The sequence below is a fragment of the Malania oleifera genome, chromosome 2, assembly GCF_029873635.1.
Source record: "Malania oleifera isolate guangnan ecotype guangnan chromosome 2, ASM2987363v1, whole genome shotgun sequence".
Taxonomy (NCBI): domain Eukaryota; kingdom Viridiplantae; phylum Streptophyta; class Magnoliopsida; order Santalales; family Ximeniaceae; genus Malania; species Malania oleifera.
The window spans coordinates 112,208,036-112,352,214 of record NC_080418.1 but is presented as its reverse complement, the minus strand read 5'-3'; the positions used below and the strand labels follow the sequence as shown (position 1 = coordinate 112,352,214).

General features: G+C 36.9%; 2 protein-coding genes and 1 non-coding gene across 3 annotated transcripts; 1 reads left to right on the top strand and 2 right to left on the bottom strand.

The window, feature by feature from the left end:
* Positions 1-6,391: 6,391 nt before the first annotated feature.
* On the bottom strand, positions 6,392-6,497 carry LOC131149967 (small nucleolar RNA R71). Its single transcript, XR_009135355.1, has one exon. It is a non-coding gene; the product is annotated as a small nucleolar RNA R71 (small nucleolar RNA).
* Positions 6,498-34,006: 27,509 nt separating this feature from the next.
* On the bottom strand, positions 34,007-35,550 carry LOC131148312 (uncharacterized). Its single transcript, XM_058098027.1, has 4 exons — positions 35,212-35,550; positions 34,866-35,076; positions 34,661-34,822; positions 34,007-34,515 (listed from the first exon to the last, which is right to left on the bottom strand). Exons 1-4 carry the CDS (start codon positions 35,548-35,550, stop codon positions 34,007-34,009), a joined length of 1,221 nt encoding a protein of 406 aa, XP_057954010.1.
* Positions 35,551-94,234: 58,684 nt separating this feature from the next.
* Positions 94,235-141,609, top strand: LOC131147867 (cellulose synthase-like protein B4). Its single transcript, XM_058097494.1, has 9 exons — positions 94,235-94,613; positions 94,811-95,150; positions 95,335-95,460; positions 95,632-95,748; positions 103,987-104,199; positions 104,309-104,444; positions 104,592-104,794; positions 116,660-117,010; positions 140,856-141,609. Exons 1-9 carry the CDS (start codon positions 94,357-94,359, stop codon positions 141,429-141,431), a joined length of 2,319 nt encoding a protein of 772 aa, XP_057953477.1. The 5' UTR covers positions 94,235-94,356; the 3' UTR covers positions 141,432-141,609.
* The last annotated feature ends 2,570 nt before the right edge of the window (positions 141,610-144,179 follow it).

Here is a 144,179-nt window from a genome sequence, read left to right as displayed (position 1 = left end):
CCATTTGAAGAAATTATTCTTTTCTTCCTTCGAAAATGTGAAACACGCTGATGGCATGAGAATTTTGTCCCCACCATTAATTAGATGCAACTCAAGCCGTATTCCCATATCTTCCATATCCCAGCGAGTATTTGTGGTGTCATTTGTCTTCCCATTTATATCCAGCAATATACAAATGACATTCTCATAAATGTTCTTCTCGATGTGCATGATGTCTAGGTTGTGGCGTAGTGGACGATCTTTCTAGTATGGCAACTCGAATAAGATGCTTCTTTTTGTCCAATTCAACTCCCACTCAGCACGTTTCCTTTTTCTACTACTCGGTGGTTTCTCAAATTTCACATCTTCAATCAAAGTGAACTGGTTTAATATCTCTTCCCCACTTAGTCAGTTTGGCTACAACCTTCATTCAAGTTTTCCATTGAAGCTTCTAACACCATAATTCCTCTAGGGATGTTCGTGTCATAGAAAACAACGATGACACATAAAGCATAACTGGAATCCATGCTTCAAGGATAAGGACTCGGCATCCTTATTACACACTGGGCATGTTAAGTATCCTTTTTGCTCCAGCCCAAAAGGTTGCCATAAGCGGGGAAATCTTCAATTGTCCACAACAATACAACATGCATGGTAGGTTCACCATGGCTTGGGTCCTTAACTACTAGAAATAAAATTTATAAAACCTAACTATCCCAAGTTCAGTAGAAAGTGGGGAAGTCAAGTATCGATCAAGGAAGACTTAAAGCGCAGTTATCAAACCACTTCCAAATTAGTTTATTATAGCCTAGTCATTAAAAATAAGTAAAATGTGGTATTTTTCAATGGATGAATTTGAACCAACTATTGGAAAGCAATTAAATAAAAGCAAGTAAATCTATATTAACTCAACTCCTACAAAGCAGTGTTTAAACATGAGTATAGTTTAGGATGTTGTTCTGCTTACGACAAGTTCAGTGAGCTTACCGTACTAAACTAACTGAAACCCGGCTAAACAATCCAAGGAGCCATTCGAGGGCATAGAGTAGGAAGGGTACACCAGTCGTTCGGAGCACGGTAGGGAATCAAAGTATACTCTATCTCAATGATCACGAGAACCTCTATAGGATACTTTAGCCTAATACATGTACCTGACTGAAGCAATAGAGGTGCTAATCTTGTCACTAAACATCATCACCATCTAAACTATAAATGAAAGTAGTAAAGCAAAGTTGTAAATAAAAGCATGTAAAAAGATCATCCCTTTGCATTCATCACGTCTATCACTAACGCCAAGAAGTACAAAAGAAGACCAAGTAATATACAGTGGAAGACACACGAACACCGCCGGTTGTCACAGGTCATCGGACATTTCATGCACAGCACATAAATCTACACTACTCCAAATCTAACTTGGATCTCAGTGACGTCCTAGGTCTACCACTAACCTAAGAGAGGCCAAAGAGGAACCCATAGCTTGTGTTCATAGCAAATACTTATAGGTTCTAGGGTTTACAAGGTTTGTTTTACAAGTTAGGAAATTTTGCAGAAAATCTTGTGTAGAAGATCATCAATGTCAACCAAGTCGCCCCTTTGTCATTCTTGTGTGCACCTTAGTCGAGACTCGCGGGAAATCAGGGATTCAAATCTTCAATGTCTTCAACTTCGTCGTACCTTAAGGTCTTGCTAGTCGAGCTGATGGTTAAGACTTGCAGGATATCGATTTTTAGGAAATCTCAAGAATTCGACATGGTCCCCCCTTTAGGTATCTTGGTTGAACACTTTTTCGAGACTCTCAATTTTTTTGCTCTCAATTATGTCTCAGTATCTTGACACAGTCGCCCTAGAGAGCCACTTGGTTAAGGACTTGGTTGAACCTTACAACATCTTGATCTCAGTCTGCACCTTGGAACCTACGGTGGAAGACTAAGTCGCCCTTATATGTTGCTGGTCGCGCCAGATGATAGAGCATCATATCCTTGTCCATTGATGATCTAAAGCTTCAAGAGCTTGGCTAAACATCTGATTTGAGAATTAAGTCCTCTAAATTCTCCTTGACTTCGTGTAATGTCTAACTCCATGGTTTTAACCTGTTTTTCTGGAAAAGACAAACAAACCTTGCATAGCTCTGAACAATGATAACTCTGGGCAAATACATAATAAAATGAGGATAAACAAAGATAAATGATGGTCTAAAATCATGTATTTTAGGGACTCATCACAATCCCCAACTTACACCTTGCTAGTCCTCGAGCAAAGCAAAATCTAAGAAAACTACCAAATCCTACCTACATCCTCTTTTGCGGGAAACACGGTTGCATTTACCATATGCAATAAGGCTTTAAACCCCTAGGTTAATCCTAGTGGACAATTTCTAGTCTCATAAGGGTTTCCAAGATGATACCCACAAACACCAGTTCAGTAAATAAAAGATGGAAACACATTCAGCATAATCATACCGTTTTACATACAGAGATATAACCTTATTACATACAGATTCCTTCATATATGACTCCATTATACACACAATCCGCCACATTTCAATCATGCAAAGTTCAACACAACACATCCATCTCAAGACATGACTCTCTAAGAATCAACCCATGATTATAATTCAGAGTTAACATTTGCATGTAAATCCAAGTATGAATAGGTCACTTCACAAGGCATATGTAAGGTATATGATCTTTGTAACTCATAGTGCTCTGGGACACCTATAGAATGGTTGTCTTGACTCAGTCTTTCTAGTTTATTCTCTCAAAATTCACTCAAGAAAATGGTTTCACTCTCATATGTGAGGAAGAGGGTCATGATCAAGCGTCTCACATATTTGAAGAACTAACACTAGAAATGTGGAGTAAACTAGTCTTATAGGAAAGGAAATCAGCCCTTATTGAGGTGTCAGGTCCTTCACCCTAGCATCTTCCCACTTTCTCGCCATACTCAATCAAGACCACACTAGATGAACTTATTCCTAGACTAAGTGTGAATTCAACAAATGCATTGGCCAAAAGATCCTTCATACGTGTAGAATTGTAGTGTCGTGTCCTTAGCTTGACCTCTTTATCTTTGCTCAAAGCATGCGTATATTCTTATTTACATTTTTCTCTACTCAGGCTTTTCATCTTTTTTCATTTTCTTTCCTTGAATGGTTGGTTAAGACAATCATCACATTCTTATGTTGTCTTCATGTTTCCAATGGGAATGTAGCTCGAACAGGAGTCCATGGAAAAAATCGGTCTCTAAGGTTGGCTTAACCATTATGTTTTGAGTAAGCTACAAGGCCTAGATTTATATCTCCCCACTTGATGTCACCTCTAGGCTAGCAAATGCAAAGGCAAAGACTAGTTGACAAAGGTAATCTAGAAAAAGGAGGATGGTTGAATTATATAAACTCAGAGTTTGACGTCAAAAATTCGAGAAATGAACGAACAGGTCAACAATACCTCACAATGTGTCATAGTCACCACAGGTATTCTCTTAGTGCTCTCAAAGAACCCTAAGTGCTAAAAATCACATGTAAGTGTGGTTTTAGCGTCATGAAGCACCATGTAAATACAAGAGTTTACATCGCAGTATTAACCCAAACAAAGCACTAGTCAACTACCTAGAGTAGTATCAAGTAGTCAGCAATGTTTTTCGAATTTTACGCAACTAATTTACTACATTATTAGTGAGCATAATGAAATCATGTAGCTAAGAAGCTTATGCATGTCACTAGGTTATATAGGTGTATGTAGTGGTTGTAAAATATATGTTAGCATGGTTCACTGAAGATTCTCAAAAATTTTAAGCTGTGTCATTTTTATGTATGAAATGTGCCACGTAGTGTGCCACCCCCTACCCCCAACTTAGAACTTCAGTGTCCTCACAAAAGTGTAGGAAGAAAAATTGAACCCAAGCATGGGATAGGACAGTGCATGGTGCTAGTAATAACAAATAGTGTACCTGGAAAATAAAATATCCAGAAATAGCATGCATACAAAGATATGATGTAGCACAAAAGGCATGTAATTGTCAAAAGCACAATGTAGATTCATTTATAAGTGATGAATCCCTAAAATACATGATTTTAGACCCTCATTTATCTTTTTTTATCCTCATTTTATTATGTATTTACCTAGAGTTACCATTGTTTAGAGCTATGCAACGTTTGTTTGTCTTTTCAGGAAAAACAGGTTAAAACCATGGAGTTAGGCATTACGATAAGCTAAGGAGGACTTGGAGGATTCAAAACTCAATTCAAATGTTCAGCCAAGTTTTGAAAGCTTCAGATCATAAATGGACAAGAAGATGATGCTCGACCATGTGGTGCGACTAGCAACACATAAGGGTGACTTAGTCTTCCACAACAAACTCCAAGGTTCAGACTGAGATCAGAATGCTGCAAGGTTCAACCAAGTGCTCGACCAAGTGACTTCCTGAAGTGACCACGTCGATATACTAAGACATAACTGAGACTAGAAATACCGTGAGTCTCAACAAAGTGTTCGACCAAGAGACCTTCAGGGGTGACCATGACAAGTTCCTGAGATCTCCTGAAGATTGAGATAGTGAGAGTCTCGACCAACTCGACCAGCAAGACTCTAAGGCGCAACAAAGTTAAAGACATTAAAAATTCGAATCCCTGACTTCTCGCGAGTCTCGATTAGGGCACACACAAGAATGACAGAAGGGCAACTAGGTCGATAACGATGATCTGCTGCGCGAGATTTGCTACAAACTTTCCTAACTTGTAGAACAACCCTTGTAAACCCTAAAGCCTATAAGTATTCACTACGAACACAAGCTCTGGGTTCCTCTTTGGGCTCTCTTAGGTTAATGATAGACCTAGGAAGTCATCAAGAGCCAAATTTAGAGTAGAAGTAGAGTAGTTTAGGTTTGCGTAGGAGTAGAGTAGTTTAGGTTTGTGTATGGAGTGTCCGACAGTCGATGACAATCAGCGGCATTCATACAACAGCCGTGTATATTAGTTGATCTCCTCTTGTACTTCTGGTGTTAGTGACAAACGTTTTGAATTATAAAAGGATGATCTTTTTACTTATGCTTTCATTTACTACTTTCAATTTACTGCTTTCCATTTACTTGTTGTGTGTTTGATGAAAGATTGTAGATAAGGATAAGCACTGCTATGTATCATTTAGATGGAAATAGTCAACTACGAAACCGTGGAGGTGTTCATTCTCATTGATATAGGGTATACTCTGGTTCCCGACCATACTTCGGATGATTGGTGCACCCTTGCTACCCTGTGCCCTTGATCGCCTCTCTCCCGCTTTGGCTCGCTCGGGTTAGTACTTCTATGGAAGTCTGGATGAGCGTAGTTAGAAGCTTGGCACAATACGTCTGATTCGGACCACAGTATCGCTTTGTAGGAGTAGGATAACTTAAAAATTTACTTGCTTTTCAGTAGTATAGATTTACTTGCTTTCAGTTACATGCTTTCCAATAGTTGTTAGACAATCACCATTGCAAAATACCATCTTTCACTTCTTTTTCATAACAAGGCTTTAGTAAACTAAAATGGAAGTTGTTTAATAACTGCGCTTCAAGTCTCCATGGATCGATACCAAACTTACCCACTTTCTACTGAACTTGGGATAGTTAAGTTTTATAAATATTATTTTTTATAGTTAAGGACCCAACCCATGGCGAGCCTACCAAATTTTGGCGTCGTTGTTAGGGACTTGGCTACGGTTATAAGCCAACTTCTGCTTTAGAGTATTATTTCCTTGTTCTTTTGATTTGCTCTCCTTTTGTTTTCACTTTCTTTGTTAATTTCTATTTTCTTTATTTTTGTTTTATGTTTTTGAAGTCTGAATCTATGTGCTTACAAGTGTGTATGTTTGGTATGCATTCTTTGGAACCTAAGATACTTACCATAGATCTTGAGATTGAAAAATCTCGTAGGTCCCTTAGGAAACCTATCTCTAATCCAAATGAGGCTAAGTATCTGAACTAAAAGCCATGGCCAAAAATAACCCACTAGTTCCCACTGAACAAATCCCGGAACCCTATGCTCCCCACCTACCCATGGTAGGAGAGCAACATCTTCAGCCTCTTAGGGACTACTTTGTACCTAATGCATACACCACGCCATCCTGCATTAGGTTCCCAGATGTTTAGGTAGCACAATTTGAGATAAAGACTTCAATCATCTTGATGCTGCCCAACTTTCATGGGAACTCCACTGAAAATCCTTATTAGCATCTAGATGAGTTCTTGGAAATTTGTTCCACTATCCGCATACCTAATTTCAGTGATGATGATCTCTATCTTAGGCTTTTCCCATTCTCTCTTAAGGATAAAACCAAATATTGGCTGACGTCCTTAGAACCGAACTTGGTGGCCAACTAGGCCACCATGCAACATGAATTTCTTAAAAATTACTTCCCAATTGGGAAGACTAACCAGCTTAGGAGAGTCATCCCAAGTTTCTCACAGATGGATGGGGAACTCTTTGTCGAGACTTAGGAACATTTTAGGGACCTGCTCCGAAAATGCCCACATCACCAGGTCCCCAAATGGCAATTAGTGTAAACATTTTACGAAGGGTTAGATGAAAGAGATAGGTCTATGGTTGATGCATCATACAGAGGTACTTTCCTCACTAAGCACGAGAACGAGGCCTGAGGTTTTTTTGAAAATCTAGCTAAAAATTCTCAACAGCACATGGCTGCCACCCATAGACTACTAACTCCATCAAACTTTACACCAAAGGGAGTTTACGAATTGGCCACTAGCCAAGACCTAGCTCCTACCCTACATGTCATATCCAAAAAATTAGACCAGTGTTTGTCCTTAGGACTGCAAACAATGGCATATGCAGAGGTATGTGCAATCTGCTTTGATCCATCCCATACATATTACAATTTCCCTTACGCACATCCCCAGCCTAAGCTTGTGCACGAGGAAGTAAAGGTCACCCACAATCGGTACGATAAGCTAGCTAATGACCCTTACTTGAATACCTACAACCCTAGGTGGAAACAATATCCTATCTTCTCGTGGAGTCTGCAAGTTACGGGTTTTCAATCTCAAAAACCACCACAAGCTCCGAATGCCCCGCCTCCATGACCATATCAAAATTTACAGAGTCACCCTAACTCCACCCCTAAATCTTCAGTATTACAGCAGCAGCCTCCACCGCAACACAAATATGATTCATTTCAAGAGATGGTGCTGACAGCCCTTAAGCAAATCGAAGCTAACCATCAAGTGGATTGGCAACTCCTTCACTCACATTCCTAATCTATCGCAAAGCTAAAAGCCACCATGGGGCAACTAGCTGCTACCTTGAGTTATAGAGATGAAGGCAAGTTGCCAAGTCAGCCTATAGTAAATCCTTAGGGACAATATGGGGTAGAATGTGAACTGGGCGTTTGCTGCTCATCCAATTCTGAGCAGTCCCAGGTGATAACCACATTCCAAAATGGCAGGCTGATAGCTGGACAAGGCGAGGAGCAACTAAGCACGGGGGAGACCCAAGATGAAAAATGGGAAGCACCCAACGGGGACTCATGCACTCTCTCTTCCTCAAATCGGGTACACAGACCTTTGAGTCTCACACCCACCACTAGAACGACCACACCTCACTTTGCCCCCCATAGGGCTTTTCACGGCTCCTTAGTGACACATCCTGCAACTTCTCTTCCACCATTTATATTTAGGAAAAAGGCTTCCACTAAGTCCATCTGGGAAATATTTAATCAAGTTAGAATTGATAAGCCTCTCCTCGAGGACATCAAGCAATCACCCGCATTCACAAAATTCCTTAAGAACTTGTCAACGCCAAAGACAAGGTTAAGGGTGCACATGGATGGGTTGGTTAAGCATGCCAGCATATGAGCTCCATGATACTAAGGCACCTTGTTCCTAAACTAAAAGACCCCAGCTCACCCACTATTTTATGTGTAATTGGCGGTTACACCATTGATAGGACTCTTTTAGACTTAGGAGCAAGCATGAACATTCTTCCTTACTTGGTCTATCAGAAGCTTAACCTAGGAGAATTGAAGCCCACCTCGGTCATATTGTGTCTTGCTGATAGATCTCTTAAGCAACCTCAGGGTGTGGTAGAAGACGTGGTAGTCAAGGTGGGAGATTTCCATTACCCGGTTGAGTTTATCATTTTAGATATAGAAACTTCTGCAAATTTGATACCAGTCCTTTTGGAATGACCATTCCTAGCTATAGCCAATGCTTGCATTTAATGCAGAATGGGGATCATGGATATCTCAAAAGGCCATAAGCAATGAAGGCTAAACATATTTACTGCCTTCCACCATCCACTTAACGTCATCCAAGCTGTGGACGAAGACGTGATTGACAAAATTGTTAGGGAAGCAACTCCTTCAATGCTATGGAAACACCCTTGGGATAGTACACTTCAGCTTAATAGCCCTTCCGCTACTCAATTTGAGGACCCTTTTGAGCAATTTACAACAACACTTGATTGGGTCCCCAATTTTGAAAATAAGCTAGGGGTATGCAACTTTGGGTGTAAGGAAGAGAAGGGTGAAACCAATATTAACTAGGAACCAGGTTGAGTTCAAGTTGAGCTTCAAAGCATCTGGCTGAAGACGGTAAACTTAGCGCTTCCATGAGGCAACCCGATAGTTTTTCTTTTCTTTTTGAGTCCTTAGGGTAGTTAGAGTAGGCTATCTAGGGTTCAAAGTCTTTGGAGTAGGTTCTAGTATAAGTTGGGGATGCAACAAAGTAAGCGACCATCACGTGTGTGAGCGATTTAGTCTAGCCCCTACGCTGTTCTGAGATTGGAAACTACTAAGAGGGTTGACTAGACCCGCGACCAACATTGAGCTTGGTGCGCCCTGGTCGAGAAACAATGAGAAGTTGTTTAAAACCTGCTCGACTTCGACTCTTCATCTCCTACCTCCTCATTAAGCTTGGGCGAGCATAGTTGCCCTCTTCTCGCACTTGCTACCAGAGCGAGCTGTGGCCACATTGCACTCCCTTGAAATTTCTTATCCTCCTGAGTCATCTCCGGTATCCTCCCATGCATCACCTCAACCCGCTACCAAGAGGCAACGACTTCGAGCCTTGCCATGGCGGGGTTCTTTATCGAGGGGCCGACAGAGTTTAAAAACGCAGGAGGAGGTTGTGTATGTGGTACGGGCACCTCACAGACATCTATGGTAGATACCATGATGGGGTTTGGCCCTGCGACTATTGAAGCTCATTGTGCTTAGTAACACCATCAATTGTGGACTCGACCTCTATCAGTCTTCATGAGGTCTGGTTTCCTCACCCCCTATCATTCCAACAATTCCATCCTACCATGCCATATATTCCACCATTGGAGGTCTTCAATCCTCCCACAGCTCCTAGGCCTGACCCAAAACCATGACCATACCCCTTTTAATCATATCAATCCCTCCCGCCAAGTACCATGCCTGATAAGCCGAGGCCACTCTAGGCTGTACAGCCACGGTGGACTTGACCTCCACTCTCTCCCCCCGGCTTCAATACCTGTAGGAAATGGGTCCTACTCATGACGCGACATTAGCCAAGACATTGATGTTTTCATCTGATTCAGATTCTAACTCTGATTTTGTCTAAAATCAACATTGTTGTGTCATTTACTATTGGGTCTTGTATTGTGCCTCTACGACATAGGGTTGTTTTCTTTTTTTCTTTTTCTTTCTTGCTCTAGTTCACCATGTTTCTGTAGCTATTTCAATACTTTTAATATACCCTTCTAAATTGTATTGACTAGAATATCAATGAAAACTTTCATGGTACTTTTGACGAATATCTGTCTTTTGTGCTACAGTGTAGTTATGCATGCATGCTATTCTGGTCACTATACTTTACAGGTACACTATTAAGTTCTTACTGAATCCTTGCACTGTCCTATTCCATCCCTAGGGTTCTATTTTTCTTTCCATAATTTAGTGAGGACACTGAAGTTTTAAGTTGGTGGTAGGGGTGGCACACTGCATGGAACATTTTATGCACAAAAATGACACATTTTAAAATTTTTGAACACAACTTCCATTGAACCATGCTAACATATTTTATACCCTCTACTTACACCTATATAACCTAAGGTTACATGCATAAGCTTTGCAATTATATGATTTCATTATGCTTACCAACAATGTAGTGAATTAGTTGTGTAAAATTTGCATAATATGGCTGAAAACTTAATATTACTTTAGGTAGTTGACTAGTGGTTTGTTTGGGTTAATACTGCAATGTAAACTCTTGTTTTTACATGATACTTCATGGGGCTAAAAACACACTCACACATGATTTATAACACTTAGGGTTCTTTGAGAGCACTGAGAGAATAACTGTGACGACTATGACACCTTGTGAGGTACTGTTGAGCCATCCGTTCATTTCTCAAGTTTTTGACATCAAACTCTGAGTTTATAAAACTAACTATCCTTCTTTTATTGTATTTCCTTTGTCAACTAGTTTGTGCTCTTGTATTTGCTAGACTAGAGGTGACATCAAGTGGGGAGATATAAATCTAGGTCTTGTAGCTTACTCAAGATATGAAGATTAAGCCACCCCTAGAGATCAACTTTTTCCATGGACTCCTGTTCGAGCTACATTCCCATTGGAAACATGAAGACAAGATAAGAATGTGATGATTGTCTTAGTTGACCATGCAAAAAAAAGAAAATGAAAAAGAAAGAGAAACCTGATAAAAAATAGAAATAAAAAACAAAAACAAAAATATACACTTGCTTTGAGAAAAGATAAAAAGTTCAAGCTAAGGACACACACTACGAGTCTATACGTATGAAGGATCTTTGGACCAATGCATTTTCTGAATTCATGCAAGTCTGGGAATAAGTTCATCTAGTGTAGTCTTGATTAAATGTGGTTAGTAAGTGAGAAGATGCTAGAGTGAAGGACCCGACACCTCAGTAAGGGTTGGATTCCTTTCCTATAATACTAGTTCACTCCACACTTCTAACGTTAGTTCTTCAGATATGTGAGACGTTTGATCATGACACTCTTCCTCACATATGAGAGTGAACCCATTCTCTTGAGTGAATTTTGAGGTGATAAACTAGTGAGCCTGAGTCAAGACGACCATTCTGTAGGTGCTTCCGAGCATTCTGAGTGAGACAAATCATATAATTTACACATGCCCTATGAAGTGGCCTATTCATACTTGTATTTACATGCTAATATTAATCTTGAATTATAATCATGAGTTAATTCTATGTGACTAGTATCTTGAAATGGTTGTGTTGTGTTGAGCTTTGCATGATTAAAATGTTGCAGAGTGTGGGTATAATGGAATCGTGTATGAAGGAATATGTATGTAATAAGATTATATTTCTATATGTAAAATGGTATGATTGTGTTGCATGCGTTTCCATATTTTAAACTGGTGTTTATGGGTATCGCCCAGAAAACCCCCACGAGACTAAAACTCGTCCACTAGGATCAACCTAAGGGTTTAAAGTCTTGTTGCATATGATAAATGCAACTATGTTTCCCGCGAAAGAGGATGTAGGTAGGATTTTGTAGTTTTCTTAGATTTTGCTTTGCTCGAGTACTAGCAAAGTGTAAGTTAAGGTTGTGATAATTCTCTAAAATACATGATTTTAGATCCTTATTTATCTTTTTTTATTCTCATTTTATTATGTATTTACCTAGGGTTATCACTGTTCAGAGTTATGCAAGGTTTGTTTATCTTTTCAGGAAAAACATGTTAAAACCATGGAGTTAGCCATTACGAGAAGCTAAGGAGGAGTTGGAGGATTCAAAGCTCAATTCAGATCTTCAGCCAAGTTCCAAAAGCTTCATATCATCAATGGACAAGAAGATGATGCTCAACTATGTGGTGCGACTAGCAACACATAAGGACGGCTTAGCCTTCCACAAATAACTCCAAGGTTCAGACTGAGATCAAAATGCTGCAAGGTTTGACCAAGTGCTTGGCCAAGTGACTTGCTAGAGCGACCAGGTCAAGATACTGAGATAGAACCGAGAGCAAAAATACCAAGAGTCTCGACGAAGTGTTCAACCAAAAGACCTTCAAGGGCGACCATGTCGAGTTCCTGAGATTTCCTGAATATCAAGATACTGCAAGTCTCGACCATCACCTCAACCAGCAAGACCCTGAAGCACAATGAAGTAGAATACATTGAAGATTTGAATCCCAGACTTCTCACGAGTCTTAATCAGGGCACGTACAAGAATGGCAGAATGGCGACTTGGTCGTCAACGATGATCTGCTGCGCGAGATTTGTTGCAAACTTTCCCAACTTGTAAAACAACCCTTGTAAACCCTAGAATCTATAAGTATTCGTTATCATTGAGATAGGGTATACTCCAACTCTCGACCGTACTCTGTACGATTAGTGCACTCTAACTACCCTGTGCCCTCGATTGCCTGTTTCCCACTTTGGCCTGCTCGGGTTAGTACTTCTATGGAAGTCTGGATTAGTGTAGTTAGAAGCATGGCATCCAGCTTCTGATTCAGACCACAATATCGCTTTGTAGGAGTAGGGTAACTTAGAAATTTACTTGCTTTCCAGTATTATAGATTTACTTGCTTTCTGTTACATGCTTTCCAGTAGTTGTTGGACAATCACCATTGCAAAATAACATCTTCCACTTCTTGTTGATAACAATGCTTTAGTAAACTAAATTGGAATTGGTTTAATAACTGCACTTTAAGTCTCTGTGGATTGATATTCGACTTACCCACTTTCTATTGAACTTGGGAGAGTTAGGTTTTATAAATATTATTTTTGGTAGTTAAGGACCTAAGCCTTGGTGAGCCTACCAATATGCTAGGAAATAAAATGTAGAAAGGAACATTACAAGTTGTGAGAGTGCTACAAAAACATGGTGAACCAAGGCAAAAATATTAAAAAAAATAACGAAAATAAAAATATGTCGCAGAGGCACAAGATAAGACCCAATAGTGAATGACATAGCTATGTTGATATTAGACGAAATCAGATTCAGAATGAGAATCAGAATTTGAATCAGACGAAAACATGAGTGGTTTGGCTAATGTTGCATCACGAGTTGGTGTCATTTGCAATAGGTAATGAAGCCGATGGGGAGAAAGTGGAGGTCGAGTCTGTCATGGCTATAGAACTTGGAGTGGCCTCGGCTAATCAGGCATGGTACTTGGCAGGAGGGACTGATATGATGGGAAGGGATATGGCAATGGTTGTAGGTCAAGCTTGGGAGCCAGGAGCTCTGTGGTGGGATCATTGGTGACCTACAACAGTGTAATATATGGAATGGTAGGTTAGAATCATTGGAATGGCAGTGGGTGGGGAAACTGGACCTCATGAAGACCGGTGGAGGGCTAGTTCACGAATGATGGCGTTATAGATTGTGGTGCATGAATCTATAAGTCCTCATTAGGTGCCCATGGCATCCCCATGGTTTGTGTCGAGCCTCTTGGTCGTAGGGCTGAAACCCGCCGTGGTATCTATCGTAGATGTCTGTAAGGTGCTCATACCACGTACACAACCTCCCTATGTGCTCCTAAACTCTGTCGGCCCTCGATGAAGAACCTCGTCATGGCAAGGCTTGAAGCTATTGATGTTTGGCAGTGGGTTGAGATGATACGTTGTAGAATGCCGGAGATAAATTAGAAGGAGAAGACATTTCAAGGAAGTGCAATGTGGCCACGACTTGCTTTAGTGGCAAGGGCAAGAAGAGGGTGACTATGATCAACCAAGCTGTAATGAGAAGGCAGGAGATAAAGAATCGGGGTCAAGCAAGTTTTAAACAAATTCTCGGTATTTTTGACCAAGGTGCATCCAGCTTAGTGTGGGTCGTGGACATGGTCAACCCTCTCAGTATTTTCCAATCTCAAAACAGCACAAGGGCTAAACTAGTTCGCTCCTTCTAGTTGAACCCCCAACTTATCATGAGACCTACGCTAAACTCTAGTTAGTCTGTCCTAAATACCTTATGGACTCAAAAAGAAAAGAAAATCTATCGGGTTGCCTCCCGAAAGTGCTAAGTTTACCGTCTTCAGTCAGACACATTGAAGCTTAACCTGAACTCATCCTGGTTCCTGGTTAACAATGGTTTCCCCCTTCTCTTCCTCATACCCGAAGTTGCATACCCCTAACTTACTTTCAGAATTGGGGACCTAATCATGTTTTGTTGTAAATTGCTTAAAAGGGTCCTCTAATTCAGCATTAAGTGGATTTTTGAGCTGAAGTATGCTATCCAAAGGGTATTTGCATAGCATCAGAGGAGTTGCTTACCTAACAATTTTGTCAATCATGTCTTCATCCACAACTTGGATGGCGTTAAGTGGATTTTGAGAGGCATTAATATGTTCAGCCTACGTTGCTTATGGCCCCACAAGATGTCCATAAGTCCCGTCCTACATTGAATGCAAGCATTGGCTGTGGCTAGGAATGGTCGTCCTAGATGGACAAAGATTGGATTTGTGGAAGTATCCATATCTAAAATGATGAAATCAACAAGGTAATGGAAATTTTCCACCTTGACTACCACATCTTCTACCACACCCCTAGGTTGCTTAAGAGATTGATCAGCAAGGCTTATTATTATCGGGGTGGGCCTCAGCTTCCCAGGGTTAAGTTGTTAATAGATCGAGTATAGACGGATATTTACACTTGCTCCAAAATCTAGAAGAGCCCCATCAATGGAGTAATTGCCAATTACACACGAAATAGTGGGTGACCCAGGGTCTTTTAGTTTAGGAGCAAGGTGCTTCAAAATTATGGAACTCATGTGCTCGGCCTACTTAACCAAACCATCCATATGTACCCTTGGCTTTTGCTCCTGCGTTGATAAGTCCTTAAGGAACTCTGTGAATGCAGGTGATCGCTTAATGTCCTTTTAGAGAGGCTTGTTAATTTTTACATGTTTAAACGTGTCCCAAATGGACTCAGTTGAAGCCTATTTCCTAAATATCGAAGGTGCAAGAGGGGCCACAAGGTGTGCCACTAAGGAGCCATGAAAAGCCCTATGGGGGGCAAAGTAGGGGTTGGTCCTTCTAGTTATAGGTGTGGAACTCGAGGGTTTGTGTACCTAACTAGAGGAAGATAGGGTGCACGAATCAACATTGGGTACTACTCTCTTTTCATCCTCATTCTCTCCCTTACTCGGTTGCTCCTTACCTTGTTTTTCTATCATCCTGCTACCTTAGAAGGTGGTCACCACTTGGGCTTGCTCAGCATATGATGAAGAACCATCTTCTAGTTTACATTCCACCCCATATTGTCCTTTAGGATTCACTATAAGCTGACTTGCTAACTTGACCTCATCTCTTGACTCGAAGTAGCAATTAGTTTCCCTAAGGTGGCTTCTAGCTTCGCGATGGAGTGGGAGTGAGAATGAAGCAGTTGCAGATCAGCTTGACGATCAGCCTCAATGTTCTTGAGGGTTCTCAACACTGTCTCCTAAAATGTGTCATATTTAGGCAGATACGGAGACATCTACTACCTAGTTGCAAATCTAGGGGCTGAATCTAGATGATTTTGGAAATTTTGGTATAGGCATGGAGGCAAAGCATTAGCATTTTGCTAAGTTCTTTGGCTTTGAAAACCCGGAGCTTGTGGCCTCCACGAGAAGTTAGGATGTCACCCAGGGTTTTAGGTATTCGAATAAGAGTTGTTGGACGGCTTATCGTACTAATTCTAGGTGGCCTTTGCTTCCTCCTACATAAGCTCAGACTGGGAGTGCGCATGAGGGAAATTATAACATATATGGGAAAATCTTCAAGAACTCATCTAGATGCTGATAAGGATTTTTGGTTGAATTCCCATGAAAGATGGGCAGCATTGAGATGATTGAAGTCTTAATCTCAAATTGTGCCACCTAAACATCCAGGAACCGGATGCAGGATGACGATGTGTATGCATTAGGTACAAAGTAGTCCCCAAGAGGCCGAAGGGGTTACTTCCCTACCATAGGTAGGCAGGGAGCATGGGGATCCAAGATTTGTTCAATGAAAATCGATGGGTTATTTTTGGCCATGGCTTTTAGCTCTGACGACTCAACCTTATCTTGATTAGAGATAGGATTCCAAGGGTACCTATTAGATTTTTCAATCTCAGGATCTATGGGAAGTATTTCAGGTTTCAAAGAATGCATACCAAACATACACACTTGTAAGCAAAAAGATTCAGACATAAAAAATAGTAAACAAAAGTAAAGAAAATACAAATAACAAAGAAAGTGAAAATAAAAGGAGAGCAAGTTAAAAGAACAAAGCAACAATACTCTAAAGCGAAAGCTAGCTTATAACCATAGCCAAGTCCCCAAAAATGGTTCCAAAATTTGGTAGGCTCACCAAGGTTTGGGTCCTTAACTACCAAATATAATATTTATAAAACCTAACTATCCCAAGCTCAAAAGAAAGTGGAGAAGTCAGGTATCGATCCATGGAGACTTAAAGCGTAGTTATCCAACCACTTCCAAATTAGTTTATTATAGCATTGTTATGAAAAAGAAGTAAAATGAAGTATTTTTCAATGGGTGAATTCTAACGACTACTAGAAAGTAATTAAATAAAAGCAAGTAAATCTATATTAATTCAACTCACACAAATTAGTGTTTATACATGAGTATAGTTTAGGATGTTGTTCTACTTACACCAAGTTCAGTGAGTTTACCATACTAAACTGACCGAAACCTGGCTAAACAATCCAAGGAGTCGTTCAAGGGCATAGAGTAGCAAGGGTGCACCAACCGTCTGGAGCACATTCAAGAACCAGAGTATACTATCTCTCAACGATCACAAGAACCTCTATGGAAAATTATAGCCTAACACGTGTACCTAACTAAAGCAATAGAGGTGCCAATCTTGTCACCAAACATCATCACAATCTAAACCATAAATGAAAGCAATAAAGGAAAGTTGTAAATAAAAGCATATATAAAGATCATCCCATTGCATTCAGCACATCTGTCACTAATGCCAAGAAGTACAAAATAAGACCCAATAATATACACTGGAAGACACACGAACGCCGCTGGCTGTCACAAGTCAACGAACACTTAATGCACAGCCCAAAAATCTATGCTACTTCTAATATAACTTGGCTCTCAATGACATCCTAGGTCTGTCACTAACCTAAGAGAGGCCAAAGAGGAACCCAGAGCTTGTGTTCTTAAAGAAAACTTATAGGATCTAGGGTTTACAAGGCTTGTTTTACAAGTTAGAAAAGTTTGCAGCAAATCTCGTGTAGAAGATTGTCACTGTCAATCAAGTCGCCACTCTGTCATTCTTGTGTGCGCCTTAGTTGAGACTCGCGGGATGTTAGGGATTCAAATCTTCAATGTCTTCGACTTCGTTACGCCTCAAGGTCTTGCTAGTCGAGCTGATGGTCAAGACTTGTAGGATCTTGATCTTCAAGAAATCTCAAGAATTCAACACGGTCGCTGTAGAGACCACGAAAAATTATAACTATTAAAATAATTAGGAAAAGATAATAAATGGAATAGATAAATAAATGATAAGGAAAAAATGGAAGATTTAAAAGAAAAAGACAGCAGACCTCATCGACAAATCTTTTGTCTTCATCGACTAGTGTCCTTCTAGAGATTGTCAACGAAGTTCATTCCCACATCGATGAAGAGATCCCAAGTGAGTGAATTTCAAATTTTAGGTTTCATTGACGAATGCATCTTCTCATCAACGAATTCCCTACTGTGGTTCGTCGACGAACCCTATCTTCTCATCAACGAAGTCATGTGGCAACATCATGTATAAGAAGATCTCAGGTTGCTTCTCTACGAAGAAATTCATTTCCCTTCATTTTTCTCCCTCTAAAATGTCTCTCTCTGCCTTCTCTCTCAGATTTCGGCCAGGATTCAGCCTGAATCAACAAACGAAAACTACCATTGTGTTCTATAAGAGATTCTCTACACATTTAGCGGAGCATATTTCTAAACTAGGCTTTCCAGGCATCGCCCCAAAGTTGAGGTAAGGGTTAGGATTCGTAGTTTTGGGGTTCAAAACGTTTATTCAAGGTTTATGGGTTGAGAATATGTTGAAATAGTAGGTTATTTGGGGTTCATTTGATTAAACCAGGATTTTTTATTCAGGGTTCGGGTGAGTGCCGCAGGCATCATTTTAGGGGTCCCTGCTGTCGTAGTTCAGGAAACCAAAAAAGGGGAATATATTAAATTAGTATTTTTTTAGGAAATAACTGGTGAAAATGGAAATATTACGTATATATGTATATGATTTTCATGTGAGTTCTGAAAAGTCAACCGTTTGAATTGTAAATTTCTAAGCCTAAGGCTATGCTACTAAATATTATTTGTGAAAATGGAAAGTTAAAATGACATATTTTCTAGTTAATTGTGTAAGAAATTGATTACGCGCTAAAACTACATAATTAGGCATCTTAATTTAGCCATTAGGGCATATATTTTTAATTAAATGCCTAATTATGTCCAATATTTTATTAAAGTGTCTTACTTATAATTTATGAGTTTTATTGAACAATTTATGAATTTTTGGCAATTTTTTGTCGCAAAAAATTCCCGGGAGCCAAAAGCGGCACTAGTTCGTAATTCATGCATAACTTTCTCGTTCAAGTTTCGATCGAGACAATTAAAATTTCTAGAGAAAGAGAAGATAATTATCTACAACTTCCATGTTTTGAGTTTTGAGAGAAATGGGCTCCAAGAAGGTTGAACTTGGCCATAATTTTGAAAAAAAAAATGAAAAAAAAAATATATATATATATATATATATATTAGGATGATGTGACCCAGCCATTCCTTCCAAACGGGTCACGGGTCTCACCGAGTGTAGGGCAGCAATCCCCCTCCCATCCTTATTTATTCCCCTTTCTTTTCCCTTCTTTCTGGTGCCTCCACGCACCCTCTGCTCTCTCTCTCTCTCTCTCTCTCTCTCTCTCTCTCTCTCTCTCTCTCTCTCTCTTTTTCATTCTCTTTTTCTCCTTCCCAGCTCCCTCCCTTGCTCCCTTAGTTTCTCTCCCCTATCCCCTGTTCCTCTCTCTATGCCTCTGCAACTCCACACTCGATACCAAAAACTCCTCAAGCCAGCAGTCCCAACACCCGACCTCTGCAGCACCAGCTCTTCTCCAGCTCGTGCCAGTCCAAGCCTACACTACAGCAGCCACCTTGCTCTGCTACCAAGCCACTACCACAGCAGCTGCAGGCCACAACAACTTCCCTACTCAATTGCTTGTTGGTAGCTCCACTCAAGCCTCCACCTTTCCTGCAGACACGGCCATGGCAACAACCCCTGCAGAAGCTACCGGCCATCCTGCAGCAGCTTCTCATGCTCTCTCTCTCTCTCTCTCTCTCTCTCTCTCTCTCTCTCTCTCTCTCTCTCTCTCTCTCTCTCTCTCATTTCTTTTCCTTTTTTCTTTAGTTTTTTTTGTCATACCTTTAAAAGAGTTGCAAGTTTATTACTTTCTTTTGGTTGAAATATAGTTAAAGTTTTGATTTTTAATCTTGTTTGGATATTATAATTAAGGTATATTTATTATTTTTTTTCCTCTCTTTCTCTTCTTATTTGTTGTTAGTATTAGATTTAAGTTTTTTTGCTTCAGTAATTTTTATTTATTGATTAAAATCTGGTTTGGCTTCTTGAAGAAAAAAAAAAGAAAAAAAAAAGTTAATTTAATTTCTTATCTTTTAGTTGGTTATCTTAAATGCTTCAAGATTGAAATAATTAGTTGTTTTAATGTTATGTTTTTTGTTTTTACAATGAGCCACCATGGAATTAATTTGACTCGAAAATTGTGGATTGCAAGCATGAGTGGCTAAGTTCGGTAACTCGGGTTGTGGGTCAATGTCGTTTGCTTTCCATTGTTTGTTAGTTCTCCTATGATATTATTGATAAACTTTTATTTGGTTAAAACCAAAAATTGAAGGCTTCGTTGATAAATCGATGGCTCTTATTTCTTGTTTTGTTGTTGACGTTAGGCACATCAAAACCTTGATTTAATCTAGGATTTTCATCAACTAATTTTTACATGAAATTTGGTTAATGCTTAATAAGAGTTTTTATTTTCTTCCGTTTGGATGTGGCAAATTTACTCGAGCTTTAGTAATAAAATTTCATCTTATTAATGCCTTGATTGGATTAACAAGAAGAGGAGTAAGGCCTAGGGAATTAGTAAACGGTGGAAGTAAACAAACGTTGAATACGTAACCCGAGTGTTTGGTAAATTGTTTCAATTAATCATTTAGTTTGGTTGCGTTAGTAGGTTTATATTTTTGGAAATTCGATAAAAGTTCAGTCACATTTTAGCATTTTTCTCAAATACCTCCCATTTTGTTTATTGTTTTCAAAATCATAAAAGACCAAAAAAAATTTCAAACCACATTTTACAGCAATAGGATTTCACTAAACTTTCAAAAATACTTTGGCACTCAGTGGTCCCCGTGGAATACGATCCTGGACTCATCCTTGATAGAACTTAACACTTCTGCACTTGGAAGCACAACTCAAAAAGAGCCAAGTTTTTGCCGCCGTTGCTGGGGACCAATTGGTGTCATCAAAGTGTTTATCAGATTTTAGAGAGGGTGTTTATAAAGTAGTGAATGTCTTCACAGCCTGGGTGATATGTACTTCCTCTCCTTTAACCTATTTGCTTTTATTTTTGTTTTATTGCATTTATACTGAGTTTGTATGTCTAGTTGGGCTAAAGATAACACATTTATACTGGTTAGGACAAACTCATCCATCTCATCATCGAGTGAATCTGTTTCACTTGAATCACCATCTGACACGCATAGCATCATGGCTGAGAATGAACCTCATGATAGGGAGAACCCTAATAGGACACTCAAAGAATATTTGCAACCTGTTCGGACCAACAACCCATCCTGCATTTTTCTAGCTTTGAATACAAATGTTTTTAATTTTAAACCTGGGATGATTTCATTGTTACCTCATTTTCATGTCATTGAATCTGGAAACCATATTTGCATATCAAAGAGTTTGAAGAAGTGTGTTTCACATTCATGGATAGAACATGCACTGAAGAGGTAATAAGACTAAAACTGTTTCCATTTTATTTAAAAGACTAGGCAAAAACCTGGTTGAATTCCCTAAGACAAAATCCATTGGGACATGGCAAGAAATGCAAGCCGTCTTTTTAAAGAATTTTTTTCCTATGCAAAGAAATAATGCATTGAAAAGACAAATCATGAATTTTTGCCAAAAGGATGTGGAAACATTTTATTAGTGTTGGGAATGTTTCAAAGCCCTCTTAAATGCATCTCCTCACCATGGGTATGATAATTGGAGGGTCATCAGTTTTTTTTATGAGGGGTTGCAACCAAAGATGAGGCAATTTGAAGAAACAATATGCAATGGTAAGTTTTTCAATAAAGGGCCTGAAGAAGCGTTTGACTATTTTGATATTTGGCTAAAAACGCCCACTCTTGGGATGCCTCTCATATGTATGATAGATTTTAAAAGCAAAAATGCATTAGTGGGGGTGGTAAGTATCAATTGAAAGAAGTTGATGATTGGAATGTTAGGCTTGCATTGATGTCCAAAAGGTTAGATTCCATTGAGCTTGAGAAAGTAAATGAAATGCATTTTTACCATCATCTTCTGAAAAATGCAGCATATGTGAGGATCCAGGGCATGTGACTGATGCATGTCCAACTATTCCTACGTTTAAGAAAGTTTTTCTTGATCAATCTAACTCGATGTATATGGTTTCTGAGATTTCTTCTGAACCTTATTCTGGTACTTACAATGCAGGTTGGAGGAGTCATCCAAATTTCAGCTGGAAAAATGGCCAAGTGGGGCCATCTCCACAGGAACAAAGTCAATACATTCCTTATACAGCAACTAGCCAAGGCTCGGGACCCTCTTTGTAATGACCCGGCCCTTTATACGGACCCAAGTTGCCATCCAACATACATAATAACCTGTACCTGATCGACATACATGAACAACCTGCCCTAAACAGGGAAATATGGGTGTAAATCATACAAAATTGGGTTATAACTAGCGTGGAAAAACATAAATATCCATCGAGATTTATACTAGGTATATACCAAAGTCTACCAACTGTATTCTTAAATTCTCAAACATCCAACTTAATACATAAATCAGTGTTTACAACCTCAAAAAAGATGCTTCTAACTAAGTTTATTACATAACCAAATACACAACTAAACCAAAAACCACGCTCCCAGTCGCTTTAACTACTAGGACCGACGTCATGAAGGACCTGAAAATAGAGGTTGTTTAACGGGGTGAGACATTTCACAGTAAGGAAGAAAGTATTACAATCAGTTTGTGACCACATGTGAGTATTTCAATTTAAAACATATATCCATATATATAAAACAAAGGCTTTCAATATTGAAGCACAACACAAATATCAATATAAACAATATCGTTTTTCCATATCATCTTTTAAATCATGTATATGAATATAGAACAACCAACAACTTGGTATCACAAATAATGCCTATCTTACCTCGTGGCACGAGTTGTGCACTAATATCCCTAACAATGCCATGTTAGTGCAGGCACTATCATGTATCTCATATATAGTCTAACTACCTCCCCTGGTCCATTATTCACCAGTGATTACAAACTCCTGCAAACCGACCATCTTTGTATCCACAACGTTTAGCATGTGTGGTTGCACTGTACTCACTGGCAATGAAATCCGAGTCTTTTGGTATCGGGACTGTAAACCCCTTTACCCTAAAGTATTTCAACTCCAATTCGGTAGTGTCTTTTAACTCCTTAGTCGGTAGTATCTTTCAACCTCTTAGGTGGTAGTATCTTTCAACTCCAATAGTCGCAAGTTGTGGTTTCACTTATCATATATACAATTTATAACAAAGCATGATAACCTGTGCAAATCCAGTATTTTCACAAACTCATATATCCATATCTGGTATAAACCGGCACACACCTTCTTGGTTTACCCTTTTTGCATAATTAGCACGATATATAACCGGCACCTGTTTTTCAACATTTTCTAGTATAACAATTTAGAACTCCATTCCCATAATCCATATCAATCATATCAAATGGTCGCAAGTTCATTTTCATCCAAATGTCACACTAATTTAAACAAAAATCTGCTATATAGTATATAATACAATAAACACCATTTAAGTAAAAATAAGGGATTCAGGTATCTCCTTCATATACAAATAAAGAAGTTTTGAAACATTTGGAGATCATACACCAAAACCCGTATTTTTACCAAAATCGTAAAATCACGAAACCCGGCATTTCAACCCGGTGAAATTTAGTAAAATAGTAGTCAAATCAATCATATGAATGTAAACTATATTTTTAGTGGTTTAGTTTTACGAAATAACTGTTGTAATCAATTTCCCCTTACCTTAAACCTAAAATCGAAACACGAACGAACCAATCAAAAACAACGACTCGATGTCCCCAAAATCTAAAAATTAAAGAACAATACTTCAATATAATTTCCTATACTACGGATCTACCGACCCGAAACCGAATTCAGACCGTTACCTCGATTTTATGGAAAATCCCGAAATTCCATAAACGAAGATCTGTTCCACAATAAATGTAGAGATTCTCCTCCTGATCCACGTGGTAACGATGGATCATGGATTCCGGCATAAATGGCGCAAAATCCTAGAAAAAGAGAGAGAGAGAGAGAGAGAGAGAGAGAGAGAGAGAGGAGTGAGAGAGAGAGAGAGAGAGAGAGAGAGAATGAGAGAGTTTATAGAATAAAACCTAACTTAACCTTTAAGTAATCTAAATAAATATCTCCTCCAAGATATTTATATATAAATATCTCAAAATATCTCTTTTCAAAATATCTTCTCCAAAATATCTCCTCCAAAAAATCTCTTTATTTATTTATTTATTATTCATTATTTATTTATTTATTATTTGTTTTAATTTTTTATTTTTTTTATTTTTATTTTATTTTTGGGTCGAGTTACTACAATCTCCCCTCCTTATAAGAATTTCGTCCCCGAAATTCACCAACCGATACCAAGCATACTTTACCTTACGTCGGAGACCTACAAAAGAGTCGTTTGCCACCCACAAAGCAACTCCGGCCCAAATTTATTATCTACCCTCGCTTATGGCGGAGGAATACCGTGGTTACAATGCAATGCTTCGGAAGATTACATACACACACACACACTCAAAACTCTCCCGAAGACCATACAACCTATACTACAATACATAACTACGTACCATCAGAAAATAATTGTGGGTACTTTTGGCGTATCTCTGACTCTAACTCTTATGAAGCTTCTTCCACTGCATGGTTACGCCATAAAACATTCACTAGCGGTATTTACCTAGTTCATAACTGCTGAACTTTCCGCTCTAATATCAGTACTGGTACCTCCTTATATGATAAAGCATCACTAATCTCTAAAGGTTCATAACTCAGCACGTGCAAAGGATTCGAAACGTACTTCCTCAGCACCGAGATGTGAAACACGTTATGGACTCTAGATAGTGTTGGAGGCAAAGCCACTTGATAAGCAACTGAACCTATCCTTTCCAGGATTTCAAAAGACCCGATATATTGAGGACTTAACTTCCCCTTCTTTCCGAAACCTCATCACCCCTTTCATTGGAGCGATCCTTAGAAACACCATATCTCTTACCTTAAATTCCAGATCCTGTTGATGAGTATTATCATAACTCTTCTGCCGACTCTAAGCTGCCTTAATTCTCTCCCTGATCAACTCAACCTTTGCAGAAGCCTGCTGAGCCAGTTCCGGAACCAGTATCTGCCACTCACCAACTTGATCCCAAAATAACGGAGATCGACAATAGTGACCATACAATGCCTCATAAGGTGCCATCTCAATGCTAGCCTAGTAACTATTGTTATATGCAAACTCGACAAGCGGTAGATACTGTATCTAACTATCACCAAAGTCTAGTACACAAGCCCGCAACATATCCTCTAACGTCTGAATAGTCCTCTCAAACTGTCCATCCATCCGCGGGTGGAAAGACGTGCTGAACGTCAATTGTGATCCCAAGGCATCCTGTAGACTCTTCCAAAATCGAGACATAAACGTGGATCTCAATCCGAAACTATAGAAACAGGAACACCATGGAGTCGTACAATCTCCTACATGTATAACTCTGCCAGCGTATATAGAGAATGGCTGACTCTGATTGTAAGGAAATGTGCAGTTTTTGTTAGCCGATCTACCATAACCCATATAGCATTCTGCCCATGCACCGCCGCAAGCAATCCCGTTACAAAATCCATCAAAATGTGCTCCCACTTCCACTCGAGGATGGCAAGTGGCTAAAGTGGTCCTGCTGGCCTCTAGTGCTCTACTTTGACTCGCTGACAAGTCAGGCACTACTCTACAAAAAGGCGATCTCTTTTTTCATGTTGGACCACGAGAAGGACTCCCTTAAATTCTAGTACATCTTCATACTACCAAGATGTACGGTGTAGAGCGAACGGTGTGCCTCTTCCAGAATGACCCGTTTAATTACGGAATTATTCCGTACACAAACCCTATGGCAAAATCTCAATATCCCATCACCATAGATATTGAAATCCGACCTCAATTCACTCTGAACTCCTCCCATAAGCTCAACTAATTTCGGATCCTCCTTCTGCGCCGCACGGATCCTCTCCTGTAAGGTCGGCTGCACCACCAAGCTTGGAAGAACAACCTAATGATTCCCTTCCACTGCCTCCAAGCACAACCTTTCCAGGTTTATACAGATCTGATGTTAAACCCCCACTGCTGAGACCGACGCATCAACAGACTTCCGACTTAGAGCATCAGCTACCACATTAGCCTTTCTAAGGTGATAGCTAATAGTGCATTCATAGTCTTTTATCAACTCAAGCCATCTGCGTTGTCTCATGTTCATTTATTTTTGGGTGAAGAAGTACTTTTTACTTTTATGATCAGTAAAAATCCAGCACCTTTCACCATACAAGTAATGGCTCCAGATTTTTAATACAAACACCACCGCTACTAATTCCATATCATGTGTCGGGTAGTTCTTCTCGTACTCTTTAAGTTGATGAGAAGCGTAAACAATTACTCTGCCTTGCTACATTAGAACACAGCCAAGACCATTTTTAGAGACGTCACTATAGTTAACAAAACCTTCATCCCTAGATGGAATGGTCAGGACTAGAGCAGTAACCAGTCGTCGTTCCAGCTCCTGGAAACTCAGCTCGCCCTCGTCAATCCAATCGTACCTCACATTCTTCCTCTTGAGTCACATCAAAGGACCTACTAAATTGGAGACCCCTTCTACAAAACGTCGATAGTAACCTGCAAGACCAAAAAAACTTCTGACCTACTGAACATTCTTTGGTCTTGCCCAGTCCACTACAACCTCAATCTTACTTGGGTCCACTAATACACCTTCTTTGGACATGAGGTGCCCTAGAAATGTAATATGTTCTAACCAGAACTCGCACTTCTTTAGTTTAGCATACAACCTCTTATCCCTAAGCATTTGCAATACTAACCTCAAATGAACTTCATGCTCTATAGTGCTCCTAGAATACACTAGGATGTCATCAACAAATACCACGACGAACTGGTCTAAATATTTGTGAAAGACCCTGTTCATCAAATCCATAAATGCTGCAGGTGCATTAGTCAAACCAAAAGGCATAACCATAAATTCGAAATGGCCATACTGAATTCGAAATGCTGTCTTCGTAATGTCCTCCGCTTTCACCTTCAACTGGTGATACCTAGATCGTAGATCAATTTTAGAGAAGATCAACGTGCCCTGAAACTGATCAAATAGATCATCAATCCTGGGTTGTGGATATTTATTCTTTACCGTTACCTTGTTAAGTTCTTTGTAATCAATGCACATTCTCATCGACCCATCCTTCTTCTTCACAAATAACACCGGTGCTCCCCAGGGAGAAACACTAGGTCGAATGTACCCCTTGTCTAGTAGATCCTACAGTTGTTCTTTCAACTCTCTTAATTCATCTGGAGCCATACGATACGGAGCTTTCGAAATTGGCGTCGTATCTGTAGCTAATTCTATAGCGAATTCCACTTCACTATCCAGAGGTAATCCTAGCAAGTCCTCTGGAAACACATCAGGGAACTCGCGCACTACTGCAATCGCCTCCAGCTTACGTTCTTTAGTCGGCGTGCCTTTCACAAACGCCAGATACCCTTGGCGACCCTCCAAGAGTAACCTCCTAGCTTGCAAAGCTGAAAGAATCTGTGGTGCAGAACGCACACACGATCCTAGGAACTTAAATTCCCACTACCTTGGTGGTCTAAATATCACCTCCCTCCTACGGCAATCGATACTGGCATAACTGGCGGATGGCCAATCCATCCCTAGGATGATATCATAGCCATACATATAAAACGCCACAAGGTCAACTGGTAGTACCCTTCCCTGAATTTCAACCGAGAAGTCATAGAGTACTTTGCTACACCCGACTACTGATTCTAATGGCGTAGCCACAACCAGTTCATTATCTAACAATTGAACCTCCAATCCACACAATTTAAAAAATTCCCAGGATATAAAAGAATGTGTTGCCCTAGAATCAAATAATATGACAGCTTTATCAGAATACATCCAAATGATACATGTGACTACATCACCAGCATTCTCTACATCGCCAAGTGTCATAATACACCCTAACCTGAGTTATACCACCTTGCTAACCACCATGTTGTGCCTGAGTATTTCCTCTGTATGACTGTTGCAAGGTTCGACTATTTCTTTGCAAGTGACAATCTCTCACCTTATGTCCTTACCTACCACATCGCATACAAGCCCCCGTAGTCAGCCAACATTGACCAGTGTGCTTCTTACCACAAAGAGAGCAACCATGGGAAGCTGCGGTGTTCTAAAACGTACCACCACTATTCCTCTTCTAGTTACCCTGCCTCACCCTAGACAAAGAACTAGGAGGTGCTGGCCTCTTCTTAGGGACCTGAACCTCCACGTCCTCCAGCAGGCTCTCCTCTGCCACAGTGGCTTTGTCGACCACTGTAGCAAAGTCTTGTAACTATAAGATCACTGTCTATCCATGGATCTCCTTCCTTAGACCCCTCTGAAACTTCCAAGTCTTCCTCGCTTCATCCGGTATCATGAATGGAGCAAATCGGGATAGCTCCTAGAATTTGGCAGCATACTGGGGAACTGACAGTGACTCCTAAAATAGGTTCATAAATTCCTCCATCTTCGCATCTCTGACCGTGGTCGAAAAGTACCATTCAAAGAATATATCTCTAAAACGGGACCACATCTTCGCTATTGGTATCAATCGGTGTCCCTCCATCGTCTTAATCGATACCCACCATCTCTCTGCCTCCCCTGACAACTTGAATGTTGCAATTGTTACTTTTTGCTTCTCCGTCTAGTTCAAAACATCTAGGATTTTCTTGATCTCTTGGATCCAATTCTTAGCATGAACTGGATTTGCACTTCCTACGAACACTGAAGGCTTCAACCTGGTGAACTGATCAATGGAGCATCCCATCTCAGATGTGAGACGGTCCTGCCCCTTATTCGTTTGCACCACCTCAGCTATAAGTTACTGTGCGAAATCCCATAATAAGAACGTAGAGTCACTGCCAGCCTCTTGGCCAGCACCCTCACTACTACTGCCTCCTATGTTGGCAGTAATGTCCCTAGATTCCATCCTGAAAGGCAAAAATGAAAAACCATTAGAAGGGTAAATGCCTAAATATCAGCTAATACTATTTTACTATAGACTCAGTCCCCTAAAATCATATTTTCAATATTGACGTACTCCATTAATTTAACGTCATCATTCTAACTTAAATCCTGCCATTCTTCTTGGAAACAACACTATCAATAGACTGCCATGATTTTCTGAACCCTTCGAATGATCCAAAAAAACATAGAAGTCTGCCAAGGGAATTCCATCTTCAGGCGTACAAAACAAAACCCGAGGTCTTATCCATGTCCTATACTTTAGTATATTATAGACTACAGAACTAGAAAATTCTTAATTCTGAACATATCCCTAACCAGGCAGCATGATTTAAATCACACTTCCGACTGGTTAAGGGCTCTGATACCAACTGTAACGACCCGGCCCTTTAAATGGACCCAGGTTGCCAACCTACATAAATAATAACTTGTACCTGATAGAAATACATGAACAACCCGCCCTAAACAGGGACATACGGGTGTAAATCATACAAAACTGGGATATAAGTGTTGTGGAAAAACATAAATATCCATCAGGATTTATACTAGGAATATACTAGAGTCTACCAATTGAATTCTTAAATTCTCAAACATCCAACTTAATACATAAATTAGTGTTTACAAAATCCAAAATGATGCTTCTAACTAAGTTTATTACATAACCAAATACTTACACAACTAGACCAAAAACCACCCTCCCAGTCGCTCTAGCAACTTGGATCGACGTCTTAAAGGACCAAAAAATAGAGGTTGTATAACGGGGTGAGACACTTCTCAGTAAGTAAGAAAGTATTACAATCAATGTGTGACCACATGTGAGAATTTCAATTTAAAATATATTTCCATATATATAAAACAAAGGTTTTCAATACTGAAGCACAACACATATATCAATATAAACAATATCGTTTTTCCATATCATCTTTTAAATTATATATGTGAATATAGAATGACCAATAGCTTGGTATCACAAATAATGTCTATTTTACCCTGTGGCACGGGTTGTGCACTGTTATCTATAACAATGCCCTCTTAGTGCAGTACTGTCATGTATCTCATATATAGTCCGACTGGCTCCCCTGGTCCATTAATCACCAATGATTACAAACTCCTGCAAGCCAACCATCTCTGTACCCACACCGCTTAGCGTGTGTGGTTGCACTGTACTCACTGGCAACGGAATCCGAGCCTTTTGGTATGGGGACTATAAACCCATTTACCTTGAAGTATTTCAACTCCAGTTCGGTAGAATCTTTCAACTCGTTAGTCGGTTGTATCTTTCAACCCCTTAGGTGGTAGTATCTTTCAACTCCAATAGTCGCAAGGTGTGGTTCCACTTATCATATGTACAATTTATAACAAAACATGATAACATGTGCAATTTCAGTATTTTCACAAAATCATATATTCATATCTAGTATAAACCGGCACACACCCTCTCAATTTACCATTTTTTCATAATTAGCACAGTATATAACCGGTACCTATTTTTCAACATTTTCTAGTATAACAATTTGGAACTCCGTTCTCATAATCCATATCAGTCATATCAAATGTTCACAAGTTCATTTTCATCCACATGTCACACTAATTTAAACAAAAATCCACTATATAGTATATAATACAATAAACACCATTTAAATAAAAATAAGGGATTCAGGCATCTCCTACATACATAATAATACAAATAAAGAAGTTTTGAAACATTTGGAGACCATATGCCAAAACCTATTTTTTTTACCAAAATCGTAAAATCACGAAACCCGGTATGTCAACTCGGTGAAATTTAGTAAAATAGCAGTCAAATCAATCATATGAATGTAAACTATCTTTTTAGTGGTTTAGTTTTACGAAATAACTGTTGTAATCAATTTTCCCTTACCTTAAACCTAAAACCGAAACATGAATGAACCAATCGAAAACAAAGAATCGAGGTCCCCAAAACCTAAAAATCGAAGAACAATACTTCAATATAATTTCCTATACTATCGATCTACTGAACCGAAACCAAATTCAGACCCTTACCTCAATTTTAGGGAAAATCTCAAAATTCCACAAACAAAGATCTATTCCACAATAAATGTAGAGATTCTCCTCCTAACCGACGTGGTAACGACGGATCGTGGATTTCGGCAACAGATGGCGCGAAATCCTAGAGAGAGAGAGAGAGAGAGAGAGAATGAGAGAGTTTATAGAATAAAATCTAACTTAGCCTTTAAGTAATGTAAATATATATCTCCTCCAAGATATTTATATAAAAATATCTCAAAATATCTCCTTTCAAAACATCTTCTCCAAAATATCTCCTCCAAAATATCTTTTTATTTATTTATTTATTATTATTTATTTATTATTCATTATTTATTTATATTTTTATTATTTATTTATTTATTTATTTATTTGGGTGAGGTTACTACAATCTCCCCTCCTTATAAGAATTTCGTCCCCGAAATTCACCAACCGATACCAAGCATACTCTACCTTATGTCGGAGACCTACAGAAGAGTTGACAACAACCCACAAAGCAGATTCGGCCCGAATTTATTATCTACCCTCGCTTATGGTGGAGGAATACCGTGGTTACAATGCGATGCTTCAGAAGATTACACACACAAAAAACTCTTCCGAAGACCATACAACCTATACTACTATACATAACTATGAACCATCGGAAAATAACTGCGGGTACTTCTGGTGTATCTCTGACTCTAACTCCCATGAAGCTTCCTTCACTGCATGGTTACTCCAAAAAACATTCACTAGCGGTATTTCCCTAGTCCATAACTGCTAGACTTTCCGATCTAATATCAGTATTGGTACCACCCCATATGATAAAGCATCACTGATCTTTAGAGGTTCGTAACTCTGCACGTGCGAAGGATTCGACACGTACTTCCTCAGCACCGAGACGTGAAACACGTCATGAACTCTAGATAGTGTTGGAGGTAAAGCCACTCAATAAGCAACCAAACCTATCCTTTCTAGGATTTCAAAAGGCTCAATATATCGAGGACTTAGCTTCCCCTTCTTTCCAAAACTCATCACCCCTTTCATCGAAGTGATCCTTAGAAACGCCATATCTCCTACCTTAAATTCTAGATCCCGTCAACGAGTATCAACATAACATTTCTGCCGACTCTGAGCTGCCTTAATTCTCTCTCTGATCAACTCGACCTTTGTAGAGGCCTACTGAACCAGTTTCGGACCTAGTATCTGCAGCTCACCAACCTGATCCCAGAAAAACGGAGATCAACATCGGCGACCATACAATGCCTCATAAGGTACCATCTCAATGTTAGCCTGGTAACTGTATTTATATGCAAACTCGACAAATGGTAGATGTCGTGTCCAACTATCACCAAAGTCCAGTACATAAGACCGCAACATATCTTCTATCGTCTAAATAGTCCTCTCAGACTGTCCATCCTTCTGTGGGTGGAAAGATGTACTGAACGTTAGTTGTGATCCTAAGGCATCTTGTAGAATCTTCCAAAATCGAGACGTAAAATGCAGATCTCGATCTGAAACTATAGAAACAAGAACACCGTAAAGTCGTACAATCTCTTGCACGTATAACTCTGCCAGCCTATTCAGAGAATAGCTAACTCTGATTGGAATGAAATGTGCAATCTTCATCAGCCGATCTACCACAACCCATATAGCATTCTGCCCATGAGCTGCCGCAGGTAATCCCATCACAAAATCCATTGAAATGTGCTCCCACTTCTACTCAGGGATGGTAAGTGGTTGAAGTGGTCCTGCTGGCCTCTAGCGCTCTGCTTTGACCTGCTAACAAGTTAGGCACTGCTTTACAAAATGAGTGATCTCTCTTTTCATATTGGACCACTAGAAGGACTCCCTCAAATTCTAGTACTTCCTCGTACTACCAAGACGTACGATGTAGAGCAAACGGTGTGCCTCTTCCAGAATGACCCGTTTAATTACGAAATTATTCGATACACAAACCCTGTGGCAAAATCTCAATATCCCATCACAAGAGATACTGAAATCCGACTTCTACCCACTCTGAACTCCTCCCATAAGCTCAACTAATTCTGGAGCCTCCTTCTGCGCAGCACGAATCCTCTCTTGTAGGGTCGGCTGCCCCACCAAGTTGGCAAGAATAGCCTGATGATTCCCTTCCACCACCTCCAAGCACAACCTTTCCAGGTCCATATAGATCTAATGTTGAACCCCCACTGCTGACACTGACTCATCAACAGAATTCCGACTCAGAGCAACATCTACCATGTTAGCCTTTCCTGGGTGATAGCTAATAGTGCAGTCGTAGCCTTTTATCAACTCAACCCACCTGCATTGTCTCATGTTTGGTTTTTTTGGATGAAGAAGTACTTCAGAATTTTATGATCAATAAAAATCTCGCACCTTTCACCATACAAGTAATGCCTCCAGATTTTTAATGCAAACACCACCACTGCTAATTCCATATCATGTGTCAGGTAGTTCTTCTCATACTCTTTAAGTTGACGAGAAGCGTAAACAATTACTCTGCCCTGCTGCATTAGAACACAGCCAAGACCCTTTTTAGAGGCGTCATTGTAGATAACAAATCTGCCATCCCTAGATTGAATAGTCAGGATTGAAGCAGTAACTAGTCGCCGTTTCAGCTCCTGAAAACTCACCTCGCACTCGTCAATCCAATCGTACCTCAGGTTCTTCCTCGTGAGTCGCGTCAAAGGACCTGCTAAACTAGAGAACCCTTCTACAAAACGTCGGTAGTAACTTGCGAAACCCAGAAAACTTCTGACCTCCTGAACATTCTTCGATCTTGCCCAGTCCACTACAGCCTCAATCTTACTTGGGTCCACTTATACACCTCCTTTGGACATGACGTGCCCTAGAAATGCAATCTATTCCAGCCAGAACTTGCACTTCTTTAGTTTAGCATGCAACGTCTTATCGCTAAGCATTTGCAATACCAACCTCAAATGAACTTCATGCTTTGCAGCGCTCCTAGAATACACTAGGATGTCATCAATAAATACCATGACGAACTGGTCTAAATATTCATGAAAGACCCTGTTCATCATATCCATAAATGCTGCAGGTGCATTAGTCAAACCAAAAGGCAAAACCATAAATTCGTAATGGCCATATCGGGTTCGAAATGTTGTCTTCGTAATGTCCTCCGCTTTCACCTTCAGCTAGTGATACCTAGATCGTAGATCAATTTTAGAGAAGATCTGCGTGCCCTAAAGCTGATCAAATAGATCATCTATCCTGGGTAGTGGATATTTATTCTTTACCATTACCTTGTTAAGTTCTCTGTAATCGATGCACATTCTCATCAACCCTCCTTCTTCTTCACAAATAACACCGATGCTCCCCAAGAAGAAACACAGGTCGAATGTACCCCTTGTCTAGTAGCTCCTACAGTTGTTCTTTCAACTCTCTTAATTCATCTAGAGCCATGCGATATAGAGCTTTTGAAATTGGCGCCATATTTGTAGCTAATTCTATAGCGAATTCTACTTCACAATCCGGAGGTAATCCTGGCAAGTCCTCTGGAAACACGTTAGGGAACTCGCACACTACTGCAATCGCCTCCAGCTTACATTCTTTAGTCAGCGTGTCTTTCAAAAAGGTCAGATACCCTTGGCAACCCTCCCGGAGTAACCTTCTAGCATGCAAAGCTAAAACGATCTGTGGTGCAGAATGCACACACGATCCTAGGAACTTAAATTCATGCTGCCCTGGCAGTCTAAATATCACCTCCCTCTTGCGGCGATCGATACTGGCATAACTAGCGGATGACCAATCCATCCCTAGGATGATATCAAAGCCATACATATCAGATGGCCCAAGGTTAACTAGTAGTACCCTTCCAAGAATTTCAACCGAGAATTCACAGACTACCTTGCTACACCCGACCACTGATCCTGATGGAGAGAGCCACTACCAATTCATTATCTAATAATTGAACCTCCAATCCACAGATTTTAACAAATTCTCAGGAAATAAAAGAATGTGTTGCCCTAGAATCAAATAATATGATAGCTTTATCAGAATACATGTAAATGATACCTGTGACTACATCACCAGCATTCTCTGCGTCGCTAGGTGTCAAACAATACACCCTAGCCTGGGCTGTACCCCCTTGCTGACCGCCACGTTGCGCCTCTGTATGATTGTTGTGAGGTTCCACTGTTTCCTGGCAGGTGACAATCTCTCGCCTTATATCCCTACCTACCGCACCGCATACAAGCCCCTATAGTCAGCCAACACTAACCAGCGAGCTTCCTACCACAAAGAGAGCAAACTTGGGAAGTTGCGGTGTTCTGAAACGTACCACGACTATTCCTCTTCCAGTTACCCTGCCTCGCCCCAAAAGAACAACTAGGAGGTGTTGGCCTCTTCTTCAGGACCTGAACCTCCACGTCCTCAAGCAGACTCTCCTCTGCCACAGTGGCTTTATTGACCAGTGTAGCAAAGTCTTGCAACTACAAGATCGCTGTCCGTCTACAGATCTCCTTCCTCAAACCTTTATGAAACTTCCAGGCCTTCCTCGCTTCATCCGGTATCATGAATAGAGCAAATTGGGATAGCTCCTAGAATTTGGCAGCGTACTGCTACACCGACAGTGACTTCTGAGACAAGTTCCTAAATTCCTCCATCTTCGCGTTTCTGACCGTGGCCGAAAAGTACCGTTCAAAGAATAGCTCTCTGAAACGGGACCACGTCATCGCTACTAGTATAAGTCGGTGTTCCTCCATCTTCTCAACCGACACGCACCATCTCTCTACCTCCCTTGACAACTTGAACATTCCAAAGGTTACTTTTTGCTTCTTTGTGCATTTCAAAACATGTAGGATTTCCTCGATCTCCTGGATCCAATTCTCAGTATGAACTGGATTTGCACTTCCTACGAACACCGAAGGCTTCAACCTGGTGAACTGATCAATGAAGCAACCCATCTCAGATGTGAGACAGTCCTTCCCCTTATTCGCTCACACCACCTCAGCCATAAGTTACTGAGCAAAATCCCGTAATACACTCGTAGAGTCACTACCGGCCTCTTGGCTAGCACCCTCACTACTACTGCCACCTATGTTGGTAGTAATGTCCCTGGATTGCATCCTGAAAGGTAAAAAAGAAAAACCATTAGAAGGGTAAATGCCTAAATATCAGCTAATACTATTTTACTATAGACTCAGTCCCCTAAAATCATATTTTCAATATTAACGTACTCCATTAATTTAACATCATCATTCTAACTCAAATCCTGCCCTTCTACTTGGAAACAAAACTATCAATACACTGCCATGATTTTCTGAACCCTTCGAATGATCCAGAAAACATTGAAGTCTGCCAAAGGAATTCCGTCTCCAGGTGTACAAAAAAAAACCTGAGGTCTCATCCATGTCCTATACTTTAGTATATTCTATACTACAGAACTAGAAAGTTCTTAATTCTAAACATATCCCTAACCAGGCAGCATGATTTAAATCACACTTCCAACTAGTCAAGGGCTCTGATACCAACTGTAGCGACCCGGCCCTTTAAACGGACCCAGGTTGCCAACCTACATACATAATAACCTGTACCTGATAGACATACATGAACTACCCACCCTAAACAGGGACATACGGGTGTAAATCATAAAAAACTGGGATATAAATGTCCCCTGAAAAACATAAATATCCATCAGGATTTATACTAGGTATATACCAGAGTCTACCAACTGTATTATTAAATTCTCAAACATCCAACTTTATGCATAAATCAGTGTTTACAACCCCCAAAATGACGCTTCTAACTAAGTTTATTACATAACCGAATACTTACACAACTAAACTAAAAACCACCCTCCCAGTCACTCTATCAACTAGGACCGACGTCCTAAAGGACCTGAAAATAGAGGTTGTATAACGGGGTGAGACACTTCTCAGTAAGTAAGAAAGTATTATAATCAGTGTGTGACCACATGTGAGTATTTCAATTTAAAACATATATCCATATATATTAAACAAAGGTTTTCAATACTAAAGCACAACATAGATATCAATATAAACAATATCGTTTTTCCATATCAGCTTTTAAATCATGTATATGAATATAAAACGACCAACAGCTTGGTATCACAAATAATGTCTATTTTAACCCATGGCATGGTTTGTGCACTGGTATCTATAACAATGCCTTGTTAGTGCAAGCACTGTCATGTATCTCATATATAGTCCGACTGCCTCCCCTGGTCCATTATTCACCAATGATTACAAACTCCTGCAAGCCGACCCTCTCTGTACCCACACCGCTTAGCGTGTGTGGTTGCACTGTACTCACTAGCAACGGAATCCGAGCTTTTTGGTTTCGGGACTGTAAACCCTTGTACCCTGAAGTATTTCAACTCCAGTTCGGTAGTATCTATCAACCCCTTAGTCAGTAGTATCTTTCAACCCCTTAGGTGGTAGTATCTTTCAACTCCAACAGTCGCAAGTTGTGGATCCACTTATTATATATACAATTTACAACAAAACATGATAACCTGTGCATATCCAGTATTTTCACAAACTCATATATCTATATCTGGTATAAACTGGCACACACCCTCTCGGTTTACCCTTTTTGCATAATGAGCACGGTATATAACCGGCACCTGTTTTTCAATACTTTCCAGTATAACAATTTTGAACTCCATTCCCATAATCCATATCAAATGTTCACAAGTTCATTTTCATCCACATGTCACACTAATTTAAACAAAAATCCGCTATATAGTATATAATACAATAAACACCATTTAAATAAAAATAAGGGATTCAGGAATCTCCTACATACATAATAATACAAATAAAGAAGTTTTGAAACATTTGGAGACCATACGCCAAAACCCGTATTTTTAGCAAAATAGTAAAATCACGAAACCTGGCATTTCAACCCGGTGAAATTTAGTAAAATAGTAGTCAAATCAATCATATGAATGTAAACTATCTTTTTAGCGGTTTAGTTTTACGAAATAACTCTTGTAATCAATTTTCCCTTACATTAAACTTGAAATCGAAATAAGAATGAACCGATCGAAAACAACGACTCGGGGTCCCAAAAACTTAAAAACCAAAGAACAATACTTCAATATAATTTCCTATACTACTGATCTACCAAACTGAAATCGAATTTAGACCCTTACCTCGATTTTAAGGAAAATCTCGAAATTCCACAAACGAAGATCCGTTCCACAATAAACGAAGAGATTCTCCTCCAGACCCACATGGTAATGACGGATCGTGGATTCTGGCAACGAATGGCACGAAATTCTAGAAAGAGAGAGAGAATGAGAGAGTTTATAGAATAAAACCTAACTTAACCTTTAAGTAATCTAAATAAATATCTCCTCCAATATATTTATATATAAATATCTCAAAATATCTCCTTTCAAAATATCTTCTCCAAAATATCTCCTCCAAAATATCTCTTTATTTATTTATTTATCATTCATTATTTATTTATTTATTATTTATTATTTATTTATTTTTATTTTTTCTTGGTCGGGTTACTACACTCTTACTTTGCAATTTAGCCTCCTCCAATGCAGAGAAGGGAAATGGAAGATCTTATATAGCAACTAAGTGTTAGCTTGCAAGAGTTCATGGCAAGCCAAAATGTGATCAACTCTTAAACTTCTCAAGCCATCAACGAGACAAGCACTGATTTGATTAGGCTGAACACATTATTGAATGCTTTGGAAGTAGATGAATCCCAATTTCAAGCCTAGCCAGATACTCAAGTGCAGATTGCAATCATGGAACTATCATCTTCTATTGAAGCGAATGTCAATGATTGCAATGTCGAAGCAAATCTCAGCAATAGTAAGGTGACTGGTGCACCAGATGAAGAAGTTGAGTAGCATGGTGAGAGTTTAACCTTCAAGGAACCAGGTACAAACTTTAATGTTGATGCTTCTGAAGAACCAAAGGTAATTGTTCCAAAAACTTTTCCTCAAATACCGGTTTTTAAGGAAGTATATTTCCTGGAAACTATACTGGATAAGGATCATTTCTTGTTAAAACAAGAAAGACAATTTGAAAATGTGTTGTTTGATATTGTGGAGAGTATTGATTTATTTAGAGATCACTTCTGTGTAGATAACAAAACAAACTCATTGTGACGACTCAAATTTGGAGACCCACCAGTTCAATTTATAAATCTACACCCACCAGACAAAATTCCTCTCGAGCCTCCTTCAGACACACTATGACATTTTTTCTTTCCTTTGTTTTCATTTTTTTTCATTCTGTCTTATTTTTAGTTTATTGATAGGTACATTTCCCTTTAGTTCAGTTTTCCTTTTCCATTACTTCTCCACCCAGGTACACCCTACATTTCCCATGCATAGTTTTTCTATTTCCCCTATGCTTTCACATTGAGGACAATGTTCCATTTTAGTTAGGAGGGTGAGCATTTGCATGTGACACTGTGCACGTACACGTACTAGGTTTTATATTTAAAAAAAAAAAGCAAAAACAAAAACGAAACAAAACAAAACAAATTTCAAGAAAAAAAAAAAAGAAAAGAAAGGAAGAAAGAGTAGCAAGGAATTACACTGAAATATGTCATGCTTAACACTGACTTATACCCTTCACGTACTTGCATATAACCTAATAATAAGACACTTGAGTCATTTATGAATAGTTTCTCTTTATACGACTTTGTAACTCCATGAAGAATTGATTGGTGGTACAATCGTGTTAATCTGACTATATAATTTCTTGTATCTACCTGGTATCTCACGAGACTGAATAAACACATTCACATGATTCATTACACTTAGGGTTTCCTGTGAGCACTGAGAGAATACCCGTGGCGATTATGACACCTTGTGAGATATCCTTAAGCTATTTATCGTCCTTTTGAGTGTTAACATCAAATCAGAGTTCATGGAACTCAAATCTCTTTCCTTCTTGATGATTCCTTGTACACTAGCCTCTGTTTTTTATTTGCTAGCCTAGAGGTGATATATAGTGGGGAGATAGAAACCTAAGTCTTGTAGCCTACTCAAGATGTGAAGGCTGAGCCACCCCTAGAGATAGACTTAGTTCATGGACCAATATTCGAGCTTAATTCTCGTTAATGGTATGAAGATAACAAAAGAAGTGTAAAGATTGTCTTAATTGATCGAGAAAAGACAGAAAATGAAGAATGAGCAAAAGAAAAAATAATAAATAAAAATGCGCATGAAATGAAATGCTAATGCCTGCTCCACAAAAATACCACAACAAAAAAAGTCAAGGACACGACACATGTTCTCCACGTATAAAGATTCTTCAACCAGTTAATGCCTCAGATGTATTCACAACAAGTTTATGAATAAGTTGATCTAGGGTGGTCTCAGTTGGATAAGGTGAGTAGGTGAGAAGATGCTAGGGTGAAGGACCTGACACCTCATAGATAGGCTAGATCCTTCTCAGACTAGTCCACTCCATATACTTAGTGTTGTTCCTTTCAGTATGTGAGATGTTTGATCACAACACTCCTCCTCACATATGACGAGTGAACCCATTCCTTTTATGTGTTCTTGAGGGAATACCAATTAGGCCAATTCAAAGCGACTGTTCTATAGGTATGCATTGGTACTCTAGGTGTACTAAGTCAGAAACATCACACACACCTCGAGACTTTACCTGTTTACACTCGAACTTATATGACCGTATTAACTCTGAATTGTGCTGCTAATTAACTTCATGTGAGTATACTGTTCTTAAATGACATAAATGAAGAAACTTGCATGAGTGACGTGCTTCGAAGTTATGTGCATTGAATATGAATTAGTTAGTGTGAAATTCAGTTATATTCTTGTATGTGAAACGTTATGGTTGTGTCCCATGTGCATTAATTTCATATTCACTAGAGTTCATAGTTGTGGGCACTACCCTGAAATTCATTCATGTTATTTGCTAGAGACTAGCAAAACGTTAGTTGGGAGATGTGATTACGCGCTAAAACTGCGTAATTAGGCATCTTAATTCGGTCATTAGAGTTTATACTTTTAACTAAATTCATAATTACATCCAATATTTCAGTAAAGTGCTTTATTTATAATTTATGAGTTTTATTGAACAATTTATGAATTTTTGGCAATTTTTTGTCGCAGGAAAATTCCCGAGAGCCAAAATTGGCACTAGTTCGTAATTCATGCATAACTCTCCCATATGAGCTCCGATCGAGATGATTCAAATTTCTAAAGAAATAATATAGGATTATCTACAACTTCTATGTTTTGAGTTTTAAGAGAAACGGGCTCTAGTAAGGATGAAATTGGCCATAACTGCGTAAAGTAAAAAAAGAAAATATATATATATATATTAGGATGATGTGACCCGGCCATGCAGGCCGGGTCGGATCCTTCCAAACGGGTCGTGGGTCTCCCCAGGTCTAGAGCAGCAATCCCCCTCCCATCCTTATTTATTCCCCTTTCTTTTCCTTTCTTTCCTGCTCCTCCGCGCACCCTCTGCTCTTTCTCTCTCTTTCATTCTCTTTTTCTCCTTCCCAGCTCTCTCCCTTGCTCCCTTAGTTTCTCTCCCCTATCCCCTGTTCCTCTCTCTATGCCTTTGCAACTCCACACTCGATACTAGAAACTCCTCAGGCCAGCAGTCCCAACACCCAACCTCTACAACACCAGCTCTTCTCTAGCTCTTGCCAGTCCAAGCCTACACTACAGCAGCCATCGTGCTCTGCTGCCAAGCCACCACCACAGCAGCAGCTAGCCACAACAACTTCCCTGCTTAGCTACCTATTGGTAGCTCCACCCAAGCCTCCACCTTTCCTGTAGACATGGCCACGACTATAGCCCCTGCAGAAGCTGCCGGCCATCCTACAACAGCTTCTCATGCTCTCTCTCTCTCTCTCTCTCTCTCTCTCTCTCTCTCTCTCTCTCTCTCTCTCTCTCTCTCTCTCTCTCTCTCTCTCTCTCTTTTTTCTTTTCCTTTTTTCTTCAGTTGTTTTTGTCATACCTTTAAAAGAGTTGCAAGTTTATTACTTTCTTTTGGTTGAAATTTAATTAAAGTTTTGATTTTTAATCTTGTTTGGATATTATAATTAAGGTATATTTATTATTATTTTTTTCTCTCTTTCTCTTCTTATTCGTTGTTAGTATTAGATATAAGTTTTTTTCTTGAGTAATTTTTATTTTTTGATTAAAATCCGATTTGGCTTCTTGAAGAAAAATATAAGAAAAAAATTAATTTAATTTCTTATCTTTTAGTTGGTTATCTTAAATGTTTCAAGATTAAAATAATTAGTTGTTTTAATTTGTTGTTTTTCATTTTTGCAATGAGCCACCATGGAATTAATTTGACTCAAAAATTGTGGATTGCAAGCATGAGTGGTTAAGTTCAGTAACTCAGGATGTGGGTCAATGTCGTTTGCTTTCCATGGTTTGTTAGTTCTCCTATGATATTTTTGATAAACTTTTATTTAGTTAAAACCAAAAATTGAAGGCATCGTTGATAAATCGGTGGGTCTTATTTCTTATTTTGTTGTTGATGTTAGCCACATAAAAACCTTGATTTAATCTAAAATTTTCATCAACTAATTTTTACATGAAATTCGGTTGATGATTAATGAGAGTTTTTATTTTCTTCCGTTTGGATGTGGCAAATTCACTCGAGCTTTAGTAATAAAATTTCATCTTATTAATGTCTTGATTGGATTAACAAGAAAAGGAGTAAGAATTAGTAAATGGTGGAAGCAAACAAACATTGAACCCGTAACCCGTTGCCCGAGGGTTTGCTAAATTGTTTTAGTTAATCTATTTAGTTTGGTTGCATTAGTAGGTTTATATTTTTGGAAATTCGATAAAAGTTTAGCCACATTTTAGCATTTTTTCTCAAATACCTCCCATTTTGTTTACTGTTTTCAAAATCATAAAAGACCAAAAAGATTTTCAAACCACATTTTACAGCAATAGGATTTCACTAAACTTTCACAAATACTTTGGTACACAGTGGTCCCTATGGAATACGATCCTAGACTCATCCTTGATACAACTTGACACTTCTGCACTTGGAAGCACAACTCAGAACGAGTTAGAAATTAAATGTATATTTTTAGTATATGAACGATGATTATGGGTTGGCTTATTTTCGGTGAACATATGAATATATGTTGTTAAATTGTGTGGCTTAAGTAAAATGAAGTTTCTATGTTGAACTATGATATATGTATGAGATGCAAGAATTACTGGAAATGTATTGAGAATTAAAATGTGATATGATTTATTTTGCACGCGATTGGTAATGTTAGATTACGATGTATGGTTTGAGAACTTCGATGGACCAGAATTGGCACAATACTATTGCGAGTAATTATGGAAGCACTAGTGCACCCACACATATTAGATAGAGTGTGGAGATGGGATGCTCGATTGTGCTGGGAAGGGTAGTGTCCCCCTGGAGTCTAGACCAGTATGGGAATAGCGAATCCAACTTACAGACTTTAGAATGTGGTTGAACTCTAGAGGGCCGACCACGGTTAAATCCAGCCTTCAAGTCGCACAACCCGTCATGGGGCGGAAGCATGACTATGATTTTTCACCAGTATAGAGAGTTTTAAATGCATAATTATTAATTTAACCATTGATAATATGAGAACAGCAGATATGGGAATAGTATATATGAGAACAATGGATATAAGAACAGCATACGAGAATGATATGAAGACAGAATATGTAAAAGCAGACATGAATATACGAATGAGAAATGTAGAATATGAATGTGAATATAAAAAGTGAAATGTGAAGTGAATAATACAGAGACAATAGATACAATGTAAAGAAAGAAATGTATTTTATATTGCATTATAGTATGTATTTGAGGCAAAGTATACACTCCGCATGAGGGCTTGTTGAGAAAGACGCCCTAATAGGTATCAAATGTAGCTATATTAGGTTGCATAACGTATTAGGGCGGAGGGAAGCTACTTATATGGGTGGGTAATCTTCCCTAAACTCGAGAACATCTACTAGTAAATCTTTGCGTGAATGCATGAGTATGAGATAAACTAACCACTTGAGGGCTTACTAAGTAAGGTAAGTGCCCTAATATGCTTCAGTTGTGACCGTAGGTTGCTCAAGGTATCAGAGTAGAGGGGTGCTACTTGTGTGGGCGGGTAATCACCCCTATCCTTGGGAACTCTTATTGGTAAAATACCTTGCATGTGTTTGATTAGGAAGAGTGAATGATTTCTTAATTGTGGTTTCATTTGAAAATAATTAATATATATATATATATATATAGTACTTAAACCTCATGATTGTCACACACCGATTTAATGTATTCCATCCTTACTGAGATGTGTGTCACCTGATAGTTGAATTATATCTTTTTCAAGACCTTCGCGTTATCGAGCTTAGTGAGCTCAGGGCTGGTATAGAATTTTTGAAAGAAAGAGAGGGTATAAACTTTGATTATAATTTTTGGGGTTGTAATATATTTATTTTTTAAGAGTTGTGAATATTTGTGATACTGGATGTTGGTATATACTTTTGGGATTATATAGGTTGAAACTCTGGTATATTATGGAAGAATTGTTATTATTTCTGCAGCATAACTGATATAGAGCCAAGTTGAGGTAAATGGAACACGTGGCACCTAGGCCCCACTTGGCGGGTTCAAGGTGTCACAAGGTGGTATCAGAGATATAATTCAAATAACACTTTGGACCCTAGTTTCGGGTTCGGGGCATTACATTTTGGTATCAGAGCATTAGGTTTTGCGATTCTACAGACTTAAGGATGATTAATAACAGAGTATAGGAATAGGTGATAATGAGGATAGGAAATGGGTAGGTTAGGTGTTAAAAAGTATAGGATTTTTTCTTGTAGCCTGGAGGCAAAAATACGTCAACGATTTCCTATGATTTTTCTAAAGCAGTCGACGACCTTAGAAAAGCCATGGTAAACTTTGGATGATTTTGTTTCTGAGCTGTGAGACCGGTCCTAAATTGAAAATTTGGGAGTATATTGGATTTTAATTTAATGATAGTGTTGAGTAGGTTAAGATAATGGAATTCTTATCTCTTTTCTGTCCTATTTTCAAGATGGATCCTAGGGAAGAGGACGTAGAGGTTCAAGGAAGAGATGATTTGTAGACTTCCAGTGAAGAGGATATTGATACCTCCACGATGTTGCGAGGTATAGCCCGACAGGTTAGGGCAGAAATGAGGAAAGATCCTAGAGAGCAGAACTGCCCAATGGTAAATCAAGGTTGTAGCATCAAGGAGTTTATGAGGTTAAACCCTCCTACCTTTTAGGGAGGACCTAATCCAGTGACTACAGAAAAATGGGTTCAACAAATTGAGGAGATACTGGAAGTACTTGGCTACATGGATGAGTAGAAGGTCTGCTATGCCGCATTTAAGATGGCAGCAGATGCGAAACACTGGTGGCTTTCTGTGAACCTGTTAGAGGAACATATGATAGTAAAGATAACTCTGACGTGGGATTGATTCAAGGAGATATTCTTTGATAGGTATTTCCCCTTATCTATCAGAGAGGAAAGGATTGAAGAATTTACTAATCTGACACAGGGGAATATGACCGTGGGAAATATACGGTTAAGTTCATTGAACTATCACATTTTGCTCCGTTCCTGATCCTGAACGAGGCAAGGAAGAACAGAAAGTTTGAAAAAGGCCTGAGATGAAGGGTATATGAGCTTGTAGTAGGGTTCCAAGTCCAAAACTTTTTTGACTTTGTGGATAAGGCTTCGGTGCTGGAGAAGAGCATCAGGGCAGTACAGAGCCGACAAAACAAAGGAAGAGGCCTGCACCTTCCAGTTTTCAAGCTGAGGGTAGTCAAGGATCGTAGAAGAGAGAGAAAGATACTGTGGGCCCGAGGCAAGAGATGGGAGATTGGGGTTATTCTAGTTATAAGGATAATATGTCTTGCTCTTTATATCATAAATGTAATAAGAGGCATAGGGGTGAATGCCGGATCGGAACTCCTAACTGCTATAGGTGCGGTAAACTGAGGCACATTAGGAGGAACTGTCGTGAATTTATGCCTATTGCACCTGCACAAAACCATATCAGGGGAAATCAGCAAGTACCCCAAGGTGGAGGAGGTCCAGCATGTGTGTATATGATGACCCTGGACAAGGTAGATAAAGCCAAGGAGGCAGGCATGAGTTTATCTTTAAAATAAAGAAATTTTTATTTGATTATTGTTAATATAGAATTTCATATGATGGTATATATTGAACTGTATGAGATATAGTGAGTTAACAATTGTAAGAATGTGGAAAATGAATGATTAACAAAATTTCGAGGAAGAAATTTTCTGAAGGAGGGGAGAATGTAGAGACCCAGAAAATTATAACCATTAAAATAATTAGGAAAAGATAATAAACAAAATAAATAAATAAATAGTAAGGGGAAAAGGGAAGATTTAAAAGAAAAAGACAGCAGACCTCATCGACAAATCTTCTGTCTTCGTCAACATCGACGAGTGTCCTTCAAGAGATCATCGATGAAGTTCAGTCCCTCGTCGACGAAGAGATCCTGAGTGAGTGAATTTCATATTTTAGGTTTCGTCAACAAATTCCTTTATGTGGTTCGTCAATAAACCCTGTCCTTTCGTCGATGAAGCCACGTGGTAGCATCATGTATAAGAAGATCTAAGGTTGCTTCTCTAGAAAGAAATTCATTTCTCTTCATTTTTCTCTCTCTAAAATGTCTCTCTTTACGTTCTCTCTAAGATTCTGGCTCGGATTCAAACCCAATCAACAAATGGAAACTGCTACAATGTTCTAGGGGAGATTCTCTATCAATCTAGTGGAGCATATTTCTAAACTAGGCTTTCCAGGCATCACTCCAAAGTTGAGGTAAGGGTTAGAATTCCTAGTTTTGGGGTTTAAAATGTTTATTCAAGGTTTATACATTGAGAAAATATTGAAATAGTAGGTTATTTGGGGTTTATTTGATTAAACTAGGATTGTTTATTTAGGATTTGGGTGAGCGCCGCAGGCATCATTTTGGGGGTCCTTTGCTGACATAATTCAGGAAACCAGGTAAGGGGAATATATTAAATCAGGATTTTTTAGGAAATAACTAGTGAAAAATGGAAATATTATGTATATATGTATATGATTTTTGTGTGGGTTCTGAAAAGCCGACCGTTTGAATTGTAAATTTCTTAGCCTAGGGCTGTGCTACTAGATATTATTTATGAAAATGGAAAAGTTAAAATGGCATATTTTCTGGTTAATTGTGTAAGAAATTAAATGTATATTTTCAGTATATGAACGATGATTATGGGCTGGCTTCTTTTCAATATATGTTGTTAAATTGTGCGGCATGAGTAAAATGAAGTTTCTGTGTTGAACTATGATATATGTATGAGATGTAGGAAATAATGGAAATGTATTTTGAATTAAAATGTGATATGATTTATTTTTCATGTGTTTGGTAATGTTAGATTACAATGTATGGTTTGAGAACTCCGGTGGACTAGAATTGGCATAGTACTGTTGTGGGTAATTATGGAAGCGCTAGTGCACCCACACATCTTAGATAAAGTGTAGAGATGAGATGGTCAATTATGCTAGGAAGGGTAGTGTCCCCCTGGAGTCTAGACCAGTATGGGAATAGCCAATCAGACCTACAAACTATAGAATGTGGCTAATTTAACTCTGGAGGACTGACCAAGGTTAAGTCCAGCCTTCAGGCCGCACAACCTGTCATAGGGCGAAAGCATGACTATGATTTTTCACTGGTATAGAGAGTTCTAAATGCACAATTATTAATTTAACCATTGATAATATGAGAACAACAGATATGGGAAAAGCAGATATGAGAACAACGGATATAAGAACAGTAAACGAGAATGATATGAAAACAGAATATGTGAAAGCAGACATGATTATACGAATGAGAAATGTAGAATATGAATGTGAATGTGAAAAGTGAAATGTGAAGTGAATAATACAGAGATAACAAATACAGAGTAAAGAAAGAAATGTATTATATACTGTATTATAGTATGTATTTGAGGAGGAGTGTGAGGGCTTGCTGAGAAAGGCGAGTGCCTTGATTGGTATCAGATGTAGCTATATTAGACTGCATAACGTATTGGGGCTAAGGGAAGCTACTTGTATGGGCGGGTAATCTTCCCTATTCTCGTGAACTTCTGCTAGTAAATCTTTGTGTGAATGCTCGAGTACGAGATAAACTAATCACCTGAGGGCTTACTGAGTAAGGTAAGTGCCTTGATGTACTTCAGTTGTGACCGTAGGTTTCTTAAGGTATCAAAGCAGAGGGGTGCTACTTCTATAGGCAGGTAATCACCCATATCCGTGGGAACTCTCGTTGGTAAAATACGTTGATGGCCCTAGAAAAGCAACGGTAAACCTTAGATGCTTTTGTTTCTGAGCTATGAGACTGGTTCTAAATTGAAAATTTGGGTGCATATTGGATTTTAATTTTATGATAGTGTTGAGTATGTTAAGATAATGGAATTTATATCTCTTTTCTGTCCTATTTTCAGGATGGATCCTAGGGATGATGACGTAGAGGTTCAAGGAAGAGATGATTCGAAGACTTCCAGTGAAGAGGATATCGATACCTCCACGATGTTGCAAGGTATAGCCCGACAGGTTAGGGCAGAAATGACAAAAGATCCTAGAGAGCAGAACTATCCAGTGGTAGATCAGGGCTGTAGCATCAAGGAGTTTATAAGGTTGAACCCTCCTACTTTTAAGGGAGGACCTAATCCAGTGACTGTAGAAAACTGGGTTTAACAAATTGAGGAGATACTAGAAGTACTTGGCTACACGGACGAGCAAAAGGTCAGTTATTTTAATTATGGCACAGGATGCGAAATGCTAGTGGCTTTCTGTGAAGCTGTTAGAGGAACATAGGATAATAAAGATAGCTCTGACGTTGGATCGACTCAAGGAGTTATTCTTCAATAGGTATTTCCTCCTATCTATCAGAGAGGAAAATATTGAAGAATTTACTAATCTGACATAGGGGAATATGACTGTAGGGGAATATGCGGCTAAGTTTGTTGAACTGTCACATTTTGCTCCATTTATGATCTTGAACGAGGCGAGGAAGGCCAGAAAGTTTGAAAAAGGCTTAAGATGAAGGGTTTATAAGCTTGTAGTAGGGTTCCAGGTCCAGAACTTTTTTGACTTCGTTGATAAGGCTTCGGTGCTGGAGAAGAGCTTCAAGGCGGTACAGAGCCGACAGAATAAAGGAATAGGCCTGCACCTTCCAGTTTTCAAGATGAGGGTAGTCGGGGATCATGGAAGAGAGAGAAAGATACTGTGGGCCCGAGGGAAGAAATGGGAGATTGGGGTTATTCTAGTTATCAGGATAATCGATCTTACTCTTTATGTTAGAAATGTAATAAGAGGCATAGGGGTAAATACCGGATCAGGACACCTAACTACTATAGGTGTGGTAAATCAGGGCACGTTTGGAGGAACTATCACGAATTGCTTCCTATTGCACCTGCACCAAAACAAATTAGGGGAAATCAGCAAGTACCCCGAGGTGGAGGTGGTCCAGCACGTGTTTATACGATGACCCCGGACAAGGCAGATAAAGCCAAGGGGGTAGGTATGAGTTTATGTTTAAAATAATGAAGGTTTTGTTTGATTATTGTTAATATAGAATTTCATATGATGGTATATGTTGAAATGTATGAGATAGAGTGAGTTAACAATTGTAGGAATGTGGAAAATGAATGATTAGCAAAATTTCGAGTACAAAATTTTCTGAAGGAGGGGAGAATGTAGAGACCCGAAATATTATAATTGTTAAAATAATTAGGAAAAGACAATAAATAAAATAGATAAATAAATAATAAAGAGAAAAGGTAAGATTTAAAAGAAAAAGACAGTAGACCTCGTCAACGAATCTTCTATTTTCATCGATAAGTGTCCTTCAAGAGATCGTCGATGAAGTTCAGTCCCTCGTCGACGAAGAGATCCTAAGTGAGTGAATTTAAGATTTTAGGTTTTGTCAATGAATGCATATTCTCATCGACGAATTCCATTTTGTGCTTCGTCTACGAACCATGTCTTCTCGTCAACGAAGCCACGTGGCAACATTATGTATTAGAAGATTTGAGATTGCTTCTTTGCGAAGAAATTCATTTCTATTTGTTTTTCTCTCTCTAAAATGTCTCTCTCTACTTTCTCTCTAAGATTCCGGCCCAGATTCAGCCTGAATCAATAAACAAAAACCGCTACGATGTTATAGGGGAGATTCTTTACACATCTAGCGGAGCATATTTCTAAACTAGGCTTTCCAGGCATCGCACTAGAGTTGAGGTAAGGGTTAGGATTCCTAGTTTTGGGGTTTACAATGTTTATTCAAGGTTTATGGGTTGAGAAAATGTTGAAATAGTAGGTTATTTGGAGTTTATTTTATTAAACTAGGATTTTTTATTCAGGGTTCAGGTAAACGTTGCAGGCATCATTTTGGAGGTCCCTGCTGGTGTAGTTCAGAAAACCAGGCAAGGGGAATATATTAAATGAGGATTTTTTAGGAAATAACTGGTGAAAAACAGAAATATTATGCATATATGTATATGATTTTCATGTGGGTTCTGAAAAGCCGACCATTTGAATTGTAAATTTTTGAGCTTAGGGTTATGCTACTAGATATTATTTGCGAAAACGAAAAAGTTAAAATGGCAGATTTTCTAGTTTATTGTGTAAGAAATTAAATGTATATTTTTAGTATATGAATGATGATTATGGGTTAGCTTATTTTCAGTGAACTTAGTGTTGATTTAGGTGTAATCCCAAGAGGGGGGTGAATTGGGTATTTTAAAAAAATCATTGAAACTTATTTACCAATCAATCCCTATTTCTATGTTTAACTAATTAATGGCTAGAATTTGATGTTGATTTGAATTACTAAATCAGTGAACTCTTTTTTACCCAATTAAGTGCATGTAAAGTTATTCAACAAACACAACCAAGCTAGAAATTGAAATACGATGCGGAAAATAAAAACGATAAGGGAAGAGAGAATGCAACCACGATTGCACAAGGTTCAGCCAACCCGGCCTACGTCCTCGCCTTGAGCAACCCACTCAAGGATTCCACTATAATCCCTGCTCCTTAAATTGGGATGGAGCTTCCCATACAATCCGCTACTTACAAGAGGTACAACTCCCTCCTAATCCGCTGCTTACAAGAGGTACAGCTTCCTCCTCACACCCGATTCACAACTCAAACCGTGTTTACAATTTAGGCTCAATCTGCAAACGCTCAATATTGCTTCTAACAAAAGCTGGTGAGTACAATTCAAATTCCTAACACATTAACATATGATAAAACTTGAAGCTCATGAATGTATGAAAACGATACAATCGTTTTATGTATGATATGCTTCAACACACAAACCCTCTTTAACCAAAACTCCCACGTAATGATGTATTTAAAATGCTTTAGAGTATATTAGGGTTCTACTTCACTTTCTAAAGATGCACAATTATGTCTATTGTGAACTTGTTAAAAGTCTTATCTTGAATATTTTATCAATATATATCAAAAAGCTTTCTTTCAAAATATTTAATCACAACCCGATCTTTGTAATATGTAAATATATATATGATATGTAATTCAAAGATCAAATATAAGGTTTTCCAAACAAAGTATCCCTCAATAAGATAAATATTTATGAACACCAAGGATATATATATATATATATATATATATATATATATTCAAGTGTTTTAAAATATCTAAATAATGAATCCGTTAACGGAAAACACACTTGAATCAAACCTTTCAATCAATCACACAACCTTAATCAAGTAATGATCTTGTTTAAAATAACCCTTAATCAAGTAATGATCTTGTTTAAAATAACTATGTATATGTATAGGCACTTTCAAGATCAACCTTTTAATCAAAATAGATTTTTCAATAATAAGCTCTATGAACAATATATATGTATATTTATATACTCTTGAATCAAAAACCAATCAACCAAACTAAACAACTTTTTCAAGTAAGGATCTTTCAAAAAAAAATTCTTATATATATGTGCACACTCAAGATCAAACTTTTCTAATGATAATTAAGAAGATTAAAGTAGAATGAAGTGCAGGCAATTAGCTCAAGTTTCTCTATAGTCTTGCAATAAGGTGTATTCTTCTTTTGTTGTGTGTCTTAGCTTGGTTCTAAGGTTTAGATATCTAGTACTTATAGTCTTACCCTTAGGATTGATCTCAACCATTGGATCAAAGAAATAGCTCGCGAGTTCGTTTAATAAAAATCTGATTTTTAAACTTTCCCGCAACTTCAGGCTACTAATGCTGAAATTCAAGCTCCTAAAGTGACTTCAGGCGACTGAAGTTCTAGGGTCTGGAAACCGAAGTACCTCGACCTTCTTTCTGTGTTTTCCCGTTAATTCTTCAGGCTACCGAACTTAATCTTCACGCTCCTAAAGAAATTCTTCAGGCTACTGAAGTTCCCTTTTTCTCAATTTTCTCTTTTTTTAATATAAAAATCTATTTTACTTTCTTTCTTGGCTCTTTTATAAAGGTACTTTCCAAGGTTTTAAGAATATTTCTAAGTCCCTGAAAGTCCCCTAATGATATACATGAAATGCATGAATCCTAAAATCATTCTAAGTTATGTTGAGCCTCAAATTAAATCATACGAAAATGTAAATACATGAGGTCTAAGTACCCATTCCCAAGATGTTCTTGAACTTTGCCGCTTGCATCTTGATTCTCGTACTCTTTGAGTTCCATGGATCTTGCCAAGATATATATGCTTTACTTGATGGTTTTCATGACTCGTTATCTTTCCGCGCATGCTTAATATGGTTCATGTTCACAAACACAATGCACAGATCAAATACCAAGTGATTTGTCATTATCAAAATAGGATTGGACTCATAGAGTCAACACTTAGGAATATATGTTGTTAAATAGTGTGGCCTGAGTAAAATGAAGTTTTTGTGTTGAACTATGATATATGTATGAGATGCAGGAAATACTAGAAATGTATTGAGAATTAAAATGTGATATGAGTTATTTTGCACGCGTTTGATAATGTTAGATTACAATGTATGGTTTGAGAACTGTGGTGGACCAGAATTGGCACAATACTGTTGCGGGTAATTATGGAAGTGTTAGTGCACCCACACATCTTAAATAAAGTGTGGAAATGGGATGGTCGATTGTGCTTGGAAGGGCAGTGTTTCCCTGGAGTCTAGACCAGTATGGGAACAACCAATCGGACCTACAGACTATAGAATGTGGTTGATTTAACTATGGAGAACCAACCAAGGTTAAGTCCAAACTTCGGGCCGCATAACTTGTCATGGGGCGAAGACATGACTATGATTTTTCACCTGTATGGAGAGTTCTAAACGCATAATTATTAATTTAACCATTAATAATATGAGAACAGCAGATATGGGAATAGCAAATATGAGAACAACAGATATAAGAACAGCAGACGAGAATGATATGAAAATAGAATATATGAAAGCAGACATAAATATACGAATGAGAAATGTAGAATATGAATGTGAATATGAAAAGTGAAATGTGAAGTGAATAATATAGAGATAATAGATACAAAGTAGAGAAAGAAATGTATTATATGTTGTATTATAGTGTGTATTTGAGGCGAAGTATACACTCCGCCTGAGGGCTTGCTGAGAAAGGCGAGTGCCCTGATAGGTATCCGATGTAGCTATATTAGGTTGATAACATATTAGGACAAAGGGAAACTACTTATATGGGTGGGTAATCTTCCCTAAACTCGAGAACATCTGCTAGTAAATCTTTGTGTGAATGCGTAAGTACGAGATAAACTAACCACCTGAGGGCGTACTGAGTATGGTAAGTGCCCTGATATGCTTCAACCTTCAGTTGTGACCGTAGGTTGCTTAAGGTATCAGAGTAGAGGGGTGCTACTTGTATGGGCGGGTAATCACCCCTATCCTTGGGAACTCTCATTGGTAAAATACCTTACATGTGTTTGAGTAGGAACAGAGAATGATTTCTTAATTGTGGTTTCATTTGAATATAATGAATATATATATATATATATATATATATATATATATATATATTGTACTTAAACCTCATGATTGCCACACACTGATTTAATGTATTCCATCCTTACTAAGATGTGTCTCACCCTATAGTTGAATTATATCTTTTTCAAGACCTTCGCGTGATCGAGCTTAGTGAGCTCGAGGCTGGTATAGCATTTTTGAAAGAAAGAGAGGGTATAAAATTTGGTTATAATTTTTAGAGTTGTAATATATTTATGTTTTTAGAGTTGTGAATATTTGTGAATATTGGATGTTCGTATATACTTTTGGGATTATATAGAGGCAAGGAAGCTGAATTGGTGATTGAATTGTTGCACTTAATTTATGGTCGATGAGTCGAAAGCATTACTAAATATGTTTATTATTAGACCCTCGACTAAGAAGTTGTTTTCTCAGTTAAAAACTTCTATAAACACATGTGCCTCACCATCCATGGAGAGACTACCAGAGTTAGACTAAAGCTGCTTAAGAATGCTTTCACTCCCTCAAAAATCTCTTTTTTTTCTTTTCGTTTGCAGTAAGGAACAAAATTCTTGTTATGGATAATCTTCAGAAAAGAAGATAAAGCCTTGCTTCGTTCTATGTTTCTTGCAAGAGGAATGTCGAGTTTATGGATCACTTGTTCCTCCATTATGTTATCAATGGTGTTGTTTAGGGATCTCTATTTCAATTTATGAATCATTACTAGATCACAATGCTCTTTTAATGACTTCTGCTCTCCTAGAGTTTTTCAATAGGCAAAAGTAATTTTTGATCCTTAAGAAACTCCATCCCTGCTTCCTTAGTTTAGGAATTATGGAAGGAAAGGAACTGAAGAATCTTCCAAGACATTACAAAACCACAACGTTTGGTTTTCAAGAAAGCTCTCTCTAACCTTTCTTCTTGATTCACCTATCTCTCTCCCTCTCCTCTATTATGTAGGATGAATTCTTGTCTAGTTTCCCAACTCTTTGCATGTAAGGCTTTAAGCCATGTTTTTTCTTGTTTAATAATTTATGTTTAACCTCTTAAAAAAAAGGTAAACTTGCCATAAACATTTGAAAATTTTGGGTGATTTTATAAAGATTGGCTGACATATGTATAACCATTAATTGACAACTATCTGACATATGTATAACCATTAATTGACAACTATCTAAAATTGAATGATTTGATTGGGCATCTAAAATGCCATAACTTTATTCTTTTTTTTTTTAAGAGGTAAAAGGAGAAGATTCCATTGCAGGGGTAACAAGCAAGCAACTTGATAGCCAAAGATACAAAAATAAAGAGGTATGTGTATCAGTTTAAATTATAGATCCATAAAGGAAAACGATACCATCCCATCGTAGAAAAACCTGAACTAATTCTACTTCATTGGAAAAGATTACTTAGCACTTTCCAAACTATATCTTGAACTTGTAAGGCTTTCTCCTGAATAATTCTAGCATTTCTTTCTTATCAAACTTTCCGAGCAATTACTTGTGAGCAACTATGCCTCCATATATTTTATGTATATAGAGACATTAAAGATGGATAAATATAGTACTTCTAATCTGTAAATGAATTTTACTTTATAATTGCATCCAGTTGTGCAAATTTAGAATAAGGTGTGTTGTCTCATGTTTAATCATGAACTGTGGAGTATTTGCCACTATTCAAAAGGACCACGTCAAATTTGCAGGTTAAAGAGCCAACAAAATTTTGTTGGGAAAAAATTATATATGAATGATTCCCACAAGTAAATTAATGGTGTAATGAAAATAATAAATAAAAAATGAGACACAAGAAATTTAACGTGGTTCCCTCTAATATTGATGTACGTTCACAAGACACGACGGTCCAAATACACTATCACCAAATTAGTACAAAGTGGGCACAAAAGGACCGGCGATGTTGTTGCATGTAGACATAAAGAGTTGCAGGAAGAAACAGTGTGTGGGAAAAAAAAAAAAAATGGAAAGAGCCTATTGTGCTGCGCATAAAAAATCAGAGTGTGGAGATAAAAATTGGGGATGGCCACTTGTTGTTGTTTATGTACGCTCAATGCACAGTTGGAGAAGCTCAACGGATAGAGATTTGAGGTGGGAAACCAAGCATGCAAGACATGCTTCTTGAGAAGCCAAGCCCACCAATTAAAAAATTGATCCACATTTAATGCATGTCCCCCAGAAAAGGAGGGACACCCAACAAATCTCCCCCTCCTGACTTATGGAGACAACTCCACCAATCCGACCAAAATTCGACACTTCACATGCTTGTTTCTAGACAATGCTTTTGTCATCATGTTCGCACCATTATCATCAGTGTGATTTTTGTCAAGCTGCAACAATTTCTTATCCAACACATCCCGAATCCAATGATATTTGACATCAATATGTTTTGACTTTGAATTGAAGATAGAATTCTTACTCAAATGAATTGCACTTTGGCTATCACAATAAAGAACATACCTTTCTTGTTTTATGCCCAACTCTTTCAAGAATCTCTTCAACCAAAGCAATTCTTTGCAAGCTTTGGTAATGGCAATTAACTCGGCTTCTGTAGTAGATAGAGCAACACATTTCTGTAATTTTGATTGACATGCCATAACTCCCCCTGCAAAAGTCATTAAATAACTCGAAGTAGATTTTCTAGAATCAACATCACCGGCCATGTCAGCTTTCGTGAATCCATGGAGCATAGATTTACCATTTTCAAAGCACAAACACACCTTTGAAGTGCCTCTAAGGTGTTGAAGAATCCATTTTACAGCTAACCAATGCGCCTTTCCCGGATTAGAGAGAAACCGACTAACAACTCCAACAACATGAGCTAAATCTGATCTTGTGCAAACCATTGCATACATTAAAGAACTAACGGCCGAAGCTTAAAGAATTTTCTTTATCTCTTTTTTGTCTTTCTCACTTGTAGGACTTTGTTTTGTACTAAGCTTGAAGTGACAAGCAAGTGGGCAACCAACGGGTTTTGCTTTATCCATATTGAACCTATCAAGTACTTTTTCAATATACCTTTCTTAAGACAACCAAATTTGCCCATTTTCACGATCACGAACAATTCTTATGCTGAGAATTTGCTTTGCCAGTTCCAAGTCTTTCATAACAAAAGACTTGCTCAACTTCAACTTCAACTTGTCAATCTTGGAGAAGTCATGTCCTACAATAAGCATATCATCAACATAGAGTAAGAGAATAACATAAGTACCATCCGAAAAAATTTTTCACAAACACACAATCATCTGAAAAGGTTTTTGAGTAACCATAATCAATCATGAAAGAATCAAATTTCTTGTACCATCTTTGTGGTGCTTGCTTCAACCCATACAAACTTTTCTTTAATTTGCACACTAAATTCTCTTTCCCTTTTTGTTTGAAGTTTTCCGGTTGTTCTATGTAAATTTCCTTTTCCAAGTCACCATGTAGGAAAGCAGTTTTTACATCTAGTAGCTCAACTTCCAAATTCAAGTTTGTTGCCATGCCAAGAATGACCCAAATAAATGACACCTTCACAACCGATGAGAATATTTCATCAAAGTCAATTTCCTTTTTCTAACCAAATCCTTTTACTACAAAACTAGCCTTGTACGGAAGATTCTTTCCATCATTTTTCAACCTAAACCCCCTTCTGTTTTTTGAAGCTTTCTTTCCAAGATGAAGTTTAACCAGATCATAAGTATGATTGTCAACTATGGACTTCATTTCCTCTTGCATAACCTCCATCTATTCAACTTTATTTTCATATTTCATGGCTTCTTGATAGTTTTCGAGCTCCCCTTGATCTGTTAGAGTAACATAATCACTTGATGAATATTTTGTTGAAGGTCTTGGCTCTCTTGAAGACCTTCTCAATGGAGCTTGCTCTTGAACATGCTGCTCCCCCTCATTTTCATCTTCAACATCACTAGAAATTTCATTATTTCCAACATCTTCAAGAGGTGGGTGAACATCTTCTATATTTTCATCATGTGCCAAAGGTGGATAAGGTGACTCTAAGTCAACAAAATCATTCCCATTAGACTGTGGTAGCTCAACCGTGCCAAAATCTTCAATTGTTTCTATAGAGACCCGGGAAAAAGAAATAATAAAAATAATTGAAAAAAAATGGATTTTGGCTAGGAAAAGAGAAAACCGTCGATGGTTTTTTGGAAAGGAAGAAAATCGACGATGGTTTGGAATTACTGCGGGTCAATAACTGGGTAAACAGTAAGAACTGAGCCAGTTAAATAGAAAATCGGCGATGGTTTTCTGAGAGACCAAGAAAATCTACGACGATTTTTGTCAGCAGACCTAAAACTATAAACAACCGAGAGTCATTTGAAAAATAATAAAAAAAAAAATCTCTCTCCTCTCCCTCATGCAAGCCCACGACCCTCCAACCTTCCACCATCGATTCTGGCTCTATTAAGCTACATTTCAATGATCAAGAACCACCACGGGATTGTTAGGAAGATTCTCTACAACCTACGCGGAGTAGATTTTCGGTTTGAGGTTTCGAGGAATTATCCCAAAATTAGGATAAGTAAGGTATTTTTAAGTTTTATTCTTAATATGGAATATATATATATATATATATATATATAGGGCCTAGGGAATGATAAAATAGCATTTTATTCAAGTTTGGATTGATAAACTTGAGTTTCTGAATTAGGATTTGAGTGAGTGCCGCAAGCGACGTTTCAGGGTTTTTGCAGGCATAATTTAAAAAAATAGGTAAGGGGAATTAATTATAGTTAGTTTTTATTAAATTTTAAACCAGTTAATTTAGGTATACAAAATATATATGTTTAGGTATGATTTATTTGAATAGATAGGCATTTGGAAAATATTGACCTTTGATATTTTATATATATATATATATATATATATATATATATAAGTGGAAAAGAAATTGTGTGACAGGAATACAACTTTTACAATTTAACTGGGGGATGTGAGTACAGATTGATGAAATATGCTGTTGGTTTGTGAATATTGGATAGTTGCGAGTACAGTTTTTGGTAAATAATGATTGTTTGTGAATACTATTTCTTGAGATTGCTGCGTGACAAATAATGTGATGTGTGAATATGGGTCATTTTGTGTGGTTATTCGTGTGTATCACAATATCACGTTGGCAGGCTTGAGGAGTTCATTATATTGCCTAGATGTAATCGCGATATATGTTGGCAGGCCTAAGGAATTCATATATTGTCATTACATATTGGTGTAAAGCATTGGCAGGCCTGAGGAGGTTATTCTATCGATATATTACGGATAGGTCATGGGGATTGGTACTGGTGGTTAATGGTGCCTATGTGGACCACGACATGTATTCTGTGAAGATGTTAGTCTTGTGTGGACCATATACTCTGTGAAGATGTTAGTCATATGTTGACTAGTCGTATGTGGACCATGTTTCTTTGTGATGTTAGTCCTATGTGGACCATGTATTCCGTGATGATGTTAGTCCTTTGTGGAACAGTCCTTTGTGGACTGTGTATTTTGTATAAATGAGAGTCCTGTGTGGAATATTTATGTGGAATGTGAACTGATAAGATGAATGGTATATTAAATTAATAATATGTATATTGATGGCAAGGTAGAACCTTCTGCCAAAAGCTTGCTGAGAAAGGCGAGTGCCCTGGTATTTTCAGTTGGGTACTAGAGGAGAGGGAAGTTACTTATATCGGAGGGTAACCTTCCCTATTCTTGGAGACTTTGCTTCTATACATAGCCCAAGGGCTTACTAAGTAAGGTGAGTGCCCTGATATTAGTATTAGATCATAGGGAAGCTACTTGTATGGGCAGGTAATCTTCCCTATTCTCGGGTATTATTATTAAAAGATATTTATGAATGCAAGCATGATATCAGATGATGGTTTTGTTGTTAATGATGCATTTTCTCAGCTGCTATGGTTAGTGATATACAAATGAATATATATTCTGTAATATTTAAACTCTTTGCCACACATTGCTATGATTTGTTCTTCCTTACTGAGATGTGTCTCACCCTAGCGGATGATCATATTTTCAAGTCCATCAAGAGATCGAGCCTAGGACTCCGGTAGGGTAGTGTTTTGGTAATTTTGGGGAGTTTGTAAAAACAACTTATGTATAATTTATGTTTTGAAATACTAGTATATGATATAAACAAATGGTTGTAGTTGTTTATAGGATATATATATATATAGATAAATAGACTCTGGTATTTAATTAGAGGTTGTTTATCTTATTTCCGCTGCATGATTATGGTGTTTGGTATCATAAGCAGGTAATTGAAACACGTAACCTTCGGACCCCACTTGGTGGGTTCAGGGCATTATAGTTGGTATCAGAGCCTAACGATCTTGCAAACTTTAAGGATGATTAATACCAGAGCATAGGTTCAAGTTAGGATAAGGATAACAGTGGGTAGGTTATAAGGAATAGTGGTTTGGAAACTTGGAGGCTGTAATCCCTTGATGGTCTTCTGTATTTTTCTAGGGGTGATGATTTATGGAAATTTACGGTAAATCCATTAATGATTTCATTTCTGAGTTGAGAGACTGGAATTTGGGCATGTAAGTTGGAATGGTAGGTCAGTTGAGCACGTAGTAGTGTTGGTGTTATGATTCTATAGTAAGACGATATGAATAAATTTTGGATTAGAACTTATATGTTATAGTAAGTTTTCGTGTCAAACTTGTCATAGATATAATAAATGAGGGATTATAAGCTTATCTTTATTTTGTTTTCAGGATGGATCCTAAGGGGAAGGATGTTGATACTGGAGGAGATATACACGTGAATACCTCCAGTGACAATGACGTTGATGTTTCGGAGGTGCTGCGCAACATAACACATCATGCTAGGAAGGAAGCTCAAAGAGAGCAGGGTCAACCATTAGCAGTTGGGGGTTGCACATTTTAGTAGTTCACCCAAACAATTCTGCTGGCTTTGAAGGAGGGGCAAATCTGATCGTAGTTGAGGACTGGATTCAGGAGATGGAGGAACTTTTGACTGTTCTACACTGTACTAAGGAGCAGAAGGTACAATATGCAACCTTTAAACTGGTTAGGGAGGCCAAGAGGTGGTGGAGGTCAATGAAACTGGTGGAGGAGCAGCATCGAGGGTATACATTTATTACCTAGAGCTGTTTCAGAGAGGTCTTCTTCAGCAGATACTTCCCGATTGCCACTCGAGAGGCGAAAGAAGAGGAGTTTCTACATTTGACCTAGGGGTCCATGACAGTGCAACAATATGTGACCAAGTTTGTGGAGATATCACATTTCGCTCAACACATGGTACCAGACGAGCATCTAAAAACCTGGATGTTTGAGAAAGGATTGAAGTCAAGGATACGCACTTAGGTGGTGGCATTGATGACTCAGAGTTTCTCTAAGCTAGTGGACAGGACCATGGCAGTTGAGGTCAGTATATAGGAGTGTGAGGCAGAGGAGAAATAGAAGAAGAGATCCATATCTTTCACCTCACATATTGATGTCTGACATAATTCCTAGAGGGGAGATCGTGATACTAGGGGTCAGAAGTCGGATAGGGCTGATCGAGATTACCGGGAGAATGCATTCCGCCCCCTTTGTGCCAGATGTAATCGGAGCATTAGGGGGAATGTCGGGGTGGGAATACCATGTGTATTAGTTGTGGCAAACCTAGCCACATAGCTTGTGATTGTCGTGCTCCATGAGGCAATGCACCCGCTCCTAATCAGAATAGGAGGAACAACCCGGTGCCTCATGGCGGCGGTGGCTCGGCGCATGTTTGCATGTTTGGTACGACTGAGGGGGATAATGTTAAAGGCATAGGTAATATATATTTATGATTGTATAAATGATAGTCTTGATTGATTTTAAATAATTTGATGATTTATATGTTAGAATAGATTGAATTGTGTAAACATGGTTAATTAGCTTTCAAGATATGGAAAATGACAGATTAACAAAATTCTAGGACGAAATTTTATCAGAAATGGAGAATGTAGAGACCCGGGAAAATGAAATAATAAAAATAATTGGTAAAAAATGGATTTTTGGCTAGGGAAAGAGAAAACCGGTGACAGAAAATCGGCGACAATTTGGAATTGCTGCGAGTCAGTAACTGGGTAAATAGTAAGAACCAGGCCGGTTAAATAGAAAGCTAGCGATGGTTTTCTAAGAGACCAAGAAAATCGGTGACGGTTTTTGTATGCAAACCTGAAACAATAAACAATAGAGAGCCATTTGAAAAATCAAACAAAAATCTCTCTCCTCTCCCTCATGCAAGCCCACGACCCTCCAACCTTCCACTGTCAATTCCGGCTCTGTTAAGCTGCATTTCAACGATCAGGAAATCATGAGATTCTTGGGAAGATTCTATGCAACCTACGCGAAGCAAATTTTCAATTTAAGGTTCTAGACCACCATCCCAAAATCAGGGTACGTAGGCTATTTTTAAGTTTTATTCTTAATATGGAATATATATATATATATATATATATATATATATATATATATAGATATAGGGCCTAGGGAATGATAAAATAGCATTTTATTGAAGTTTAGATTGATAAACTCGGGTTTTTGAATTAGGATTCGGATGAGTGCCGCAGGCGATGTTTCGATGTTTTTGTGGGCGTAATTTAAGAAAAAAGGTAAGGGGAATTAATTATAGTAGGTTTTTATTAAATTTTAAACCGGTTATTTTGGGTATAAAAAATATATATGTTTAGGTATGATTTATTTAAAAAGATGGGCACTTGGAAAATATTGACCTTTGATATCATTTATATATATATATATATATATATATGTGTGTGTGTGTGTGCGTGTGTGTGTGTGGAAAAGAAATTGTGTGGCAGGAATACAACTTTTACAATTTAATTGGCGGATGTGAGTACAGATTGATGAAATATACTGTTGGTTTGTGAACATTGGATAGTTGCGAGTACAGTTATTGGTAAATAATGATTGTTTGTGAATACTGTTGTTTGAGATTGTTGCATGACAAATAATGTGATGTGTGAATATGGGTCATTTTGTGTGGTTATTTGTATGTATCACAATATAATATTGGCAGACCTGAGGAGTTCGTTATATTGCCTAAATGTAATCACGATATACGTTGGCAAGCTTGAGGAGTTCGTATATTGTCATTACATATTGGGGTAGAGCATTGGCAGGCCTGAGGAGGTTGTTCTACTGATATACTACGGGTAGGTCATGGGGATTGGTATTGGTTGTTAGTGGTGCCTGTGTGGGCCATGACATGTATTCTGTGAAGATATTAGTCTTGTGTGGACCAGTCATGTGTGGACCATTTATTTCTGTGAAGATGTTAGTCATGTGTGGACCATGTTTCTATGTGATGTTAGTCTTGTGTGGACCAATCCTGTGTGGACCATATATTATGTAAAGATGTTAGTTCTATGTGGACCAAGCATGTGTGGACCATGTTTTTGTGTGATGCTAGTCTTATGTGGACCAGTCCTATGTGGACCACATATTCCATGATGATGTTAGTCCTGTGCAGACCAGTCCTTTGTGGATTGTGTATTTTGTATAAATAAGAGTCCTGTGTGGAATATTAATGTGAAATGTGAACTAATAAGATGAATGACATATTAAATTAATAATATGTATATTAATGGCAAGGTAGAACCTTCTGCCAAGAGCTTGCTAGGAAAGGCGAGTGCCCTGGTATTTTCAGTTGGGTACCAGAGCAGAGAGAAGCTACTTGTATGGGCAGGTAATCTTCCCTATTCTTAAAGACTTTGCCTATATACATAGCTCAAGGGTTTACTGAGTAAGTTGAGTGCCCTGATATTAGTATTAGAGTAGAGGGGAGCTACTTGTATGCGCAAGTAATCTTCCCTATTCTCGGGTATTACTATTAAGAGATATTTATGAATGCAAGCATGATATCAGATGATGGTTTTGTTGTTAATGATGCATTTTCTCAGCTGCTATGGTTAGTGAAACACAAATGAATATATATTCTGTAATATTTAAACTCTTTGCCACACATTGCTATGATTTGTTCTTCCTTACTGAGATGTGTCTCACCCTAGCGGATGATCATATTATCAGGTCCATCAAGAGATCGAGCCTAGGACTCCGGCAGGGTAGGGTTTTGGTAATTTTGGGGAGTTTGTAAAAACAACTTATGTATAATTTATGTTTTGAAATACTAGTGTATGATATAAACAAATGGTTGTAGTTGTTTATAGGATATATATATATATATATATATATAGATAAATAGACTCTGGTATTTAATTATAGGTTGTTTATCTTATTTCCGCTGCATGATTATGGTGTTTGGTATCAGAAGCAGGCAATTGAAACGTGTAACCTTCGGCCCCCACTTGGTGGGTTCGGGGCGTTACAATTTCATCTTCAAAAAATACAACATCCCGACTTCTAACAACTTTTGTTGTCAACTTGATCCCATAATCTATATCCAAATTCATCATGCCCATAGCCAAGAAAAATACATTGCATTGTCTTGTCATCAAGTTTTGATTTTTCATCTTTCGTAATGTGAACAAATGCATGACAACCAAACACTTTCAAGTGAGCATAAGTGGCATCCTTACCTTTCCAAAATTTTTTGGGAACTTCACCAAGTACACGAGTTGAAGGAGACAAATTAATCAAGTCCACCCCTATTCTCATTGCTTCACTTGAAAAAGATTTTGGCAACATCGCATGAGAGAGCATACATCTCATTCTCTCATTCTCTCTAATATGGTGCGGTTCATCCTTTCAAAAATTCCATTTTGTTGAGGGGTTTTCTTGACGGTTTTGTTGGTTTTTTTAGTCCAATCTCTGTTTTGATGCTGAAAAACCACCAGCATCTTATGTGTGCGTTTAGTGTTTGAAAAGGTTGTCATTTCAGCACGAACATAAGATACTGAAAAATGGAAGCCAGTAGGGACATAAAGCTCACACACTCCTGGCGAATTCCACTGAAAATGAAGAGCAAGAGAAGAAGACATTTTGAGTTTAAATTTGTATTGCATTTAGCTTTTATATCTTTGGTCTGTAATAATGCATACATCTTGCATGACATGTTTTGAATGCTCAGATGACCGTAAAATGACCTTAGGGACCCTTCGGTCGACCGACGCCAACCTTTTGGCCTTAGATAGACCTTAGGTTCCCACACTTGAGTGCACAAAGTCCCCAACATCACTTTTCATAACAGGGGAATCAAATCAGGGCTAAATTGATCTTAATTGAAAATATTGAAAGGGTTCAGGCGACCAAACCCAGACCGTGTAAAACGGCTCAGGCGACCAAACTAGTCAATATGTTGACTTTGTGTTCAGGCACCCGAACTCGTTTTGAGCGTATCGTCCTCGAGCTCTCGAACCTATGTCAGGGCACTTTTCAACCACTCGAGCAACCGAACGACACGTTCAAATTGGGCTCGAACGGCCGAATTAGTCAGTTTGGTTAACCGAACTTAGCACTGGGCACCAAAACCTACGAATGAAAGTTTTTGGCTTTTGTTCAGGCTACCGAACCTGCACTCGGGCACCTGAACTTCAAAAAATGCCTTTTATCTTTGTGAGTGTTCGGGCGACCGAACCTATGGCTCGGGCGACCAAATCTCTCAGGTTGCAATTTTTTAACTGGGGTAATTAGGGTTGAAAATTAATTAAACTTTTCTAATAATACCCAGCATGTCCCCAATGGTCAAAAATTTCCCTGAGTCTATATATACCCCTTCATAAGCCAAGATTAGTAACTTTGATTAGCATTAAAATTCTTTCAAATTATTTTGTAATCAAAGTTCCCCCAAACAACCGTTTTATTGCAAAATCTTTTTGGGGTCAATCTTTGTTATACTTTCCAAACTCTCTTTTATTTTTCTTGAAAACCAATTTTACAAGACAGTATTTTATTTGGGCATTTACTTGCTTTGATTTGCACATAGATTTTCAAACGCATGTATTTTGTTTGTGTGCAAAATAATTTGAAACCAAAACCCTAGGTTCTCTAGTTTGTTCTTGAAAAATATTTTTGGAGAAAATTTCTTATTAGGGTTTGAATATATTTACACACCCTTACTTTACCGAGCATTATTGCATATCATATTAGAGTGCATTTATTTGAGCTTAAGCGTGTACATCTCTGCTTGTATTTAAGAACCATATTTTATGTATAAAATGGTTTTATTGTAACGGTTGGGTTCAGCCCTTTAATTGAATTGGCGAGTCTCAGCGCTGTAAATGAGACCGGTTTGGTTCAACTCGAATTAAACTGGGGAGTCTCGGCCTAGTTATTGAGCTGGGGTTTTCCTCGCCCCGTAAGGAGAGGATGTAAAAGGCTTCTGCTTCACTCAGCTAAGTGAGCAGGTTTAGTGGAATCCTTGGGGGTATGCCCAAGGTGGGGACGTAGGCAATATTGGCCGAACCTCATTAACAAATCTGTATGTCATTCTCTCTTTATCTTATTTAAATTCCTGCACTTAAATTTCAGCATGTGTATGTATGTTCATATTTTGTTATAACTATCTTGCATACACAAAGAACTGATTTAAATGAGATACGTAGTACACATGTATGTATGCACATACTGATCACTTAATCATTGTACGTACACATTTTTCAATATTGAATGGGATATGAACTATGGTGAATCGGCGTAATTGTTTAAATTAGTGAAAAAATGTTTTGAAACCCAATTCACCTCCCCCCCCCCTCTTGGGATCACACCAATTCCAATAGGTTTTTTGATGTCTAATGCCTTGGCTATAACAATATGCATCAAATAGGCCAAGGTACTCTCCACCATTATCTGAGCGCACACATTTCACCTTCTTTCTAGTCTCCCTTTCAACTTTGACCTGAAAATGCTTAAACACATCTAAAACTTGATTTTAGTTTTCAAAGTGTAAGCCCAAACTTTTATTGAGCAATCATCAATAAAAGTAACAAAATAAAGTGCATCACCATGAGACTTAACTTTCAAAGGACCACATACATCAGAACGTATCAAATCTAGAACATTAGATTTTTTAGTAACAAACTTTGTACGAAAAGGAGCTCTATTTTTCTTATCAGCCAAACAATGAACACAAGCTTAAAGAGGGGTACCTTTCATTCTGAGTAGAAGCTTCTTTTTGAACAAAATTTGCATTCCTTTTTCACTCATGTGCCTAAGCCGCTTATGCCACAAATCAGTGGAAGAGTGACTCTCAATTGTATTCAAAACATCATTACCAATTTTACCTTGCATCATGTAACGTGTACTAATCTTCTAGCCTTTAGCCACCACCAAATTACCTTTTGTGAGCTTCCATTTTCCATCACCAAAATGGTTGTCAAACCCTTTGTTATCAAGTTTTCTCATAGATATCAAATTTAGTCGAATTTAGGGTATATGTCTCACATCTTTGTGCACCAACTTGCATCCTAGATTTGTTTCCAAACAAACATTTCCATGCCAAAATTTTTTGACAAACCTTTATTTCTCATCCGAATAACTCCATAACTTCCTTTGGAATAGAAAGTGAAGAAATCTCCCTAAGAAGTGACATGGAATGACGCACCAGAATCTATAACCCAATTAGTCTCTTGACTTGTCAAATTAATACAACTTTCATCACAAACAACCATAAGATCACCATCAAATGTAACTAAAGTTGTGTCTTCATACTTTTTCTCAAAAATTTTCTCATTGTTTTGCCCTTTGAATTTCAATTTTTTACACTCCCACTTCATATGCCCTTTCTTATGACAATAGTGACTCAATATCCTTTTCTGAAATTGAGCTTGACCAACCTCTTGATTTATCATTATGGAGAGAAGATCTACTCTTGCTTTTGCCTCTCCCCCGGTTTTTTGTCACAAGTGCCTCTGAATGAGGAGAGCCAGCCGATTTTCTTCTAATTTCTTCATTCATCAAGTTACTAGTTACTTGGTTCATACTAACAATTTCATCAGGAGCCAAATTACTAACTGTCACAACGAAAGTCTCCTAACTTTCTGGCAAAGAGCTAGGAAGCATTAGGGTCTACAACTCATCATAAAAAACTATTTTCATAGTAGCAAGTTGATTGATAGTATTTTTCATCTCATTCAAATGCTCGGTAATAAGACCACCATCTTTATATTTCAAGTTCACCAATTTTCAAAAAAGAAAAGTTTTATTTGTAGCCGACTTTATATCATTAAGACCCTCCAATTTTCTTCACAATTCGTGTGCTGAAGTTTCAATTGAAACATGATGAAAAAAACTATCATCAATTCATTGCCGGATGACACCAACAATTTTTCTATTAAGCCTCTTCCACTCATCATTACTCTAGTCTTTAGGCTTTCTGCTATCACCCTCAATAGGTCCATCCAAATCTTTGCAAAATGAAAATCTTACATTTTTGTTTTTCAAATTACCCAATTGCTTCCATTGAAGTTAATCATACGACCAATATTACCATCCATGATTTACACAATTCTAATGAGTTCAAATAACACGACACCGATACCACTTGTTGGGAAAAAAATTATATATGAATGATTCTCACAAGTAAATCAATGGTGTAATTCAAATAATACATAAAAAAAATGAGACACAAGAAATTTAATGTGATTCCTTCTAATATTGAGGTACGACACGACGGTCTAAATCCACTCTCACCAAATTCGTACAAAGTGGGCAGAAAAGGTACAAGTCTTACAAATACACAAATGTGCATAACAAATGCAGTAAGATGAAAAGGCCTCAACAATGTTATGAATAAAGCTCCCAAAATAATAACCAATTAAAAGAGCACAACAAAAAAAATCCCAATATGCTGATAATAATACATAGTTGGAGTTATAGGAGAGAAAAGCAGCAGCGAAGAAGGTGATCGGCGCTGGTGCTGCCTGCAAGCGTGAGGAGCTACAAGTGGAAGCAGTGCTGTGCAGGAAAAAAAACCATAATGGAGAGAGTCCAATGTGCTAAAAAATTAGAGTGTGGAGATAAAAATCGGGGGCAGCCACTTGTTGTTGTTTTTGTGCGCTCAATGCACAGCTGGAGAAGCTCAATGGATGGAGATTTGAGGTGGGAGACCATGCAAGACAAAGCCAAACCCACCAATTAAAAAATTGACCCAAATTTAAAGAAAATCATATGGTAATTCAGGAATTAGGCCAAGAATTTGCTCCTCATATTCTTTGTCATTCATCCTTATCTTCATATTTTTGGCAATTTCTCCTACCTGGAGTATTGCACTATTACCAATTATAACTCGAAGATTTTCTAATCCCCAATTCACTTCTGGAAATCTAATTCGTGTGCAAGACCAAGTACATTCAGTATTGATAAGGGCTGTACATTCTACCTTACTAATAGAAATGTTTACAAGCGTTGCCCATTCTTCGACTTTGGCACTCAAAATGGATGTTCCCATGTATGTTACTTGAGATTGATCTTCTTCCTCATTTGCATAGATAGGGATTCTTATGGTTCTTTGACCAACTATCCTTCTACTTCTTGAAGATCTTAAGTCAGATGGTCCAGATTCTTTTGACCTGGCTTCTGAATTAACATCTTCCTCTCTAGATACACTCACTCTATTAGAAGTATAGTCACTTAGAGGTTCTATTATGATCAATCTGTTTGCCTATTGTCGTACTGACTCTGGCAATAGATTTTTCAATCTCTCTTCAATTCTTGGGGTTACCCAAATCTGCGGCCAACTTTGTGCTCTTGGATAAACAACTTCTGGTTGTAAACCTCTGACTGAGTCAGTTTGATTTGACTTGAAGAGTTGGGTAAATTTACTAACTCCCATTCTGAGAGCTGGTTTCCCTGAGTTATAGAACTTCAAATATAATCTAGCAATAAGTCTAATGCACCTCCTTTCTAGGCTACATTTTAACATATTCTGCCAATCCCTTGTGTTGACTCTAATATGCAGAGTATTCTCCACACTTTTATCTTGAAGATCAACATGTAAATCTGGGTTTACTTTTATCGAGGCTACTCCTGAATGCAAGTTAGCCCTTGCTCCTCCTAGTAAGGACCTACCAAAATTACCGATACTTCCATCTATAATTGCAACAAGGATAGGAAGATCTTGTCCCTTTCTTACTAATGGATCTATCCCAACCTAGATGATTCCATAATGGACATATCTTGCCTTTTTATCCATGGCTTTCTAAACTTCTTATGTGGTTAGTAATGGAACTATGAACGTTCCTGCATCTGTGTTGGATACTTCTACTGTTACTTCTTTCTCGATAATCTTTACAGTTTCTTTGTAAAGTATCCATGAGGTTTTGTATGCTTCATCCCAACTAGCTCGAGGCATCCTCCATTCCTGACAATCCCTACTTTCTAAAAGAATTCCAGTTTCTGCAGTCTACACTGGATCTTCTTCTTCTCCTGCTTGAGAAACTAATTCTGGTGCTTTATCTACTACTCTCATTATAGCTAGTCTTAACTAACTCAACTGGATATGATGAGGAGATTCTTCTTCTGAATCTTCTTCTTCTTCTAATTCAGAGTATTCTGAGAAAATAAAATATATGCTCTCATCATCTGAGTCTATTTCCTCTCCCCAAATTGGTTCATATAACAATTCTGAGGAATCTTCCATTAAAATCCTTTTAAGGCTACCTTTCCTCTTTTCCTCCTCTAGAAAATTATTAGCTTTATGACCCTTCTTGCCACAAAACCAACAATAATCACAACTTTCCAGTGATTTTCCTTACGGACACTTAGGATACCGTCCATACTTTTTCTTGAATGATTCCTTGACATCTTCCCTAACTCTACTGGGTCTAAGATATCTTTTTTCTAGATTTTTCTACCCTTTTCTAGAGATCTTCATTTTTCCAAATCTTTTCTAGGTTTTTTCTTTAACCTTGGAGGATCTAATATTTTTATGGCACATACCTCCTACACAACTAGTTCCTCCTCTTTCTAAGTACCTAATTGGCTTTTGGGTACAACCATATCTGCCTGCAACCCCACTTGTTTTAGTGCAGCATGCTGGATTCATGAATGGCATACTTCTGACGTCCTGCAAGACATGCCTCTACATACAGTAAAGCCTTATCATTTGCCTTACTGTTTCTGCTCGTACTCTTAAAGTATCTAATACTTCTGTGTCTCTCTCTATTCTTTGTTTTATGGCTTGAGCTACCAATCTTGGCCAACTTCCTAGAAGTTTCTGCACAAAAACCTTTTTGGCATAAGCTTGGTCCTGGGGGCCTAATTGATAATACCAATGTTGAAACTCACAAAGCTATTCTTCAAAATAACACATATCACATATATGAATTTTTGTGATTGCCATTCTGGCTTTCTCTTCTAATTCATCTCCCCCATCCACTAGCGAATATCCTACAAACTCCTATTTAAGAAAATATGTTATAATGGCGATTACTTCATCTTGGGTCTTAATAGTGTCTAGGATTATTGCACTTACATCTTAATTTCTCAGCAATATTTCCCAAAAATTTCCTACATTTCCCCTCAGGGTAGATATTGCAAACTTATAAGCTCGTTCTACGTTCCAAGTTTCAATGCCATGACTTGGGATATTGTATCTAATATCCATAGCCCAATCATCTATCATGACTACGAGATCCTTTTCACAGTCTATTATAAGTATTGTCCCATTTTGGGGTACTTCTTCTGAATACTCTTCTCAGGTCTAAATTCTTCTTGGATAATTCAAAACAGTCTTCTGCTGTTTTGCTATAGTCTGGAGCATTTCTTTGAAAGATAATTTCTTTCACTCCCACAGGCGAGGCTCCAATCTTAGGGTCTGCCATACTGGTTTGGCATCCCAAGATGAAACTTCTATAAAACTTACTATTTTTGAAAATCCTGATGGTCCTGCTTCTTCAATTCCACCTCCTATAGATCCCTTACTAGTCTTTGCAAGAATTTTTTCAGCACTGGCTAGTTTCTTAACCTTGAGGTCTTCTACCTCATTTAGCTTATTATTGATTCTTTTCTGAATCTCCGAGACTTCATTATCTGTCTATTTTTTCTCAATGTAGAAGCTTATCCAACTCATCCTGAGCTTTCTGGATATCTTATGTTATGTCTGATAGGACTTTAGTTTTGTTTATATCTCTTAGGGCACTTTGAACCTCCTGTTCCTATGCTTCCTCATAGTCTCTAAGCGTATATCTTTCTGATATACTGCTTCTATCTTCTTGAGTTTGCTCAAGATCTGCCATCCTATCTTCATAACTTTTCAATATTTCTCTAATTTTACTCGTAACAAACTTTTTATCAGTCATTTTTGAAGATTAATGAGATCTTGGTCATCTAATTCTGATCCTAAGGTTTTGTGGAGTTGCCCTAATTGCCACTCACACTGCCTAATTCTAGATTGATAGAGATGAATCTGCTCTTCAATCTTTGCTAGCTGTGATTCAAGACCTGACTTAACTCTTTTTAAATTAGGTACTATAGGATCTAATTCAAAATTGACTCTAGAAGAAGGTAGTCTAAAAAATTTTTCTCTCCACACTTCTTCAATTAAGTTCTCATAAAATCTTATATTAGACTTCATAGAAGCCTTTTGATAAAAAAGTGACCCTTTTTCTTTTTCTCTTTTACTGATCATAGAACCACAACCAGGTTCTGATACTAATTTCTCGCCAATCCTGCTTGCTAGACTCAAAAATTTAGGAAAAGAAAAGAGGGGGAAGAAGAATTAATTAATAAAAGTGTATTACCTATACTACCTATATCTTGGCAATCTCTCTTAAACCTGTACGAAGCTATATCAAGCAACCTCTTGATTCCACTATTATGCTTGGTGTCTAACCAAAACCTCTATGAACACCCTCCTCAATGAGATTCTTTGGGCTTCCTTAGAGCTTCAATTATCACACAATGATGTTTGAATAAAAAGAAAGATTTCGAGAGAGAACTTTTGGACTGAATAAACTTTTATTAATCTGTCTCAATTTTTCCTCCCCGAACAAAGGGTTAGAGATCCCTTTAAAAAGACTCCAAGGGATAAGCACAACTTGCTTTCTCCTTGATTGACAGACTTACTTTTAAAAAAGCAACTTGCAACTTTACTTTAATGAAGCAACTAACATCTTTACTTTAATAAAGCAACTGACATAAAAAAACACTACGTAGATATATAGCCTACCAACCTACTTTAATAGCCTACCAATATTGACCTTTTAATACATCAAGTACACATCATACTTTAATAAAGTTGCTGCAAAGATAAGTAATGTAACCCAATAATACAACAAACTATAATAAAGCTGCTTTAAAGATAACTTGATATGGCTTGTCGAATTGTCCATTCTGCAATGCCTGGGTATGACACGTGTCTGGACAAGTGTCTGATATGACCCTACTGACTATTCCAATCAGTTTGGCCTGGGATATGATGAAAACTGGACTATCATCTAAGTTGTACACTTATCAAGATCTCGTCCTGCTTCAGAGATCTTCCAAAGCTGCAATGATTTCTTCATCATGCTCTTTTCTTGCTAATTCTACTAGTACAATCTGAAGATCACTCTTCATAGCCTAAGTTGAAGGAAGATGACACTCCCAATTCTTAATTTGATTGATTGTTTTCTTTGCTTCAATTGCAAGTTCTGCTAAACTAGCTTCTTCAAATTGCTGGAGATACTTCCCCTCAATAGAAATTAAAGTTTCATGGTCTGCAAAGAAAATGCAATTTAATGCCATTCTTGCTTCAAGGAGATAAATTCCCCAAAGATTTTGAACCAATTCATAGAATTTCCTATGTCTCTAGAAATCCTCCCAGCCTGGTTTTTCTTCGTGGAAGTTTGATATGGGACCTTCTTTCAAGTCTTTTGGCAACAAATTCCTAAACAAAACCTTTCTCGTTTTTAATTCAATGGGTTCAATGTATCCAATCCACCATAATCGTCCTAGATTAGTGAAAGTAAGGTGTAGTCCCAAGAGGGGGGTGAATTGGATTTTAAAACTTTCTTTTATTTCCTATGAGAACTTCTTCTTGGTTAAATAATTTTAGACTTATTTGTTTAATTTACCAATCACATAAGAACTTAGTTTCTTTTGTACAATCAACAACACAACTATGTAAACATCCAATCAATTAAGCACAATATTCAAACCAAACAACCAATTAATTTCCCAAGTATAAGTTAACTGCAACACTATTAGATTAATGGAAGTATGCAAGATTCAACACTCTTTCGTATATAAACGCATTTAAATTAAAACCATTCAGCCACAATATATCAATATATTAAATTCAACTTTTAGCTTTTGTTGTTAGCCCTAGTTATAAATTTGAATTAAGCCCTGTAGTGAATGATAATTTGTGTTTGCTAATGTGAAGCCTTGTATTAATTGATTTGCTTAATATGATATATAATATAAAATCCAACACAATATTCACACTCTTCCCAATATTCAAAATTCAAATAAACTCTTAGTAAATTTATCTTTGGGATGTTTAACCAAGTAACGTACTCCCGTATGGTTTCCTAAAGATATGGTTTAACCAACGCAGTCCCTTTCGGTTTCCGCAACCCAAATCAAAATCAGACTTCAAGTTTACTTGATTTCCAAATATACGTAGTATATATATGATTTCTAATTTAAACCATCCAAGCAATTTAAATAAGTGCTGAAAAATAAAGAGTAAGGGAAGAAAGAGTGAGACCGGGATTTTTACGAGGTTCGGCTTATACCCAACCTACGTCCTTGCCTTTGGAAAACCACCAAAGGATTCACTAAACATGTTCCTTTGACGAGCGGAACAAACCTTTACAACATTCCTTGGGTAAGGTTAGAGCTCGCCTTCTTCAAACGATATCCCCTCGTCCGGTCACTCCTTAACTAGGCTAGAGCCCGCCTCTCTAAGCAATATCCCCATGCTTAGCCAAGAATCCAAACAATCCTTGGAATCGTCAGTCTACAAGAAATAAATCAAATAGATGAGTACAAATAATTTGCTCCTCAAATAGTTGATTAGTACAACAATTCAAAACTACATACTTCAAAGTAAATAACAATATGGAATTTTAACTTGAAGCTCAATGAAGTATATCACCTATTAATTCTTTCAATGATTGAAAGATTTAGAATTTGTAGCACAATTCTGGTGGAAGAAGATCAGCAAAAACTTAGTTGAATTTGTGCAAGTTGAGAGCAAGAGATAGCCTTGAGAATTTGAGAGCACTTGAGAGAGATTTTGAATTTTTGCTGAATTGAGTTCTTGGTTCATAGTTTCAATGATCTTTGCGGCTTATTTATAGACTTTAAAAAGTATGTCACTTGATCCCCAAGTGACTTGGAGTATTCCCCAAGTTTTTACAAATTTTGAGCCCTAAGCAACCTCATTTAAAAAATTTGACCATTATGAAAAAATTCAAAATAGTCGCGTGACAGATGACTGTCCATTTTTGGCAGTGGGTATATTCAGTTAAACCAAAGGGACAGTAAGGTGGTAGTCAGTTGTCCAAACACGAATAGGCAGCTCAAAGTGCACTGGCAGTCGATTGTCCAGTTCTTGACAATCGTCTGTCGGGCTGTCAACTTCAAGCACCTTTCAGTCCTTTCATCATAACATTTTCTATGTAACTCCAAATTTGATTTTATTCATGTCAAATGAAAGCTAAGAGAAAATCTTAAAACTTTCATGTTTAACACATTTTAAAATAAAGATTTTTTGATGGAGACAAATGTACATCAATGCAGATGTAGAAAAATTGACAGCATTTGAGAAATCCTCTTTTTGGTGCTTTTCATTGCAAAAATGATTCTAACCTTTTTGAAACAATTTTTGACCTTATAAAAATATTTTACAAGTATATCAAAAGGTAGCTAGGTCTAATAAATTAACCTAAGAGTTTCATGCATCCATATTGAAATTCTTTGAAGTACTTACATGACATTTCCTATAGACTCTTTCAAAATTTCAATTTTTGAATTCCTTGAGGTTTTTATACTTGCTTCATCTTTCTTGTTGATCACTTGGGCTTTCATTCTTGAAGCTTTTTATTTTATATAAATGCTCTCATGATCTTCAAGTTTTAATTCGTGCCTCAAGCTTGATATAATCATCCTTCTTTGAAGTACAAGCTTTCATGAATTCTTTAACCTTGCATTCATCATTGAGTCCTAAAAATACATAACTGAAACAAAGCATGTTAAGTTCTACTTATTTGTTAGCATCAAAATAAGATATTAAGCCTTGTAAGGCCAACAATCTCCCCATTTTTTATGATGACAAACAAGAAGCAAAAATTGGAGTGAGTCTTAAAAAGACTCCCCTTTCAATAAGCATCATCTTAACAATATTTGCAAGATCAATATCAATTTCAAAACCTCTTTTACAATCATGCTCATCACTATCAAATACTTCTCCTTTTGATATATATTATGTTCATGCTTAGTTTTTTGCAATTTGCAATACTATGCTTAATTTTTTCTTTAAAACTTCTCCCCTTTTTGACATCCATCAAAAAGGGAAAAAAAATTATTAAGTTCAAGTAAAATCACATGTTGAGCATATCATCAAACATGCATATCAACATATGTACACACTCAATTTATTATTTTTCAATATAGCATATGTAGTGTGTTTTAATAGTCATATCTTTACTAACAGCTTTTTCTTCCTTTGACATTATTCAAGATACCAATTGTTGATTTTATGATACCAATTTAACAAAATATGTGATACCAACTAAAAAATATGTGATACCAATTTAAAATTTAATTCATGATATCAATTGATTAATAGGAAAATGATCATAATATAAGCAATAAGTCATAACATTCCTCCTGAATTCAATACATTCAGTTTTGTTACCAATTATGCTTTTATCATCCCATGTTTCAAAACATTGATTCACATCATGTATCAAATATCAATATCATGCTAATATCATCAATGTCATACTATGCTTATAGATATAATCATACTTGTCATACTTAAAAGACAAATTGAACTTCTAGATTTTGATACCAAGTGAGCTTTTAAATTTTGATACCAAAAAAATTTTTAAAAATGTGATACCAAAAATACTTTATAGATACCAAAGCTACTATCACATCATAGATAGTTTATGGATATCAAAGTCATTATCACATTATGGATAGCTCATGGATATAAATATAATTTATTATATCTTTCATAACTCATAGATATAAAGAACAGCACAAGACAAATTTATCCACTTAATTCATTATTAGCATGCATGGTCAAGGATTAATTTCATGTCAAAATTCATGCTTTGCTCAATAATCTTATGCTCAAATAGTGACCCATAAATTATCAATATAAGTCAAGTCAAGTCAAGTCATACACATGTAGCATATAGCATATCATATAGGCATGTAAGCATGTAGCATATAGCATATCATATAGGCATGTAAGCATGTAGCATATAGCATTTCATTCTCAAATATCTTTTAAAAAATTTAGGTAGTCGCCTATCAACAGGGGGCAGTCGTCTGTCACTAAACAACCAGGTTTTTAAAAATGAATAGAAGGGTGATAGACGTCTGGCAAAACCTACACAGTCGTCTCAATTGTCACTGACAATCGTCTGTCAACAACTTGATAGTTGTCTGTCATGCTTCTGTCTACTTAATTAAGATCCTTTAATTTGTCAGTTGACTGTCCATGACAGGCAGTCGTCTGTCAACCAGTTGTTCCTCATTTCAAGACATTTTTTATTTCTCTCTTCTTTGTTTATTTAGACTTAAAATCTCAATTTGTTCTTCTTTGAAAAATAAGTTCCAAGACTTAAAACTAAGGTCTCTAAGTCTCTTTGCCTAGTGAGCTTCAAAATGAAAAATCATACTTGAATCAACTTGAAGTACTTATGTAATAAGTTCAATTTGATATTTTCTTAATATTTTATTAAGTTAAGCTTTGTAAAAAATCATCCTATGATTTTTCCAACAATGCCATTTTTGAATTTGTTATAATAAGCTCTTTAAACGTATTTGTTAATCATGAATTAAGTTACTTTCTCAATTTTTGATGGGGAATGACTTAATCCATGAACTTTTTCATTTATGAACTAGTCTTTCATCTTGGTACCCATACTTTCTTGGGTCCGATTGGTTTGATAAAGGATGTTTCTTTTACTTTCCATACTAGTTTAGTTTTTACATCCTTTCTCTTGAATGGACATTCAAACTTGATATGCCCCTTTTTCTTACATTGATAGCATATTGTATTAGTGTAGCCATTACTAGACATGGTAGCATAGTCTTTCATGCTTTTGAAAAATATCTCATGCAAAGATTCTGTTTCTTTGTATTTTCAATCTTGTTAAATCCAATGCCTTCTTTATTTAGAGTCATCCTTTGTGAGCCTATCATTTTGTCAAAGTTTGTTTTTCCTTTTGTAAAGTTATAAATGATATTTTCTTTATGTTAATCTGATTTTTGAGATCATTTAACTCTATCTCTTTCTTGTTATCAACCTTCTTTTGAGATTTCTCTAACTCTAGAGATAATTTTCTTATTTTATCCTCTAATTCAAAAATATATATATATATATATATATATATATATCTTTCTTATATTCTATAGAGGATTGGAATCGAAGGTCTTCTATCATCTTTTCATTCTTACTTTCTAATTCTTTAATTTTCAAGTCTTTTTCATTTTCAACAAGATTATTAGATTCTAGTTCCTTTGTCATAGCTTCATTGTTACTTTCTATTTTCTTGATTCTTGAATCCTTTTCCATTTCAGCAGTTTTAAGTGATTCTAACTCTTTCATCATTCCTTCATTCTTATTTTTCAATGAAGTATTTTGTTTAGTTACTTAATTAACATCTTATGCATCTTGAATAAGTCATTTTGAAGTTCTTCATAAGATGGCATGCTTTCATCATTGGATTCATCACTACAAGAATTATTTGAAGATTTAGATGAGGAGTTTTCCTCATCATACCAAGCCATAAAGCACGTATAAGCAACCTCTTGTTCACTTGATTCGATTTTAGAACTACTTGTACTCATCATGTCCCAAGTAGTAGCTTTCATAGCATTTTTCTTTTTCTTCTTAGGCTCTTTCTTAAGTAGTAGTGGACATTCTGGATTTATATGTCTAACTTTATTGCAATTGTAACACGTAGGAGTTTTATTCTTTGATTTCTTGGTGCCAATATCTTCTTCTTTTGATTCAGAGTTTTGATTTTTTCTCTTGAATTTGTTTCTCTTTCTTAGTATCCTTGCTAACTTTTTAGATATGAAGGCTACTTCATCTTCATCCATTTCACTACTTGAGTTTTCTTTTAAGGCTTTAAAGACTATTGATTCTTGGGCTTTGGTTTTTCCACTCTTTTCATTCATTGCCATTTCATATGTGAGTAAGGAACCTATAAGCTCATCTAAGGAAGTGGTTTTCAGATTTCTTCCTTCCGTTATAGCAGTGACTTTTGGTTCCCATTTAGGTGGTAGCCCTCTAAGAATTTTCTTTATCATCTCATAAGTAGTGTAGGTTTTTCCTAGTGCATTTAGGGAATTGATTATGTTAGTGAACCTAGTAAACATATTAGTTATGGATTCATCCGGGTTCATCCTAAAGGCTTCATATTCACTTGTAAGCATATCGATCATATTATCCCTAACATCTATAGTTCCTTCATATGTTACTTCTACTTTGTCCCATATCTCCTTAGCTGATTTGCAAGTCATTATTCTATTAAATTCATTGGCATCTAAAGCACAATATAGAGCATTCATGGCACTAGAATTTACTCACAGCATCTTACAGTCTAAGTCTGTCATATCAATTTTCTCCTTAGTAACTTGTTTTGCATCAACTAATTTAAGAGGAATTTGGTCACCTTCCATGACAACCTCCCAAACTTTCCAATTCATAGTTTGAAGATAGATTTGCATTCTCCTTTTCCAAGAGGTAATAGTTCAAACCACAAAAATGGGTGGTCGGGTTGAAGATTGTCCCTCTCCAAATGGAGCTACTGTAACAACCCGAAGAATAATGGTATTTAAATAATAAAGAGGGAGGAAAATGGAAACAGTATCAGAAGGAGGTAGCCAACTTCATCGACGAACACGACGTTGCACTTTGGATGTAATAATCCCAAGAAATTTTTCCAAGCCTCGTCGACGAACACAGGGGTTTCATCGACGAGGGTTCTACAAAATCTTGTTGACGAGGTCCCATATCATCGATGACAAGATACCGAGAGAGTATTTTTGGGAAGTCTGAAATTCGTCGACGAGGGTGCAGATTTGTCGACGAGCATTCTACAAGACTCATCAACGAGGTGGCGTGGCTCGTCGATGAATCCCACATTATAAATAGCCTAAATCTAGGTTAAATGCATAATTTTTCAATGAAATTCTCTCATTTTCTCTCTCCTACAGTTTCTCATCTCTCTCTCTCTCCCTCTTCGATTTCGGCTTCGTCAATCGTCGGATCAACGATTTGAGGCCACCACGACGCTCCTGCGGAAGTTCTCTTCAAGTCTACCGGAGCGGATCGTCGGTGTGACGAAATTGGATTTCATCCCAGATTCAGGGTAAAGTCTTTTTGTTTAAATTTGACTTTCCAACAGTTGTAGGAAATGTTGTAGACGTAGAAATAGTAATATTTTGTTCTGAGTATATGGTTTTCAGGGTGTTGAGTGGAGAATCCTGCCGGTGTAGGACCCATCATAGTAGAGGATTTTTAGCAGGAATCGGGTAAAGGAAATATGCTATGCTAGGTAGTTTTAGAATGATTTTCCGTGTGAAATGTATATTTTTACCAGATTATTATTCACAACACAACTTTATACAGTTTATCAATTATGTAAAATATGTTTTAAATTAATGTGTGGCTTGAGAATATAGATATAGTATAGAAACATGCTTTATAGTATTTTTTTAGAGTTATGTTTTACATAATATACAAATAGTGGGTATAATTTATACTAATTACAGAATACCATGATTATACAGTTTACAGTACCATAACATACAGTTTTACAGTTCATTTCAGAAATACGATTGATACAAATACAGTTTATCACAATGTCATGGTTAATATAGTTATTACAGAATCATGGTAAAACAGATAGTTGTATATAAAGATGTACTATATAGTATTAGACCCTGATGGACATTACAGATACAGTTTACAGAGCATGGTACCTTAGCTATATATAGTATAGAGTGCAACCACCTATTCAGATAATACGTGGTATGTAAGTCGATCGTATAGAGCCCACGTGTGGACAAACTCTCCATCAGATATGGGTTGAGGAGGGCTGATCAAACTGACGGAATATAGTGGTTTATCCTGGTCGGCCAACCAGGATAGATCTCGCCTACGGGCCGCACAACCCTGTTATGAAGGGTTAAATCATGACATACAGTTATCCATCCAAGGAAGTTTTCAACTATTATTATGTATGTACAGTTTCACAGAAACAGAGAATATTTGTATATCACTATTAAAAGTATTTTGTATAGAAACCTAAAATATAGATATGTTAAACAACATGGGTGATTACGCGCTTAAACTGTGTAATTAGGTGTTCTAATCCGAGCAATAGGGCTTATATTTTTAATTAAATGTCTAATTACATCCAATATTTTAACTAAGTGCCCTATTTATCATTTTTGAGTTTAATTGAAGAATTTATGAATTTTTGGTAATTTTTTATCGTAGGAAAATTCCCAGAAGCCAAAACCGGTACCAATTCGTAATTCATGCATAATCTTCACGTTTGAGCTCTGATAGAGACGATTCAAATTTTTAAAGAAAGACGAGAGGATTATCTACAACTTCCATGTTTTGAGTTTTGAGAGAAATGGGCTCCTAGAAGGTCAAAACAAACCGTGTTCACGGAAAAAAAAAACTGAAAATATATATATATATATATATATATATATTTGTTTTGATGTGACCCAGCCATGCATGGCCAGGTTAGGTTGGCTCGCTGGGTCTAAGGCAGTAGAACCCCCCCCCCCTCTTCTTTATTTAAAAGCCCTTCTTCTTCCCCTGTTTCTTGTGCCCCCGCGCACCAATCCTCTCCCACTTCTCTTCTCCTCCTTTCTCTTCTTTCTTTTCTTTTCTTTGTTCTCTCTTCTCTCTCCCTTTTCTCTTAGCTCTCTGATCCCTCTCTTACTCTCCCTCTTTGATCTCTCTCATTCTTTCCCTCTCCCTATTTCTTCCTTGCTGCACCAGCTCCGCAGACCACCCCAGTTCTCCCCTTAACTCTCATTTCTCAATCTCTCCCTCCTATTATTCCAGTCATTCCTCTACTCTCAGCCACAAGCCACCACACCACCAGGCCATCCTGCTACTGCAGCCGAGAGACCACACAGCAACAACCTGCTATTGCAGCAACTGCAGCAGTCCACAGCCCAGCCACCCGAGAGAAGCACAGCAGCAGCCTTTCTCCAGTTTCAGAGCACCTGAGGCTCTCTCCTCTACCAGCAGTAGTTCCCCTCAGCCAGCAACCACACGGCCTCCAGCGAGGCAGCCATCACAGAACAGCAGACTAGCAGTTGCTCCCCACAGCAACTCGAGGTTGCAGCACCAGCAACCACCTGCCATAGCTCTCTCTCTTTGCTTTTCTTTTCTTTCTTCTTTTGTTATTAAGTTAGTTATAGTTATTGCTTTTAATTATTGGAGTTAATTGAAAAAAATTGAATTTTGAATATTGTTTGAATTGTTTTAGTATCATTGCATTTTAATTATTTATTTGCTTTCTCAAGTAATTTTAGCGGTGAATTAATTTGCATTATTTAAATATTCTACTATGTCCGGTTTGGTTCTAAAATAAAAATTAAAAAAGAAAAAAAGAATAAACTACAAAAATAAAAAATAAAAAGGTGTTTTTATTTTTAAGAAGTTAGAATAGTTGTTCTTTTCAAAATTTAATTTTTTTTGTCGAAGCTCGGTTTAGTTAGGATAGGTTTGATTCAAGTTCGTATTTTTCTTGTATTTCGTTATTGTTCAAGTGTTAGGTTTGTTTTAATTTGTTGTCTTTCGTTTTATTGATGCATTGAGCTACCATGGAATTAATTTGACTCAAAAATTGTGGATTGCGAGCATGAGTGGCTAAGTCCGATAACTCGGGTTGTGGGTCGATGTCGTTTTTTTTCCATGGTTTATTAGTTCTCCTAAGAAATTATTGATAAACTTTTATTTGGTTGAAACAGAAAATTTAAGGCATCGTTGATAAATTGCTGACTCTTATTTCTTGTTTTTTTGTTGATGTTAGGCACATCAAAACCTTGATTTAATCTAAGATTTTCATCAACTAATTTACATGACATTCGGTTGATGCTTAATGAAAGTTTATATTTTCTTCCGTTTGGATGTGGCAAATTTACTCAAACTTTAGTAATAAAATTTTATCTTATTAATGCCTTGATTGGATTAACAAGAAGAGGAGTAAGGCCTAGGGAATTAGTAAACGTTGGAAGCAAATAGACATTGAACCCGTAACTCGAGTGTTTGGTAAAATTGTTTCAGTTGATCCATTTAGTTTTGGTCATGTTATTAGACTTACATTTTTGAAAAATTGATAAAATTTTAGTCTTATTTTGATAGTTTACTCAAGTTCCTCTCATTTTGTTTACTGTTTTCAAAAATCATAAAATATCAAAAAGACTTTCAAACCACATTTTACAACAACATGATTTCATTAACCTTTCATAAATATTTTGATACTCAGTGGTCCCTATGGAATACGATCCTTGACTCATCCTTGATGCAACTTGACATTTCTGCACTTGGAAGCACAACTCAGAACGAGTCAAGTTTTTGGCGCTGTTGCCGGGGACCAATTGGTGTCATCGAAGTGTTTCTTAGATTTCAGAGAGGGTGTTTATAAAGTTGTGAACATCTTCACAGCCTAGGTGATATCTACTTCCTCTCTTTTGACCTGTTTGTTTTTATTTTTATTTTATTGCATTTATACTGAGTTTGCATGTCTGGTTGAGCTAGAGATAACACATTTAGACTGGTTAGGACAAACTCATCCATCTCATCATCAAGTGCACCTGTTTCACTTGAATCATTTGAATCATCATCTAACACTCATAGCATCATGGCTGAGAATGAACATCATGATAGGGAGAACCCTAATAGGACCCTCAGAGAATATTTGTAACCTATTAGGACCAGCACCCCATCTTGCATTATTCTATCTTTGAATGCAAATGTTTTTAATTTTAAACCTGAGATGATTCCATTGTTACCTCATTTTCATGGCATTGAATCTAAAAACCTATATTTGCATATCAAAGAGTTTGAAGAATGTGTTCCACATTTATGGATAGAACATGCACGGAAGAGGTAATAAGACTGAAATTGTTTCCATTTTCTTTAAAAGACAAGGCAAAAACCTAGTTCAATTCCTTAAGACCAAAATCCATTAGGACTTGGCAAGAAATGCAAACTAAGTTTTTAAAGAAATTTTTTCCCATGCAAAGAACTAATGTTTTGAAAAGACAAATCATGAATTTTTTCCAGAAAGATGTGGAAACATTTTGTCAGTGTTGGAAATGTTTCAAAGACCTCTTAAATACATGTCCTCATCATGGGTATGAGAATTGGAGGGTCATCAGTTTTTTCTATGAGGGGTTGCAACATAAGATGAGGCAATTCGTAGAAACAATGTCCAATGGTGAGTTTTTCAATAAAGGGCCTGAAGAAGCTTTTTATTATTTTGATTATTTGGCTGAAAACGCCCAATCTTGGGATGTCTCTGATGTGTATGATAGATCTAAAAAGTAAAAATGCATTAGTGGGGGTGGTAAGTATCAATTGGAAGAAGTTAATGATTTGAATGCTTGACTTGCATTGATGTTCAAAAAGTTAGATTCCATTCAGCTCAAGAAGGTAAATGAAATGCATGTTTTACCATCATCTTCTGAAAAATGCAGCATGTGTAAGGATCTAGGGCATGTGACTGATGCATGTCCAACTATTCCTGCTTTTAAGGAAGTTTTGCTTGATCAATCTAACTCGGTGTATATGATTTCTAAGATTTCTTATGAACCTTATTATGATACTTACAATGCAGGTTGGATAAGTCATCCAAATTTCAGCTCGAAAAATGACCAAGTGGGGCCATCACCGCAGTGACAAAGTCAATACATTCCTTATGCAGCAGCTAGCCAATGCTCAGGACCCTCTTACGTTGCAAATCAACTACCTCCAATGCAAAGAAGGGAAATGGAAGATCCCATACAGCAGCTAACTATAAGCTTGCAACAGTTCATGGCAAGCCAAAATATGATAAACTCTCAAACTTCTCAAGCCATTAACGAGATAAACACCGATTTGACTAGGCTGAACACATTATTGAATGCTTTGGAGATAGATGAATCCCAATTTCAAGCCCAGCCAGATACTCAAGTGCAGATTGCAATCGTGGAACTGTCATCCTCTAATGAAGCAAATGTCAATGATTGCAATGTTGAAATAAATCTCAGCAGTAGTAAGGTGACTAGTGCACCAGATAAAGAAGTTGAGCAGAATGGTGAGAGTTTAACTTTTAAGGAACTAGGTACAAATTTTAATGTTGATACTTCTAAAGAACCAAAGGTAACTGTTTCGAAAACTTTTCCTCAAAGACCGATTCTTAAAGAAGTATATTTCCTAGAAACTATACTAGATAAGGATCCTTTCTTATTTAAACAAGAAAGACAATTTGAAAATGTGTTGTATAATATTGTGGAGAGCATTGATTTATTCAGAGATCATTTCTATGCAGATAACAAAAATGACCCATTGTGGCGACTCAAATTTGGAGACTCGCCAGTTTAATTTATAAATCTGCACCCACCTGACGAAATTCCTCCCAAGCCTCCTCCAAACACACTATGATGTTTTTCTTTCCTTTGTTTTCATTTTGTTTCATTCTGTCTTATTTTCAGTTTATTGATAGGTACATTTTCCTTTAGTTTAGTTTTCCTTTTCCATTATTTCTCCACCCAGGTACGCCCTACTTTTCTCGTGCACAGTTTTTCTATTTCCCCTATACTTTCACATTGAAGACAATGTTTCATTTTAGCTAGGGGAGTGAGCATTAGAATGTGACACTGTGCACGTATATGTATTGGGTTTTATATTAAAAAAAACACAAAAAAAAATCATCAAAAATCAAAAAGAAGGAAAGAAAGAAAGGAAGAGTAGTGAGGAATTACATTGAATTATGTCATGCTTAACATTGACTCGTACCCTTCATATACGTGCATATAACTTAAGAACTACACACTTGAATCATTTATGCGTAGTTTCTCTTTATATGACTTCATAACTCCATGAAGAATTGATTGGTAGTACACTCGTGTTAATTTGGCTATATAACTTCTTGTATTTACACAGTATCTCACGAGGCTGAACAAACACATTCACGTGATTCACTACACTTAGAGTTTCTTGTGAGCACTAAGAGAACACCCGTGGTGACTTTGACACCTTGTGAGATATCCTTGAGCTATTTATTGTCCTTCTGAGTGTTAACATCAAATCAGAGTTCATGGAACTCAATTCTTTTCTTTCTGGATGATTCTTTGTATACTAGTCTCTTGTTTTTTATTTACTAGCCTGAAGGTGACATCTAGTGGGGAGATAGAAACCTAGGTCTTGTAGCCTACTCAAGATGTGAAGGCTGAGCCACCCCTAGAGATAGACTTAGTTCATGGACCATTATTCGAACTCAATTCTCATTGATGGTAGATAACAAACAAAATGTAATGATTGTCTTAATTAATCAAGAAAAGACAGAAAATGAAGAATGAGCAAAAGAAAGAATAAGAAATAAAAATGCGTGTGAAATGAAATGCTAATGTCTACTCCACAGAAATATCACAAAAAGTCAAGGACACAACACATGTTCTCTATGTACGAAGATTCTTCAACCAGTTAATGCCTTAGATGTATTCACGACAAGCTTGTGAATAAGTTGATCTAGGGTGGTCTCAGTTGGATATGACGAGTAGGTGAGAAGATGCTAGGGTGAAGAAACGACACCTCATAGATAGGTTAGATCCTTCTCAGATTAGTCCACTCCATATACTTAGCGTTGTTCCTTTTAGTATGTGGGATGTTTGATCGCGACACTCCTCCTCACATATGACGAGTGAATCCATTCCTTTTGAGTTTTCTTGAGGGTATACCAGTTAGGCCGAGTCAAAGCAACCGTTTTGTAGGTGTCCACTGGTATCCTAGGTGTACCGAGTCACACACATCACACACACCTCAAGAGTTCACCTGTTTATACTCGAACTTATATGACCGTATTAATTCTGAATTGTATCGCTAGTTAACTTTAATGAGTATAGTGTTCTTAAATGACATATAAACGATGAAACTTGCATAAGTGACGTGCGTCGGAATTGTGTGTATTGAATATGAACGAGCTAGTGTGAAATTCAGTTATGTTCTTGTATGTGAAACGGTATGGTTGTGTTGCATGTGCATTAATTTCATGTTCACTGGAGTTCATAGTTGTGGGCACTACCTTGAAATTCATTCACGTTATTTGCTAGAGACTAACAAAACGTTAGTTGGGGGGTGTGACTACGCACTTAAACTGCATAATTAGGCGTTCTAATCTGAGAAATAGGGCTTATATTTTTAATTAAATGTCTAATTACGTCCAATATTTTAACAAAGTGCTCTATTTATCATTTTTGAGTTTTATTGAATAATTTATGAATTTTTGGTAATTTTTTATCACAGGAAAATTCCCGAAAGCCAAAACCATTACCAATTCGTAATTCATACATAACTTTCCCGTATGAGCTCTGATCTAAATGATTTAAATTTTTAAAGAAAGACGAGAGAATTATCTACAATTTCCGTGTTTTGAGTTTTGAGAGAAACAGGCTCCAAGAAGGTCAAAATAGACCGTGTTCGCGGAGAACAAAAACTGAATATATATATATTTGTTTTGATGTGACCTGGCCATGCATGGCAGGGTCGGGTTGGCTTGCCAGGTCTAGGGCAGCAGAACCCCTCCCCCCCTCTTCTTTATTTAAAAGCCCTTCTTCTTCCCCTATTTCTTGTGCCCCCGCGCACCAACCCTCTCCCACTTCTCTTTTCCTCCTTTCTCTTCTTTCTTTTCTTTTCTTTGTTCTCTCTTCTCTCTCCCTTTTCTCTTAGCTCTCTGATCCCTCTCTTACTCTCCCTCTCTAATCTCTCTCATTCTTCCCATCTCCCTGTTTCTTTCCTGCTGCACCAGCTCCACAGACCACCCCAGTTCTCCCATGAACTCCCATTTCTCAATGTCTCCCTCCTATTATTCCAGTCATTCCTCTACTCTTAGCCACAGGCCACCACACCACCAAGCCATCCTGCTACTGCAGCCGAGAGACCGCACAGCAACAACCTGCTGTTGCAGCCACTGCAACATTCCACAACCCAGCCACCCGAGAGAAGCACAACAGCAGCCTTTCTCCAGTTTCAGAGCACCTGAGGCTCTCTCCTTTACCAGCAGCAGTTCCCCTCAGCCAGCAACCACACAGCCTCCAGTGAGGCAGCCATCATAGAACAGCAGACCAGCAGCTGCTCCCCTCAGCAACCCGAGGCTGCAGCACCAGCAACCACCTGCCATGGCTCTCTCTCTCTCTCTCTCTCTCTCTCTCTCTCTCTGCTTTTCTTTTCTTTCTTCTTTTGTTATTAAGTTAGTTATAGTTATTGCTTTTAATTATTGGAGTTAATTGAAAAAAATTGAATTTTGAATATTGTTTGAATTGTTTTAGTATCATTGCATTTTAATTATTTATTTGCTTTCTCAAGTAATTTTAGTGGTGAATTAATTTGCATTATTTAAATATTCTAGTAAGTCTGGTTTGGTTCTAAAATAAAAATTAAAAAAGAAAAAAGGAATAAACTACAAAAAGAAAAAAAAGGTGCTTTTGTTTTTATGAAGTTAGAATAGTTGTTCTTTTCAAAATTTAATCTTTTTGTCGAAGCTCGGTTTAGTTAGGATCGATTTATTAAAGTTCATATTTTTCTTGTATTTCGTTATTGTTTAAGTGTTAGGTTTGTTTTAATTTGTTGTCTTTCGTTTTATTGATGCAATGAGCCACTGTGGAATTAATTTGACTCGAAAATTGTGGATTGCGAGCATGAGTGGCTAAGTCCGATAACTCGGGTTGTGGGTCGATGTTGTTTGCTTTCCATGATTTATTAGTTCTCCTAAGAAATTATTGATAAACTTTTATTTGGTTGAAATCGAAAATTTAAGGCATCGTTGATAAATCGCCGACTCTTATTTCTTGTTTTGTTGTGGACATTAGACACATCAAAACATTGATTTAATCTACGTTTTTCATCAACTAATTTACATGACATTCGGTTGATGCTTAATGAGAGTTTATATTTTCTTCCATTTGGATGTGGCAAATTTACTCGAGCTTTAGTAATAAAATTTCATCTTATTAATGCCTTGATTGGATTAACAAGAAGAGGAGTAAGGCCTAGGGAATTAGAAAACGGTGGAAGCAAAAAGTCATTGAACTCGTAACTCGAGTGTTTGGTAAAATTGTTTAAGTTAATCAGTTTAGTTTTGGTCACGTTATGAGATTTACATTTTTGAAAAATTGATAAAATTTTAGTCTTATTTTGATAGTTTACTCAAGTTCCTCTCATTTTGTTTACTGTTTTCAAAAATCATAAAAGATTAAAAAGACTTTCAAACTACATTTTACAGCAACATGATTTCATTAACCTTTCATAAATACTTTGATACTCAGTGGTCCCTATGGAATACGATCCAAGACTCATCCTTGATACAACTTGACACTTCTGCACTTGGAAGCACAACTCAGAACGAGTCAATGGGAAGGGTGGTGGTTATATTATTTGTACTATATTTACAAATTCAATTATGCATGATTATATAGAAACAGATCTTCATAGTATTGTAACTCATTTGCCACACACTAGCAATAGAATATTTCGTCTTACTGAGTGTTGGCTCATCCCATTACTTTAACATTTTTCAGGTTATCCAGGTAGGCGACCAGATCAGGCTCGCAGATAGATGTGCTTCAGTACTGCCCTGTCAGTAGAGTGAGTATTTTTTGGAGTCTTTATGTATAGCCCTAGCCCAATTGAGGGTATTTTGGAAAACAATCATCTATGTATATTTTGAGAAACATTTTAGCACTTTGGTATTGTATATTTTCTTGATTGTGTTTTTATGAATTCCGCTTCTTACTACTTAGGTTGATGATTTGATCTAGTAGGTATCAGAGCATTATAAATTTCATAGAATAAAAAATAATAATAATAATAAATCTCAATTAATTTAGTAGGATGTTACAGTTACGCCTAAGTTAGCCATTAAGATCTTTTTATAACTACTGATTAAGATTTGCTATAACCGCGTTGCTCTCATACCAATTGAAAAGTAAGGTGTAGTCCCAAGAGGGGGTGGATTGGATTTTAAAACTTTCTTTTAATTCTTAGGAGAACTTCTTCTTGGTTAATTAATTTTAGACATATTTGTTTAATTTACCAATCACACAAGAACTTAGTTTCTTTTATACAATCGACAACAAAATTATGTAAACATCCAATCAATTAAGCACAATATTCAAACCAAACAACCAATTAATTTCCCAAGTATGAGTTAATTGCAGCACTATTAGATTAATGGAAGTATGCAAGATTCAACACTCTTTGGAATATAAACACATTCAAACTTTAAACCATTCAGCCACAATATATCAATATATTAAATTCAACTTTCAACTTTTATTGTTAGCCCTGGTTATAAATTTGAATTAAGCCCTGTAGTGAATGATAATTTGTGTTTGCTGATATAAAGTCTTGTATTAATTGATTTGCTTAATATGATATGTAATATAAAATCCAACACAATATTCACACTCTTCCAAATATTCAAAAGTCAAATAAACTCTTAGTTAATTTATCTTTGGGATGTTTAACCAAGTAACGTACTCCCGTATGGTTTCCACAAGATATGGTTTAACCAACGTAGTCCCTTTCGGTTTCTGCAACCCAAATCAAAATCAGACTTCAAGTTTACTTGATTTCCAAATATACGTAGTATATATGATTTCTAATTTAAACTATCCACGCAATTTAAATATATACTGAAAATAAAGAGTAAGGGAAAGAAAGAGTGAGACCGGGATTTTTACGAGGTTCGACTTATACCCAGCTTACATCCTCGCTTTTGGCAAACCAAAAGGATTCACTAAACATGTTCCTTTAACGGGCGTAACAAACATTTACAACACTCCTTGGGTAAGGTTAGAGCTCGCCTTCTCCAAACGATATCCCCTCGTCCGGTCACTCCTTAACTAGGCTAGAGCCCGCCTCTCTAAGCAATATCCCCATGCTTAGCCAAGGATCCAAACAATCCTTGGAATCGCCAGTCTACAAAAAATAAATCAAATAGATGAGTACAAATAATTTGCTCCTCAAATAGCGGATTAGTACAACAATTCAAAACTACATACTTCAAAGTAAATAACAATATGAAATTTTAACTTGAAAGTCAATGAAGTATATAACCGATTAATTCTTTCAATGATTGAAAGATTTAGAATTTGTAGCACAATTCTGGTGGAAGAAGATCAGCAAAAACTTAGTTGAATTCGTGCAAGTTGAGAGCAAGAGATAGCCTTGAGAATTTGAGAGCACTTGAGAGAGATTTTGAATTTTTGCTGAATTGAATTCTTGGTTCATAGTTTCAATGATCTTTGCGGCTTATTTATAGACTTTAAAAAGTATGTGACTTGATCCCCAAGTGACTTGGAGTATTTCCCAAGTTTTTACAAATTTTGAGCCCTAAGCAACCTCATTTAAAAAATTTGACCGGTATGAAAAAATTCAAAATAGTCGCATGACAGATGACTGTTATGAAAAAATTGGAGAAATCCTCTTTTTGGTGCTTTTTATTCCAAAAATGATTCTAACTTGAAAAAAAATTTGACCTTATAAAAATATTTTCCAAGTATGTTAAAAGGTATCTAGGTCCAATAAATTAACCTAAGAGCTTTATGCATTCATATTGAAATTCTTTGAAGTACTTACATGACATTTCCTATAGACTCTTTCAAATTTTCAATTTTTGAATTCCTTGAGGTGTTTATGCTTGCTTCATCTTTCTTTGAGCTTTCCATGTTGATCACTTGAGCTTTCATTCTTGAAGTTTTTTCTTTTATATCAATGCTCTCATGATCTTCAAATTTTAATCCATGCCTCAAGCTTGATATAATCATCATTTTTTGAAGTACAAGCTTTCATGAATTCTTTAACCTTGCATTCATCATTGAGTCCTAAAAATACATCACTTAAACAAAGCACGTTAAGTTCTACTTGTTTGTTAGCATCAAAATAAGATGTTAAACATTGTAAGGCCAATAAATGTATTTGCTGGATTTGTTGGATTATTGACTATCACTTCTAGCAAATTTCTTTTTTCCTTGGAGATTTCTGGAGTCCTTCCTAGAAAATCTTCGATAACCAAATCAGCTTCGACTGTTTTAACTTCAACTGTTTTTCTATTTTTACTGGATTTTGAAACATTCTTGTTGATAGTTTCCTGGTCAATTCTCTACTTTTCCTTCATGCCTTCTCCTCTTACCTTTTTGGTTATGGGATTCTGAACACACTGAGTACTATAGTGTCCATATTGGCTGCAAACAAAGCATTGAATATGACTTTTATCAATGGGTTTTTCATCTTTTCTAGACGAACTCCCTTTCTTTACCTGGATCTGTTCCAAAGCTAGAAACGAACGTTCTCTTTTTTGAGAAACATTTCTTCCTATGCTACTCCCTTCTCCCTTTCTAGAGTTGGAAGATAACTATCTTTGTTTGTCAACAACTTTAGCAACTGGGCAATCTGCCACCTTATGTTTTTCCTGACAAATCGCACATTTCAAATGGCTACTACTGCTACTGCTACTGCTTGCCATTTGTTTTACAAGAATTTAAATATCTGGTTAGAGTATTAGCAATAATATTATCTCTACCTTTAATATGTTAATAAGAATTTAAATATTTGGTTAGAGTATTAGCAATAATATTATCTCTACCTTTAATATGTTATACATTAAAAGAGTAATATTGTAATTCATTCCTTCATCTATCCAACCTTACTTGAGTGCATTGTTTTAAATTAATTCCCATGAAATGCTTTACATAGGAACTATCTGTTCTAACGATGAAGGATTTACCCAAAAAAAGTTTATTAGTCATAATTCTTTTAAGGACTGCTAATAATTCCTTTTCATGAACTAGGTAATTTAATTCTGCTCCATTGAAACATCCACTCCAATATCTGCTAAGATATTCTGTTTTATTAATTTTTTTAATTTTTAAAACACATTCCTATGCTATATCTAAAGCATCAGTTTCTAAAATTATATCTAATTCTATACCGTCTGGATATTCTAATTTTGGCAAATTTTGAGTTTCTTTCTTTAAGACTTTTACTACTTTCAGTATCCTCTGAAATCTAATTCCAAGGATTCTTTATTGAAACCTTTTTCTAAATTGGTGCTGCATTTTCTGCCAATTTTGTAATAAATTTCCTAATATAATTCAATACTCTTAGAAAGCATTGACACTGCCTTCTATCTTCAAATTCATTAGGAAATTCACATAACCTTTCTGTTATATATGGCTGAAGTTCCTCTTCACTTTCCCAAAATTTTAATCCTAAAAATTCAATCTAAGGTTGCATCCAAATGGTTTTTCTTTCTGTAAGAATCATTCCTTCTTTTTCTGAACACTTGAGCCACCTGTGTCAAATGTTCTAAATGATCCTTAATATTTTTACTAAATACTAAGATATCGTCAATATAAACTGCAACAAATCTAGTCATTCTTTCAAAAACCCGATCCATCATTCTCTGGAAAATTCGTGGGACATTCTTTAATCTAAATAACATAACTAGCCATTCAAAAAGCCCGATTGGCGTCGTGAAGGCTATAAGAGTTACTGCTCTTTCTTTGATTTTTATCTGCCAATATCTTGATTTGAAATCGAATTTAGAATATGCTGAGGGTTTCTCCCTTCTTATTCTATTTCTAAGAGATTCCTGATTAGATAAATTATACCCATCATCTCTTGTTTTTCTATTCAAATCTCTATAATTAATAACCATCCTGACTTTATCACGTACTTGGTCGGTATGATTTGTTACCATGAATGCAGCACTCTTGTGCTCACTCTTACTGTACCTAATAAGACCCAAATTTAATAATTTGAGAATTTGTTTCTCAAATTCTTTTATCATTTCATTTGGATAACTAATTCCGTTACTTCTGATAATTGTATTAGGGTTTTTAAGTACAATATCCGCTTCTGGTATGACCTTCTGCTATAATGCCTGTAGATTTTTTAACCAATTATTTGAAAGCACCTTCTTGACTTCTTCAAGACTATTTTCTTCTTCTGATTAATTTATACTTCTTGATACCAATTCCTTCGGATTATGAAACTTCTTTTGATAATTAGATTTTTCTTGTTTTTCGGCTATTATATAATTATTTATAATAATAATTTTGAAATGAAATGATTATTTAACATTATTTCTTCTGAAAAGTTTATTTTAACTTACTTTCCAAAAGAAAATCACCCAGTAAATTTTTAATGCTTCATAATGACTAAAGGAATACCCAAACTGTAGGGACCATCGGATAGGATTCTCTGCCGCACATATAACGAGTGGCCTTGGATGCGCAGGTCCAACGCATTCCAATGTCATAGAGGAGCCTATATGCATCAAGACAGGCTAGATTGTCCCTCTGCAGTTTGATTTCTGTATTTATTTTTTCAATGCCCAACTCAACCTCTCTCCCTCTCCATGAAAGAATCACATGTAAAAACAACGCACAGAGAGCCCTGGATGTCACCATCCTGTTCCTCCTCCTTTCTCTCATTTCCTATCGTCTCCTCTCCATCAACCGCCACGGATTCGCTTGGCTCGTTGCCTTCCTCTGTGAGTCGTGGTTCACTTTCGTATGGGCTCTTGCAGTTAGCACTAAATGGAACATAGTGAAGAACGAAACGTATCCAGACCGCCTCTCCAAACAGTATGTACCAGATTAATTAATTAACCTTACATTTCTATGCTATCTAAGGTGTTGTTATTCATTTCAAGAACTTTTTTTTTTCTTTTTTTTCTTTTCAAACATCCCAAGATTGGATGAGTTTCCTTCGCACTTGAATCATTAATTTACAGTTTTTAAGGATAATATGTTGAAAATTATGTTTTTCTTTTCTCCCAAAGGGCGTCTGAGCTTCCAGCAGTGGACATTTTTGTAACAACAGCAGACCCTGTGTTGGAGCCGCCTATGCTGACAGTAGACACTGTACTGTCGTTGTTGGCAGTTGATTACCCAGCTCATAAGCTTGCTTGCTATGTGTCCGATGATGGCTGTTCGCCGCTTACCTTCTTCTCACTCGTCGAGGCGTCGAAGTTTGCAAGGCTCTGGGTTCCATTCTGTAAGATGTATGGAGTCCAAGATAGAGCACCCTTTATATATTTCTCTGATGATCATCCCATGTGTCCTAGTGGCGGCGGTGTTCATTCATCATTTGAGTTCCAACAAAATTGGAAAATGATGAAGGTGATTCATTAACTATATGAATAAGCCTTTCGCCCTTTATCCTCTATGATTGGCCCGAAATTAAAATTTTAATTCTTATAATAACACACACACACACACACACACACATATCTACGCATGTATGAATGTATATGTTAGTCTAATTCGTAATCTGGGTTTTTATATCTTTGAAATTTTTTTACAGGATGAGTACGAACAGCTCTGCCAGAAAGTAGAAGCAGCATCCCAAAAACCTACGCCATTTGATCTCACCGGCGAATTCGAGGTTTTCTCAAATATAGAACGCAAAAACCATCCTACCATAATAAAGGTAATTTGCTTTTATATATATATATATATATATATATATATATATATATATATATCATGACCAGGCTTGTTTTCAATTATATATATATATATATATATATATATATCATGACCAGGCTTGTTTTCAATTTTTGTGTGCGACTTAATTGGGCTACATGCCTTTTGTTTGTAGGTTATATGGGAAAATAAAGAAAATGTCCCTGATGGAGGGCCCCATCTCGTTTACATATCCCGAGAGAAGCGTCCAAAACATCAACATCACTACAAAGCAGGGGCCATGAATGTTCTGGTACGAAGCTTGTTCCTACCGATGCGCTTGTTTCACGGGTCTGAATACGTATGCTTGACGAATTAGCTCATTATAGTTCGTGTTTGGTGCAACCAAGATTAATGTCCTTAGATTAGTTTGATTAGCACAATGAAAAATAGGTTAATTTTAGTATATCAATTACCATTTGTTATAAATAAATTATACAATCACTATAAAGCAAATAACAATATGATACATTTTTTGAGTTTATAATAAGAAATAGATAAGGTTTGCTTATTCCCAAATTTGATGTCTATTCTTTTCTTATTAAATGTTAAATTAAATAATTAGAAATATATAAGGAATAATTATTCCCTTAATTCCTAAAATTTAAAGTATATTCCATATTATTTCAATGAATAGTTATTTTGTCAAACCAAATGAACTATTAGATTACGTCGATTCCTAAGAATAAATTAATTTTAGTATATTAACTACAATTCTTTATACAAAAAATTATGTTACTATAAAATAAATAATAATGTGAAACATTTTTTTAGTCCATAATAAGGAGTAAAATAGGGATAACTATTATAAATTTCATCATGGAGATGCATATTCCTTTCTTGTTACATTAAATGAAACAATTAGAAATATATAAGAAATAATTATTTTCTGAATTCTAAAAATTTAAGCCATTATAGTCTATGCCCATGGGCTAGAGCTAGACAATTTATCTCTCCTCGCGTCACCAATGGTTAAGGTATTTTGCTAGTGTAAAGACCAACAACAACAACAAAAAACACTTCACTCTCTCTTCATCTTAACTCTATTAGAGAGAAAATCAAATGATATGATATATCATACCAGTTCATTGCAATATTATTAGTCCTACCAAATCTTTACATCCTTTCTGTGTCATGTCTTGAATTTTTATAATTCAATATTAGATATATGTCATATCAAAATGTCCATTGATGTGCTTACATTCCAATACTATTTAAGGGATCGTTTGAAACTACTTATGTATAAGTATTTTTTTTTTTAAAGTGCTGAATTTAATAAGTGTTAAACTGAAAAAATGTTGAAAGTTATAAGTGTTGTGTTAACTTTGGTGCAATCCCAAGAGGGGGGGTAAATTGTCTTGTGCTGAGCACCCCACTTGTGTCAAACACCAATACTACAACTATTGTTATTAAATATATAAGAAACTAAAGTAATGCAGAATCTAATAATAAAATAGTAAAAATAACAAGACAAGAAATTAATGAGGTTCGGTATAAAATTACCTACGTTCTCGGGCGCCGACGATCAATCAACTACTTTTTGACAAAGTATAATTTTAAGGTGTGTTTTACAAATGAAGAGTTGAGCTTTTTATATGACTTCAACTTCAAGTCCTTAAAACACTTCTTTCCAATGTGGGACAAATAATACAAAAAATTCAAAACAATTTTTTATACTAATGTGGAATTATTCTACCAATGTGAGACAAAAAATAACAAATCTCCACCTTGACGATAAATTCAACAAATTTTTCAGTCACCAACATTTTCTGGAGTTCCACATCATCGGCGTCTTCAAAAAATATTCAGACTTGCAGGATATTGATCAAGTCCAAATAATGTTTGAACTTGATTGTTGTCACAATCTTGGTCAACATATCTGCGGGATTTTTAGTTGTAGCAATCTTCTGAAGAAGTATCTTGCCTTCATCAATAATATCCCGTATAAAATGAAACCGAACGTTGATGTGCTTCGTTCGTGCATGGTAGATTTGGTTCTTTTCCAAATGAATAGCACTCTAACTATCACAGAACACAACAATGTGCTTCTGGATAACTCCCAAATTTTCAAGTAAACTCTGCAACCAAATAGCTTCCTTAACAGCTTCTGACCCTGTCATGTACTCTGCTTCTGTTGTAGATAAGGCAATGGTAGACTGTAAGGTAGACCTCCAACTCACTGGACCATTAGGAAATGTAAAACCATATCCAGTAGTTGATCGATGTTTATCCAAATCACCTGCAAATTCAGAATCCACATATCTAACAACACGTTGATCAATAGTATTATTTTTCTCAAAATATTATATCAACATCAATCGTATTCATAATATATCTCAAAATCTATTTCATAGTTTGCAAATGTCCTTTACCCGGATCATACATATACTTGCTCACCACACTAACAACTTGTGAAATATCAGGTCTAGTACAAATCATTGCATACATTAGACTACCAACAACACTTGCATAAGAAACCTGTGACATATACTTATGTTTCTCATTTGATTTAGGAGATAAAACCGCACTAAGATTGAAATGAAGAGCAAGAGGAGTGCTTACTGGTTTTGACTGCTCAGACATGTCAAAACTCTATACTACCTTCTTCAAATACTGTTTCTGAGACCAACTAACTCTTCCTCTCATTCTGTCTTTGCAAATCTCCACACCAAGTATTTTCTTTGCTTCACCAAGATCTTTCATTTCAAACTCTTGATTTAACTGACTTTTCAACTTGTTGATTTCTTCCTTATTCTTTGAAGCTATCAATATATTATCAACATACAAGAGTAAATATATAAAAAATCCATTTTGTAGTCGGCGAAAATAAACACAATGATCATGTTTATTTCTGATGTACTTCTGACCTATCATAAACTGATGAAATTGTTTGTACCATTGTCTTGGAGATTGTTTTAAACCATACAATGATTTACTCAATTTTCTTTTCCAACAATCTGAAATCCATCTGGTTGAGTTATATAGATTTCCTCTTTCAAATCAACATGTAAAAATGTAGTTTTTACATCGAGCTGAACTAGTTCAAGATCAAATTGTGCTACCAAAGCCAATAAAATTCGAATGGAAGAATGTTTAACAACTGGAGAAAATACCTCATTATAATCAAATTCTTCCTTCTATACGTAGCCCTTAGCTACCAATTTAGTTTTGAAGCGAACATTATTTGCATTTGGAAATTTTTCTTTCTTTACATAAACCCATTTGCAACCAATTGCTTTCTTACCCTTGGGCAATTGGGCTAGCTCCCAAGTTTGATTTTGATGAAGAAACTGCATTTCTTCATCCATCGCTCTTTTCCACTTGTCTGATTTAGAGTTCCTCATTGCTTCTTTGAAAGTGTGAGGAACATTATCATCCACAACCACAACTAGAAGTGCATAAGCCACCATATCAGTATACCGAGCAGGTTTTCGAATTTATCGTCTTGGCCTCTGAGAAACAATTGATTCTTGTTGCTGTGAAGATTCTCGAATTGAAATATCATCTTCTTGCACACTATTCCCCACCGTAATGGGAGTGTTACCTTGTGTAGTCTCATTTCTCATTGGTTTCCCAAAATTGTCTCAACCTCCTCCTGTTGTTGAGTATTACTGGTCTTCTCTTCAACTCGTGACTCCTTGCATATTGTTTTCTTCATTGCTAGTTCATCAAAAGTCACATCCCTACTTAAAATCATTCTTTTCGTCTCTAGACACTAAAAATGGTATCCTTTGACTCTTGTACTTATCCCCAAGAATATTGCTTTCTTGGCTCTTGGATTCAACTTAGATTTTTTAACATGTTAATAAGTCATAGTACCAGATACATGTAAAGAATCATAATCACTAGCAGACTTTCCAGACTATACCTCATAGGGTGTTTTTCCCCTTATTACAGATGATGGTAGACGATTGATGAGATGACATGCATATCTAACAGCCTCAGCCCAAAACCTTTTGTCTAACCCAGCATTAGACAGCATACATCGAACTTTCTCCAGCAAAGTTCGATTCATGCACTCTACCACCCCATTCTGCTGTGGTGTAGCGAACTGTGAAGTGTCAAGCAATACCTTCATCCTGAGATATCTTCATAAATGGGTCACTTGTGTATTTACTACCATTATCTGATCTGAGCCATTTAATCTTTCTGCCAGTTTGAGTTTCAACTAATTTTTTCCACTTAAGGAAAATATCACACTTCATTTTTATGCTTCATAGAATACACCCAAACTCTTCTAAAAAAATCATCAACAAAAGTGATAAAATAATGCATACCACCCGACGAAGCCGTTTTTGTGGGCCCCCATACATCTGTATGGATGTACTATGTAGTCTAAAATACCTTCAGTCTGGTGGATTGCAGTGCCAAATTTCACTCTAGTCTATTTTCTCAGAATGCAATGCTCACAAAATTCAAGTTTGCACACCTTTGCACCCTTTAACGAACATCGCTTAACTAATTGTTGCAAAAATTTTTCTCCTACATGTGCTAATCGCATATGCCATAATCTGGTTGTATCTGAACCTGCATCTTTTTCAGAAACAACAGCTGCTGAGCCAATAACTATACTACCTTGTAAATAATACAAGTTATTTTTCCTTATTCTTTTCATCACCACCAGCGCACCTGATTTAATCTTTAAGGTTCCATCTTTCAAAGTGATAGTGAACCCTTTAGATTCTAAGGCATCCAATGAAATCAGATTTTTCTTTAGGCTTGGAACTTACCTAACATCAATCAAGGTCTTAATAGTTTCATATTGACATTTCAACTGTATTGATCCTATTCCAGTTATTTTACAAGTATTATCATTTCCCATAAAAACAACCTCACCATCTAATTCTTTAAAATTAAAAAACCATTTCCTATTGAGGCACATGTGATAGGAACAACTAGAATAAAAAATCCACTCACCAAAATAATGTGATGAAGATGTTCCAACAAGAGAAAAATCTGACTCACTTCCATCATCATTGGCTATATTGGCATTAGAATGTGCTTTGCCCTTATTCTTCTGCTGTAATTTAGGGTAATCTTTCTTCCAATGCTCTCTCATACGACAAAAGGCTCATTCATTTTTAGTAGGTCTCCCACGAGATTTACTCCTCCCATGAGATTTACTCTTCTTTCTAGGCATACGACTCTGAGAACGTTCCCTTTATTGTTAGTGCTTCTGTTGTTTCCTTATGGACCCTCTGATCCTTTTTTCTGCATTCAGTACTAATCAATGCAGTACAAACAGTATCATAAGTAACTTTATCTTTCCCATATAATAAAGTGGTGGTCAAATATTCATACTCATCAGGGAGAGAATTCAGTAACAATATGACTTTATCCTCATCTTTCACCTTTTCATCCAAATTTAGCAAATCAGCAAAATTTTATTGAAAGCATTTATGTGGCCATTAATCGAAATACCTGGTTGATACTGGAAGCGAAACAATTTCTTTTTCAAATAGAGTCGATTTTCCAGACTCTTGGTCATAAATGTATGTTTCAATGTCTTCCACAATTTCTTTGCAAATGTCTCCCTCATAATACAATATTTATGATTTGTAGCGAGACACATGCTTGACGATTGATCTTTTTCCAATCTCTATCACCCATATCTACTGGTTTATCATCCAAAGCAATATCTAGTTCTTGCTGATACAAGATGCCCATTACCTCACTTTGCCACATACCAAAATTATTGGTACCATCAAATTTCTTCATCTCAAACCGAGCATTAGCTATCGTTTTCGATGATGATGTCGAAGCCGAAAGGGTTGGAGTTCTTGTGGACAGAGTTTTTTCTACTACTGCACTAGTTTCTGCCATGTTCTATATATTCAATAGCAACCAACAAAGTAAAAGGCCTAGGATGAATAGTATGTACTAACTGTGTTTACTCTGTTTTATCCTATGAAATTCCACTTTGACCAGACCGACCTCTAGGGAGCGACTGAATCTCAATGGTCTTTGAGCACTCGTTTAGACAAGGTCTTTCTTAGGCATCAAACGTGGAATCAAGGATCCTAACAGATGAACACCTCCGTATCAACACTATTCAACCTAGTTCTGATACCAATTGTAGTGCCGGGCACCCCACTTGTGCCAAACATCAATACTACAACTATTGCTATTGAATATATAAGAAATTAAAGCAATGCAGAAACTAATAATAAAACAGTAAAAAGAACAAGATAAAAAATTAATGAGGTTCAGTATAGAATTACCTATGTCCTCAGGCGCCGACGATCAATCCACTACTTCTTGACAAAGGACAACTTTGAGGTGTGTTTTACAAATAAAGAGTTGAACTCTTTATATAGCTTCAACCTCAAGTCCAAAAAACACTTCTCTCCAATATGGGACAAATAATACAAAAAATTCAAAACAACTTTTTATACTAATGTGGAACTATTCTACCAATGTGGGACAAAAAATAACAAATTGTATATTTAAAAATTCTGTCCTAGATCAACCAGTCTAACAATAGTAGTACGCAAACTATGGTCTTTTTTTGTAATTGCGAAGCCAACTAGATATTCAACCAATAAACATAAAACATACAAGTGTAGAAAATAAATTGTGGAAGTAAAACTAACACCAGATATGTTATTGAGGTTTAGCCAATCATGCCTACGTCCCCGCCTTGGCTCACCAGTACAAGGATTATACTAAAGGCTCACTTAACGGGTGAAGCGGCACCTAAATACAATTAGGTCAATTAACACAGGACTGGCCTCAACCTTTACAATCAATCCTTCCGGACTAAATTACCGCCCCCTCAGGCCATGCTTGGAATACAACAATATTTCAATACAAATCAGGTACAGTGATTGTGCTTCTTAATCAAGTAGATATGTACCAATAACAATCAATCAAACTCACATCAACAACATAGGAATTGTAAGCTCGGTGATGTGATTATGTGCAAACAACACTCAGTAATATATAATCTCAAATATGCACAATAGTGTTCAAACAAGCTATTCTTTAAAACAAGATATAATAAATCTCAATATTAGATTAGGGTTTCAAAGATGCTGGTAAGAATATTCAAACAAACTCAAAAATATTTTCCTTAATCTAATAAGCACAAGAGTTGTTTGAAATTGAGCTTGTAAAATGTTTTGCACACAAAAACTATTGCTTAAGAGATCTTGCAATAACAATGTAAAGACCCTTAAGCTAATGAGTTTTCCCCACACAAGATTTATCTAGTTAAATCCGTGGGAAAACTCTTGCTTAACTCTCAAAATCAAATACAATCAACAACAACACAAATGAGAGTTTTAAGCAATCTAAAGTGGAGCACTAGCACATTAGGAACTCTCGCAATACTTGGATGATCAAAGAAATGAGTGTATGAGAGTATTTGGAAGTAGTATATGAAAAATAGGCTTTGTAAATTTGAGAGAGTTTTTTGCTAATGATCTAGCTAATCAACCTCTAATCAAGACAAATGAATGAGTATATATAGACAAGAAGGGAAAATTAGCTGTTGGGGACACGCTGGTAATTTTTAAAATTGTTTTAATTATGTTTAAAACATTAACCCTTCATTTAACCCGCGGTAAAATTAAGCCAACCCGAGACTCTCGGTCGATCGAGCCCAAGGTTCGGTCGCTCGAATAGACACAATGGAAAAAACGAGTTTTCCATGTTCGGGTGCCCGAATTTATATTCGGGAGGCTGAACCAGGCGATTTTCCAACCATTTAAGGTTCAGTCGCCTGTTCCTGAGTTCGGTAGTCTGAACTGTTGGGAAAAGTTTGAATAGGATTTCGGTCGACTGAGGAAGATGTGTTCTTTTTAGTTCGGTCGCCCGAAGGTCAAGTCAACGTGCTGACTACGGTTCGGTCTACTGAGGCAAATATACTTGCCAAGTTCGGTCGCCCGAACCCTCATGGATTTTGGGTTAAAGCCCTATATTCATGTGCATTCAAGTGTGAGGACCTAAGGTCCATTCTAGGGTCATTTGAGCTTACAATTACCTATATGCATGACATGCAAAGATTATTACAGACCCATTTGAAATTAAATTAATACAAACCCAATATTATTACGACAAATGATATATATATACCGGGTCTTCATAATTCTTCAAATTGCTGCATGCTATCAATGTGATCCAATTAGTATGATCCGGCACACAAACTTGAAAGTCATCAAATACAAAGAGTAGTTGTCATTATCAAAATCGAAAATGACCTATAAGGTCAATATGTTGTTTGGGTGTTATTAAAACAAAGTGGTATTTGAATACTTATTTTTGTTATACGATATTATAAAATTTGGGTGGAATTAGACAAATTTGAATACAATTTTATTTTACCTCTTATTCAAATTCAATATAAATCCAAATCCAATATCTCTCTAAACATAGTATTAGTGATTTTTTCTAATTTTGAATATGGTAACAATTATTACACTATTAATTCCCAAATCAAAATATGAATTGGAGGCTTCTTCTTATTCTCACATGGTGTATGATAAAACAGACCAGAGTGTCTGGGGTGATGACAAATGCTCCATTCATTCTGAACGTGGACTGTGATATGTATGCCAACGATCCCCAGATTGTTCTTCATGCCATGTGTTTGTTGCTTGGTTTCGACAACATAAGGTATTCCGGATTTGTCCAGTTTCCACAAGAATTCAGCGGCGGATCAAAGGTTCAACCATTTGGAGACATATTTGTGGTTATGCAGCAAGTATGTAGATTCATGAATATGTAATTTTTGCAATTAACACAGAACAAATGATCGTTCCATTTTTACTTAACTACTTTTATGCTTTCGCGTAATGTGTTAATATTGTCAGTACCTATTAAGAGGGTTTGCGGGAATTCAAGGAGCTCCCTATTCAGGAACTGGATGCTTCCATAGAAGAAAAATAATTTATGGTTTACTGCCCGATGACACCAAACTTGGAGGGCCAAATTTTACCTCAGCAGACGGTACATCCATGCATCAACTTTGGTTTTGTTAATTAATTTACTCAAGCTGCTGTATTTCTTATTGTGCTTTTGTCAATTAATACATTTATGCTGTAGATCCAAATTATATTTTCACTTTTTTTTTTCCTGGTGGGGGTGGGGTGGTAGTGAGGTTATCATCAGGAAAATTGGCTGATCTGAGCCTCCAGAAAATATTTGGACAGTCGAGTAAACTCTGCAAATCAGCATCTTACACTTTGTCAGAGATGGGCACGAGGACAGAGTGTGTCCAGAGTCTTTCGGCTTCTGTGAAGGCAGCTTACCAAGTTGCAGGTTGCGACTACGACTATGGTACAAGTTGGGGTACAAAGGTGTGGCTTACGTTTTCCTTCCCTGCTCTAACTCAGTTACCATGGCCCACATTTCACTAATAACATTGGCATTGTGCCCTAAAAATCTTTTTTTTAAAGGATAAATATTTTATTAGAAAAATGGGGAGGACTCGAGCAAAAGGCTTGAGCCCCTTTCAGTACAAACAGCAACCAGGTAGAGACTTGGCAATGAAAACAGTATATAAAGTCAAGATCATAAATCAAAACTTCGAAAGAAGACTTATCTCTCGTCTAGTTAATGGAGGGAGAGGATTTTGTGAAGATCCGCCCATTGCATGGTTTGGAAGGGAGTGAGGGTTTTGCTCCAATGAAACATGTTACGCTGGATTTTCTTCTTGAATTGACTACGCTTTATCCATGCAGATTCTGGAGTTCCTTTCCTTCCATATTTTTCATGCACATGCACATGCCACTGGAATAGTGTGTCCTAGACATAAGTTCAGGTGGTAAGAAGATTCCCTAAAAGGTTGCTTACAATGGTAGATTTGGGGTTCAAAACGTGATGCTTGCGACGCACATATGGATTTATCTCCCAATATTATAAAAAAAAAATGCCATTGGAATAGTGTCTCTAAGTTTGCTTGAAGGGCATTTTGATCATGGGAAGTTCCAAGACTCCATCTGGCCTTCAAGGGTTTTGGCGTGAGGTGGGGGGGGGGTGAATTGGAGATTTAAAAAATCTAGGTCTAATATTTTGCAATCAGTATATCACAACCTAGGGTCTATCTAAAATTCGTATTTAAAAGATCCGATAAATAAATCAGTAATTAATGTGCGCAAATGTTTACTTCAGGTATTTTCAATCAATCACAAATATGTATTCAAAGATAAATTCAGCAGATATATATCAACAAATAAATACTAGAAAATAAAGCAAGCAAAATACGAGATGACACCAGATATGTTATCGGTGTTCGACAACAGTGCTTACGTTCTTGCCTCGAGCCAACAAGTAGGAAGATTTCCACTAAACCTTTGCTCACTTGCAGATGGAGCATCACCAATTACAAAGTCTATCCTTACTGGGTGAGGATTGTCCCAGGTCAAATTTGCAAGCCTGACCCCAACCTTTACAACCTCTCTTTAAAGGGGCGGAGAATACCCACCTCAGGCCACACCTGAATTACAACAGATAATCAAATAATGTATTCAATATTAATATTTCTTCAATAAGCAAATATGTACCAATACAATTAATGCACTCACAGATAATAGAGATTAATGCTCAAGTGAGATTAGGTTAAGCTATATGTCAACTCTCAACCAATGTGTACTTATATATATATATATATTTGTATATATGTGAGAGTGATAACTTTGATTCAAAATAATATATTCAACAAATGAATAATCAAAGGACTTTGAACTTTTAAGTAAATATCTCGACAAATATTTTTCAAATATTAAGCACAATCGAGATTGGGTTTAAGCTTGTAAAAACGTATTTTATCAAATAGCACAAGCAAGCTTTCGAGTCTGGCAATAAGAATGCCAAGACTCAAAAACAAATAAGAATTATTCCCACATGATATTTATCAATAAAATATAATGGGAGTAACTTTAACTTACTCTCAAAAAATCAATTTCAGATAATGTAAGATGAGAAAGTAGTAAGCTTCAAGAATGATGTATGAAAGTATGCACCACAATAAGAAATCAAACTCCCTTTTAAGTTGCAATTAGTTTGCAAGTAAGGAGTTATAAACAGTGATTCTCCTCAAAGATGATTTTTCAAATAAGAGTGTAAGGAGAATGAGTGATTTGCTTGAAAGATTTGAAAGAATATAAGCAATAGGAGCACGAATAATTTCAGAGAGTATTTGCTAATTATTTTGTTAATCAAAGTTGCTAATTAGGAAAAATGAATGAGTATATATAGATATCCTAAAAAATATTACCGTTGGGGGTATGGTGGTCATTTTGAAAAAAAGATTAATAAAAATTAACCCTTGATTAGTGCGGTAAAAAATAGCAAACCCGAGAGGTCCGGTCGACCTAAGCTCGGGTTGGTCGACCGAGGGGAACCGGCAGTCGACTGAGCTCTCATAGCCAATTTGAATTTTAAATTGGTTCGGTTGATCGAGGACAGGCCAGTCGACCTAAAGACTAGAAAATTGAAACCCTTCGTGGGTTTGGTCGACCGTGATAAGGGGACGGTTTGCCATCAACTAGGTTCGGTTGACTGTGGTGGTTTTGAACTATATGTTCGGTCAACTGAGGAAGGTAGCACAAGGTTCGGTCGACCGTGTGAGCTCAGTTCAACACTGAGTCGGTTGATTGAGTCGTGGCCAACAAGTTGACCCAGGCAAATAGTAGTTCGGTCGATCGTTTGATTATAATACATGGGTGGTCGGTCGATCGAGGACATTTGGATTTGTAATTTTGCCCTCAAATTGACCCTAAATAAATATCATTTAAACTTAGGGTAATTTTCATGAAGTAACAAGGGATTTAAAGTCAATCTATGACCTTTTGAGCATAAATACCTATCATGCATAAGATGTGATTATTACATACCATAATTATTACAGACCCAAGAATTTGAATTATGATTACAATAAAGAAAAATGGTCTTCATTCCCTTTTGTTCTTCAATTGCCATCTTGTGATGTGAGCATTTGGTTCCTTATGACAACACTTGTATCTTTACTAGCCATTATGTGCTAAGGTTAATCTTGTACAAAAGCTCAAGGCACATATAAGATACTGAGAGATTTGTCATTATCAAAACGAGATCTGACTCATAGAGTTAACAGAGTTTCAAAAGCAACAAAGCAATTTTAATTATTAAGGTTAACTTAGTTCTGCATGTCTAATTTTAAACTAGAGAGAAGCTTTTGGGTACTGTTAGCTCGGATATGTCCACTTTAATGTCACAAACATGTTGGAACTCACCCTACTCAATTTTGACCTCGTATGCCTGATTTAGACACTTTAGTTCCAAAATGAACTAAATACCTAAATTATGAAAGTCATTTTACTTCTAAGTGTCTAATTTTTAATTGGAGATGAGATTTCATGTAATGTGAGCTCCGACATGTCCACTTCTATGTCATGGATGTGTTGGAACTGATCCGACTCAATTTGGACCTCGTATGCCCGATTTGGACACTTGAGTTCTGAAATCAACTAAGCAATTTTTAACTATTAAGGTTAACTTAGTTCTATGTGCATAATTTTCAAATCGGAAGGAATTTTTGGGAACTGTGAGCTCCGGTATGTCTACTCCAACATCACAGACCAATTGAAATAACCTCACTACTCAGTTTTAACCTTGTATGCCTAATTTGGATACTTGAGTTCCGAAATGAACTAAGTGCCTAAACTATGAAAATCATTTTGTTTTTGTGCGTCTCATTTTCAACTGGAGAGAAGTTTTTGGGTACTATCAGCTCTGGCATGTCCACTTCAATGTCACATACGTGTAAAAACTAACCCATTAAATTTGGGCCTTGTATGCCCAATTTGGACACTTGAGTTTCGAAATCAACCAAACAATGTTAACTATTAAGGTTAACTTAGTTCTACGTGTCCAATTTTCAACTGGGGAGAAGCTTTCGGGACTATAAGCTCCGACACGTCCACTTCAATGTCATGGACGTGTTGAAACTAACCCTATGAAATTTGTACCTCATTTGCTTGATTTGGACACATAAGTTTCAAAATGAGCTAAGTACCTAAACTTTTGTAACTCATTTTCTTTCTAAGTGTCTAATTTTCAATTGAAGAGGAGTTTTTGGGTATTGTGAGTTATGACATGTCCACTTCAATGTTACAAACACATTGAAATTGATTCCACTCAATTTGCACCTCATATGCCTGGTTTGGACACTTGAATTTCGAAATCAACCAAGCAATTTTAACTATTAAGGTTAACTTAATTCTACGTGTCTAATTTTCAACTAGAGAGGAGTTTTTGGGTACCGTCAGCTCAAAAAATATTCACTTCAATGTCATGAATGTGTTGGAATTGACCCCATTCAATTTCGACCTCGTATGTTCGATTTGGACACTTGAGTTCCGAAATGAACTAAGTACCTAAACTTTCGTAACTCATTTTGCTTCTAAGTGTTTAATTTTTAACTAGAGAGGAATTTTTGGGTACCATGAACTCCAGCACATCCACTTCAATGTCACAGACATGTTGGAACTGATCCCACTCAATTTGAACCTTGTATGACTAAGCAATTCTAACTATTAAGGTTAATTTTTTTCTATGTGTTTAATTTTCAAACCAGGAGGAATTTTTGGAGATTGTGAGCTCCAGCATGTCTACTCCAACGTTATAGACATGTTGAAATTGTCCTCACTCAATTTGTACCTCGTGTGCCTGATTTGGACACTTGAGTTCCGAAATGAACTAAGAACCTAAACTATGAAACTTATTTTGCTTCTAATTTTCTAATTTTTAACTGGGGAGGAGTTTCTGGGTATTGTCATCTCTAGCACGTCCACGTCATTGTTATAGACGTGCTTAACTAAGTCCACTCAGTTTGGACCTCGTATGCCCAATTTTGAAACTTGAGTTTCGAAATCAGCTTAGCAATTTTAACTTTTTGGGTAAACTTAGTTCAGGTGTCTAATTTTCAACTGTAGAGGAGTTTTTAAATATCGTAAGCTCCAACACGTCTACTTCAATGTCACAGACATGTTGGAATTGACCCCACTAATTTTGGACATTGTATGCCCAATTTGGACACTTGAGTTCCGAAATGAACAAAAAGCCTAAAAATGCAACAAATACACTCAAAATTTGGCATCGACCACTTGTAGAGGGCCAGTCAATCGCCTTGTAACTAGCGGTTGAATTTTCAAAAACAAGAGGGTTGGTTGACTGTTTGCAATGCAAAAAATCCAATACATGCAGTTTTTTGATACTTAGGCATGCTTTTAATTAGGAAATTGTAAGCAAGACGTCCTAACATCACTAACATGTCATAAACAACATAAAATGGCATAAAAAATTTGACAAATCTAACCATTAGCACGAAATAACCTAAATGCATTATGCATTTAAAATATTAAAGGAAATGAACACAAATTGAAGAGGAAAAGGGTTAGGCATTGATCTTTTTTTTTTTTTTTTTTAATTTAAAAAAAACGCAAACTTTATTGGTATGCCCTCACTTTTGGCGGAAGAATACCGTGGTTATAAGACAAGTATTGAGAGATTACAGATATAGAAATTAAAGCCCTTCCAAAAACAATACCAGCAGCTAATCAAAACAGGACTACAAATCCAAAAAAAGCTAAATAAGAAACAAATCTAAACAGGCCTATCAAAAACAAAAATAAAAAAAATAAAATAAAATCAAAAAATAAAAAAATCTAAACCTACCAAACAAAAATCGAGAGGTTGAACTAATGACAAAAGGAAGTGAGACCCAACCTATCCATCCGAAGGATACCTTTGAGAGAACGTGGTAAAAGATGTTGTTCTTCGTAGATGACATTGTTTCCCATTTCTCCTTCTGTACCGAGAAAATCAGCTGCACTATTGCCTTCCCTATATTGATGGATCACCATGAAGTTCACTCCTTCTAACTCTGCCACGAGATCCTCCCAAAAATCCCAAAGATACCACAAGGTACATCTATTTTTCCGAAACCAATCAACGACAATTCGCGAGTCACTTTCAATAATCACATTAAAATAATGAAGTCGTTTGCATAAACGAATTTCTTCCAGAATTGCTTTCAATTCTGCACTATTGTTTGTACCATTGCCAAAATAGCTTGAAAAAACTGCTTTCACCATGCCATGGCAGTCCCGAATAATTCCTCCGTCTCCTGAAGTACTCGGATTGCCCCCACAGCTCCTATCACAATTAAGTTTTATCCACCCTGCTAGGGGTTTAACTCACGAAATAATTTTTCCATGCCTGACGCAAACTCCCTGCTGCTGAATTTGAAACTCTTTCAAAATCGTAATGTCTGATATCTTCAATTCTCGAAAAGAATTAGAGCTCTCAGCTAAAGAACTAACCCAGTATTGAACACTTCTTCACGTTTGATCTGCACTTTGATAAATTCCTTCCATTCTTGTTTTGCATCTTCGATTCCAGAGGCACCACGTAATCAAACACAGATGGAAGGAAAATGGATAATCACACTATAAATTAAATGAGGATTCCTCTCTCTCTAATCACACCCCAAATACTTCCAACAAGGATGGAAGGAAAAATGGATTTTTTTCCTTTTTTTCGAATGTAACCACCAATAACTACCAACTATCGATTGCTAATGTCAAAACTTGACATGTGGCATCAAAGGGACACATGACATGCCTAAAATCGCCAACCAATCATGTGCAAAGAACTCAAATTTTTGAACTCCAGCAGGGATGGTCGACTACTTGAAGTAGCTAGTCGATTGCCCGTTAGGGCGCCAAGCTAATTTGGTGGGGAAAGTGGTCAATTGACTGCCAAGGTGGCTGGTCAACTGCTTTAGCTAATTTTTTGCTTTTGCATTCTTTACCTTAATTTTTTTATACATTCAAATTGACATTTGTTTTGTAGGATATAAAAAGTGATGGAGGAATTGAAGCAGCAAAAAAATAAATAAATAAATAAAAGAGGATTCTAATTGTAAGATATCTAGTATTACATAATATTTAAATAAGATTTTGGATCAGCTAGTATTGATTGATTTCCTTAATTATGTTGTTGCTAGCGGATGCAATTTTTTAGTTTTTATATTTGGAATCTTCCAAACCTTTGTTGTAGGAAAAGTAATTTAAACTAAAAGATCAAATCTATAGAATTGAGATAAATAAGTTTACTTATCTACTACCAAATTATATTTTCTTGGGATTATGGATTCCTTGTCCCTAAAATAGGGAACTCATGCCTTATTTTGCATGTTATCTTATTTTAAAATTGAGGAATTGCAAATTCTAGTTACAATATGTGTTGTGCTGGAGCCAAGAGACGCTGAGCTGGAGACATGCGTGAGGAGATAAATGACGTGTTGCAAGCTGGAGCCATTTATCCACCATTTATTCACCATTTAATTTAAATGGATGAAACCTCCCATTTGTAATTTATTGTATTAAATTGTAATTGATTCCAGAGCCCTATAAATAGAGAGTTGTGGAGGGTTGTAAGATGTACAAGATAGGCACAAAGAGCAGAGAGAAGAAAGAGAGGAGGAAGAGAGTGAGAGGAGGAAGAGAGTTGTATTTTTCCTGCGAATAGTGAATTTGTGGTGTGCTCCGTGGACGTAGGTCGATCTTGACCAAACCACGTTAAATTTCTGATGTTCATATTTTCCTGGTTGCTCACAGGATCCTAACAATATGCATGCTAGATGTTCTATCCAAGCTATTATACAAATTGTTGCATCTACAATTAGTTATTAATTTTTTAAGGATGTTGCGAAGACCATGTAAGGATATCAAGGGTTGATGATGTAATGCTCTATTAGTTTGATGTTGTTATTAGCTCTGGTAAACACTATTCGTTCACACATTTATTATTTCAAATATAAATATATATATGATAACCTGGGGGGTGAAAGTTGTCTACCCATTGACGCATCCCTAATAATTCATCGTTGTAATGCCTTAAGGGGAAATCCAATCAGTGACCATGGGATCACAAGTCGCCCTTACCACTTGAGCTGACCCGGCTGGGCCCCACACACACACACACACACACACACACACACACACTGTTAGAGCTGGAGCCAGAAGACAACTAGGAGCTGGAGCTGAGTTGGAGACGCGATCCATTCATGGAGCTGAGTTGGAAAACGCGTTGCAATTAATCTCACGCAGTGAAATTAATCTCTCCATTGTAACTTTCCATTTATGTTTATTTGTGATTTAATTGTGATTAAATAGTGAGCTCTATAAATAGAGGGCTGAGAATACAAGAAATGTACAGGAGGGTGAGAAGCTCAGAGAGAGCAGAGAGGAAGAAGGGAGGAAGAGAGAGAGAGAGAGAGAGAGAGAGAGAGAGAGAGAGAGGAGAGAGAGAGAGAGAAAGAATTGTAATTTTTTCAACGAGATAATGAATATTTGGTGTGTGCTCTATGGATGTAGGTCGTTATTGACCGAACCACATTAAATCTTTGGTGTCACTTTCATCTGGATGCTCACAGGTTCCTAACAAGTGGTATCAGAGCCGATGGTTCATAACTCTGGGTGAGCGACATCGTAAAAAAAAGTCGAGACAGGAAGCTAATTCTCCTGACGTGCTAACAGTTGGAGGACCAAGTGTGTGACTGAGGCCAATAAGGATCATCTAGGCATGGATCCGAATAGGGTTAAGACGTGGGAGGTAGGATTGGTTTGGAGGCACGTGGAATGCAATCCGAGGCTTGTAAGACGCCAATGGTAAGGCTTACTTGAGCAGCTGCTGGAGAATTTTCCCAGAAGGGAGACAGTTTTCATTCAAGGGGGAGCAGGAACTCACAAGTGAGGGGGAGATTGTTGAGAATTCCACTTGTGAGCTTGTCCCACATTGGAAAATTAAAGTGAATGATGGGTGCTTATATACATGGATGGACCCAAGACCCAATTAGCTTGAGCTTTTGGGTCAAATTGGTGTTCATCCATGTGTATCAAGCCCACCCATGGGCTCCTCCGGTCCTTACAAGTGGTATCAGAGTCTGGTTGGAGCAGGAAAGCCGGATCGGAAGTGATCTCGAAATTAGAGCTCTGTTCAGTAGATAAAAACTGTGTTTTGAGGTTACCATCACATTTAGTTCGCCTAGACGAAGAGAACCGTGCAAGCCAGAGCTCGAACGGAGTTCAAACAAAGGCTCACGCGCCCTCACGCGCCTTGCCAGAGCAAGACCCCTCTCCACACACCGGTAACCAGCTCCCTCACATGCCGCACGCTTTGCAAGTGTCGTCCTCGCCCGGTCAGCCTCGACCCGACGCGGAAGGAACCCAACCCGACTCGACCCAGACGCTGACTCAGACCGGATCAACCCAAGATCTGGTTCCCGACCCGTAGTCTCAGAACTGGCCACGTCAGCTCCGCTGAGTCAGCTGCCATGCCAGCCGGGCCACGTTAGTTGTGGATGCCACGTCAGCAAGTGGACCCCATTGCCATGTCATCAGTGGGCCCCACATCGCCACGCCAGCAGGTGGTCCCCACTGCCATGGCAGTAGGTGCCACGCCAGCACGTCACGTCAGCAAGTTTGACTAAGTTTGACCAGGTTTGACCAAACTTTGACTGAGCTTTTCGGAGTCGTTTTGGATCCGTTTTTCGAGCGACTTGAACCATTTTTAGGGTTTTCGATTGTTCCGGATCCAATTGCGCTATCCATTTGAGCTAATTTCATTTCTAGATTCGCGAATCGAGATGTCAAATGAAAAGAGCTCAAAAATCGAAATGTTCAATGGGAACAATTTCGGTTTCTGAAAGATGCAAATAGAAGATTATTTGTTTGGGAAGGAATCGCACTTACCGTTGAAGGGTAAGTCAGCATCCATGAATGAGGACGAGTGGGAGTTTCTTGATCGAAAAGCCCTCGGAGCCATCAGAATGATGTTGTCGAAATCTGTGGCGTTCAATATCAAGCATATAACATCCACCAAGTCTCTGATGGATGCGTTCTCTAATATGTACGGCCTTCAACCGCAAACAAGGTACATCTCATGAAAAGACTATTTACGATGAAAATGTCTGTAGGTGAAAGTTTCAGCAAACATTTGAATAACTTCAACGAGTTGTTTGATCAACTCGCCTCAGTCGGGATAATGTTTGATAATGAGATTCGGGCCCTACTGATTTTCAGTCAGCTGCTTGAAAGTTGGAATGGTGCCGTTACTGCCATCAGTAGCTCCGTAGGAAAATCGAAGCTTGTATACGATGAAGTCGTTAGCATGATTTTGACGGAGGAAATAAGAATGCAGTTGAACCATGGCTCCACTTCGAGTTCAGCCTTGAACATGGAGAGTCGAGGCAGAGGAAACAGGCATGGATGATCAAACAACCGTGGCAGATCTAGGCCCAGACAGTCTAAATTCGGAAATCTTAAAGGTACTCAGGACACAGATTCCTAGAGCACAAAAGTTATTGAGTGCTGGAACTGTGGAAAGACTGGTCATTACAAGAACCAGTGCAGGAGTCATAAGAAAGAATTCGAGACGAGGGTAAAAACAGAAGCAAATATTGCTTGTGAGAATGATGAGATGTTGATCTGCTCTTTGGAAAGCAAGCAGGAGTCTTGGGTCTTAGACTCCGGAGCCTCATTTCATGCCACATGCTGCAGAGATTGCCTAGAGGAGTACACACCAGGTAATTTTGGTAAGGTGTATCTTGACAACGATCAACCTTGCGACGTAACCGGCAAGGGAGTTGTGAAGATCAATATAAATGGGTTAGTATGGAAGTTGAAGGATGTCAGGTATATTCCAGACCTGAGAAAGAATTTGATCTCAGTTGGTCAGCTGGAAAATGAGGGATACACGACGAAATTCATTGGCAAGGAATGGAAAGTTTCAAAGGGTGTACTAACGATTGCGCGAGGTAAGAAAAATAGAACACTTTTTCTAGCCTCCAATGCCTCCATATCTATTTTAGTTGCTGCAAGAAATGACGACAGCAACATCTGGCACCAACGGCTTGGTTACATGAGCGAGAAGAGACTCAGGGTGATGCACTCAAAGGAAAAATTGAGTGGTCTACAGTCAGTGCAGATTGACATGTGTGAGGATTGTATAGTTAGGAAACAGAAGAGGGTTAGTTTTTAGATAAACACCCATGCCCCAAAGAAGAAGGGATTAGAATTGGTCCACTCAGAATGTGTTGGGACACATCAGCAGAATGCCGAAAATCCTCAGGTTGAGGAACCAGTGGAGCAGATCGTCGCACCACCGTCTCCTACTCTAGCTCTGGAGTTTAGGAGATCTACTCGGTCTCATATACCAAATAGAAGGTATATTGATTACTTACTTCCTACAAATGGAGGAGAGTCCGAATGCTATGATGAAACATGTCAGGTGGCAGATACGAGCAAGTAGGAGCTTGCGATGAAGGATGAGATGAAATCCCTCACCTCCAACAGAATGTGGAAGTTGTCCAAAGGTCTTCACAACAAGTGGGTGTACAGAATCGAAGAGGAGCATGACGGCTCCAGAAGGTATAAGCCTTGGTTGAACAGAAGGAAGGGATTGACTACATCTGCATCTTTACACTAGTTGTGAAACTGACAGCCATCAGATTAGTCCGCAGGAATCAAGTAGATAGGAAGATGGTGACTACAGAGAAGCTGAAGTTGTGTTCAACTTCAGTTGGTCTTCATGCCTGAAGACATATTATGAGCACATAATTTATTCATGATACTCTGGTTGAGGAGGCGTCTTTGTCTCCAAGTGGGAGATTGTTAGAGCTGGAGTCAGAAGATAACCAGGAGCTGGAGCTGAGTTGGAAAACTGAAGCTGAGTTGGAAAACGCGTTGCAATTAATCTCACGCGGTGAAATTAATCTCTCCATTGTAACTTCCCATTTATGTTTATATGTGATTTAATTGTGATTAAATAGTGAGCCCTATAAATAGCGGGTTGAGAATACAAGAAATGTATAGGAGGGTGAGAAGCTCAGAGAGAGCAAAGAGGAAGAAGGGAGGAAGAGAGAGAGAGAGAGAGAGAATTGTAATTTTTTCGGCGAGATAGTGAATATTTGGTATGTGCTCCGTGGATGTAGGTCGTTATTGACCGAACCACGTTAAATCTTTGATGTCACTTTCATTTGGATGCTCACAGGTTCCTAACACACACACATACACACACACGCACACATAAATATATATATTAAGCTTATAAATTTAACTATGTTGCAGAATCAATGATGTTTAGTAAATTGCATGTTTTGGTTATTTGGTTTTCAGGTTGGATGGGTGTATGGATCACTAGCTGAAGATAACCTCTTTGGAATTACAATCCATTCAAGAGGCTGGGGCTCTGTCTACTGCACACCGAACCGGCCTGCATTCCTTGGGTTTGCACCGCCAGGCGGGCCTTCGGCAATGGCGCAGCAAAAGCGATGGGTCACGGGCTTTTTTGAAATCCTTGCTAGCAGAAGCAGTCCATTTGTTGCCATCTTCGCCACAAAGCTTCAATTTAGGCAAGGCTTGGCCTACATTTGGTTTTATACCTGGGGCTTGCGTTCTGTTCCTGAGCTATGCTATGCTGCTCTTCCAGCATGTTGCATTATCTCAAACTCTTATTTCGTGCCCAAGGTGAGTTGTTTTTTGTTTTTTTTAATTACTTTAATTAAGTTATATATGCTTGTATAGGAAGTTACTTTCTCTTGTGCAAGCTAATACTCTCCTGCATGCCATATAGTTAAAAGTTAATAAAAGTAACTTCTATTCATGAAAAGCAACTTGTGAGTAAAAGTGGGGGTGTATGAACAATGTCATATACTACTTAAATGAACTAATTTTTAATCAATTAATCTTGTAATATATTAATCTTGTTGTGTTTAGAAGTATGAATTTTGAACCTTATATTATATTTTATCCAAATCCGATACAAATCCAAATTTAAAAGCTATCCAAACATAAGATAATATTTTTTTGTTCTAATGGTTAGGCATCACACACATTGAATTTATAAATTCAATCCATTTTACCCTTACCCGCCCTACCTTATTTTGCACCCTATAAATTATATTCTTTGTGGAAAATATTCTTTGCGGCAAATATTCTTTGATCTAATGTTTTTTTAAATAACACTTAAACTAATCCAAAATTCTTTTATAGTTATAAAATATATCATTTGTTAGAAGATATCAATTTTAAGCTTAGTAGTCTATTGTCATATGCATGGTGCCCTACTGATTAGTGACTTAAAAAAATAATAAACTGACTTTGCTAACGCAACAAATTAGATGATGACATTGGTGAGCCTCCTTTCCTTGCTTATTAATCATGAAAATATATTCTAAAAATAAAATTTTTATATCCTAAAACAATCCGTGAAGTAATAACATAAATTCGACATTCAATGCATGGTCAAGATAAGCAATGCATGATTTGGTAATTAAACAAGTAACATTTGTTAGGATTGGAGGAGCCCATGGATGGGCTTAATACACAAGGGTGAACACCAACTTGACCCAAAAGCTTAAGATTATTGGGTCTTGTGCCCAACCATGTATATAAACACCCATCATTCACTCAAATTTTCCAATGTGACAAACTTACAAATGAAATTCTCAACAACTTTCTCCTTACCAATATTTAAGGTCAATTAATTTAAATAATTACCAGATCTTGTAAGGGAACATTTGAATGTAATCAATCTAATTCAAAAGATTTAAATATTCAATCTCGGTGTGTGTAACAACAAATAAGAAACAATTCAAAAATCTCCCATTCTGGAAACAGAGAATACAAATAAAATCTTTCAATGAAAGCAAGCATAATTTAATAAATTGATTTTAAAAATTCAAATATTCAGTTTGATAAACAAAATCAGTTTATTTAATAAAGTATATCACATAGCTAATTGAATTACATCGTCAAAGATATCATACACAGATACACTGCATTAGCAGTTATTAGACACGTCATTAGATGTTCAAGCAAAGTTTAACAGAAAATCCATGGACCAAATATAGAGTCAGATCCTCTTATTACAGTCTAATAAAATATTCATGCACCAGATTTAGAGTCATGTCGTTTCATGCAAAGTGTAATACAGTAAACTAAACATACAAACTCAAATCACATTTGAGCAACACATTCACTAATCAAAGTGACATAAAAGAGTTTGGAGATCATCGAAGAAACTTAGTTGAAACAATCACAAACAACACTAGTTATTCCAACTTTCTTCAAGGTAAAGAGAAGGGTTAACTGTATAGCAGTATAGGTGATGCTGGGTTTTGTTGGGGGTTTAAAAGCTCTCCTTCTAGTCCTATATAAATGCTACTTCAGCCACTCATTAATGCGTGTAATTGTGCCCAAAGTCATTGCATTGGAACATCATAATATGCATATGGTTCCCCAGTATACTCAATTTCAACAATGGTATTCCCGTTTAATACAGAACATCTCCATTTTACATCAATTTTTGCACACATACAGAAAAATAATAGGTTCTTCATTTGCTTTTTTGTAAAGGATTCAAGCTGTGGTGGGGTTTCTAGTTGGAATTTTGTAAAAGTGGTATTTCATAAATCTTTATTACTACTCTCCACGGTCATTTTTAAAATTTATTTAGTTTTAAAATAATTATAAAAACAGTTATGACCTTTTATGTGATCATTGTTATTTAATGTTTTGTAACCGTTATTGATCTTTTACGGCCGTTTTATGATTATATATATATATATATATGTATGTAATTATATCTATGTACTACACATATCTCGAAGTTAGAGATTGATAAGGATGTAACTAGTAGGGCTTTCTTCTTTCTCACAAAATTATTTGCTTTGAAAAACCCTTTGTTAATGGTCAAATGGTGATTCCTTTCTTGTGGTTAATTATAGTTGAAATATATTTTCCGGGTTAAGCAAATTGTGCTGCTTTTGTCCCCCAATTGGTGTGTTGTGTGTTTTTTTTTTTTTTTGTGGCTCATATACTTGATAGATTGCATAAACAAGGAAGAAGACATAGTGAAAAATCACATGTGTTGAGTAGTAAGGAAATAGTCACAGTTTGGCTCTAGAATTCAGACAATTTACATTCTGTCTGAATCAGTTGACCGTGTGGCCCAATCAGTAGATGGTTTGGCTCAAGAACCCATTGTAGATTTTCAAATTTGAATGTGAATGTTAAGTTGGTTGGGTTTTTGGAGGGAACCTCCAAAGTGTTTATAAATATACCATTATGGGTATATTCAGAGTGAAGAAGATCATTGTAAGAGTGATTCTGTTGTATGTTCTTTGACACTTAAATAATGAAACTTTGCCGATTGCTTCCGTAGATGTAGGCATTACCAAACCACGTAAATCTTTGCGTTGTTCTTGCTTTCAGATATACTGCGTGTGTGTGTTCCATATTTGTTCTTCATTAGTTGTTGCGTTTAATTTTCGCTGTGCATTTTCAAGTTTATTCGCAACAATTGGTATTAGAGCGTTGTTGTTGTGGCATCGGGCACTTCATCTGCGAAATTTGATGTTGTCAAATTTGATGGAAAACGAAACTTCGGTTTGTGGTAGAGGAGAGTGAAAACTTTTCTTGTGCAGTAAGGGATGGTGAATACCTTGTATGGTGTTCAACCAGAAGATATGGATGAGGCTAGTTAGAAAGAGTTAAGAGGCAAATGCTGTTGCTACAATACGATTGTATTTCGCCGACGAAGTGCTCTATCATGTCATGGAGGAAGATTCTCCTGTGGCTGTTTGGCAAAAGCTTGAAAGCCGGTGCATGTCCAAATCCTTTACTAACAAGCTATTTCTTAAGTAGTGTCTTTATTGACTTAAGATGGTGGATGGTTCAAACTTGAACCCACACATCAACGCATTTAATCAAATCATAATTGATTTAATGCTGGTTGAAGTGAAATTTGAAGAGGATAATAAGACGTTAATGCTACTGAATTCCTTGTCAACGACTCACACATATGAGAACCTGGTTACCACTCTTAGATGGGGGAAATAGACCCTAAAGTTGGAAGAGGTGACAAGTGCGTTGTTGGGGTTTCATTAAAGGATGAAAGTCTGCGATGAAAATTTACTTGGAGAAGGACTTTTGGTGAAAGGTAACCTTGATCGTGGTAGAGGAAAATTCAGAAATGGATCTAGTCAAAAATCCAGAACTCAATCTAAGAAGAAAAAGAATATCTGGTGTTATAAGTGCGGTAGAAAAGGACAAATTAAACTGGAGTGTCCGGATTGGAAGAAAGGAAATGCTGAAAAGCATGAAAGAACTTCAAAATCAATAAATGTAGTTCAAGAAGAAAAGTCAGTTTGCAGTGATAGTGATGTACTTTCAATTTCGACGGGGTTGGATCGCCTCATGGACTCATGGATCCTAGACTCTTCATGTTCTTACCATATGACTCCAAATAAGTGGTTCAATACTTATATGTTAGTAAATTTAGGTTCAGTTCTTACGGGCAATGATGTCGCTTGTAAAATCATTGGTATTGGAAGTGTTAGAATAAAAATGTTTGATGGTGCTGTAAGAACCTTGAGCAATGTAAGAAACATACCGGACCTACGAAAGAGTCTCATTTCACTTGGCACTTTGAATTGTAATGGATTCAATTATAAGTCCAAAAGTGGGATTATGAAGGTGTGTAAAGGTAATTTGACAGTGATATAGGAAATATTTATACACTACGGGGAACTATTGTTGTCAGTGGAGCTATAGCCGTAGATTCTGAATTTGATGAAACTGTTTTGTGGCATATGCGGCTTGGGCATATTGGTGAACATGGTATAAAAGAACTTCACAACAGGAAATTTTTGAAAGGTATGAAAACATGTAAGATAAATTTTTGCAAGTTGTGTGTTCTTGGGAAACAAAATAGGGCACAATTCAAATAAACTGTTCACAAGATAGAATGTATTCTTGATTATATACATTCTGATGTTTAGGGTCCTGTTAGAGTAGCATCACAAGGAGGACATGTTTATTTTGTGAGTTTTGTTGACGACTACTCATGGCACAAGTTTGATACGTTTACTAGGTTTAAGTTGTGGAAAATTGAAGTGGAAAACCATACTGGGAGGAGAATCAAATGCCTCAAGTCAGACAATGGGACCGAGTATGCTAATTCTAGATTCATGGAGTTTTGTGAACAACAGGGCATTAAGAGACATTTCACTGTTCGCCGGACACCTCAGCAAAATAGTGTGGCCGAAAGGATGAACCGAACTCTAGCTGAAAAGCTCAGTGTCTCAGGCTTAATGCAGGGCTACCAAATAACTTATGGACAGAGGCAGTTAATATGACTTGTTTCTTAGTAAATCGATCGCCAAGGGCATTACTAGAAAGGAAAGTGGTAGAAGTGGTATAGACGGGAAATGCAGTAGACTATTTCGAATTGAACGTATTCGGTTGTCTAGCCAATATTCATGTGTCTAGTAAGGATAGATCGAAGCTTGACGCAAAGTCTAGATGCTGCATGTTATTGGAATATCAAAAGGGTGTAAATGGGTTCAAGCTGTGGGATCCAATGACAAACAATGTGGTGATCAGTAGGGATGTAGTTTTCGATGAGAAAGCTATGGTGAAGTGTACTCAAGAATTTAATTAAGAGAAACAGAGCCAGGAAACTGGAGCAGAGATGAACATATTGTGCTGGTGAAGTTAGAAACTCAGGCCAATGATAATGATCTTGGTCCTCCAGTTGTAGAGAGGTCTAGCTCGGGAAACTAGCAAGTTGATAATATTCCTATATGGAGATCCAGGCGCATTATTAGACCTCCGCCAAGGTATGAATTTGAAGAGTTAGTATCTTATGCTTTCATTATCAGTTGTAATGATCCAACTACTTTTCAAGATGCAGTGCACCGCTAGGAGAAAAGTATGGATGGGTGTTATGATTGAGGAAATGGAATCGCTACATAAGAATAAAACTTGGGAGTTGGTGGAGCTTTCAAATGGGAAGAGGGCAATAGGTTGCAAATGAGTATATAGAAAAAAGGAAGCAATTTTAGAAAATGAATGAGAGAAATTCAAGGCACGATTAGTGGTAAAGGGGTACTCACAGAAAAAGTGAATAGATTATGATGAAATCTTTTCACTCATGGTCCGACACACTTCCATTAGGGTTGTGTTGGGATTAGTAGCACATTATGATATGTATTTGGAATGAATGGATGTGAAGACATTTTTCATTGGTGACTTGGAAGAACAAATTTATATGGTACAACTGGAGTGATTCAGTGAACCAAGGGAAGAGCACTTAGTTTGCAAGTTGGAGAAGTCTCTTTACGAGCTGAAACAGTCTCGAAAGCAATGGTACAAAAGATTTGATTCTTATATAATCAGGGTAGGCTGCAAAAGATGTGAGTATGACTGCTGCGTCTATGTGAAGAAGCTTGATGATGGTTCTCTTATTTTCTTATTGTTGTATGTCGATGACATGTTAATAGCTGCGAGTGATTTAACTGAGGTAAATCAGTTAAAGGATCTGTTGCATAAAGAGTTTGACATGAAGGATCTTGGTCCAGCCAAGAAGATACTTGGGCTGAAGATTTTGCGGAGACAGAACTGTAGGGAGGTTGTGGTTATCTTGGGATGGTTATATGGAGAAGGTGTTGGAAAGGTTTAGCATGACTAATGCTAAATTGGTATGTACACCTCTAGCAAGTCACTTTAAATTTTCTAGTGCTGAATGCCCAAGTACAAATGATGATATTAGGGACATGTCAAAGGTCTCCTATGCTAGCGTCGTGGAGAGTTTAATGTATGTCATGGTGTGTACAGGACCAGAATTGGCAGATGTAGTGAGTAGTAAGTTTCTCTCTAATTCTAGTAGATAGCACTGGGAAGCCGTCAAATGGATTTTCAGATACTTACAGGGTACTTCTAGTTTTGACATCATGTTCGGCAAGCAACATGATAGTCCATCAGTTGTGGTGTTTGTTGATGCTGATTGTGTAGGAGATATGGATGACAGAAGGTCTACAACGGGTTATGTCTCTACCCTTGTGGGAGGACCTATATGTTGGAGGTCCATGGTACAATCCTTGGTGACATTGTTTACAACTGAAATCTGAATACATGACAATGACCGAAGCTGCAAAGGAAGCCTTATAGCTTACCGGTTTGGTCAAAGAGCTGGGTATATAACAAAGTGGGATTCTATTACGTTGTGATAGTCAAAGCGCTATATACTTGGCGAAAAATCAAGTGTACCATGCCAGAACCAAACATATTGATCTAAGGTTCCACAAGGTCCGGGAATTGATTACTTCAAGTGATCTTGTACTAGATAAGGTTCACATATCTGAAAAAGCTGCAGACATTTTGACAAAATCAGTTACTACTGAAAAGTTCAAGCATTGCTTGGACTTACTTCATGTCTCCAAGTGTTAGAAAGGAGACGGACCCAACCTAATGTTCCAAGGTCAAAGTGGAGCAACGAGCTTTGTTTTCATGTTCTCCTAAGGGGTGTATACTCGCCAAGGTAGAGATTGTTATGTGTTTTGTGACTCATATATTTGATGGATTGCATAAATAAGGAAGAAGACAGTGGAAAATCACATGTGCTGAGGAGTAGCAAGGAAACAATCGATGGTTTGACTCTAGAATTCTGACAATTTACATTCTATCTGAAACAGTCAATGGTTTGGCCTAATCAGTCGATGGTTTGGCTCGGGAACCCAGCGCAGATTTTCGAAATTTGAATGTGAACGTTAAGTTGGTTGGGTTTTTAGAGGGAAGCTTCCGAAGTGTTTATAAATATACCATTCTGGGTATATTTAGACTGAAGAAGATTATTGTAAGAGTGATTGTATTGTTTGTTCTTTGACACTTACATAGTTAAACTTTGGTGATTGCTCCCGTAGATGTAGGCATTTCCAAACCACGTAAATGTTTTGGTTGTTGTTCTTGCTTTCAAACATACTGCGCGCGCGCGTTCTATATTTGTTCTTCATTGGTTTCTGTGTTTAATTTTCGCTATGCATTTTTGAGTTCATTCACAACAATTGTTATCAGAGTGTTGTTATTATGGCATCAGACACTTCATCTATAAAATTTGATGTTGTCAAATTTATTGGAACATGAAATTTCGGTTTGTGGTAGAGGAGAGTGAAAGATTTTCTTGTGTAGCAATGGATAGCGAAGCCTTGTATAGTATTCAACCCGAAGGTAAAAGAACCAGAGGCAAAGGTTGTTGCTACAATACGATTGTGTTTGGATGACGAAGTGATTTATCATGTAATGGAAGAAGATTCTCCTGCGGTTGTATGGAAAAATCTTGAAAGCCGGTACATGTCCAAATCCCTTACTAATGAACTATTTTTTAAACGTCTTTATTGGCTTAAGATTGTGGATGGTTCAAACTTAAACTAACATATCAACGCATTTAATCAAATCATAAGTGATTTAATGCAGGTTGATGTGAAATTTGAAGAGGATGATAAGGCATTGATGCTACTGAACTCCTTGCCAGCGACTCACACATATGAGAACTTGGTTACCACTCTTACATGGGGGGAAAGAGACTCTAAAGTTGGAAGAGGTGACAAGTGCTTTGTTGGGGTTTCATAGAAGGATGAAAGTCTTCGATGAAAATTCACACAGAGAAGGACTTGTGGTGAAAGGTAACCATGACCGTGGGAGAGGAAAATTCAGAAATGAATCGAGTAAAAAATCCCAAATGCAATCCAAGAAGAAAAAGGATATCCGATGTCATAAGTGCGGTAAAAAGGGGCACATTAAATCGGAGTGTCCATATTAGAAGAAAAGAAATGATGAAAAGCATGAAGGGACTTCAAAGTCAACAAATGTAGTTCAAGAAGAAAATTCAGTTTGCAGTGATGGTGATGTACTTTCAGTTTCGTCAAGGTTGGATGGCCCCACGGACTCATGGATCCTAGACTTGGCATGTTCTTACCATATGACTCCAAATAAGGAGTGGTTTAACACTTACAGGTTGGTAAATTTAGGTTCAGTTCTTATGGGTAATGATGTCTCTTGTAAAATCATTGGCATTGGAAGTGTTAGAATTAAAATGTTTGATGGTGCTGTAAGAACTTTGAGCAATGTAAGACACATACCGGACCTACGAAAGAGTCTCGTTTCACTTGACACTTTGGATTGTAATGGATTCAATTATATGTCTGAAAGTGGGATTATCAAGGTGTGTAGAGGTAATCTGACAGTGATGAAAGTGCAAAAGTTAGATGAAAATATTTATACACTGTAGGGAACTACTGTTGTAGGTGGAGATGCTGACGTAGAGATGAAACCATTTTGTGGTATGCGGCTTGGGCATATGGGTGAATATGGTATGAAAGAACTTCACAACAGGAAACTCTTGAAAGGTATGAAAACATGTAAGCTGAATTTTTGCAAGCTTTGTGTTCTTTGGAAACAAAATAGGGTACAATTCAAATAAGCTATTCACAAGACGAAAGGTATACTTGATTATATACATTCTAATGTTTATGGGTCTGTTAGAGTAGCATCTTGAGGAATACATGTTTATTTTATGAGTTTTGTTGACGACTACTCATGGAAAGTGTGGGTATACTTCATGCGGCACAAGTCTGATACGTTTGCGAGGTTTAAGTTTTGGAAAGTTGAAGTGGAAAACCAAACGAAGAGAAGAATCAAATGCCTTAGGTCAGACAATGGGACCGAGTACGCTGATTCTAGATTATGGAGTTTTGTGAGCCGCAGGGTATTAAGAGACGTTTCACTGTTCGCTGGACACCTCAACAAAATGGTGTGGCTGAAAGGATGAACCAAACTCTAGCGGAAAGAGCTCGGTGTCTCAGGCTTAATGCAGAGCTACCAAAGAACTTCTGGGCAAAGGAAATTAGTATGACTTGTTTTTTGGTAAACCGATCACCAAGGACATCACTAGAAGTGAAAGTGACAGAAGAGGTATGGACGAGAAATGCAATAGACTATTCTGGATTGAAGGTATTTGGTTGTCCAGCCTATGTTCGCGTGTCTAGTGAGGATAGATCGAAGCTTGACACAATGTGTAGATGGTGCATCTTTTTGGGATATCAAAACAGTGTAAAGGGGTTCATGTTGTGCGATCCAATGACAAATAAGGTGGTGATCAGTAGGGATGTAATTTCGATGAAAACGCTATGATGAAGCGTACTTAAGAATTTGATGAAAAGAAACAGGAGTCAGAAATTTGGAGCAAGGAAGAACATGTTGTGCAGGCGGAGTTAGAAACTCAGGGCAATGATAATGATCTTGGTCCTCTAATTGCAGGGAGTTCTAGTTTGGGAAACCACCAAGTTGATAGTATTCCTATACGGAGATCCAGACTCACTATTAGACCACCGCCAAGGTATGGATTTGAAGAGTTAGTATCTTATCCTTTCATTATCAATTGCAATGATCCAACTACTTTTCAAGAGGTAGTGCACGACTAGGAGAAAAGTAAGTGGATGGGTGCTATGATTGAGGAAATGGAATCATTGCATAAGAATCAAACTTGAGAGTTGGTGGAGCTTTCAAATAGAAAGAGCGCGATATGTTGCAAATGAGTATATAGGAAGAAGGAAGCATTAATTTTTGAAAAGGAATGAGAGAAATTTAAGGGACGGTTAATGGCAAAGGGGTACTCACAGAAAAAAGTGAGGAGATTATTATGAAATCTTCTCACCCGTGGTCCAACACACTTCCATCAAGGTAGTGTTGGGATTAGTAACACATTATGATATGCATTTGGAACAAATGGATGTGAAGATGACATTTCTCCATGGTGACTTGAAGGAACATATTTATATGGTACAACTGGAGGGATTTAGTGAACCAAGGCAAAAACACTTAGTTTGCAAGTTGAAGAAGTCTCTTTACGAGCTGAAACAGTCTCGAAAGCAATGGTACAAAAGATTTGATTCTTATATAATCAGGGTAGGCTGCAAAAGATGTGAGTATGACTGCTGCGTCTATGTGAAGAAGTTTGATGATGGTTCTTTTATTTTCTTATTGTTGTATGTTGATGACATGTTAATAGTTGCCAAGGATTTAACTGAGGTAAATCAATTTAAGGATCTATTGCATAAAGAGTTTGACATGAAGGATCTTGGTCCAGCCAAAAAGATACTTTGGATGGAGATTCACCGGGAGAGAATTGTAGGGAGGTTGTGGTTATCTTAGGGCGGTTATATGGAGAAGGTGTTGGAAAGGTTCAGCATGGCTGATGCTAAATCGGTATGTACACCTCTAGCGAGTCACTTTAAATTGTCTATGTTGAATACCTAAGTATGAATGATGATATCAGAGACATGTCAAAAGGTCTCCTATGCTAGCACCGTAGGGAGTTTAATGTATGCCATGGTGTGTACTAGACTAGACTTGGCTAATGCAGTGAGTGTGGTGAGTAAGTTTCTCTCTAATCCGGGTAGACATTACTGCGTGGATTTTCAGATACTTATGGAGTAGAATGGAGAACCAAACGTTCCAAGGTCAAGGTGGAGCAACGTGCTATGTTTTCAAGTTCTCCTAAGGGCGTATACTTGCAAAGGTGGAGATTACTGTGCTTTTTTTTGTGTGGCTTATACACTTGATGGATTGCATAAACAAGGAAGAAGACATAGTGCAAAATCACATGTGCTGAGGAGCAGCGGGGAAGTAGTCGATGGTTTGGCTAAATCAGTCGACGGTTTGACTCCAAAATTTAGACAATTTACATTCTGTCTGAAACAGTGGACGGTTTGGCTCGAAACCCAACGCAGATTTTCAAAATTCGAATGCAAACGTTAATTTGGTTGGGTGTGTGGAGGGAAACCTCCGAAGCGTTTATAAATATACCAATCTTGGTATATTCAGAGTAAAAAAGATCATTGTAATAGTGATTGTAACGTATGTTCTTTGACACTTACATAGTAAAAGTTTGCCGATTGCTCCTGTAGATGTAGGCATTGACGAACCATGTAAATATTTGTGTTGTTGTTCTTGCTTTCAGATATACCATGTGTGTGTGTTCCATATTTGTTTTTCATTAGTATTTGCGTTTAATTTCTGCTATGCAATTTTAAGTTCATTCACAACAATTGGTGTCAAAGTGTTGTTGTTATGGCATCGGACACTTCATCTTACGAAATTTGATGCTATAAAATTTGATGGAACCAGAAACTTTGGTTTGTGGCAGAGGAGATCAAGTGAAAAATTTTCTTGTATAGCAAGGGATGGTGAAGGCCTTGTATGGTGTTCAACTAGGAGGTATGGATGAGGCTAATTGGAAAGAATTAAAGGAAAAGGTTGTTGCTACAATACAATTGTGTTTGGCCAACGAAGTGCTCTCTCATGTCATGGAGAAAGATTCTCTTCCAACTGTTTGGCAAAAGCTTGAAAGTCAGTACATATCCAAATCTTTTACTAACAAACTATTTCTTAAGCAGCGTCTTTATTGGCTTACGATGGTGAATGGTTCAAACTTGAACCAACACATCAACGCATTTAATCAAATCATATTTGATTTAATATGGGTTGATGTGAAATTTGAAGAGGATAATAAGGCGTTGATGCTACTGAATCTTTACCAGTGACTCACACATATGAAAACCTAGTTACCACTCTTACATGGGGGAAAGAGACCCTAAACTTGGAAGAGGTGACAAGTGTTAGGGTTTCATAAAAGCATGACATTCTGCGATGAAAATTCACACGGTGATGGACTTGTGGTGAAATGTAACCATGATCGTGGGAGGAGAAAATTCAGAAATAGATCGAGTCAAAATCCCAAACTCAATCCAAGAAGAAAAATGATATCTAGTGTTATAAGTTTGGTAAAAAGGGGCACATTAAATTGGAGTATCGGGATTGGTAGAAAGGAAATGTTGAAAAGCATGAAAGGACTTCAAAATCAACAAATGTAGTTCAAGAAGAAAATATAGTTTGAAGTGATTGTGATGTACTTTCAGTTTTGTCGGGGTTGGATCACCTCACGGACTCATGGATCCCATACTCAGCATGTTCTTACCATATGACTCGAAATAAGGTGTGGTTCAGTACTTACAGGTTGGTAAATTCAGGTTTAGTTCTTATGGGCAATGATGTATTTTGTAAAATCATTGACATTGGTGCTGTAAGAACCTTGAGTAATGTAAGACACATAACAGACCTACGGAAGAGTCTCATTTCACTTGGCTCTTTGGATTATAATGGATTCAATTGCTAGTTCAAAAGTGGGATTATGAAGGTGTGCAAAGGTAATCTAACGGCGATGAAAGGGCAAAAGTTTGATAGAATTGTTTATACACTGTAGGGAACTACTATTGTAGGTGGAGCTGCAGCCAAAGATTTTGAATTTGATGAAACTGTTTTGTGGCATATGCGACTTGGACATATGAGTGAACATGGTATGAAAGAACTTTACAACAGGAAACTCTTGAAAGGTACGAAAACATGTAAGCTGAATTTTTGTAAGTTTTGTGTTCTTGAGAAACAAAATAGGGCACAATTCAAATCAGTTATTCACAATACGAAAAGTATTCTTGATTATATACATGCTAATGTTTGGGGGGCTTTTAGAGTAGCATCATGAGGAGTACATGTTTATTTTGTGAGTTTTGTTGACGATGACTTACAGAAAGTCTAGGTATATGCGGCACAAGTCCAATACGTTTGCGAGGTTTAAGTTGTGGAAAGTTGAAGTGGAAAACCAGACAAGGTGGAAAATCAAATGCCTCAGGTCAGACAATGGGACCGAGTATGCTGATGCTAGGTTCATGGAGTTTTGTGAGCAGTAGGGCATTAGGAGACATTTCACTGTTTGCCGGACACCTCAACAAAATGGTGTGGCTGAAAGGATTAACCAAACTCTAGTTGAAAGAGCTTGGTGTCTCAGCCTTAATGCAGGGCTACCAAAGAACTTCTGGGCAAAGGCTGTTAGTATGACTAATTTCTTGGTAAACCAATCACCAAGGGCATTACTAGAAGGGAAAGTGACAGAAGAGATATGAACGGGAAATGTAGTAGACTATTTCGGATTGAAGATATTCGGTAGTCCAGCCTATGTTCACGTGTCTAGTGAGGATAGATCAAAGCATGATGCAAAGTCTAGACACTGTATCTTTTTGGGATATCAAAAGGGTGTAAATGGTTCAAGTTGTGGGATCCAATGGAAAACAAGGTGGTGATCAGTAGGAATATAGTTTTCGTTGAGAAAGCTATGGTGAAGCGTGCTCAAGAATTTGATGAAGAGAAACAGGAGTCAGAAAACTGGAGTAGAAACAAACACGTTGTGCAGGTTGAGTTAGACGCTCAAGGCAATGATAATGATCTTGGTCCTTTAGTTGCAGGGAGTTCTAGCTCTGGAAACCAACAAGTTGACAATATTTCTATATGGAGATCCAAATGCACTATTAGACCACCGCTAATGTATGGATTTGAAGTGTTTGTACCTTATGCTTTTATTACTAGTTGCAATGATCTAACTACTTTTCAAGAGGTAGTGCATGGCTAAGAGAAAAGTAGGTAGATGGGTGCTATGATTGAGGAAATGCAATCGTTGCATAAGAATCGAACTTGAGAGTTGGTGGAGCTTCCAAATGGGAAGAGGGCGATAGGTTGCAAATGGGTATATAGGAAGAAAGAAGCAATTTCAAAAAAATAAGGAGAAAAATTCAAGGTACGGTTAGTGGCAATAGGGTACTCAGATAAAAAAGGAATAGATTGTGATGAAATCTTTTCACCTGTGGTTCGACACACTTCCATCAGGGTAGTGTTGGGGTTAGTAGCACATTATGATCTGCATTTGGAACAAATGGATGTGAAGATGACATTTCTCTATGGTGACTTTGAGGAACAAATTTGTGTCGTATAATTGGAGGGATTCAGTGAACTAGGGCAAAAGCACTTAGTTTGCAAGTTGAAGAAGTCTATTTACGGGTTGAAACAGTCTCCAAGGCAATGGTACAAAATATTTGATTCCTATATGATCAAGATAGGCTACAGAATATGTGAGTATGATTTCTATGTGTATGTGAATATGCTTGATGATGGTTCTCTTATCTTCTTATTATTGTATGTCTATGACATGTTAATAGCTGCAAAAGATTTTACTAATGTAAATCCGTTAAAGGATCTGTTGCATAAAGAGTTTGACATGAAGAATCTTGGTCCAGCCAAGAAGATACTTGGGATGGAGATTCCTTGGGACAGAACTGCAGGAAGGTTATGGTTATCTCAGAGCAGTTATATGGAGACGGTATTGGAAAGGTTCAGTATGGCTGATACTAAATCGGTATGTACACCTCTAGTGAGTCACTTTAAATTGTCTAGTGCTAAATACCCAAGTATGAATGATGATATCAGGGACATGTCAAAGGTCCCTTATGCTAGCGTGGCAAGAACACTTAGTTTGCAAGTTGAAGAAGTCTCTTTACAGGTTGAAATAGTCTCCAAGGCAATGGTACAAAAGATTTGATTCCTATATGATCAAGATAGACTACATAATATGTGAGTATGAATGATGCGTGTATGTGAAGAAACTTGATGATGGTTCTTTTATTTTCTTATTGTTGTATGTCGATGACATGTTAATAGTTGCAAAAGATTTAACTAAGGTAAATCAGTTGAAGGATTCATTGCACAAAGACTTTGACATGAAGGATCTTGGTCCAGCCAAGAAGATACTTGGGATGGAGATTCGCTGGGACAGAACTGCAAGAAGGTTGTGGTTATCTCAGGTGGTTATGTGGAGAAGGTGTTGGAAAGATTCAGCATGGATGATGCTAAACCGGCATGTACACCTCTAGCAAGTCAGTTTAAATTGTCTAGTACTAAATGCCCAAGTACGAATGATAATATCAGAGATATGTCAAAGGTCCCTTATGCTAGCGTTGTGGGGAGTTTAATATATGTCATGGTGTGTACAAGACCAAACTTGGCACATGTAGTGAGTGTGGTGAGTAAGTTTCTTTTTAATTCGAGTAGACAGCACTGGGAAACCATCAAATGGATTTTCAGATAGTTACGGGGTACTTCTAGTTATGGCATTATGTTTGGAAAGCAACAGGATAGTCCATTAGTTGTGGGGTTTGTTGATGCTAATTATGCAGGAGATATGGATGACAGAAGGTCTACAACGAGTCATGTCTTTACCTTTGTGGGAAGACCTATATGTTGGAGGTCCATGGTACAATCCTTGGTGGCATTGTCTACAACTGAATCTGAATACATGGCAGTTGTCAAAGCTGCAAATGAAGCCTTATGACTTATCGATTTGGTCAAAGAGTTGGGGGTATAGTAAAGTGGGTTTGTGCTACGTTGTGACAGCCAAAGCTCTATCAACTTGGTGAAGAATTAAGTGTACCACTCCAGAACCAAGCATATTGATGTAAGGTTCCACAGGGTCTGGGAATTGATTACTTCAGGTGAACTTGTACTGGATAAGGTTCACACATCTGAAAACGCAGCGGACATTTTGACAAAACTGGTTACTATTGAAAGGTTTAAGTATTACTTGGACTTACTTCATGTCTCCAAGTGCTAGAAAGGAGACGGATCCAACCTAACGTTCCAAGGTCAAGGTGGAGCAAGGAGCTATGTTTTCAATTTCTCCTAAGTGGCATATACTTGACAAGGTAGAGATTGTTTTTTTTTTTTTTTTTGTGGCTCATATACTTGATGGATTTCATAAACAAGGAAGAAGACATAGTGGAAAATCACATGTGCTAAGAAGCAGCTGGAAAATAGTCAACGGTTTGGCTCCAGAATTTAGACAATTTACATTCTGTTTGAAACAGTTGACGGTTTGGCCCAATCAGTTGACGGTTTGGCTCGAGAACCTAGCGCAAATTTTTAAAATTTGAATGTGAACATTAAGTTAGTTGGGTGTTTGGAGGGAAACCTCCGAAATGTTTATAACTGTACCATTTTGGGTGTATTCAGAGTGAAACAGATCATTGTAAGAGTGATTGTATTTTATGTTCTTTGACACTTACATGGTGAAACTTTATCGATTGCTCCCGTGGATGTAGGCATTGCCGAACCACGTAAATCTTTGGGTTATTGTTATTTCTTTCAGATATACAACGTGTGTGTGTTCCATATTTCTGCTTCATTAGTTGCTGCGTTTAATTTCTGCTGTGCAATTCCGAGTTCATTCACAAAATGGCGAGCATACGCTAATAGAAAAAGGTTATTGTATCTTGGAAATAGATGTCAACAAGCCTTCCTCATCATATTGGAGGAGCGAAATCTTCCCTAACGCCACTGTTATGCACACCTCAACCAATAAATTTTCTTAATTTTATTTATCACATCTTATGTTCATATTCAATTTTTTCAACAATATTAAGATGTGTTTGGATCAAGGATTTTACTTGGGGAAGGAAAAAGGAAAAGAAAAGGAGAAGGAAACTCGTCTTCAATTGTATTTTCCTTCAACATTAAATACCATTGAAAATGTAATTTTTTTTAATATGATTAAAACTATGAAAAATTCAAATATTAATGATGTATAGAATCAAAATATTGTTCCTAGATTTGGTATGTATTTATTTATTTTATTTTATTTTTTTGTTTCCCTTAGTAACCAAATATAAAAATATGAATTCGTTGATATTTTCCTTTCCTTTCCTTAGTGCTTTCCAAATTCTAAGCAGAGTCTTAGGGAATAGTTAAAAGATTTATTCTAACTAATATGCATGTTGCTCTTCTCAATATCAAGGTTTTTTCCTAATATATTTACAATTAAGAAGTTCGGTGACATATTTTAACATTATTATTATTATTATTATTATTATTATTATTATTATTATTATTATTATTATTATTTTGGGTTTAAATAGTAGTTTTGATTTGTTTTTGTTAATTAATTGGACTGCGTGGATTGTGTTGTTGCATTCAACATTTTAAAGATATAAATAAGTTATTTATACACCTAACATGCATCATCACCTTAGGCTATATGGAAAAACCATAGAATATTTGAATATTGTCCTTTCACAAATTTGTGTATATACAAGTGGCTTTTAAACAATATAGTCATAGTTCCACTAAAATTTAGAATATTATTCATTTTGAAAGTTGCTAGTAAAACAATATAATTTTGTTATGACTTGGCTTGAATTTATTTATAAATACTTGTAGTTGAATTCTTTGATTGCGTTCTTATTTCAATTTGTGAACCATAATATGTGTAATCATTTTCATTTGATTCTAAGGTTAGTTGATCAAATTTTCATTCTTAATAATTTAGATACATAATTTAGGATGAGGACTACTGTTATTTATTACGTGCTTAACAACTAGGAAGTGATATAAATGGCTTAGTTGGGTGAATAAATATTGTTGTTATGGGTTTTTTTTTTTTTTTTCAATTTCAATATTTATTAATTATTGGATTAAAAATAAATGGGATTTAAAAACCAAACTTGTACAACTTATTGGATTAACGAAAATCCTTTTATTCAGGCATTTTATACTTTTTTGTAAATGCAATGTTGTAAATGATCAATATATATTTGAGCATATGAAGGATCTTGGTCCAGCCAAGAAGATACTTGGGATGGAGATTCGTTGGGATAGAGATTCGTTGGGATAGAACTACGGCAAGGTTGTGGTTATCTCAGGGCGGTTATGTGGAGAAGATGTTGGAAAGCCATGCTAAATCGGTATATACATCTCTCGCGAGTCACTTTAAATTGTCTAGTGTTGAATACCCAAGTATGAATGATGAACTCAGGGACATGTCAAAGGTTCCTTATGTTAGTGTGGCAAGAACACTTAGTTTGCAAGTTGAAGAAGTCTCTTTACGGGTTGAAACAGCCTCCAAGGCAATGGTATAAAAGATTTGATTCTTATATGATCAAGATAGACTATAGAATATGTGAGTATGATTGATGCGTGTATGTGAAGAAGCTTGATAATGGTTCTCATATTTTCTTATTCTTGTATGTTGATGACATGTTAATAGCTGCGAAGGATTTAACTAAGGTAAATCAGTTAAAGGATCCGTTGCACAAAGAGTTTGACATGAAGGATCTTGGTCCAGCCAAGAAGATACTTGGGATAGAGATTTGCTGGGATAGAACTGCAAGAAGGTTGTGGTTATCTCAGGGCAGTTATGTGGAGAAGGTGTTGGAAAGATTCAGCATGACTAATGCTAAACCGGTATGTACACCTTTAGCGAGTCACTTTAAATTATCTAGTATTGAATGCCCAAGTACGAATGCTAATATCAGAGACATGTCAAAGGTTCCTTATGCTAGCGTCGTGGGGAGTTTAATATATGTCATGGTGTGTACAAGACAAAACTTGGCACATGCAGTGAGTGTGGTGAGTAAGTTTCTCTTTAATCTGGGTAGACAGCACTGGGAAACCGTCAAATGGATTTTTAGATAGTTACAGGGTACTTCTAGTTATGGCGTCATGTTTGGCAAGCAACAGGATAGTTCATCAGTTGTGGGGTTTGTTGATGCTAATTATGCAGGGGATATGAATGACAGAAGGTCTACAACGAGTCATGTATTTATCCTTGTGGGAAGACCTATATGTTGGAGGTCCATGGTACAATCCTTGGTGGCATTGTCTACAACTGAATCTGAATACACAGCAGTTGTCGAAGCTACAAATGAAGCCTTATGGCTTACCGATTTGGTCAAAGAACTGGGTATATAGCAAAGTGGGTTTGTGCTACGTTGTGATAGCCAAAGCGCTATCAACTTGGTGAAGAATCAAGTGTACCATGCCAAAACCAAGCATATTGATGTAAGGTTCCACAGGGTTCGGGAATTGATTACTGCAAGTGAACTTGTACTAGATAAGGTTCACACATCCGAAAACGCAGCGGACATTTAGAAAAAAACCGGTTACTGTTGAAAAGTTCAAGTATTACTTGGATTTACTTCATGTCTCCAAGTGTTAGAAAGGAGACGGATCCAACCTAACGTTCCAAGGTCAAGGTGGAGCGAGGAGCTATGTTTTCAATTTCTCCTAAGTGGCATATACTTGGCAAGCTAGAGATTTTTTTTTTTTTTTTGTGACTCATATACTTGATGGATTGCATAAACAAGGAAGAAGACAATGGAAAATCACATGTGCTGAGAAGCAGTTGGAAAACAGTCAACGGTTTGGCTCCAGAATTCAGACAATTTACATTCTGTTTGAAACAGTCGACGGTTTAGCTCGGGAACCTAGCGCCAATTTTTAAAATTTGAATGTGAACATTAAGTTAGTTGGGTGTTTGGAGGAAAACCTCCGAAATGTTTATAACTGTACCATTTTGGGTATATTCAGAGTGAAGAAGATCACTGTAAGAGTGATTGTATTGTATGTTCTTTGACACTTACATAGTGAAACTTTGCCAATTGCTCCCGTGGATGTAGGCATTACCGAACCATGTAAATCTTTGCGTTGTTGTTCTTTCTTTCAGATATACAACGTGTGTGTTCCAAATTTCTTCTTCATTAGTTGTTGCGTTTAATTTCTGCTGTGCAATTCCGAGTTCATTCACAACATGGTGAGTGTATGCTAATAGAACAAGGTTATTGTATCTTGGAAATAGATGTCAACAAGCCTTCCTAATCATATTGGAGGAGCGAAATCTTCCCTAACGACACTGTTATGCACACCTCATCCAATAAATTTTCTCAATTTTATTTATCACATCTTATGTTCATATTCAACTTTTTCAACAATCTTAGGATGTGTTTGAATTGAGGATTTTACTTGAGGACGGAAAAGGAAAGGAAAAAGGAGGAGGAAATTCATCTTCAATTGTATTTTCCTTCAACATTAAATACCATTGAAAATGTAATTTTTTTTAATATGATTAAAAATATGAAAAATTCAAATATCAATGATGTATAGAATCAAAATATTGTTCCTAGATTTGGTATGTTTTTATTTTTTTTTATTTTTTTTCCTTAGTAACCAAATATAAAAATATGAATTCTTTGATATTTTCCTTTCCTTTCCTTTCCTTTCCTTAGTGCTTTCCGAATTCTAAACAGAGTCTTAGGGAATAGTTAAAAGATTTATTCTAACTAATATGCATGTTGCTCCTCAATATCAAGGTTTTTCCTAACATATTTACAATTAAGAAGTTCAATGACATATTTTAACATTATTATTATTATTATTATTATTATTATTATTATTATTAATATTATTATTATTATTATGGGTTTAGATAGTAGTTTTGATTTGTTTTTGTTAATTAATTGGACTGCGTGGATTGTGATGTTGCATTCAACATTTTTAAGATATAAATAAGTTATGTATACACCTAGCATGCATCATCACCTTAGGCTATATGGAAAAACCATAGAATATTTGAATATTTTCCTTTCACAAATTTGTGTATATACAAGTGGCTTTTAAACAACATACCCTTGTATTATTGTCACAGTTCCTCTAAATTTTAGAATATTATTTATTTTGAAAGTCACTAGTAAAACAATATAATTTTTTTATGACTTGGCTTGAATTTATTTATAAGTACTTGTAGTTGAATTCTTTGATTGCGTTGTTATTTCAATTTATGAACCATAATATGTGTCATCATTTTCATTTGATTCTAAGGTTAGTTGATATAATTTTCATCCTTGATAATTTAGATGCATAATTTAGGATGAGGACTACTGTTATTTATTGTTGTTATGGTTTTTTTTTTATTTATAATTTCAATATTAATTAATTATTGGTTTAAAAATAAATGGAATTTAAAAACCTAACTTGTACAAATTTTTGGATTACGAAAATCCTTTTATTCAGGCATTTTATACTTTTTTGCAAATGCAACATTGTAAGTGATCAATATATATTTGAGCATATGAAAAGTTGTTGTCATAGATCTACTTGCGCATGGATAGATTCAAAGTAATGAAATGAGATGAAGTTTCCAAGAAAGTAACTATAAGAGTTATTATTTTTTACTTATTTATTTTCTCACTACTTGGTTGAAACTATTTTTTGATTGTGGTCATTTTTTAATCTCTATGGTATATTTTTATTTAAGAGTGAATTTATAGTCTATGTCCGAAACTATTTTCATAAATAAGCATTGAGATTTTACTATGAAGTTCTCTTTTCCACTTTTCATGAATTGAATGATGATAGCAAGGGATGTGCAGTCCAAATCAATTAGTACCGCAAATTGTTTATGGACCTAAAAATGAGTATATTACTCTTCAGATGACTTTTGTCCTAATCTTGGCAAAGTTGTAAGTAGCAGCTGACATACAAAAGAAAATCATGTGTCATTAGAGTATGTCATGGTGCACTTTATCATAGAGGGAAACATGTTTTCATGTTTTTGATTGGTGCAAGCTTACAATTAAAGAAAAATATAGGGGACAATGTATTACAATCTGAATATGCTAAGATAATTGTGACCTTGTTGCTTTTAATGAATTATATTCGCCTAGATCACTCTTGCCAAAATCCTTCAAAAGTGTCGAGGGGAGACACCTATGTGGCGGCAAGACTACAGCAAGTCGAGCCTACCTGTACTCATCCTTTCCAAGCAAACATTGAAGTGTCTAACCTAGTGGTCAAAGCTCATGACTCAACAACCTTTAAACCAAGTAAAGTCATAACTAATGTATTCGACTTGAATAGTAAAGGAAATAACTCACGTTCCACTAGTACTAAGGGTAACTCTCATATCCTCAGCACAACCAGGGCCTCACATGATGCCACCCCACTATATAGTTGATGAATAAGAAAGACATGCATACATCTAAACCTCCATATTGAGAGTACTTGCGCGATCTCGTTCCCAAATGGATCATTCATAGGGCTCCCAATCCCAGATGAAAGCCCAAGACAGACCTTGGGAATCTCAAGCCCCTGAGCACTCCTCATGGTTGCTCATTTAGTACCCATAAATATACTTCGGGAGGTAGGATGCTCACGTGGTGTACCCCCAAGAATCATTCTCTATAGTATTCTCTGTCACATCCAAGTAACTACAAGGGATCTAATGATCATACATCTTAGGTTCTAGAACATCACAATCAGAACTATCCAGACCAACCATGACGTCGCCAATACATACCGAAACCATCCTAGTGACAATAGAACAACTGCATCCAAGTTAACCAACCATACCTCCGACACAATAATTATACACCCAAACCATGTGTTAGGGTCATAGAACTCTAAGACCCTAACATATAATCTATTCACGTCAGCTCACATTGAACAGTTGAGCTTTAGACTCTAATGTGGACAGTAAGCTTAATTGTATGATTTGTAATAGGAATTAGGTTCATAGAGTCTTCATGTCCCACCTTGTTTTGGTGGGTCGCAACTCATATATCCTCCTAAGAAGCCAATTCAATAGCGAAATGAGTGTGTTCATTTCTTTTGTGCATAATTTTTCCACAATATTAAAGGACAAAAGGAAGAATAGGAAGAAGAAGATTTTGATTTTGGGATAACTTGAGGTTTTAGCTCCCGGCCTTTATTTTATAAGCTACACTATTTTCCCCTTATTTTATTTTTCTATTTGTCCATTGTAGAAAAAATGTTTCATTTGCTTGATATTTGCTTGAAATATTTAATTATTATAGATTGTAGAATTGGATTGAAAGTAAATTAATTTACTTGTTGTATATTTCATTTATAATTTGTAGACAAGCTATCATTATTAATACCAAAATATCTGAAGTAATTTACAATGTGATTTATGAGCAAAATTTTGTAGTTTTGGAATAAAATTCTTATGCAAACATAGTTTAATACTTAATTATATAAGTCATGATTTGCTAGCTTTTAGTTTCATTTATGCAACATATTGTTTATTAAGTGATAAATTATTGATCTATGGTGGCTACTTAGAACTTTCATAGTTTCTCTTAGAGTTCATTAAGGACGATTGCCATTGCATGTTTTTTCTCCTAAAAAAAAAAATTAGTGATCTTATGGTTTCAATCATTAATGAAAATTTTTCATGAAAAACATGCTTCTTTTTCTATTACTTTTTACACTATCTTTAAAAAGTTAGTATGCCACTCAATAAAACGATATTATAGATGCATCTTTTCTAAAGTTTAAAAAGATACAAAGAAGTTGTTCACTCCAATTATATTTTCTTGAATATGTATTCTCAAGTATTGATTGACTATGATAAGAGATCATGATAATTAGGTATTTGTTAGAGTTTAAAGATTGATAATGGATGTCTAAAATTTTCATTACAAATGATCAGTTAATAACTTTCTAACTCAAATCTTTAAATATCTAAAATAAAAAATCTTGATAAAAAATTTTATCTAGTCCTACTTAGACCTAAATCTTGACAGAATATTTATCATCTAATTTTAAAATATAAAAATTCATTACTCTAAAAAATAATTCACATGATCTACACTTTCATATATATATATATATATATATATCAAATTGTCTATCTAGATCAAGCATGATTGAATTGGTCTAGCTAAATTTTTAAATAATACTTTATCTTATTTCTAAAAGAAATGAAATGTATTTTTGTGCATAATTATGTCCATTTGTGCAGGTTCATGAACCAGCCATGTTCATGCTGATAGCCATTTTTGCCCTCTACAACCTATCCACTTTGTCAGAGTACCTTAGAACTGGCTTTAGTATTCGTGCATGGTGGAAGGGCCAAACGACATTCAGAATAATCACAGTATCTGCATGGTTATTTGGAGCTTTAAATATAACACTGAAGCTTCTAGGAGTTTCAGAGACAACATTTGAAATTACACAGAAGGGCAGATCTACTCTCGACGAAGATGGCAAGTATGTTGATCCCAGCGAGTTCACCTTTGATGAGTCCCTGGTCTTTGCACCGGGAACCACCCTTGTGCTGGTGCATTTCGCTGCACTGGTTATGGAATTTTTAGGGTTCCAGCGGCCATCGAGCCATCACGGAAACGGGGCAGGGGTTGGGGAGATTATTTGCAGTCTGCTGGTGGTAATAACCTTTTGGCCTTTCGTGAAAGGCCTATTTGGAAGGGGAAGACATGGGATTCCCTCGTCCACCATTTGGAAGTCAACAGTTGTGGCATTTCTACTATTGCAGCTCTGCAAATGGGCCTCAGTGCATGAGACGAACTATTTAAATTAGTTTATCGGAAGGACATAGTTTATTTTGAGGTTGATAAGGTCGTGGATGCATGGTGTGAAGAGTAAAATTATGTAGTTGAATTTTAGATTGGAAGGGCCCGTTTGAATGTGTTGCCTTTGCAATTTTAGCTTTATGTAGTTCCACATTTGCGTTAATAACCAAGACTTGTCCTTTTTCATATTCTATTGTATTACACACACACACACACACACAAATAGGTCATGTATGTGTGTGTGTATATATATACATGTAAAAAAAGAAAATATGGTAAAAAACAATAGATGCTAGTTTGCAGGAGCTAACTGTCGACAATTTGCATGGAACTGTTGACGATTTTGTCAAGGTGAGAAGGAAACAGTCGACTGTTATGCAATGTTTTATCGACTATTTGATCTCGGTTTCAAATCGTTGACGGTATGTCTGAAACCGTTGACAGTTTTATTCGGTTACTCAGCGTTGGTTTTCAAATTTTGAATTGGAAAGTTGTATAGGTTGGGTTTCGGGGGAGGGGGAGAACCTCTGGGAGAGTTATATATACATGTTGTATGATGTAATTCTATGTCTGTGGACACAAGATAGTAAAAATTCACTGTCGTTTGCTCCCGTGAATGTAGGCATTGCCGGTCCATGTAATTTTTTGTGTCATTATTTTATTACTTTAATTATAATCTGCGTGATTGTGTTTTCTGTTTATTTCACTCATAATAAAAAATGAAGTTATTAGTGATAGTTTTGAACCGTCACTAATACTATTAGTGACAGTTATCTCAGTATCAGTGACGGTTCTAAATTTGTCATCATATTTGCGGATACTAATACTTATTAGTGACGGAATATTCAAGTCATCACTAATAGTGGAGTATTAGTGACGGAAAAAAAAAACGTTACTAATATCCTACGATCGTCACTATAAATTATGCATATGGTCGGCTCAAATTCGTCACTAAAGTGCATGTATTAGTGACAAATTTTATAATCGTCACTAATATAACTGTAAGCATGACGGTTAAGAAACCGTCACTAATAGTGCACTTTGTAGTGATGATTATTAAAATCGTTACTAATAATTAACTATTAGTAAGGATTATAGAACCGTCCCTAATATTTGGCCCCCATAAGGTTGATTCTGTAGTGACGGTTTTGGTCATTTAGTAACGGTTTCTAAACCATCACTAATACTTCATATCCCATTATTAGTAACGGTTTTGCAAACCATCACGGATGTTTTAAAAAAAAATTAAAATTTTTTTTTAAAAGATTCTTATAAAAACCTGTTATTACATTTTAACATACATAAAATTGATCCAGAATTACTAAAACATTCATAAATTATTAAAATTCAAAATACAAATTATTCAAAATTAAAATACATACAAGTACAAATTCAAATTAAAATATATAAATTAATTATATTCTGTGAACAAGAAATACAGGAAAAATCTAAAGTTGCACGCATTTGACCTGATTGAAGTGTCTGACATCGTCGTAGTGTTATGAGAGTCGTAAACCCTACAAAATAATAATTTTACAAGAAATTAGCTAGCTAGTATACAATATCCGAACATATATATGTACATAGCATTATTTTGTGTTCATAACAAAAGAACAATCCATATTTAATCATAAAATTTTAAGAGTTGGGTACGATGTTCAGAGTTTTCAATTTAGGATGAAGATCAATCTTCATTTAGCAATCACTCATCCTTTTAATAACGATTTAAGCATGCATCATATTATAAACATTTAGCACTTGACTTTTGGGCTTTGATTATTTTGGAAAAATTTTAACAAAATTTTGGCAACTTGCCGTCTGTAAATAGAATGTTTCCCAAATATGAAAATCAAAGAGAGTATACTGGATAGCCAAGCAGTTTTCTATAGCATATGAAACACAAATCATTGCATTAACCATGCAGGTGGCATTCCAGATAAGGGATGCAATCATGTAGCTTAAATAATAATTCATAAAAAATATAAACCATCAATCAAAGAAACGTATCATTCACTCTGTTTGCAAAAATGAGACACAAATTTTCACTTGCTTATTTGAGTGGCCATCCAAGAACACGCCTTAACTCTGCAAGCACTTATGGGGCAGACGTGTCTAGGATTTTTCTCTTTTCCGTTGCAAGCCTCTTGTGCAGTCACTTATGATGATCTACAAACTCCATGAATAAATCCCTTTCCTCCTTAGCTATCTTGTATTCTGCAGTTCTTGAGTGAAAGAGCTTTAATTCTTAGCCAATTATGGCATTTGTACTCCGTAATTCCTACTACAATATGAGAATCATAAAATCAATTATGCAATTCCACGACAAAGCTCCGACAGTAGCACAAAATATCACTTTTATAGTTGATGACATTTCCTAAAAAATTAACAAAAATGGAAATGAAAGAACGTGCTAGGGACGTCAATTTCAAGTTCCCAATTAATGGTTTAAACAATCCATGCCTTGGTATCTTTTCAGTTATCACCCACGGCCTGTAGAAAATGAATAAAACAATGAAAGCTAACTGAAAAAGAAATATAAGTTCTAATGAAAAAATATTACTCCAAATCCCATATAATTCGATATAGAAATAAAGCAAAAAGCGAATATTGTACAATCAACAATAATAATGCATTAAGTTGATACCTTCATGTTGAAGATGTTATAATGTGCTTTGAATTCTCCAAAAATTCACATAATTTCTCTAGGTTCTCTTTAGAATCCAACACAATGATTCTCCTCGTGTATGTATCTGAAG

Bases quoted from the DNA above. Each gene is read 5' to 3' on its own strand.
- LOC131148312 (XM_058098027.1), bottom strand. From the start codon at position 35,550: ATGGGTTGCTTCATTGATCAGTTCACCAGGTTGAAGCCTTCGGTGTTC. The intron at 35,077-35,211 runs GTGTAGCAGTAC...GCGATCTTGTAG, and splicing joins TGTCTCAGAAGTCACTGTCG to TTGCAAGACTTTGCTACACT. The intron at 34,516-34,660 runs GTATCATTTACA...TCTCTCCATCAG, and splicing joins TGCTGGTGATGTAGTCACAG to GATCAGTGGTCGGGTGTAGC.
- LOC131147867 (XM_058097494.1), top strand. From the start codon at position 94,357: ATGCCCAACTCAACCTCTCTCCCTCTCCATGAAAGAATCACATGTAAA. The intron at 104,795-116,659 runs GTGTGGCTTACG...TTTGGTTTTCAG, and splicing joins GTACAAGTTGGGGTACAAAG to GTTGGATGGGTGTATGGATC. The intron at 117,011-140,855 runs GTGAGTTGTTTT...CCATTTGTGCAG, and splicing joins ACTCTTATTTCGTGCCCAAG to GTTCATGAACCAGCCATGTT.